The 144,179-nt window shown below is 46.6% G+C and overlaps 1 protein-coding gene and 1 long non-coding RNA gene across 2 annotated transcripts; both read right to left on the bottom strand.

Annotated features, from left to right (window-relative positions):
• Positions 1-36,171: 36,171 nt before the first annotated feature.
• CLIC4 (chloride intracellular channel 4) lies at positions 36,172-102,166 on the bottom strand. Its single transcript, XM_043578619.1, has 6 exons — positions 101,881-102,166; positions 65,506-65,615; positions 54,808-54,933; positions 48,742-48,848; positions 40,410-40,591; positions 36,172-39,680 (listed from the first exon to the last, which is right to left on the bottom strand). The coding sequence occupies exons 1-6, from the start codon at positions 101,950-101,952 to the stop codon at positions 39,516-39,518; spliced, it is 762 nt and encodes a 253-aa protein (XP_043434554.1). The 5' UTR covers positions 101,953-102,166; the 3' UTR covers positions 36,172-39,515.
• On the bottom strand, positions 99,795-101,750 carry LOC122482106. Its single transcript, XR_006296989.1, has 2 exons — positions 100,774-101,750; positions 99,795-100,522 (listed from the first exon to the last, which is right to left on the bottom strand). It is a non-coding gene; the product is annotated as an uncharacterized LOC122482106 (long non-coding RNA).
• Positions 102,167-144,179: the final 42,013 nt, after the last annotated feature.

The raw sequence follows: 144,179 nt of genomic DNA, 5'->3' as shown, positions 1-144,179 counted from the left end.
CAGGAGTGGAAGGGGGACAGAGCAGGGAAAGAGAGCTAATCCGTGATGCCTTTGGGCTGGAGACCGGCCTCGCTCTGGTCTCACAGGGGCCTCTGGAGCACGAACTGCACCACGGAGGTGCCCCATCTGCACCGAGAGCCAGCCTTTCGTCCGCCCCTGTGAGTCAGCCAGACTGTGGCCGACCCCCGGGAGACCCGTAACCGCCCTGGTAAGATCCCTACTACGGGGCGGAGAGCAGTTCTCCGGAGCAAGGGGCAGATGTGCTCTGTTAGCAGCCGACACTCATGTGATGTCAACACGATGGGCCCGGATGACGTCTGTGGAATGTCAAGATGATCGCGGACGTTGCCGTGGAAGCTTCTGGAAAGTTACCCACATCCCCTTCGTGGGCCGGCGCCCCCCACCTGCTGCTGTGAATCTTGGGAGCCGGGAGTGTGGCAAGAATGCACGTGGCAGAGGGTGGAAGATAAACCCCGTGAGGATTCAGAAGTTCACGGTGTTGATGAAGGTATAAACGAGCCAGGGGGCCGAGGCGTGCCAGGGCGTCACCAAAACGTATGTCCCTGACCTAGTCCCTGAAACTTGTGGATGTTACCTTGTTTGGAAAATGGGTCTTTACTGATACAATTACGAATCTCAAGACGAGGACGTAACCTTGGGTTATCTGAGCAGGTCCTAAATCCAACGGCAAATGGTCTTAGAAGAGACACACAGAGAAGAGGAGGAAGCGATGTGACCACAGAGGCAGAGATTGGACTAATGAAACCACAGGCCAACAAACATCTGGAGCCACCAGGGGCCAGAGAAAGCGAAGAATGGATTCTCCCCTGGAGCCTCCAGAGGAAGCACAGTCCTGCCAACGCCTTGATTTCAGGCTTCTGACCTCCGGAATCATTGGAAGGGTACATTTACCATCTGAAATGGCATTAAATATATTCACGTTGTTGTGTAACCATTGCCACCGTTCATCTCCAGACCCCTCCATCTTGCCAACGTGAAACTCTAGGGGCGCCTGGGTGGCTCCGTCAGTTAAGCGTCCGACTTCGGCTCAGGTCACGATCTCACCGTTCGTGAGTCTGAGCCCCGCATCGGGCTCTGTTGCTGACGGCTCGAGCCTGGAGCCTGTTTGGATTCGGCGTGGGTCTCTCTCTGCCCCTCCCCCACGCACGCTCTGTCTCTCTGTCTCTCTCTTTCTCGAGAATGCATAAACATTAAAAAAATGAAACTCCATCCCCATGAAGCGATAACCTCCTCGACTCCTGGCCATCATCACTCTACTTTTTGTCTCTGTGATCTTGACTACTCGACGTATCTCATCCAAGAGGAATCAGACAGTATGTGTTCTTTTGTGACTGGCTGATTTCACGTAGCGTAACGTCCTCAGGGTTCATCCGTGTTGTAGCATATGACAGGATTCCCTTCTTTTTGAGTGGTGAATACTATCCCGCCGTGTGGATACATCACATTTTGTTTATTCATTCTTCTGTTCATGGACGCTTGGGTTGCTTCCGCGTTTTAGCTACTGTCAATAACTCTGCCAAGGGCATGAGTGTACCAATATCTCTTCAAACCCCACGTTTCGTTCTTTGTGGTACCTACCCAGAAGGGAAATTGCTGGATTATATGGTAGCTCTATTTATCAGAAGACGCCACAGAGCTAGAGGGGGGTATTGGGCAGATCCCCCAATCCCAGTTGGTCCCAATTTGTCATTGGCAAATCCCAGTAGCGTTGTGCTGGTTCAGGCTCCTAGGGCGTTCGGCGGCAGAAAACTACTCTCCTTTTGCAAAACATTTGAGAAATGTTTGGGCTGCTAGTAATCAGTTCAGATTCAGTCATCTTGATGAAGTGAGGTGGGCTTTTAATCCAGTGTGACTGGTGTCCTTATAAGAGGAGAGGAGACACAGAGACAGGGACACAGGGAGAAGGGCACGTGAAAAAGAAGGCAGAGACTGGAATGATGTGTCTGCAAGTCAAGGGACACCAAGGATTGCTAGCCGCCACCAGAAGCCAGGAGAGAGGCATAGTACACACTTTCCCTCAGAGCCTCCAGAAGGAACCAACTCCGTGGACACTTTAACCTTGGACTTCCAGACTTCAGACTGTGAGAGAAACACATTTCTGTTATTTTATGCCACCCGGTGCGTGGCACTTTGTTATGATAGTCCTCGGAAATGAATACACCTGGGACCATGTGGGTGATGGGAAGACAGGCTGCACGTGGAGCCACTTGGCTTTGACGGGGAGGCCACAAGGCCCACACCGTCATCTTTTGGCCGGAGAGACTTGGAAAGATGCTTATGTTCCAAAAGCAAAAGGAGAAAAGGAAAAATCACACACTTCCACCAGCTTTCGGGAGGTGAGGACAGCCACCCCACCCAACAGGCACTTGGGTCCGAGCTGTGGACAGAAGTGTCATTAGTCCGGGCTGGAAAATAAATCCAAGTGCTCTTGAGGTTGTTTTTGGAACTGCGTCTGGCCAGAAGGGAGAGGTGTCGGGCCTGGTGACTGGACCAAGGTCCAGTTAGGGGAAGAGGAGGGAGAAGCTGGGCACTAGGTGAGCAAGTGAGAGAGATCACGCCCCTTTGCTCCCAGAGACCCCTTGTTCATTTGGTACAGGTTGTTTTTCATAGGAAAATCAGAGGAGGGAAAACAGAGCTGGGGTCTTGCCAAGTTGGGTGAGAGGCCAGTGGCCCCATCACCTCAGTCCTGACATCTTTCAGCGAACAGAGCATCTCCCCAAGACAGAGGACATCCTTAAGGAGCAAGAATTCACTAGAAACAGCATCTCCCAAACTCACTCACTCAAGTACCACCCTCCCACTTTTTGCCATCTCTGGCACATGTATTTCACTTGACATCTTTCTTTAAAAGGTTGCCTCTTGGGGCGCCTGGGTGGCACAGTCGGTTAAGCGTCCGACTTCAGCCAGGTCACAATCTCACGGTCCGTGAGTTCGAGCCCCGCGTCGGGCTCTGGGCTGATGGCTCGGAGCCTGGAGCCTGTTTCCGAGTCTGTGTCTCCCTCTCTCTCTGCCCCTCCCCCATTCATGCTCTGTCTCTCTCTGTCCCAAAAATAAATAAACGTTGAAAAAAAAAAATTAAAAAAATAAAATAAATAAAAAAAATAAAAATAAATAAAAGGTTGCCTCTTTCCAGTCTCTTCAACATATGGTGCTGGGACAACTGGATAAAATGAGGCTTGACCCCTACCTCACACCATATACAAACATCAACTCAAAATGGATCAGAGACCTAAATGTATATGCTGAAGCAATAAAGCTCTTAGGAGAAAACATAGAGGTTAAATCTTCATGTCCCTGATTTTGGCGATGAATTCTTAGATATGACACGAAAGCACAAGCAACAAAAGAAAAAAATAGATACATTGGACTTCATAAAAAAAAAATCGTCCAAACAAAAGACACTGATGACAGAGTCAAAAGGCGATCCGCAGAATGGGACAAAACATTTGCAAATCATAAATCCAATAACGGATTAATATCCAGAATATAGAGCAAGCTCCTAAAGCTCAACAACAAAAATAAAATTCAAGTAAGCAAAGGGCTTAAACAGACATTTCTCCAAAGATGATACCTGAGTGGCCAGCAAGCACGCAGAGATGCTCAACGTCGCTAATCGTTAGGGAAACGCAAATCCCAAGTGCAATGAGATACCACCTCACACCCACTGGAATGCCTAGAATTAAAGGGGAAAAAAAACACAAGGAAACAGCAAGTGTTGGCAAGGATGTGAAGGAATTACAGGCTTCGCCCATTGCTGGTGGGACCATAAAATCGTGCGGCCGCTTTGGGGAACGGTCTGCCAGGTCCTCAAAACATTATAACCCAGAGCTGCCATACGACCCAGCAATTCTGATCCTGGATACATACGCAAAAGAATTGAAAACAGGTGTTTAAACAAGTGCTTGTACACAAATATTCACAGTAGCCACAAGGTGGAAACAACCCAGATGTCCATCGACGGATGAACGGGTGAACAAAACGTGGTCCATCCGTACAACGGAATATTACTCAGCCACTAAAAGGAACAGAATCCTGAGGTGTGCTGTAACACGGATGAACCTCGAAACCATTATGCGGGTGAAACAAAAGACCGCATATTACACGATTCCGAAATGTCCGGAACAGGCGAAGCCATTGAGACGGAGAGTAGCTGAGAGGTTGCCAGGGGCTGGGGGAGGGGAGGTGCGTAGCGATGCCTAAAAGGTACAAAATTTCTTTGGGGACGATGAATATATCCCGGAGTGGAGTTAGTGGTAATAGTTGCGTGACCTCATGACTATACTAAAAACCACTGAATTGTACATTTTATAAAAGGGTTAATTGTACGGTGTGTGAATCACACCTTAAAAAAAAAATCGCCTTCAAGTCTGGACAGACTGGGGGCCAACTGGCACGACTGAGGCTTTTGCTCCTCACGATGACAGTACGCGATCGGTGCCGCGGGATCGGTGGGCAGACTCGTGAGCTAACGCTATGAGTCGCAGGTGTCAGGGTTCGGCGGAACCTTCTGGAGAACGTGTCCAAAATACGAGCTGCCGGCCACATCCGCAGGGTTTCCGATTCAGCAGGAGCCTGAGAATTTGCATTTCGAGCACGTTCCCCAGTGATGCTGACGCTGACGGCCTGCGGACCACGCTTTGAGAAGCACAGCACTCATTCGTCGTGCTAAGTGCTCTGCGTCCAGCACCAGATCCAGGACTCAAACACCACGTGAGCACATTTTAGTTCCTCCCGCAACTACCACTGGGAGGCTTGCAGGACCGGGGTTATTATCTTGGCTTTCCGGTTGGGGAATCAGAGGCCCAGAGACGTCAGTAACTGCCGGGGGGTCATGAGGACAGGACGGGGCAAGGCTGAGACTTGAGCCCCGGGGATTCTGGTCCGGGCCGAAGGCTCTTCACCGGCCCGCCGGGAGCAGGCACATTTCCTTCAGAATCTGCCGTCCCCCCTGCCCTCCCCCAGCCTCTGAAGCATTCTAGGTCAAGTCCAGACACCCAACGCTCCGGCCTTCTCACTCATTGCAATCTCCCTGCCCATCCGGAGATTTTCCCTAAACCCGCTGCTCTGAATCCACTGCCTGGTGGACACAGCTCCCGCCACCCCCTCCCCCAACCCCCAGAGCCTCTTCCTTTCTGCCACCCCTGCCCTGCCCCGGCCCAGGCCTCGGCTCCAGCAGGCAGGACCGAGGCAGGGCGGCCCGGGCAGTCCCGACGGCCACTTAAGTCATGTTCTCAACCCCTGGGAGCCTGTGCAAGGCCGTTGTGCATCATCCCCTCCCTCAGTTGCTCCTGTGGCTTCTACAGAGAAGTGGCTTCCTCGAGAGCCGTGAGCTGGGCAGGCTTCAGAATGAAGTCTCTCCATGGCTGCTCTGTCATCTGCTCCTTCATCCAAGTATTTCCTGGGCACTTGCTCCAGGGCAGGGGCGTGCTGGGCTTTGAGGAACACAGGGGTTATTAAAAGCCCAGTTGCAAAAGGTCACGGCCAGGTCGAGAAGACGACGCTGACCCTGCAACAGTCATCACAGGGGTGTGTCTGAGGCGCCATCCCATAGAGAACACTTTGAGCAATCCCCAGAGATGTCCAGAAGCAACCTGCTGTCAAAGCCCAGAGTTCCCGCAGCGTCCCAGTCCTCTCTTGCCCACTCGGGGCCAGAGGTGGTCACGGCCAGTGGACCCCAGAGAAGTGGACAGACGCCACCCATCGGGAGGCAGCATGCCCAGCGAGACTGGGGGCCGCGAGGAAACACGGGCACATCTTTATAGGGCTCCGTCCTCAAGACAAGCCGCTTCTCAACGCAAAGTACTTCAGTAAGGGAAGATGTGCAAACGGGTACCATTTTTCCCATTTTAATATTTCTGAAAATTGGGATGTGTCTTACAATAGCTGTTGGCCAGGGGCCCTCTGGATGGAGTTCTCATTGCCTATGCAAGCCAAGCGGTACTCTGGTATGGGTTTCTGTGGCTTGGAAGGAAATCCCGGAGACAACACAGGAGTATTCTTTCAGCCTCCAGGAACCAGATGGTTGTGGGCGCAGGGCAGGGGAGGTGGGAAAGCGGACGTGTTTAGCAGCATTCCTCTCGTGGGAGTCCGAAGGGAGGAGCACTGAGCAATGCAAAGCTGGTGTAGGACCAGCACCAGTGGCTCTCAGTCCACCTATGGATTCTGTCGAGAAACGCCGCTTCTGGATGCTTCCCTAGTTGGAGAGGGGGTTAGGGAGAGCACAAAGTTAGTAGGGGTGCTGGAAATCTCTCCGAAACCCAGAGGTAGCCACACTCAGTACTGTGCTGGTAAACCAGCTCCTGAGGAGGGAGAAAAAGGCCTGAATTGCATCATTTGCCAGTTTCCGTGGTGCAAATATTCTCACGATGGCTGGTTTTGAACAACAAACGGTTTAAAAGCTGCTCTGCCAAATTCCTAAACATTCATCCATCAGCCACCACTGATCACAGACGCAGACTTCCGTGGATGAAAACTCATCAGATACCCTTACGACGTGTGCGCTTCATGACGTGCAAGCTTTTGCTGAATCAAATGTGTTTAAAGTCAGAAAGAGAGAGAGAGAGAGAGAGGGAGGTCACCAACACATGCTGACACAGAGGACAATACTGTTTGAAAAAACACCAGAGTCGGTCACTCTGACCCAGAGCCTGATTTCGAATGTGAACAAGTTTCTTTTCACGTAAACTGAATGTCATTTCGAATGAGTTTATTTTCATTTGAATGCTCCTTCTACATATGTACGAGAGTGATGTGCGTAAGTCACACATCCAAGTCTAAAGGAGCTCTTTTGTTAAGTGGGAAATAAAAAGATTCTGAGTGATAAGAAGGTATTGTCTTAGTCTAACTGTCAGCGCTTTGATTTCCTGCGGCATCGAGAAGAGTGGTATGTCTGTATCCAGGAATGTGGTAGATTTGCTGAAATGTAGAGACGCATTTTTTTTTTTTTCAGTTTTGTACCTGTTCTCAAGAACACCGGGCCAGGAATTAAGAGATGGGGGGGGGTCTAAGTCTGGATTTGCTGCTGCGTGACCACGGGGAAGTCAGTTATCCTCTCTGAGCTCTGTTCCCTGATTCTAAAATAGGGATAATAATGCTACCTACCTCCTACAGCTGCGGAGCGAGGTTTAGCAGGTGCCTTAGGGAGGCAGGCTAAGTAAGAGCTGAGTCTAGGGCTCCCTAAAGTCATTACTTAGACTCTTCTGAACGCCAATCTGTCAAATGAGCTGAGTCCTAGGTTTGCTGGGAAGATCCAATGAGCTAACACGGGTACACAGCCCCTGAAAACTGGACCGTGCTCTGCCCACAAAACAAGATTGTTAAGCAGGGCGCCTGGGTGACTCGGTCGGGCGAGCGTCCGACTTCGGCTCAGGTCACGATCTCGCGGTCCGTGAGTTCGAGCCCCGCGTCAGGCTCTGGGCTGATGGCTCGGAGCCTGGAGCCTGCTTCGGATTGTGTGTCTCCCTCTCTCTCTCTGCCCCTCCCCCGCTTGCGCTCGCTCTCAAAGAGAAATAAAAAAAAATTTAAAAAACCAAGATTGTTAAGAACGGTCTAAAGGTTGCGAGCAGCAGGCATGGAAGCACATCAGGTAGCAAAACCATGATGGGACACGTTGCCCAAGGGAAAGAGCCAAAAAGGGAACCAGGAAAAGACTGCACGAAGGCTCACGGCTCACTTCCACACATGGAAACATCTGTCCATCTGCGGTTAGACCCGCCGTCCCAGCCTGGCCGCTCGGTCACCTCAGAATGGAGAAGTGGCCATGGGAACGGCATCCTCGTCTGTGAGGGGCTGACGTAGGGGTTTGGACACAGGGTGGGGGACCGGGCGCCAGAAAACTGAACCGAAAACGTTCCCAGTGAGGCGGGCCCGCCTCGCTGCGCAGCTGTGCTGTCACCAGACCGTGTGGTCCATGGATAAGGAACATGGCCTTCCCAGACGGAAGAAGCTGGGCTCAAATCCCTGCTCTGTGCGGATTCTCCAGCTGAGAAACGGGGACGGAGCATAGCCACTTTCGGGGTTATTGGGAGGATTAAGTTAGAACACGTATGCAGAGCACCTGGCGGGCCTGGCACGCTGGAGGAGCCTCAGAGAGGGTCTCTGCAGCATGGCGCCACACAAGCCCATCAGTCCCCGTGCCCTCGATGGATCAGGTGGGACAAACACGGAAATCCACGTTCACGGTGGTGTGGTTAGCGCTGGACAGAGAAGAAAGTATGAGGCGCCATAGAAAGGTGCAGAGTGTGCCTGAAGCTTCCCAGGAGAGCTGAACCTCACCAGATGGGTAAAGTTAGCCAAGCAGTAGAGGGCGGGAAGGGCATTCCCGGCAGATATGATAGTGTGAGCAAAGCCAGGAGAAACGAGGCGGCCAAGCATCCCACACAAAGGACTCATGCTCCAAAGACAGATCCCTTGGTTTAGGCGGGGAGCCACAGGGACACCGACATTTCTTCCTCATTCTGAGCCAACGCTCCTACTCAGCTGGCAATGAAATGGGCTGTCGCTGCCACCTCCAGAGTTAGAGAGTGAGCTCCCCAGCACCTGAAGCATGTAAGTACAAGGTGTCACGGGGCCAGTCCCGGGCCTCTAAGTTCAAACGCATTCCTCCCTGTGTTGCGGGGGGAGGGGGGGGGGGCTGATGTCTGTGGGCTGCGTGTCCCCGGTCCCCTGGCCAGTGGGTTTCCAGCTGGGTCCTGGCCCGGTGAGGCACAGTCTGGGGGGATGGGAGAGGGGGCTAAAGAGAGAAGCTGGAATAGTTCTCAAGTGAGGTCACCAGCAGCAGCTCCTCCGTGTTCCAGCTCCCACCCAACTGGGTTCCAGCTGGCACCAGGCAGCCCGGGGCTCTGGGGTCCACTCACCCCACCACCTGCCCTGGCCCCTCCGTCCCAGGGCGGGGGCAGTTTCCCACACTGGCTAATCTCTGGGTTGACTCACCATCCCCTCTTTGGCTCTAAGCTCTTCCATAACTGGGTAACTAACTCCCTATATTAAGTCTCTCCGTCTGAAATACCTAGACTGCTTCTGTTTCTTGGTTGGACCCCGAGTGACAAGACCCTCCTGCAGTCCTGTGACAGGACTACAAGTCACAGATAGGAGGCTGGTCCAGCAGGTCCTCTGAGACTCTCCCCCAGGCATCCACGGGCCACAGGCAGGCCAGCCCCACCCGGACAAGTCCTGGAACAGAAACTATACCCCCAAACCCCAACCCCAACCACCAGGAAAGTCCAATAGCCCTTCCATGGTTACCCAGAGCAGAGACGGCCCGGTTCCAGACCACAGGGAAGAACTGCACAGGGAGCTCGAGAGGTGTCCTCTCTCCACAGCTTTAGAGTGGGGCCCACTTGCAAGCCGGGAAACTGGGCCAGCATCCTGTTGGAGGGTGAGGAAACTGAGGCTCAGAGAGGGAAGGTGACTTTTTTAGAATTCCCAACCAGAAAGCAGCAGAGCGGGGGCTGGAACCCGGAGGTCCCGGCTCCTGGCCAGTGCTCTTTCCCCTCCCTTGTTATCCTGTCCCTGACCTGCCTCCCGGGAGACAGGGACTCTCAGGTCCACCGGCGACACTGTGCATCAGCTTGATTGCAGTCGGGTGCCGCCGTGGCCCAGCCCGCCCGCTTCCGGGGCACCGCCATTTAGGAATGTTTCCGGCACAGGCCTAAGGATGTGCGGTGGGATGACTGTAGCCTTGTCTAAAAGTGAAAGGCTAAGGATGACCTAAGTGTCATCAGCAGGGGGTCGGTCCCAAGTGCGGCGTGTCCACACCTTGCGCTCCTGGGTGACCGTCAGACCACACGCGGTATGGTCTAACCACCTGCTGCATTTTCACGATGGAGCCCACCTTAAGGAGCACAGAGAGAACTCTGAGCAGGGGTCAGTATTGGGGCGGAGCAGGGGTCTGGACCCAGAAATAACTCGCTTTTCACTGTAAACCCCTTATGATACTGATGTGGCCGCCATGGCCGCACCATTGTTCTAAGAACAGTTAATAAAGTTGTTTTTAATATTTCACTTAAGGGGCGCCTGGGTGGCTCAGTCGTTAAGCATCTGACTTCGGTTCAGATCATGATTTCACAGTTCATGCGTTCGAGTCCCATATCAGGTGAGCTTGAGCCCTGCTTCGGGTAAAACATAAGCCCTAGATGAGTCCCACTTCCTTCTCTCTCCCTCTCTTCCCTTTGTGGGATTCTCTCTCTTTGCCCCTCACTCACTTGCACCCTCTCTCTCTCTCTCTGTCTCAAAAAAAAAAAAAAAAAAAAAGACCTAAAACCATAAAACTCCTAGAAAAAAACATAGAAGGTAAGCTCCTGGACATTAGTCTTGGTGATAATATTTTGGATTTGATGCCCTACTCAAAAGAAACAAAGGCAATAATAAACAAGTGAGACCACATCCAACTAAAAAGCTTCTGTAGAGCAAAAGAAACCACCAACGAAATGAAAAGACAACCTACTGAATGGGAGAAAATATTTGCAAATCTTACATCTGATAAGAGATTAATGGCCAAAATATATAAGGAACTCCTACAGCTCAATAGCGAAACAAACAATCCGATTTTATAAATGAGCAGCGGACCCGAAGAGACGTTTTCCCAAAGAAGACATCCAGATGGCCAACAGACACATGAAAGGGTGCTTGACATCGCTTATCGTCAGGGAAATGCAAGTCAAGACCACAGTGAGATGTCACTTTACACCTGTCAGAATGGCTAGTATGAAAAAGACCAGAAATAAGCGTCAGGGAGGATGTGGAGAAAAAGGAACCCTCGTGCACTGTCGCTGGGAATGTAAACTGGTGCAGCCACTGTGGAAAACAAGATGGAGGTTCCTCAAAAAATTAAAAAGACACCTACCACATGATCCAGTCATTCCACTTCCGGCTCTTTATCTGGAGAAAATGAAAACACTGGTTTAAAAAGATCTGTTACTCCCCATGTTCGTGGCCGCACTATTTACAATCGCCAAGATATGGAAACTAAGCTGAGCATCCATCGACGGACGAGTGAATAAAGAAGAAGGGGGGGGGGGGCGCCTGGGTGGCTCAGTCAGTTGAGCGACCGACTTCGGCTCAGGTCATGATCTCGCGGTTTGTGGGTTCGAGCCCCGCGTCGGGCTCTGTGCTGACAGCTCGGAGCCTGGAGCCTGCTTGGGATTCTGTGTCTCCCTCTCTCTCTGCCCCTCCCCTACTCGTGCTCTGTCTCTGTCTCGGAAATAAACATTAAAAAAAAAAGAAGAAGATGGGGTAATATCTACAAGGGAATGTTTTTCAACCATAAAAAGAAGGAACTCTTGTCGTTGGCTACAACCAGGATGCACCTTGAGGGCGTTAGGCTAAGAGAAATAAACCAGACAGGAAAAGACAAACATTGTATGATCTCTCTTATGCCTGGAGTCTGAAACCAACAACAAAAACAAAAACAACCAGGCTCCTACACACAGAGAACAGACTGGCGGTGCCAGAGGTTGGGGGTGGGGAGGTGGGTGAAAGGGGTGAAGGGGGCTCACAAGTCACAAACTTGCAGTTTTATAATAAAATCGGGATGTGACGTACAGTCTGATGGCTGCAGTTCATAGTTCTATATTGCCTACTTGAAAGTCGCTAAGAGGCTAGATTGCGAAAGCTCTCATCACGAGAAAAGCGACGTCACTGTGTGTGGTGACAGGTGCTAAGTAGACCTACTGTGGTGGTCATGGTCGATACAGATAGCAAATCATTACGTTGCACACCTGAAACTCACATACTGTGGTATGTCAATTACGTCCCATTTTTTAAAAAAAAAAGGTTAAAAAAGACCTGCCAACAGACCAACCTAAGATGGAATAAACTGCCTTGGGAGTGAGCATCCTGTCATTGGGGGAGATCAAGCTGGTGCTAGGCACTGGCCCACAGGACACTGTAGAGGTGACTCAATTGCAGGACAGAGGGTTGATTCTTTGATGTTCAGAGTTCCTTCCACCCCGAGAGTCACTGAAGGAGCCAGTCCTGGGACAGCCCCATTCGCCGAGTCCTGACTCTGGGCCCAGTGCTGTGTGACGGGTCCTATCAACTCTAGAGCCTTAAACCTCACGGCAAAGCTGAGGGAGGGGCACTACCGCTCCCCTGTTCTGCAGACAAGGAATGGGCTGGGGGGGCAGGGGAGGGCCAGGCCCACCCAAGAGTCCACGCCTGCAGGGAACGCGTGGCACCCACTGCCCTCCTGAGCCACAGGGGCCCCAGTCAGCAAAGCCCGGCTCTCACTCACTTCCCCTCCCCAAGAGGTCCCCTTCACCAGTCGGTCTGGTTCTGTGTCCTCATAAAGGGTGTTATTGCCTTAAATTGGCACACATGTATTGTGCTGAATTTTTTAGTATTCTCTTTTACTTTAAATTTGAAAAAAAAAAAAGGGGGGGGGGGGGCCAGGGTGACTCAGTCGGTTAAGCGTCCGACTTCAGCTCAGGTCACGATCTCACGGTTCATGAGTTTGGGCCCCGAGTCAGGCTCTGTGCTGACAGCTCGGAGCCTGGAGCCTGCTTCGGATTCTGTGTCTCCCTTTCTCTCTCCCCTTCTCTGCTTATTCTCTCTCTCTCTCTCTCTCTCTCTCTCTCAAAACTAATAAACATTGGGGAGCCTGGGTGGCTCAGTCAGTTAAGTGTCCAACTTGAGCTCAGGTCATGGTCTTGCATTCATGAATTTGAGCCCCACATCGGGCTCTGTGCTCAGAGCCTGGAGCCTGCTTCGGATTCTGTGTCTCCCTCTTTCTCTGCCCCTCTTCTGCTTGTGCGCTCTCGCTCTCTCTCTCTCTCTCTCTCAAAAATGAATAAACATTTAAAAAAATTAATAAATTTGGAAAAAGTTAAGCCTTCAAAAAAATGACAAGAAAAACACACTAAAGGGGTCGCTTTCACCTAGATCCAGCCATTATTAACATCTGGCTACGTGCGTTCTCTCTCCACATATCCATATACTTTCTTTGGGCTGACCCACAGCAAAGTATGCTGTGCGCATCAGAATGCGTCATCCCTAAATGTCCCGGGGGCCTCCGGAGAAGGAGGACGTTGTCTTACACAACCCGGGACAATGATCACATCCAGGAGAGTTCACACTGTTCCCTGACATATAGACCACATTCCTTCACCAGCCGGCCCAGCGCTGTCCTTTCTGGCATTTTTCCACGTGCACGTTTCCAGTATGTGGGTTCTTGTCCCCATTCCCGCTTCTTCCACTCAGCCCATGATGGGGGATCCCTGCGTGTCCCTGCGGGCACACGCTCCCCTCCCCGCTCCCCAGTGCGGACGCCTCCCACAGACAGGGCTGGACACCGTCCTTCCTACCCGTCCCCTAGCCCAGCGCTGCTCACACTTTGCTCCCAAACTACCCGGCGCTCTTGGGACACGACAGAGTCCGATTCAGCAGGATGCCGGGGAATCTGCATTCCTGACCCCCTCCCGGGAGTTGCTGGCGTTACAAGTCCACACGTGGAGCAGTGAGGCCCCTGAGCGAGAAGTGGGGTGCACTTTTGTGGGGGGTGAGAGGTGAGGGCTGGACCCGGGGGCACAACCGCCGTGTCTTGGAATTTGTGGACTTCACCATCACAGGGCACAGCCACTCTGAGCTCCACGATGACTGTCCTTTGGGTCGCCACGAAGGCCCAGGCGTGGCTGCCTCCCTCGCCCATCCCCCCCAGAGTCCCCTTCTTCCCCACACTGTGACCTAGGCGGGCAGCTGAAGCTGCACTGTGGCCAACACGAATCTCTCTGCCCCCCAGCCATGCTCACAACTGAAGGCTGTCCCGCCCTCTGGGCAAGCCCCAGTAACCTCTCTGAGAGAGGCCTCCGGTCTGTGAACGCATATGCCCGGAGCTGAACATGAGTTGTCACCACAGTCACAGACCTCGGCCAGCCCTGCCTTTAGCTCCTCTGCAAAACAGAGGCACAGAGAGGTTGTGCGACTGGCCCAATGCTACACAGCCAGAGAGACGGAAAGGCTGGTTCTCACTCCAGCCAGGAACCATAAGGACAAAGCCGACCGCCAGCGGAGATTAAAAGTGAAAACACCTTCGATCAAACCAATTGCCGTGGGGAGAAAATGACATTCCTGGAAAGACCCATCTTGCTAAGGCTCGTGATCAGTGAGTGCATGGACACTGGGCATTTGGGGGTTTGGAGCGTGTGGGGGACTCTGGGTTGACCAGGCCAAGCCCTGCCTGTAGGGATGCTGGGGCCATTCTGGAAATATGCCCCTGAGCCTCCTGGGGGGCCAGCTCCAGGCACCTGCTTAGCCCGCCCACACCTCCCTGCACCTGTGGACCTCGGGGCTCCTCTCGCCCCTTGCTGCCCCCTGCTTTCTGCCCACGCCCTGCTCCTGCCCCCTCAACTTCCGGCCAGGGCCAGAGGCACCAGGGGGTCTGGAAGGTGTGTCTTCCCCCCCCCCCAGTGGCCCTACCTCAGGACCCCTCCTGCTTTCTTGCCCCCCACCCCATCCAGGCTGGGAAACCTATTTCTGTCTCAATAAAAGGACACATGTCCTCCAGCACATGCCCACCTCCTGAGATCCTGTAAGCGGCCACCACCCCATGGACGCTTCACCAGGGTGGGGACCAGGAGTCACAGCAGCAGCCCTGGGAAAGCCACCCGCCATCTTCCCCATGTCTCCATACCTCGTGCCCTGCGGACTCCAGACCTGCCTCCCACCCCTGCTCCGCTCCAGCCACCCCAGCCGGCCTCCCTTCGTGCCTCACCTCTTCGTGCCAGCTCTTCCCCTCCTCGGGGCTGTCCCTCTACGACACCTCCCCTAAAGAGCTTCAGCAACCAACCTCTCAGCCTCTGTCCGGATGTCACCTTCCCAGAAAGGACTCCTCCGAGGTGGCGCCGTGGCGCTGACCCTCATGGGTCCCCCACTGCCTCGCCCTCCAAACCGTCCCCCTGGTTTCCTGGTTGATCGTCCGGCTGTGACCCCTGGAAGGTCACCTCCAGGGACCAGGACTTTGTCTGCGCGCTGCTATTTCCCCAGACCCCAGAGAAGGGTACGCACGTTATAAAATGCTCATTTCGGGAACGAATAAGGAGCACTTTGCAGTTTACCCGGTGTTTTTGTGTCCACAACATGCTCAATCCACCCAAACCTGTACGGTAGGTAGTTTCTCGACCTTTTCAAAGACGAGCAAATAGGGCTTAGCCCCTCCTGGGCCATTCACTTCTCAGGCTCTGGCTTCCTCATCTGCGAAATGGGCACCATAATAATCCTCACGGCCTGCTACGGGGCCAGAGTTCCATACATGGGGACTATTGCTAACGTTATTTTACTTAGAGACGTGTACTTTCGATACAAAGGCAGAACCTCGGAACACTTCTGTTACCAAAAATTTGAAACACTGCAGATGAAGCTGAAGAAACTCCTGGAACCACTGTTGGTTGGGTAACCTCCCTGTTCTTTCTCCTCCTCTGGAGAAATAAAGGAGTGGGGGAAATAAAGGAGCTAATCAGTGCTAAACTGATTAGCGTCGTCATCCTGTGTCCCTCGGTCCTCACGTGAGGGCCACTTAGCGCCCTGTCCCAGAGAGGTCCCATGCTTTCTCGTCCACGGACCGTGTTCCCTCCCACCTGCCGCTTGACCTTCACAGGTCGGTGACTCGAGCCCGGCAGGCAATATCCCCATTTTGCAGAGGGATAAACTGAAGCCCCAAAAAGTAGGGACAGCCGCCCAAGCTCATGCAGGAGGAAGGAGAGGGACCACCTCCCAAAGCGGGGCCTGCCAACTTTGGGGTGGCTGAAGCCACGTCTTCTGAGATCAACTGCCCCCTTGGGAATAGACAGCTACGCACGGCTTCTTTCATTCATTCATTGCCTCGTGCATTCATTCAAGCTTTGCCAAGGATGAACAGACCTTCCAACAGTGGCCTCCAGCCATTTACCTGCCGGAAACGGGGGGGACGAGAGCCGTGCAGCGGCTTTAGGACGGTGCCAGTCGCCTGGTTCCTGCCCTGAGGGAGATTCGGACGAAGAGGAGAAAGTCTTCGCGTCTATACTGTCGATAGTTCTAGTTAGAGGCGAGCGCACATCTCCTTTGTGACCGTAAAGAAAAATCCCACCGCCAGAGGAAGCCCACAGGCAGAGGAAAGGCAGGACGAAGCCAGATGAGGAATCGGGGGGCTTTGCGAGACTCCCAGCACCGGCTCCCAGGCTCTCACGTCGGGAAAGGGGAAACCAGGGCGAGTGGGGAGCTGTCAGCAGCGCTCAGGCCCCATTAAAACGGCCCCCAAACCCGAAGGTCATTTCCTCCCGCGCAGTGGATGTATTTATTTTCCATATCTGGCCAAACGCGGGGGAGAAACCCAGGCTACGTAGCAAAGGGGCCGGGAGAGAGAGGAGAGGAAAGAAAACAACGCGAAGTGGAGTTTTACGAGAGGCACTAAGTCCCCTCACACGATGAATCACACGGGCCGCTAACGAGGACGACTCCGGAAAGTCTAGGGGACCGAGTCAGGGGAGAGGCAGGCAGTCGGAGAAAGGTGTGTAGAACTGCACGGGTGCCCGTGCACGCTCACACGCGTGCACACACGCCCGGCACGCACACAGAAAGAGAGCTGCGCTGGGGGACGGAGGGCTCAAGGGAAGAAAGCAAACCCGACAAGGCAGAGCTCTGGAACCATCCCAAGAAGAGTCCCTTCACGCAGAACCTTCCACGGCCTTGCCCGGGCAGCGAAGGAGAGCCTGCCATTGCCCAGTGGATGCTCGGCTGGGGTCCCGCAGACCACCCAGAGTCATGGTCCCCTGCAGGGGACCCGGGTCTCTCTTCCTGTCCCCCCCCCGCCCCCCACTCCCTCCTCTGGCATGGGAGCTGGGTCTGGTACAAGACGTGGCCTCTCTCCGTCTCTCTCACACACACCTGCACCCACTCACACCCATTACACACACACACACACGACTTTGATTCCTTTTTCTCTGGGTGGGTGGAGGGAGCTTCTTGACCAACCAGCTACACCATCAGAAGGCCCTCTGTGTTCTCCAAACCTGCCAGCTCCCCCCCCACCCCCCCCCCCTGCCGCCAGGCTGCAGAACGAGACCGTTTTTTCCCCCACGTAGAGCTGTGGGAGGGCCCGGTGATGCTTGTAAGCACTTAGCGCTATGTCTGGTACAGTCCCGGTACATGGGAGGCATTATTTTTCTTTTTATCATCAGCAGTGACCTTGGGAGGGCCCGGGCCAAGGGGTGGGAGGGGGAAGGGAATGAGCGAGCCGGGGCAGCAGTGGTCAGGAGGCAGCCGAGGGTGAGGGTCTGCTAGCCGGTGAGGCCTCACGCAGTTGAGGCAGCCGGTGTGAGGCCTGAGGTCACCGGCCGTCAGAAAAGGAGCCTGGAGGTGCACGGGGACAAGGAGTCTGCTGCCGAGCACGGGGGAGGGACGATACGGGTTCTGGCACCGAGAAGAGGGACGGAGGGTGGCCTGGAAAGACGCCAGGTGCCCTCGGTTGTGCCTCGCCTCCAACTGTGTGACTGTGACCCACCCCTGACTACTCCAAGCCTCAGCGTCCTCCCTGGGAGTCTGGGGCCCCATCTCCCCGCGGACCCACGGCTCGATCTGACGCCACCCACTGTGCCCTCCAGCAGCGGGCGCTCCCTTCGCCCGCGGCCACCCCCTCCTCACCTCGGAGCCCCCACAGCCGGGGGCAACAGTCAAGAATGTCTGCCAAGTGCCTCTCCCTCCAAACAAACAAACCAGAAGGAGTCACAGCCTAAGTGTCTTTTTGGTCCGCTGCCTGATCTCCCTGAAGCCCTGCCTGATTTCTTTCAGGCCCGGTTATGTAAAACATGACCCTCTCTAGCAACTGAGAGACGGCCCTGAGTTCTGACGTGGGCCGCAGCGAGACGTTAGTCCCGGACGAAGGTAGTCTGGCAAGTCCCCCAGCCCTTCTGAGCACCTGTCCAAGCTGCGGAGCCTCTTGGTGACTTCGTCAAAGCTAACCGTCGGCTCTGCCAGAAGGGAGGGCCGGGCTGAGCCCGCGGAACGCAGAACGTGAGCCAACGTCCGCGCAGGGGTGTGGTAAACTGCCCATGGTCTGAAGGACGGTCTCGGGGAGCGGGGGGTGCTCAGAATCTGTTCCCGGACAGGACCTCACTCCCCTTACTTCTTTAGGGAACTGGAGCCACAGGCTTCAGGATCCCGCCCTGCAGCCCCTCCAGGCCCGAGCTGACAGTCACGGCCAGGGTAGGGCCACTCCGCTGGCTGGGAGCCCAGCCGCACCTGCATCTGATGCTGCAGGGCCAGGGATTGACAAGGCCTGTGTGGCCCGAGTCACAGATTCCTGATGCCTTCCTGACCCCCCTCCCCCATTAGCCTCTAGGTGACTCGACTTCTGCTCGGGGACTTAGGCTGGCAAGCAGCCCCCGACAGTGACAGTGGCTGAAAGAGGACTGGGGTCCTGGATTTCCACGTACTCCTGCCATCCAGGGGGTCTCAACGGGGCAGGCTGGGACACAGCAGGGTCACCCCAGGCTAGGGTGGAGGGACCTGTTCGTTGCAAATCTGACTGCCCGTCTCCCACCTCAGACCTGCTACACGGAATCCCCACTGCCCTGGCAGCCCCAGAATTGGGCTCTTGGGCCCCTAACAACTGCAGCGTGGGGCACAATTCTTAAGGGTCCATCCCAAGAGCCGGAAGACCCTCGGCGGACCCCTGACTCTGCCGCTTATGAGCTTTATAAACTTGAGCGAATAACCGAGCCTCTCTGAGCCTGTCTTCTCATCCCTAGAATGAGGATAAAACTGGCACCTTCTCCACAGGGGACATGAAGAAAAGATGAGAGAATTCTGTACAACACTCGGTGCAGGGCTCGGCACAGAGTAAATGCTCCATAAACGCCAGCTATCCTTACCGCTCTGACGTGTGGCCCGCTATTAACCACCGCCCTGCCTGCTCTCAGGCTACAGTATCTCTCTGCCCTGCCTCACTAGCCAAATTATACTCTGCCGGTCAGGGTTGCCACATGCGGTTGCATAGGTGGTGCACTGCACAAAGTACTGTCGCCGGAACCGGGGCTGAAATCCAACCTGACTCTGCTGCTAAGCCAGGCGCAGCGGCACATGAGCTGTGGCCACAAGGGACGCATTTTCCGATGTGCCCAAAAGCCCCACACAGGCAGCAGCAGGTGTTGTAGACCCCTGACTTAGCTTGCCCCAGCCACTGCTGGGCACGGGACCCTGATCAGTGTCCACCAAGTACTGCCACTCCAGCCCCACCTCAGCCACCGGGAGAGGATGGTGGCCAATGTCTGTCTGCCTGTCCCCAGCCCCACCCTGCGGGCTGCAGGAACTTTGATGTCTCTAGCTGACAGGCCCAAACAGGAGGAGAACAGTGACCCACTGTTTTGTAAAAGTGTATGTATAGGGGCGCCTGGGTGGCGCAGTCGGTTAAGCGTCCGACTTCAGCCAGGTCACAATTTCGCGGTCCGTGAGTTCGAGCCCCGCGTCAGGCTCTGGGCTGATGGCTCGGAGCCTGGAGCCTGTTTCCGATTCTGTGTCTCCCTCTCTCTCTGCCCCTCCCCCGTTCATGCTCTGTCTCTCTCTGTCCCCCCAAAAAATAAATAAAGGTTGAAAAAAAAATTTTTTTTTAAAAAAAAATAAATAAAAGTGTATGTATAGATGTATATATATTTGGAGGACAACTTGGGAAATTTGAAAATCAATTTATTCTTATATGAGATTAGAACATGGTAGTTAATTTTAGGCATCGCACCGTGTAAGAGAGAACGTCCATATTCTTAGGAGATGAGGGCTGGATTATTTAGGGGCGATGTGCCATGACGGTGACAACTCAGTCCAGGAGCGCCTGGGTGGCTCAGTCAGTTAAGCGTCCGACTCTTGGTTTCAGCTCAGGTCATGATCTCCCAGTCTGTGAGTTCGAGCCCTCCGTCGGGTTCTGTGCTGATAGCGAGGAGCCTGCTTGGGATTCTCTCTTTCCCTCTCTCTCTCTGCCCCTCCCCTGCTCACTCTTTCTGCCTCTCTCTGAAAAATAAATAAACTTAAAAAAATTAGAAAAAAAAAAAAAAAAGAAGAAAGAAACGCCTGGGCCCCAAAACATGGATCCAGATGTGCCGATAAATATAGAGAAATATAGATACGGAGAAATGATACAGATAAGCAAACCAAGTTTGGCCAAGTGTCAACAGCGATTATATCCAGATGGGGGGTGTAGAGATATCTGTGGGACCTTCCTTGTACCTTTTCTGTACCTTTGACAGTTCTCATAATAAACACATTTCACTAATAACTCCCGTAAAGGAAATGGTGAGAAAGGGGCCCCAGGGTCGGCCGAGTTCTGTCTGGCGTCCCCCGCCCCCACCCGCACGGTTGTCTTCCTTTCCGGGAGAGAACCTCCTGGACAGGCCCTTGCCTCCTTTGGGCGTGTGGGAGGCACCCTCCCAGGGCGACGCGTTAGAGCCACTCAGAAGCCAGCGCCGAGAAGGGCGGACCATCACCGTCTCTGACCCCCAGAGGAGCTCAGATGCGCAGCTCGTGACACCCGCACCCCCGCACCCTCAGGATCCTCCTCTTGGAGTAAGAGATTCTAGAGAAGGATGTTCCCTGCTGCATTTTGCAGAGTCAAAAAAAAAAAAAAAAAAAAGGAAATCGCGTAACCGTCCACGAGTAGCGGATCAGAGGCATATAAACTGAACAGCTGCGTACCTGGGGTCACGGACGTGATCGTACGTCTATGACGTTCGGGTGAAAAAGCAAGTTGACGAGCAACACGTATGATCTGTTGCTCTTAAAAGAAAACTCTAGATATATATGATCACTGTGTACGTCTAGAGAATGATCTGGAGGGTGGCCCGCTGAACTGTTCGCGGTGGTTACTTCTGGAGAGTGAGAGTAGGTAAAGGAAGGGAAACTTTCACTTTCGGGTCAAACGCATCTGCATTTTTGGGATCTGTCCACAATTCTAAAGAGCACGTCTCGGGGCACTTGGAGCATTTCGAGAAGCATAACAACAATGTCCAGCACTCACGGGCACCTACTACGCCTCATGCACTGTTCTCAGGTCTTCATGCCTGTTAACCCACTTACCCCGCACACATTATTCTTATCATCTTTCCAATTTAGAGACCAGGGAGGCACAGAGCAGTTAAGCAGCCTGCCCAAGGTCACACAGCCAGTAAGTGGGGGAGCTGGGACTTGAACCTGAGCAAGTGCCACAAGCCGACTATATCCCCCTCGGAGGCGTATCTTCATGCCTTCTTTGAAACCCTCGCAAAGCTCTCAGGGGGCCTCCTTGCCCGACTCCGGTAGTCCAAGAGCAGCCGAGGAAGCTGACCCACGAGGGCCCCGGCACTAACACCATCTGGGGCTGGTCGGAGGTCCGTCCCTTCTAAGAGGGAGGCAGTGAGGGCACCAGAGGAATAAAGAGGATGCACTCGGTGTAAAACCCTGCGATCTCCGAAGCCGTCTCTCTTTCACACGTACCCTCTGGTGCCACACAATATTCGTCTTGAAAACCAAGGCTCTGCTGCTCCTTTGACAGATGAGGAAACTGAGGCTCAGAGCCAGGAAGAGCCCAAAGTCGGGATGAGTTTTGGCCAGGGCCTTTTAGCGGAAGGGGGGAGAATAAAGACCAATCCCCATCCTCCAGGGGCTCCCGGTCTTGCTCTCCGTGGATGGTGAGGACCGAGTCTTGAGTCCCGTGGGCCTCACCTGGGCGGCAAAAGGTGAGCCGCCTCCAGGAAGGCAGCTGGAACCCGATGGCTCCCGCCCCCCGCACCCCCCCCCATCCTCAGCGTCGTTGGGGCCTGGACAGAGGTGTCACAGTGCCCCCGAGCCACACCTTAGAATTCTGAGAATAAGAAGTGACCCAACACCCCGGAGGAGACACGCCCAGATGTTAGCAGGGGCAGATCTGGGGCGTGAAATTGCGGGTAATGTTTATTTCCTTCTTTGTACTTTCCCACGGTTTCCAAATTTTTATTTGGTGACCGTGTATCACTGTGATCATTCGAAAAAAAAATGCTGTACTCTCTCTCTCTCTCTCTCTCTCTCTCTCTCTCTCCCCAGGAGAAACCGAGGACAAATCACAGCACATACTTCCATGTGTGACCCTTGCTAGAGAACCAGCATTCGTGGATGGCCCACTCTGCAGGGTGCTGGGACTGCTACGTCCCTTTAATATCCACAACCACTCTGGGAGTCGGCTGTCAGGACCCCCATTTGACAGGTGGCTATCCCGAGGCACATGATGGTCCACGACGCATTTCACAACCCAGGTGCCTCTCCGGGCACCGTTGTACCGTAACGCACAACGGTGACCAATGGCTAGCATTTGCCATTCCCTTGATGACGGAAGAACATTTTGTGTTCCGCATGCGCTGTTTTGTCTGGCGTCACGCACGCCTAATGTAGATAAAGCTACAGCGGACTCAGGCTCCCCTTTGGCTGCCAGCAGCCCTGAAAACTGGAGCCACCCTTTCGGAAGCAATAGATGACGATGGGTCAAGAGCTCCAAGCACGTTAAGGTCCTCTGACTCGGGAGTTCCTTTCCCAGGGACGGGTTTCTAAAAGGGCTTCAGCGGGAAGAGGAACCTGGGCGCCTAAAGAGCTTTCTGTCCATATTAACGGCAATAAGCAAACCACTTACAGCACAACGATGTTTCAGAAGACGCCATAGGACCTGACCTTCTGCAGGGGGCAAATAGAGTAGCCATAGGTGGCAGCAAACCCCCCCCCAAAAGGCCCCACAAAGGCCCCTGCCTCCTCGTCGTCACTTGCGAAGTCCCCTCTCCCACCGAGCAGGGCTGACGTGGTAACGGAGAGGATATTGTGGCAGTGACCACAGGTGGCTTTCAGGGAGAGGCCGTGAAACACGTTGCAGTTTCAACCTCAGTCTCGCGATCGATCACTCACTCACTCCGGGGGGAAGCCGGGCATCGCGTCATGAAGAAACCCAAGCCCCGGTCGAGCCCTCAGACGATACAGCTGCCCACCTCAGGACCGCCCAGCTAAGCGGCTCCCAAAATTCTTAGCCCGCAGAAACGACGAGAGAGGAAGGGTTGCTGCTGGGTGTCCGCGAAGCTGGAGAGATCCTGGCCAGGCAAAGGATATCAGATCTCATTGTCCTCTCAGCCCTTTGACCTTTCCCCGAAACCCTTCCATGCAATGGTTTGATCACGAAAAAATAAAAATAAAAATAAGAATAAAAATAAGTAAGTATAGGTTGTCACTTGACGTCACTGGGTTTTGAGATAACTTGTCCCACAACAGTGAAAAAACAATACCCCATGCAGGGAGCCGGAGGGGCTTGGTCGGTTAAGCATCCGACTTCGGCTCAGGTCATGATCTCACGGTTCATGAGTTTGAGTCCGCATTGGGCTCTGCGCTGACAGCGTGGAGGCTGCTTTGGATCCTCTGTCTCCCTCTCTCTCTGCCCCTCCCCAGCTTGTGCTCTCTCTTTCTCTCTCTCTCTCTCTCTCAAAAATAAATAAACATTTAAAAAATTTTTAAAAGCAACAATGCCCCATGCAGTGGAATACCAGGCAGCAATGAACGTGAACCAGTCGGCTACAAACAACAATACGGGTGAATTTCACAATGTTGAGCAAAAGAAGCCAGATAGCAGAGGACATTCTTTGTGATTTCATTGATACGAAGGTCAAAAACATTCAAAAACGGGGCACCTGGCTGGCTCAGTCAGTGGAGTATGCGACTCGATCTTGGGGTCGTGAGTTTGATTCCCCAAGTCGGGTATAGAGATTACTTAAAAATAAATAAATAAAACTTAAAAAAAAAAACAGTCAAAATTAATCTATGCTATCAGAGTAGTGGTTCTCTTTGAGAGAGGGAGGGAGGTTAGTGACTGGGAGTCACTAGGAGGGGGTCCCCAGGTGCTGAAAGCAGTCTACTTGTCCATCTGGGGTGGCTTTTTAGTTCAGATTATAAGTGTGGTTAGTTTGCAAAATTTCATCAGGCTGTCCATTCGTGATTTGTGTACTAGTCTGTATGTACCCTATATTTCAATACAAAAATGTTTTTTTAAATTTTTTTTAATGTTTATTTTTGAGAGAGAGACAGAGTGCGAGTCTGGGAGGGGCAGAGAGAGAGGGAAACACAGAATCCGAAGCAGGCTACAGGCTCTGAGCTGTCAGCACAGAGCCTGACACGGGGCTTGAACCCATGAACCGTGAGGCCATGACCTGAGCTGAAGTCAAACACTTATTGGGGCGCCTGGGTGGCTCAGTTGGTTGAGTGTCCGACTTTGCCTCAGGTCATGATCTCACAGTTCGTGGGTTTGAGCCCTGCGTCGGGCTCTGTGCTGACTGCTTGGAGCCTGGAGCCTGCTTCCAATTCTTGGTCTCCCTGTCTCTCTGCCCCTCCCCTGCTCAGGCTCGCTCGCTCACTCTCTCTCTCTCTCAAAAATAAAGAAACATTAAAAAAAAAAAATACAAAACACTTAACTTATTGAGCCACCCAGGCGCCTCAATACAAAAATGTTTTAAAATGATCATTTTAGGGGCGCTGGGTGGCTCAGTCGGTTGAGCATCCGACTTCGGCTCAGGTCACGATCTCACAGTTCGTGAGTTCGAGCCCCGCGTCGGACGATGTGCTGGCAGCATGGAGCCTGCTTGGGGTTCCCTTTCTTTCTCCCTCTCTCTCTCTGCCCCTCCCCCACTCGCGCAGTTTCTGTCTCTGTCAACATAAATACATAAACCTGAAACGCACTGTATAAAATCTCTGAGCAGGCTCTATTCAGAGAAAAGGGCAGAACCCTAGGGGAGCCTGTACAGTTATCTTCATCCCACAGCACGCACATGCCTCGGAAGGCAGGGTGGAAAGGAAAGGAAACGTTTGTGTTGGGAAGCAGGGACCCTGGGCCATCGTTAAATCTTCAACTATTTCATTTAAGAATGCATTATACTGTGGTGTCAAAGGAATGAACTACAAGGCCAAGTGGTAAAACAATTTTCCGCAGGGTGTCTAAGCAGACACTAAAATACAATCCTGTAAGGAGTAAGCTTTTCAGTCACCAAAAATCCGGCCACCCAGAAGAGCTCCTTCCCAGAGATTATACAAATCGTTCGAGCGCGGTTTCTCTAAGCAGAATCGGTTATTACAACTACCGTGTTGATGAAAGGCAGAAAAGCGGAGGCCTACTCGCAAGGTTCGTGGCCCAGCGGGGATTGGCGGGGAGTCTCGCCAACAGGAGAGAGGAGGAGAGGGAAGGAGTCGACGACATGCTGGGCAAACAGAGCAGGAAGTATCACTTTGCCGTGAAGTAAGGAAATAACTGCCTCCGGCGGGCCCAGGGGATCCTCCCAGGGCTGATAGCAGCAGAATCAGAACCGAAACATCACCCTCAAATCCCAAAATGGCTGCAGACTCACAAGAAAGTAGGCGAGAGTCCTCAAGTTTCACTGAGCTGTGAACTTCGGGCTTGGCGTAATAGCTTTCCAGGACGGGTCATCTCCCAGCTCAGAACTGTCAGTGGCTCCCCTGCCTGTGACCCTACCGCACAGCCCTAACACGGGTCCTTGGTCCGGCCCCAAACCACAAGTCCGGTCCAGGCACCCACGAATGGGTCACCTCTGGCCTCCAGGCCAAGCCCCCTTGTATCCCTCACCTGGGAACTCCCTTCCCCCACTGCCCTGTACATGGGAAGGGCTTTCTAAGCTTCAAAGCTGTGGAAGAAACCACAGAGGAAATGTCTGACAGATCCGTGCTACAAAAAACAACAACAACAACAAAAAATTCTGGTGTGATTAAAAAATATAAGCACAATTAAAAGACAAGCGACTAGAGGGAATATTTGCAGCGAATACCACAGACAGATGGTTAGAACCCTTAATTTATGAAGAACCCACATAAATCAATAAAAACAAACACAAAGACACTCATGGATAAAAAGGCAAAGGGCATAATAAGAAGCAAGTGGCCCATAAACGCTGGGAGGGGGGATAAAAGGACGCTCAATCTATCTAAAGGCCTAAGAAATGCAATTAGCAGTAAGATACCATTAAGTGAGCCAAGACACTGTCCCCTCCTAGCTGGAGCACAGAGATGGCATTAGCCCCGGTGTTGGGGGTCGGGGGTATAAACTGCTGAGATATTCCCTGCAAGCCACTGGGTGATATTTATCAAAAGCCTGAGAGGCGCCTGGGTGGCTCAGTCAGTTGAGCGTCTGACTTCGGCTCAGGTCATGATCTCACAGTTTGTGGGTTCAAGCCCCGCGTCGGGCTCTGCGCTGACAGCTCAGAGCCTGGAGCCTGCTTCAGATTCTGTGTCTCCCCCTCTCTCTGCCCCTGCCCTGCTCACGCTCTGTGTCTCTCTGTCTCTCAATAATAAATAAATGTTAAAAAGAAGCTTTTTTAAAAAGCCTGAAAAAATGGTCCTCCTCTTTGTCCATATGTATGTTTTTAAACCACGTCCTTAGAAACTTCCCAGAAAATAACTTGCTCATGTGCATCGATCCTCTGGAGATGGTCATACTTTTGGTTCACATCTCTGATTATTTCCCCCAAAACGTAGAAGCTGAAATACAGTCAGAGATGTACGTACAGAGATACCCACGGCGATGTAAATGTGTAATAACGGAAAGCTGGAAACAACCTCGACACCCTACCAGTCGGGGAATAAGTGAGTCAATTATGATGCATCCGTGTGACGGAAAGCATTGGGCAAATAGCCTTATAATGATTGAGCGTTCCAGATGATGCGGGAAATGCTTCTGATATGATAGATTTGTGATGGAAAGTAAGCTGTAAGATTCTTAAAGAAAAAAAAAAAAATCCTGACCAATTGGTGGGAAAACACACCATGAATGGGTTGCCTCTGGTGGTGAATTTGGGGGAAATTTGTGTATGTGCTTCTCTACTTTTCTCTGTACTTTCCAAAATTTCTACAGCGAGCAGAATTACTTTGATAATCATTTGAACAGTTAAAAACCTTTTATAAACGTATTTGCTATACTATTGATTTTCCTAGCGAAAATCAATTTTCCCTTTACAAATCAGAACAAGGTAGGCTCAATAAATAGGCAGGAGTGAACGAATGAATAGTGCTTTTAAGTCTCTTGTGAATAGTTTCTCACCTTCTGCTTTTATTGCCTGGTTATTTGTGTTTATGTCTTTTCTCCCCTGTGGTCCTGGAAGCTCCTGGAAGGCAGAAATCACGTGTCTCCATTTATTCACCATCAGCCAGTGCCTTGCGCCCAGGAGGCACTTCAGTTATTTTTTTTTAATGAATGGGGCATCTCATACACTTAAGCGTGTTTTAACAGAAGATAAAGATTCTGGATCCCGATAATTTATTTGTTAAAACCCATTTCTTGTGAAGTCAGGGAACTCCCTGAGAACCAAGCAGAGGGGATCAAGATGTGTTTCTAGGGGCGCCTGGGTGGCTCAGTCGGTTAAGCGTCTGACTTCGGCTCAGGTCATGGTCTCACCGTTTGTGAGTTCGAGCCCCGCATTAGGCCCTGTGCTGACAGCTCAGAGCCTGGAACCTGCTTCCGATTCTGTGTCTCCCTCTGTCTCTGCCCTGCCCCCATCCACGCTCTCTCCGTGTCTCTCAAAAAAAAAAAAAAAAAAAAAGAATAAACGTTAAGAAAAAATGTTTTAGAAAACTTACCCCAAAAAAAGATGTGTTTCTAGAGGCAACTCTGGGTCTGCCTGGTAGTCACCACCTTGTCGAGACCTGAGAACACTGTCCTAGAGGTCCCCACCCTGCAACTAATTAACTAAGGAGCGGGGCACGACCCTCATCCTTGGTTCCTTCATTGATGAGCCAAGGGTGCTGGAGTATGTCCAGGTTGCCCTCACCATCATCTTCGGAAAAGCATCTGATAATGAAAGTTGAGTCAGAATATCAAGTTGAAAGGTATCTTTAGAATACGGCAAGAGTTTGGGTTTTTGTTTTGTTTTTTTTTAATCAGGGTGCTGGGGGTGGGGGGGAGCTCAGGGGCTGAGCATCCAGTCCTCGACTTTGGCTCAAAATCTTTCAGCTCTGTCAGCACAAAGCCTGCTTGGGGTTCTCTCTCTCCCTCTCTCTGCCCCTCCCCGCCCCCAAAACAATAAACTTTTTCTCAAAAGGCTCTTTTGATAACCAGTGAGTGGGGCTTCCCTCCAGTTTATTTACATTTTTATCTTTCGGTCCAATTTGAAAAATAGTTACCATAGGCAACCTTAGGAGTCTGCTAAGGACCGTAGGGGTCTTGGAGCATCTGTAGAGACGAGGACCGACTTCTCTGCAGTGAACTGTTTAAGAGAATGACATGACCTCGTAGACCTAACGGTGTTTCCAGGGAAGGGAAGGCGGAGGTACCCAGGCCTTTCGCCTCCTGCCGCTCCCTTGATGGGGAAACTCCCGTTCTTCCTCAGCAGGACGATTTTGCTGGCTTACAGTGACCTCTGCAGGCAGCGGGCAGTTGCACGCCTATTTCTGAGCCGAGGAGGTGGAGAGGCCAGGCCCCTTTTGCTCTCCGGGGAGGCCCCCAGAGTCCCGCCTCACCCTCTGTCTTTTTCACAGACAACAAAGCGCCAGTGCACTGGGCACTTAAGAGTTGGAACCTCTCAGCTCCGCGTGCACGGCGCCCACCCGACTGTGCTCCGGGGGCTGGAGCCGGGCGTGGTACAGCCGCGAACCTTCTGGATCCCACTGGAGAAGTCCACCTAGGGGAACTCTGGGCGGCTCCATCGCCGGGCCAAGAAATCAGCCTTCCCGAGGCCCCACCTGAGCCCCTCCCAACGCAGGGGAAGTGACAGCATCGAACTGAGCGCTGTAGATAAATCTCGGAACCAGATGGCCTCTATCACATTCCTGGACATGTGACCTTGAGCAAATAATTGAACCTTTCTATGCTGAAGTTATCTTACCAAAAAAAAAAAAAAAAAAAAAAAAAAAAAAGTGGGGGGAGGGTTATTAATCACCCCTACCTCAATAGATTGTTGACAAGATTCAAAGATTCGAAACGTTTATTTATGAATAAATATATATATATTTATACGTACATTCGGGATAAGCTTTAACACAGCAACGGGCACCTAGTGTTGAAGGAAAATTGTTTACTCTCACTTGAGGACGTCCGAGGAAGAAGAATCGCTTGAAAAAACCGAAGCACGCCCATTCTTCCTGTATGAGACACAGAATCAGAAACGTCGCCTGCTGTCCCTCGTTTTCCCGAAGGACGACCCCCGCGGCTCTCCTCACTGGAGGCCACTCCTCCGGCCGGGGACGGAATTTCTCCGGGCGGGCCTGGAACCCTGCACCCCCTCCCGGGGACGACGACGCCCTGGGGCTCTCAGCGCGGCCCCTCCTCCGGGGAGCCTGCCCCGCGCCCCCGCCCCGCGGCCGCACGGTCCCCTGCGCCGTCCCCTGCACCGCCACCTGGCGGCTCGCGGAGCCGCGTCCCCGCGCGGCGGGGAGGGGGGAGGGGGCCCCCCAGGACCGGCCGTGGCAGCATCGCTGGGTCCCCCCGCCGCACCCGCCTGCACCCGCACCTGCTGCGGTCGTGGCCGAGGCGCTCCCTGCAGCCTCCCGCCTGCCGGCCGACCGCCAAGGGCGCGCGAAGGGCTGGGGTGCGCGGAGATCGCGCGCTCGCGGGCTCGCCCCCGCGGGGAGCGGAAGCCCTCGGGCCGCCTGACTTGCAAGCGGGGTGTCCCCCTCCCCGGGGTGCGAGCGGGGCGGGGGGTGGGGGTGGGGGCGGTGCTGCAGGTTAGAGCGGCCGTTCGGCACAGGAAGGAGGGGCGGAGGCCGGAGGTGCCTTCACGGCGCGCAGCAGCCGGGACAGATCTGATAAAGAGGAAGGAAGCCAGCGACGCGGCGGAGCCGAGCTGCCAGCTCCCCAAACTGACGCGGGTCTGCAGCTGCCGGGCGGTTTGCAGCCCGGGGAGCGACGGCAAGGGGGCCTGCGCCCCCTGCTGGTCCTTCTAGATCAGCACCCAACGGGCGCCCCGAAAGCCAGCAAGGGCAAGGCTAATGTTGCCTCCAGCACGAGGCAGTAAGCCTTCCCGGGAGAGGCAGGGCCTGTCGGGCCGGGGCCCTCGACCCTCTGCTCCTCGCCGGAGACCTGCCCCAGAGAACAGACAAGAATAGATTTGCTCCTGCTGGAGCTCTGCTGACCTGGCAACCCAATTACCTTGGCTGGCGGGACTCGGGGAGCCAAGTCGACGCTAATAAAAGCAGGAACACTTGTACAGATTGCAGCTCACAATCCGCCTATTGCTACGTTCCTTGGGCTCTAATTCTGGCTCTGTGACTTAATAGCTGTGTGACCTTGAGCAACTCTCTTAACTTCCCTGTGCATCAATTTCTTCATCCACAAAATGGGAATCATAGTCTCCATGTCACAGGATTGTTAGGGAGACTAAGTGAGTGTATGTAAAGTGGTTAGAATAGTTCCTGGCACATAATAGGCACATATGTTTGTTAATTTTTTTTAAATTTCAGTGCAGGTTTTGGTCTTACTTTGCACTTGCTATCACTGGGATTCTCCTGCTGTCTTTCAGTCATGTCTACTTTAATTCTGCTGTGGTCAGAGCACATACTTTGGAGGATTTCTTTGAAATTCGTTGAGACTTGCTTTATAGGCCAGCATATGGTCTACTTTGCTGAAAGCAAAGTACTCGAAAAGCAAGTACTTGAAAAGAACTCGCGTTCTGCAGTTGTTGGATATAGGGTTCCAATGTCAGTCAAGTCAAGTTGGTTAACTGAGTTATTCAAATTCCTTATTGAGTGGGGTGGGAGGTTCTGTTCTTCTATCAGTTATGAGAGAGCTATGATGAAAATCTTTGATTGTGATGGTGCATTTGTCTATTTCTTCCTTTTAGCTTAGTTAACTTTTGCTGTATGTATTTAAGACTGTGTTGTTAGATGCATACAAGTTTAGGACTTTGTATCTTCCGAGTAAATAAGCCTTTCATTATAAAAGGATACCCTAAATGTCCTGTATTATAAAATGTCCTTCTTCGGCTCTAGTAATACTTTCTGCCTCAAAGCCTGCTTTGTATGATAAATGCTTATGTCTGCTTTCTTTTGATTAATGTGTCGACAGATTGACTGTTCCACCCTTTATTTTCAACCTTTCTGTATCCTTACAGTGGGTTTCTTGTACGTGTCAAATATTGGGTTTTGACTTTGTTTTTAATCATTCAACACTGACTTTTTTTTTTTAATGTTTATTTTTGAGAGAGAGAGAGCATTAGCAGCGGAGAGGCAGAGAGATGGAGACAGAGGAACACTTCCCACTTTCTGATTTTTAATGATTGTTTAGTGCACTTATATTTAATATAATTACTCATGGTATATGGTTTACAGCTAACCTTTTTCTATTTTTTCAATTTGTCCGATCCTTTATTCCTTTAGTCCTCTTGTCCTTTTGTTGGGATTCATTGGCTTTTTAAAAAATTCCTTTCCCCTTGGGGGCGCCTGGGTGGCGCAGTTGGTTAAGCGTCCGACTTCAGCCAGGTCACGATCTCGCGGTCCGTGAGTTCGAGCCCCGCGTCGGGCTCTGGGCTGATGGCTCAGAGCCTGGAGCCTGTTTCCGATTCTGTGTCTCCCTCTCTCTCTGCCCCTCCCCTGTTCATGCTCTGTCTCTCTCTGTCCCAAAAATAAATAAACCGTTGAGAAAAAAAATTAAAAAAAAAAAATTCCTTTCCCCTTGAATCTTAGATGTTTATTCTTGTAATTATCGTAATAGCTACCCTAGGCATTATAAAACTTATCTATGGTTTTGTAGTTTTCTTAAATCAGTATTTAATGTAAGGATCCTACAAGTACTTAGCTCCACTTTCCTACCACACCTCCATCGATGTTATATATTTATAATATATAACCAGCTATATGCTGCACGTTATCTATTTTACTTCATTACATTTTACTTCTGTAAGCCAGTTATATGTCCCATAAAATATACTTCTGCAGAATATAGATATGTAAATGTTTACTTCCACAGAAATAAAATATACGACAGTGCGTATCTGCAAGACGTTGTTGTTAAGTAGTCAATATTCTTTTCCATTTGCCTACAGATTTTACCATTCCCATTGCTTATTCCTCCTTCTGGTTCTGTGCCTCAGTCTGGGGGTCATTTGCCTTTGGGCTGAAGTACTTCTTTCAGTATCTTTGGTAGCATTGGTCTGCTGTTGCCAAATTCTCTCGGCTTTTGTCTCTGTGAAAATGCCTTTTGACTTAGCTTTTGAGAATACTTTCACGAAAGTATGGAATTCTCCGTTGGTAGGGTTTCCTTTCCTTTCCTTTTCTTTTCAGCAGTTTGAAGATTCCCCTTTCTTCTGGCTTCCAACATCTCTGCTGAGAAGTCAGCTATTAGTTTCATTGTGACTCCTTCAAAGGTTATGGGTCATTTCTCTCTGGCTGTCTTCAGGCTTTTCTGCCTTTGGTTTTCAGCAGTTTGACTAGTATTCTATGTTGTGGTCTCTTTGTTTTGATTCCTTATGGGGTTTGCTGAGGCTAATGAATCTGTGGGTTGATGTCAACAAGTCTGGAGAGTTCTCAGCCATTATTTCACCCAATATTGCTTCTACCCCATTCCCTGTGACTTCAATTACACCTATCTTTAGATTGTGTTCTCTCTCGTGTTCTTTCCTTGTAGATTTGTTTTTGCATTCTTTTTACTGCCTTGCTTCAGTTTTGGTTTTTTTTTTTCTGTTGACCTACCTTTGAGCACTGTGTCTTCTGCTGTGTTTATCCTATTGTTTAAACCCATAAAATAAATTCTTAATTTCAGATTTGTGTTTTTTAGCTTAAAAAAAAACCGTGTTATTGAAGCATAATTTATAGGCTGTAGAATTCACCCATTTTAGGTGAACAAAACTAAATGGTTTATACAAAAATTCTTTTTTTCAGGGTGCCCGGGTGGCTCAGTCGGTTAAGCGTCCAACTCTCGATTTCAGCTCAGGTCATGATCTCCTTGTTTCATGGATGGGTTCAAGCCCATCGTCGGGCTCTGTGCTGGCACCACAGGGCCTGCTTGGGATTCTCGCTCTCCCTCTCTCTGCCCCTCCCTGCTCACTCTCTCTTTCCCTCTCATAATAAACAAACAAACAAAACTTATTTTCATTTTTTTTCCTTTTCCCTTTTAAGAATACATTTTGGATGACATTTAAATTGTTCTTTTTAAAAATTTTTTTTAACGTTTTATTTACTTTTGAGACAGGGAGAGACAGAGCATGAACAGGGGAGGGTCAGAGAGAGGGAAACACAGAATCTGAAACAGGCTCCAGGCTCTGAGCTGTCAGCACAGAGCCCGACGCGGGGCTCGAACTCACGGACCGCGAGATCGTGACCTGAGCCAAAGTCTGCGGCTTAACGGACTGAGCCACCCAGGCGCCCCTTAAATTGTTAATTTTAATTCAAACACAAAAGAAAGCCAAGTGACTAACTCTGGCAACAAAGCTGCCAAAACGCTGATTATCCAAAACTTCAACATGGCAGAGCTGCCTCCGTGCACTTTAAAAAAATTGAGATATAACTTACATACCACAAAGTCCACGCTTTTAAAGTACACAATTCGGTGTGGTTTTTTTATATTTTAGTATTCACAAAGTTGAACAACCATCACCATCATTTAGTTTTGGAACACTTTTATCACTCAAGAAAGGAACACCAGACCTGCCAGCAGTCCCTCCCCATTGTCTCCTCCCCCAACTCCCGGCAACCCAGTAACTTGTCGGTCTCCGTTAAGATTTCCCTCTTCTGGGGGCGCCTGGGTGGCTCAGTCGGTTGAGCGTCCGACTTCGCTCAGGCCATGATCTCACGGTCTGTGAGTTCGAGCCCCGCATCAGGCTCTGTGCTGACGGCTCAGAGCCTGGAGCCTGCTTCAGATTCTGTGTCTCCCTCTCTCTCTGGCCCTCCCCCCGTTCATGCTCTGTCTCTCTCTGTCTCAAAAATAAATAAATGTTAAAAAAAAATTAAAAAAAAAAAAAAGATTTCCCTCTTCTGGACATTTTGCATAAATACATGGCCTTTTGTGATTGAGCTCTTTCACTGAGCATAATGTTTTCAAGCTTCATTCATGTTGTGCCTTGTATCTGTATTTTTTAATGGCTGCACAGTATTCCAGCACATGAACACATAGATATATAGAGATCTACAGGTTTGGGTTTGTTGTTTTTTAACCATTCATCTGATGATATCTGGGTTGTTTCCGTTTGGGGGCTATTATAACTGACATGAGCATCCATGTACAAGATGTGCAGTTTTAATTTTCCTGGCTAGGAAACCTAGGAGTGAAATTGCTGGGTCATATGGTCGCTCTATGTTTAACTTTTTGAAGAACCACCAGGCTGTTTTCCAATGCAGCTACACCATTTTATGTTCCCATCAGCAACGTATGAGAGTTGTAATTCCTCCACCTCATCGCCAACACTTAATAATTGTCTGTCTTCTTGATTATAGCCACACTAGAGGCTATTTTTTGTGGTTCTAATTTACACTTCCACAATGACTAATATTAAGCTTCTTCCGTGCGTTTATTGGCCATCTTTGTATCTTCTTTAAAGAGAGGTCTATTCACATCCTTGCTCTTTTATTATTATAAGAATTCTTTATATATTGCGGACATTAGACCCTTATCTATAATCCATATTTGGAATAGTTCCATCATCTTAAAGATCCCTTATGTTTGTTTGCAATTCCCATTCCCACCCCCAGTGCCAGGCAACCATTAGCTTCCTGTGTTTTGAGTAAACCCCTCCAGCTAATGAAATGTTGTCTCCTAAATATGGTGGGATTGTGGGAGATCTCATTCTGCCTTTTGGAAGCCCTGGGCTTAGCTTCTAGCATGCCCTGGACAGCTCTGGAGTTCAGCAAGTGTCCTGTGAGAAATCCAGTCATGTATTTGGGGTACCTCAGGTTTCCAGTGTGCCCTGTAGACAAGAGCCTTGTGATTTTCATTTCCCCAGAAGAACCCCTCTGCATGGGCCAAACCCAGTCCTCAGTCCCAGGCCCAGAATCAGCAAATGCCCCCAGGGAAGAAAATTACCAGACCATCAGTTCACCTCAGAAGGGCTTCCTCCTCTGAAATTCCAATTCATTTAGTTCGTCTTGCTTCCACAGTTTTCTGATGTTTAAAAGTATTATTTTGGTGTTTTTACTAGTTGTAGTATGAATGTTGTGTTGTCGTGACCTACTATAACCTACCCATCAATTACTGTACGCTTTTAAGTCTTTATATCTTATCAGGCAAGTCTACAAGGCTACCTTCCCTTTTCCATATATTGGCTATTTGAGGGGCATTAATTCTTCCATATGAATTTTTAAAAATCCATTTATCCAGTTTACACACACACACACACACACACACACACACACACACACACAGTTGGGATTTTGTGGGAAAATATACTGAATTTATAAATTACTTGAGACTGAATTGAAACTCAAAGACTCTTAAGCTCCCTATCCATGAACATGGTATACCTATCCATTGAGCAGGTTTCTATTAGGTCCTTTGATAATATTTTGCACTTTTCTTCATAAAGAATTGCACATTTTGATCCTAAATAGCTTATGGTTTATCTTTTAAAACAGTTTTATTTTTTGGAATAGGTAATATATTTGCTACAAATTTCTCAAAACTCAAAAAAGTATACACTGACAATTTCCTACCAATTTTCCTGTCACCCAGGTTTTTCCAGAATTGTCACTCAGTGTTACTAGTTTATTAATTTTAATATGGTTAATATTGGTATATAGTAATTATATTTCTTCATTATTGTATCTAGTAAGCTGGGTTAATTTTCTTATTTCTAACAGGTTATTATGGAGTTCCTTTATGTATATGTATCATCTGCAAAGAGCAGCCATTTGGTCACTTCTTTTCCATCCCCTGTTCTTTCTACTGATTTTACTGCACCGGCTAGAATGTTTCTAATAAAATAGCTGTAGAAAGTAGCTGGATAATAGCCATGATAAAAGGCAACCTATGTATGAAATTTGCTATAGGTTCTTAGATGGCTTCACCAGGTTAAACATTTTTTTTTTTTGCCGCTGGTCCTATTTTGCTAAGAATGAGAATTATGAAAGTTCTTATCAAATTATTTTATCCACCTACTGAGAGGACTATATTTTTTCCCCCTTTAATCTATTAAATGTGCCGAATCACCCACTCATGGAAAAAAGTAGTCTCAAGTAAAACACTTTTACCCCAGGTTACTATTTATTTTCATGAGGGGGGGAAAAAAGAACCTTTTATGATAGTGAAAATATACTTTATTTTTTTAATACAATAGCTGCCAGCAATATACTGGTTCTAGAGAGAAAAGAAAATACAAGCATTCTATAATAAGCTTTCATTTGCCTTTTCAAGTAATTCTAAAGAAAATATTCCAATTCTGTTCAACATTATGACTTGGGGAGTTGAAATTTTTTCCATGATAAAAATATAATTTTGACGGCTCCAATCTTGATCATTTGTAAAGGATGGAATAAAAAAAGCCCATACAGTGTATCAATAATGGATACTTCCCTCTCAGAATCAAATACTGACTATAACCAGTATAAGAAAACGGTTAATCAATAAACTTGATGAAATGTGTATCAAAATGTTCATGAAAAAATACATTGCTATTTCTTCCCATTTTTTTACCTGGCAGATATTTTCTAAATGGAGATTTTAAATGTACAGAAATAAAAGCTATCTACATAACTCTGGAGAGATTCAAAACTCAACAGAAGTTAAAATGCCTAAACTCTAGAGTTGATCAACTTAGTGTAAGAATGTCAGAAGTCTCTTAATTGCATACAGATTGCTCAAGAATTTAAACATAAATTGTGTAAGCTGAGTTACCAAGAAATCAAATCTTATATGATTTTCATCACCAAAGCCAACAATCCTAATAAAAGATAGAAGGCTAGAGAATATCTGCATCTACATTAAAAAAAAAAAAAGGAAGTTATATCTGCTGAAATAAAGAGCTTTCCAACTGTTAAACACAAAAATGTCTCAGAATTCCTTGGAAAACAGAGTTTCCATTCAGAATCTAATCTTGTTGAAGGGGAAGGTAAGGGGTTTAAATGAAGGCGGAAATGATTCAGTAGTTGTAGAAATAAATATCAGATGATCCACATTATGTCAAATCATACACTAATTGCCATGAAAACTTTTATGTCCTAATATCTCCCAATATCTTAAGCTATGACCTTTCCACAAGTACAAAATGGGATTAAAAAAAATGTTCTAGGATTATTCTCTTTACTAGCTTTTTGTCCATTTGCCAATCTCAATTTTATCTATCTTCCCTGATAAAGTAGTAAGGTCTTTCTACATCAAAATCAGAAGAGAGAAACCTGCCTTCCTTAGGTATCCAGAGGGATAGCCAAGTATAATCGTGGGATAGATTTTTAAAAGACACTGAAGAGAATAAATATCGAAAGTGGAAATACTTCGCAACTGAGTTTCAGAATGTGTTTTCCATCGCTCTACTTTGAGGAATGTGCCGCTGTCCTCATTACCCTCTCCTCTGCACCGAGGCCACCATTCACTTGGAAGAACAGACCCCCTTCTCTTGAATCTTTTTCACACTTCAGGCTACGAGGCCCGGCTCAGTATCACCTGAATGCCAACTTACCACTTAGAAAGTAGGTGAGAAGTGGCAGTGTGCTTCCCGGTGCAGATGCGACATTTTCACCCACTGAGGCCATAGAACCTCTCAATGATAACCTGAGTGCTCTTCTTGGAACCAGGTAGGTCATCATCCAATATTTAATTATAAAAAGGTGGGTGCCCAAACTTTCGATCACCAATAAGGCGTTCTAAGAAAGGTAAGGCAAAGAAACTTCCCTGAGCCGAACGGAGACAATATGGAGCTCATCCTTCTATACCAAGCAATTACTGATAAAAATGCAGTACATTTATAAAAATCAGGCTGCTTCCATAACACCAGTGCTTACTGAATGTTACCACATCAAAGTGGGGGGAAACACCGCCACTTTAAAGCAATAATATACTTGAATTTCCAAAAACAGCCTCTGAGAAATAGCACTTCTTAAACAAGTTATGTATAAAAAATTACCAAAAGCGTATGCGAGTCACAGCCATGGTCTCTGGAGCAGTATTTATAAAGTACGTTTTTAAAAAATGAATAAATACATAGCAGACTTTTTGTTTTATTTTTGCCAAGTTCATCCTCCCCTGTCAGAGCACAGACCATCCCTCGTTTAGGACTTCAATCTAAAAAACAAGCATGCAGAGTGCTATCCCCCAGGGCGGCTTTAGAAAAATGTAATTGAAAGACGTACAGTGACTGAGATTAGGCAAAACTTGGTAAAATGCGTTCTCACCATCACAACTACAATTTAGTCCCAAAGGAGCGAACCATCCTCCAACCCAAAGTTTAACAGTAAACGGGAGTGGAATGGGAAAGCTCGTAACGTGTGTTTTATCTTGTTTTTAATATAGGGTGGAAAGTGCATTGTTTAGATGATCCACATTAATTAAATATGTTTTAGAAACAAAATTCTACTTGCCATTTTGACAAACCCACCCGACATTCCTTCGGTTAATATCTGTGAGGGTTAATCGTTACAAATCGTTGCACTGCGACAGCAAAATCAACTAGAGATCAGTTTATGTAGTGTTGCTCAAAAGATCTACAGACAGCAAGGTCTATGCTTACCTAAAAAGGAGCTTTTTAAATAAAGGAGGAAAGCAATATGGTTCCAAATGAATGGCACTGGGCAAAATACATACCAAAAAAAAAAAAAAAAAAAAAAAAATCACACACACCAAAAAAACCAAAACAGAAAAAAAAAAAACCACAAAAAAACCCCACCACACATTTAGACAGAAGAGCAGGTGCCCACTGTTTTTTCTCATATGGACTTGAGGAAGACCTTGAGAATTATCATCTCTCTCTCTCTCTAAACTTTTAGCTTCTACATAGTGTCAGATGTTACAACTGGTTTGAGGGATAAATGCTTTCGGGCAAAAGTAAAAACCCACGTACAAAATGAAACGGCAAAGTTTGTAGTGACTTTCTGTGGAAGGCTCTCTTCACTGGTGGGAGCACACCCGGGACAGATTATCCCGAAACTGACGGATACGGCGGTGTTCTGATATGGTGGCGATCCCTTCATATACGAAATACTCTAAAATTCCAAACATACATAAATATTCCTTGTACCACGCATTGTGCACCAGCTGGGGGCTGACTGAGGAGGTCACGGTTACTATGTTCACACATCAACACTCAAAGTTCCGCCGTCTACACAAAGTGAACAGACACAACAGTGAGGGTTCCGGAAGGATGGCAAACGACCTCTAAAGTGAAAAGAGCGTGATGGAGTGTCCCCAAATGGGGGGCAGGGGAAGGGGTAGGGGCAGGAAGGGGAGGCAGGGTGAAGAATTTTAACATAATACTGCTTAGGAGTGTGTACTTAAAGACAGCTACTATACCTGGTCTATCCTTGATCCTAATCCTGAATAACTGCATGTTCATGCAAAATAAGATTTCTACTTTATAGGAACAGGAGCAGTCTGTTAGGAAAAGCATGTTCTTAGGGGAAGACGTGCAGTCATCTCTCTCATAAGTGATAGTTTACTTGGTGAGTCTTTTGGCTACGTCGCTATATGCTATTTCAACCTCCTTGTCACTGGGACAGGTATTGGTAAACTCATCCCTGCTATAAGCGTTAGTTAGGTATCTCCAGATGCCAGCCATCCCTTTTGGAATATCAAAGTTGCGATATTTTTTGGCCACCACCTGAAAACACAAAGAGATCGAAAGTGAACATTTATTTTCCATGACCTGTACACCAGACATATCTCCAGTTTGGGGACAAACTAATTCCAACAATCTCTGAGAACTGCTTCTATTGGAGAAGAAGTCACCTTCATCCTAACTAGAGTTTTAAATAATGACAGGACTGCACATGACATCAGAACTTCAGTAGTGTCACAGTGACCGTAAACGCCTGCTCTGGGGATCCAGGGAGGAGACAGCCAAGTGTCATTGCTCGATAAATACCTTAAAGTGCACATGCTATTTTAGATGTCCGTTTTCCTTGGTCTTGACCTTTACTGCACAACTAGTGCTTACTCCTATTCTAGTTAGCACAATGTCTTACACAAGAAATGCTCACTCAGTAAATATTTTTTGCTTTGTACCAGATGATCACAGAACAGAATTTGACAACGTAAGTTTGTGTAGCAAACTCCAATTCCAAGTTACCTGCTACCTTTTTTAATTTTTATGCAGTCATAGGAAAAAATATTCTTCTTTCTCATATGCCTCAATTTTAAGACACAATTTTCCATTTAATTAACTCTAAGGCATTTCAACCGTTGCCTAAATAGCATTAATTTCTACTGTTCGGGGGTTCCTGGTCATATACAGAAGATCGAGGAAATTTCACACACAAAGAAAGCGCTATCTCAATAAACAGAGAAGAGCCCCCTAACTGCAAAGTGACACCACATCCCATAGACCTACCTTGACAATGTGCAGTTTGGGAAGCAGGTTGCAGTCAGCTAATGTCATTTCATTGCCATCCAGAAATTTGCGTGTAGAAAACTTAATGTCCTCCATACTGTTCTCATCAATTTCATCAGGGAGGGGAGAATTCAGATATTCATCCAGTTTCTGCAGGGTTTTCAAGAGACCCCTCTCCAATGCTGAAAGAAAGATGGGGATACTGTAAGAAGGAAAACCACCCGAGCCCCAAAATAGAAGCGTTACTCTTCCAGCCCGTAACTACTTTATCAAATGCTTACGCTGACACGAAGCACTGTCGAACTAGACAGACAAGGTTCCTGCTCTCCTGGAGCTTATTTACGTGGGGCCAGTATGAGACAAACAAATACATTTGTTCAGATAAACACAGAAACAAGCGGGACAGTTTCAGAAACCAGAATCCGTAAAACTTAATAACTAAGCGCCCCACTTACAAACACACTGTGGCCCAACACAGTTGAGGTTTAAACCAGAAAAGTGAGTGAGAAAAGGCAAAACCTATTAATTCAAATCTAGGGAATAAAATCTTGCTACAATGGAGATTCTTGCCCTGAATTTTAACGCCTGCTTCCCCAGGAATATTTCGATTTATCACCAAGAAACGTGTTAAGAAACTCCAATACAGACAATCCAAGCAGAAAACCCGAAGTTTTTGCACTGTCATGTAACACACAAGAAGCCAAGAATAGCACGTTTTATAATAACATGGAAAACACAGAGGTCAGATTAGTGAGTTCAATTTATACTGAATCAGGGGGCTCTTTAGCCAAGTAGATTAAGATGCTATGATTGTTATAATTCAGAAATTAAGTGAGACAGAGCCACCCCTGTATACCTGATCAAGGTTAAGGACCTTCAGCAGAGGGGGTGGGAATGTCACCGGAGAGGACTGTGGAATAACACAGACAGGTTTCCTATTATCCCTTCTTATCCTCTGCCTTCCCAATCTACCTTCACACCCCCCCCCCCCCCCCCGAATGGACGAGCTCACACTGATGACTACAGTGCTTGGCCATAAAAGAAAGTTAAATACCCTGAGGTGACAATCAATACGGTTGTATAAGTTTGAATAAACTTGGTTCCATTAGAGAAAAAGACCAAGTTTTCATATGCTACATATTAGGTATTTCACCAGCAACATAAATATGTCCTAACCCAAAACGTCTTCTTCCACATTAGTCCCACCCACTCATCCCTTGGTCCCTTCCTAGCAGTCCAGATAAAAGATGGCAGTCTTAGCTGGATAAAAGGGGCTGTAGACATAAAAAGGAATAAATGGATTTTAGAGGTACTTAGGAGATAAAAACCAACAGAGCTTGGAAACAAAACTGTACATCGAGAAAGGACAGACGGGTGCCTGAGAGGCTCAGCCGGTTAAGCATCCAACTTCGGCTCAGGTCATGATTTCGCAGTCAGTGGGTTCGGGCCCCATGTCGGGCTCTGTGCAGAGAGCTCGGAGCCTGGAGCCTGCTTCACGTTCTGTCAGCCAGATGCGGGGCTCAAACTCAGGGACCATGACATCATGCCCTGAGCTGAACTCACGGACCGTGACATCATGAGCTGAGCCGAAATCGGATGCTTAACCAACTGAGCCACCCAGGCACCCAACACTTAAAAAAAACTTTTAATAAATAAATAAACATTTTTTTAAGTTACTTTATTTTGTTTTTTAACGTTTTATTTATTTTTGAGACAGGGAGAGACAGAGCATGAACAGGGGAGGGGCAGAGAGAGGGAGACACAGAATCAGAAGCAGGCTCCAGGCTCCGAGCTGTCAGCACAGAGCCCGACGCAGGGCTCGAACTCACGGACCGCGAGATCATGACCTGAGCCGAAGTCAGACGCTCAACTGACTGAGCCACCCAGGTGCCTCAAAGTTACTTTAAAGTCAGTATCTGACAACTGCATACCTTGTAGTTTTTAATTTGGTTTTTTTTTTACACTCTACCTGAAATGTTTTCTTTTTTAATATATAATTTATCACCAAGTTAGCTAACATACAGGGTATAGATATAGTATGCTCTTGGCTTCGAGAGTAGATTCTCAGGATTCATCACTTACATACACACTCAGTGTTCATCCCAACAAGTGCCTTCTTCAGTGCCCATCACCCATTTTTTTAATATGCTTTTTAAAAATATATATTAGTTATGCTCAGTATTTTAATATGAGCATTGTTAGATTCTTTAGAACTGTTAAATTTTTTAATTCGGGGCTGGTTTATATTAAACTAATAGTCTACTAAATCCTGAACTCCTTCCTTCTAATTCTTGTTATTCAATTAATACGTTATTCTTGTTTCCCCAACCACACTATTTTTTCTTTGAAGGTGAAGTCCGTGTCTTATGCTTCTGTATATCGTCTAAAATTTATGGCACTCTAGTCAAGCACAAATTAAATGCCTGTTCAACATCTGCCCCAGACTGAGAAAGGCTAACAACGAAGTATAAAAGTTTAGAGTTTCTTAAATGTCTGGAGAGGGTTCAAAAGGAAATCATGTGAAAATATAGAATAGATACTTTTACAGTCAGACAAGTGGAGATATTTGTATCTATTACATCTTTGTGGGAAGCTGAAAACAGAGGCAGGAACTGCGTATTGCTAGGAACATTAGAGCCATTTTAAGATGCAAAGAAGAAACGGTAAAAATTTTTTACTTAGGTAAATATCAAATTGGAATGTATGTATGTCAAATGATAGGGGACAAGCTCCAGAACAAAGAAGTACCTATTTTATTAATAAAAGGTCACTCCAGCCATAGCCGGAATGAAGTTAGTTTATTTCTTAGAGCAAACAGTTAAGCAGGAGGGCACTAGAACCCAGTTAAATAAAGTTGAGGAGTTAGCAGAACTCAATTGCAACCATGGAAGTGACAAGGAATTAAGCCATTTAAAAATAGATCAAAAATACAAAGGCAATTAATATAACTTTTTGATTACATCCAAGTTATCACCATGCACACAGTCATCTGAAATGTCAAATTTATAAATTAACAAGAGAATGAAATGTGAGAAATAGGCGGGTTATAACGTGAGGAGTCCAGGGCTTGATGGAAAAGTTTTCACGGTTATACTTAAAAGGGCTGGGGACGGGCCAGCAGAATCTCAGGATGGTAAAAAAAAAAATAAAAATAAAAACCAAAGATTCAATATGCTTCCTATCAAAATCAATGAATACAGAATAAATACACATTAGATACAATGACTTGTTCCTTGATGGGTTTATAGTGAACAGAGTCACCGCCTCTATGGAGGAGAATACTGCCTGAATTCAAACACTGAAACAATGTCTCCAATGGCACTTGAGGGGAATGACAAGTCTGGGCAAGTCTATGATCTCCAAGCTACTCTAAATTCATCCTTTTCCTGAACTGGTTTTCAAATGTATCCAACAGAAAAATAAAATATCCTAAATCTACAATATTTGGAACATAATGCTTATCGTCCCAGAGATAATAAGGCACAGACTACACTTAAGAACCTAGCCAAACATTACAATTACTATTCTTTCCATCCTTTTGGACTTAGTAAAGCATCCACAATGAAGTTGAACTGCTGGACCTCATCAGAATGTGATTACTCATTGAGAATCTCAGAAAAAAGGGTATAGTAATGAAAACAAAGAATGCTGAATTACTTTGATTCCATTTTTTATGAGACAACACAAGGAAGCCCAACAAAACAAAGAAAAACAGAGTTGCTGAGAGGTACTACAGAGCACCATTCAATAAATATAATGAAATTTTGAAGACAAACCACGAAGGAATCTAAAGTTAAGAGAAAGAAAACGTCAACATTAACCACTAGAAGGCAATAGCAAGCCATGAGAAAGAAAGTAGCTCTTGTCTTAGCACTGTTACTCTCTGATACCCCTGCTGCGGTAATGCTGGTATCTCTACGAAGGTATTTCAAAAGCTCTCCAAAAAAAATTAGTACTTAATTACAATAGAGGCCATACAATTAGTTTTAAATTAATTCTGAAAATCGAAACACCCTTTCTTGCCTATGAAAATATAGCAAAAATTTTCACACACACACACACACACACACACACGCACGCACACACATGCCAGGGTCAGAAGTGTGGGGAAATGAATACTCTCACACTAGTGAGAATATAAACTGGTGCGGACTTTTGAGGAACAAAACCTTCTGACCTATTTAGAATGTAGCACAAGGACACTGTGACTGGCATCACTGTTTGTCATAATAAAAAACAAAACAAAAAACTCGAGACAATCTATATGACTGTCAACAGGGAAATAATTAAACAAAAATCCTTATTATGGAACACATTAAGCAACATTTCTAAAAACTGAGGCAGATCTATGATCTCCAAGCTACTCTAGATTCATCCTTTTCTTGAACTGGTTTTCAAATGTATTCAACAGAAAAATAAAATGTCCTAAATTTACAACATTTGAAACATAACGCTTGTTATGTTTTTTGATATGGGAAGACTTCTACAACGTAATATGTGAAAAAGACAATAGCAGAATGTAAAACACACATAAATGCATACTCATATACAATGTTTGCAAAATTACATAGAAACAAGGATGAATACTAACTGTTGGGGAAGAATTTATATAAGGTTATTAAGAAGGACAATGAAATTCCATTAAATTTATTTCTAAACTATTGTAACTTTTTTAGTAAGCATACATTACTCAATCACTGTATAATTTGAATGAGTAAATGCAAGGCAGAAAGCATGAAATGTAACACGATCATGCTAATTTCAATAAAGGGTAACTGACACAAACAATTTTTAAAGGCCAAGTAGAAAATAGGGAGTGGTAATGAGTATTTAAAGATGATTAGATCTACAATTCGGTTACACAGTTACAATGGTAAAACAACCACCCTCTGATTCCAAACACTTCTGGGGGGGGGGGGCACAGCCAAGGAAGAGGGGAGGAAAGATGAATTTTGAATAAAAAGGAACTAATTAGAACTTACAGGGATCCCTTGCCTCCATTTAAAAATAGGAATTTGGACACTATGAAATATGCCTCAGAACATATAATGGCGGGTTTCATCACTGCCAATTCATTGAGCTCTTAAGAATATTATAAATATCAGGGTGCCTGGGTGGTTCAGTCTGTTAAGCGGCTCTTGATTTCGGCTCGGGTCACGATCTCACAGTTAGTGAGATCAAGCCCTGCATCAGGCTCTGCGCTGACAGTTCCAAGCCTGCTCGGGATTCTCTCTCTCCCTCTCTCAAAATAAACATTAAAAAAAAAAAAAAAGACTATTATAAGTACCAACACCCTAATAAATTACCTATTAAACAGTTACATTTGGGAACTTAATAATTTATATAAATTAATGAAATCCTAGAACTGAAGAAAAAAAAAAAGTGGATCTGCCCAAGTCCTACCTAATTCATTCCCATGAGAGGAATGACTATTAACTTCTTTTAATGCTTCAAAAGATTACATAAATCTTCTCCCAATCAACTTGGACATGTTACCAAAAGAATTAACCTTTCTCTCCCTTCCTTCCTTCCTTCCTTCTTCCTTGCTCCCTTCCTCCCTCTCTCCAGACCTACCATATTTCCCTTTATTGTATTCTTTAAACCCTATTTGTTTATTTTCTACCCAATCTAAGTGCTGACCCTTCTCGTTCACTGGCCCAATACTGCAGTGTCTAGACATCTAATCCCTCACTTAGAATTAGGTCTTAAAATGTCTTAAAAATGTTCAAACATACTGAGTTTTGTAAAATATTTAATAGGCTGGTAAAACTAATCAAAACCTTGCCTACCCCGATTTACTGTGTAAAAATGACAAATTCATCTCCACGTAAGCAGTTTATAGTTTGGGGGAAGAAGGAGAAGCACTAATTTCTTAGGCTTATTTAAGGCATTTTATTGCACTAAACAGACAGATAAGACATCTGAAACATGTATACACACACACACACACACACACACACACACACACATACATATACTCAGTAAGCTCCATAGTAATTTGGAATACTGTTTTCTAAAGTCCCAGGGCAGTGACAGGCCCTATGGGGGAAGGTTGCTTGGCAACTGGAATTCTTATTTACCAATAGGTAATTTAATATAAAGCCTTCTAAGTTATGCACTGTCTGATCCATTATGTTGTTTGTTCTTAGTGGTTACAATTCTAAGGACAGTAAGCGTAGGTGGCTACTTAAGACAGTAACAAATTGATAGGAAAAAATAGAATACAAAGTTATACTTAAGTGAGTCACTTTCTCCCCTGTTCTCTCCCCTCCATCCCATCCCCAAAGCAATTGTTTGGCATGTGCGTGCGTGTGCGTGCATGTGTGTGTGTGTGTGTGTGTGTGTGTGTGTGTGTTTAAGCAAATTTATTTTTTCCCCTTTCCTCCCCACCAAGTGTCAAAAGAAATTCAACCACCCTCCAGTTTCCAAAGGCTACGTGGAGAAATAAAAACATGAATTTAACTCTGAGAGTTCAAAGAAATGTGGGCAAGAGCATCTGCATATAAAAGAGCAGTTTCACGGAAAGAAGAGTCACCTGGATAAAGGAAGGGGACAACAGAAGATACTGTGTGTGGACAGGAGGGGCTCCAATGTAACTGTTTACTTAGTATCTAAAAGGCTTAGACTGAAACATCCATCAGAAAAAAAGCCAGTTACTTAGGAAAAGTGCTCCCAAACCCAAGGCAATTACTGGAACACATTTAATAGCTACAAGCCAGGGCTGGACACTAAGACTGTTCCCTCCCTCCCTTTGTAGGAAAACATCGCATGCAGTGAATATTATCCCAGAAACCACTGAAATTCAATACTAAATTGTAAACTGCTGCAATTTTAAAATTTAATAATAATAATTTTTTAAAAAGCCTGAATAGCTTGGAACTCTGCCTACTGAAATAACATCAGAAAATTAGCAAGTGTTTCAACTTTTTAAAAGATGTTTATTCTTGCTTAACCAGCACTGTTATTTCCCCCCCTTTGGTGTTCTTGTTCATTTGTAGCCATAAACTTCTACCCAAAAGAACCACACCCGGGCTACCAAACTGTCTAAAACTGCGATGGATTCAAGTGTCTTTAGGAGCTGGCGTTTTGGGTATTGTGATTACTTTTAATTAATAAACACTAACGTTCTCTCCACAGAGTTTTATCCAGACAGAACGATGCTGGATGCTTTGACGCTTCTCAAAGAGAAGAAAAAGAAAAATTACTGAATGGTGTAGTTAAGACAAGGTTCATTAAATGGGCCCTCTTTCAAAAAGACCTCCCTTCCCCATATATAGTTTCGGTAAATGAAATAAGATAGTGTCCTTCAATAAATAAAAGAAGGAATTTGGGGCCACCTGGGTGACTCAGTCGGTTAAGCGTCTGACTTCGGCTCAGGTCATGATCTCACGGTCCGTTGAGTTCGAGCCCCGCCTCGGGCTCTGTGCTGACAGCTCAGAGCCTGGACCCTGTTTCAGATTCTGTGTCTCCCCCTCTCTCTGACCCTCCCCCGTTCATGCTCTGTCTCTCTCTGTCTCAAAAATAAATAACGCTAAAAAAACAAAAATAAATAATAATAAAAGAAGGAACTTATATCTGCACTACCCTAAACAATACTCACCATGAAAATATGACTTAAAACTAAAATCCTATTTCCGGATGCAAGAAATTAGGAATTACACTCCCCAGTATAAATGCCCTCTTAAGAGTCCCTCCCAAAATTGCTCTTTAAGGATAATTATCATAGAGGCGCCTGGCTGGCTCAGTGGCAAGAGCACGTAACTCTTGATCTCAGGGTCATGAGTTCAAGCCCCATGCTGGGTATGGAGCCTACTTAAAAAAATTTTTTAAAGTAAAAATTAAAAAAAATTTAAAAAGGACAAGTATCACAAAAATCCATCCAGGCTGACTTTAGGCTGCCAGCACCCAAGAATAAACAAAAGATTTAGCAATAATTTAAATGAAGTTAAATCAGTCTATTCCAAACCACCACAACCACAGAATCCATGGTTTCTGATGCACCGTTAAGTCTTTGCATAGTTCCCCTTCATGGTAACTTCTCAGAAGACTGCGAAAACAATTTGTTCAATAAACATTTTATCACACATCCACTATATGGCAGGCACTGTACCACTAGCCCCAGACAGGAAAATGACAACCTCTAATCAACTTGGAAAGCCAGTTTTTAATACTTAATGGGACTATCTGGACTCCAAAGTAACCATTTATAATCACCGTATAACGGGATTTTTCGGATTTATTCGAGGGGGTTTTTTGGTTTGTTTATCTGCAGTGGTAATCCAATCGTCTGTGGGGTTGTTTTGTTTTGTTTTGTTTTGTTTTGTTTTTTTACCTTCATTAGCCTCTGGCCTTGAATTCTTGATATATGCAGAGAATTTGGCAAAGATGTCCATTCCAGCAGTATTTGATTCTGGGTGTTTTGGTGAAAGCTTCAAGTACCTGGCGGGAAAAGGTGATAAAGGATTAGAAAGGTCCTCCAGAGATCTGTTAGCACTGAGTTCTCTCAATCCACAAACCATCGTGCTAGCAGTTACTAGACATCTTCTAACAGTTATGACTCTAAGAAATGCCATCATCTGTTTTCTATGGTATTTTTAAGATGTGTTTTTTCCTTAGGAAACAAAGCTCTGCACGGTGTTTTTGTTCGCATATTAATATTCTTGGCAAGCAAAGGGCATCCGTGCTCACTTCCATTTTATAAATTAGAACGCTGGGGAAACAGTCTGCTTGCTCGGAGGTGGGTGCCAAGCCAATGCGGGTCTTAGAAAGAGAGCTCCAGAGCAGCACTGTCCAAAAGAACTTTCTGTAATGAAGGAAGTATTCTATATCTGAACTTCCCAGTAGGGTGGCCGCTAGTGATGTGTGGCTGGCTATCTGGACAGGAATTTCAAGAAACCAGTGTTACGTCAAGTTAAAAAGTCCCCTCCTCCGCTTGCGCCAGCCACATTTTAACTACGGAGCTTTCTCAAAACAGAGATGCCAACCAGATTCTTGGTGTGTGCCCTGCCCTGAACCACCCCATGCAGCAGTGCCAGAGAATCCCGACAGCGGGAAAGATCAGGCATTTTGGTCAAGACAAAAACAGCAGGAAGCGGACCACTCACTTCAATCCCACGCTCGGGATTTTCCAAAACCTTCCCTGTATTAGACATTGTAAGGGTGGCACTGGGCAACAGGCAGAGAAGTTGCCCGTAATTTTGCTAACAAGTGTTCTGTTGTGTTGTTACAAAGTTGGTCTACTTTGACATGACACATAGCTTTAAACACACACACACACACACACACACACACACACACACAGATGTGTATTTTGCATATTTAAATCCCAAACACACATACTCAGTGTCCATTTCTTGCTCAAATTGGAAAATACATGTGAAAAGGCTCAGCTCCTCCCTCTTCCCTTGGGCGGAGTCGCACGCACACTGGGAGTTGGCGGCCACAGGAATTCAGACCATCAGCACCCCAGTAGGAAGACAGATTCATCTCCTCAAAGGCCCTGCCAAATTTCCCTGGAAAGTGGGCCTGGGGGAGTAAGACTTTGGAAAAAATCTGACATGAAACTACGAACTTCGGTTTCCTCAGATATTGTAGGATGTGGTCTTTCCACTTCTTTAAAATTAAAAATGAAGGTGAGGTATTTTTAGGTAGAAATTTAATTTACTTGCAAGCTATAGTTTCTGGTTAGCTTTTATATTCATATTTTTTTTACATCTGCGATTCTGAAATCAAGGACAGGTACATCTAAAAATCTGGACAGAGGACTACATGGGTAAGGAGATTATAAAGTATCTACTGAATACTCACAGGCTCCATTTGTCTTTCATTTTATTAACTCTCAATTGTGAAGCTTAAAGATTTCTCTTATAAACAGAAATATTTACAGAACAAATTCTTCAATGAACGATGAATTTCATACAGTATAATGTATATTACATTAATAATATATAATAATTTTTTTTTTCCCTCTTAACTATAGAAAACCTTACCCTCTCTTTCTCTCTCTCTTTTTTTGCCCCCGGCTTTGGGCTGAAAGAGTTAATTCCAGGTTCACCTCCCTGAAGTCCCCTCGAGTATAAAAACAACAGCCTCCAGTTTAAATGTTTTTACTGCCTGTAATACAGTAACTTCATTGATTCATTCCAAACAAAAAATAGCGCAAGGAACCTACGTGCCTCTTCAATACATCTATGTTTTCCTCTAGCCAAGTTTCCATAATTATTCTTCTTTACCCCACCCAATATTTAGCTGTACCTACTTTTTCTAATAAAGTTCACTTCCTAATTCTCAAAATAAGAGGCGTGGAGGTAGGCTTAAATTGTAGATCATTTATATATTCATTACTCACATATATTCATTTATTCTAATTATTATGGGCCTGCACTGTCAGGCATTATTCTAGGTGTAGGGGATATCATGATGAGCGCACAGAGGCATATTTACTAAAGACCTATTTTAATTAACAGGGAAGAATGAAGAAGGATTTGCAATCAGCATATCCTTAACCATATGAAAACAGATGCTATTATGATTCTTAAAAAATAAAAACTGTCCTCTAAAGCAGGTTAGGCATACCCTACTCTTCTCCAAGACAAACCATTAAATTTGTACTATTTAATCGATAGAATACTTACAAGAGACCACCTCAAATTCTCATTTTGCCTAAAAGAAAATTCTATTCCAGAAAGCTTACATTCTTGGTCCCCAAATCCCTAGACTAGTTAAAAGTATTGCCAAACTAAAACCCAGGTTTCCTGTCTCCAAGTATTGTTTTTGCTTTTGTTTTAGGACAGATTGGGGTCTCTGAAAGATAAAGCAAATTCTAAACCAGGAGGTCCAAAATCAGTTGCCAGTTCATTTTGCATTTCCTCAAATACTGGATTTTAACAATTCATCATTATTCACTTTCCCAAACAGCTTGATAAAGCAAAACTTCGACTGAGAACCTTCATTTCAACATTTAACAAAAAGGAAGGCAAGTAATTAACAAAAGGCTACCTGTCAGCAACACCACGGGGATGAGCATCCAGGGTACAAAGACTTTCAGATCAGTCCTTTATTGTGTATTACATCACAGACTGTGAATGGTAAGACTAGCTAAAGAATACCCCCATCCTTTTAGGAAAGATCTCAGGCATTTGCTTTCTCATGTGAATATAAGAATAAAGTCTGAGTATACAACACATTAAATTATCCCTGTAAATTCAACTTTCATTGTATTTCTCACTTTAAAAAAAAACAAACAACAAAAACAGGATTAGGGGTGCCCGGACAGCTCAGTTGGTTGATCGGCCAACCTCAGCTCAGGCCATGACCTCGACTGTTGTGAGTTCGAGCCCCAGGTCGGTCTCCGTGCTGAGAGCTCAGAGCCTGGAGCCTGCTTCGGATTCTATGTCTCCCTCTCTCTCTGTCCCTCCCCTGCTCTCTCTTGCTCTCTCTCAAAAATACACAAACATTAAAAAAAAAAAAAAAGGATTAATAACCCTTTACAGAGCTCATCTTCAAAATTATCTAACTTCCCCTATCCTTCTATTTTTTTTTTTTTATCAGTAAGTTAGCCAAGTATACCGGTCTGCTTCAGTGAAAACTCCCAAGTTTCAAAGCTTTTTTGAAAGCTTTTTTGGCAAAGTAGTTCCTTAATTCAAGCAAGGGGAATTAGTTATATATTTATAAATACTTTCCCCAGAGGAAAAGAAAGAGAAAGTTTCTTCTATGTATGCTGGTTACACAGACCAGAAAAAAAAAAAAAAAAAATTCTTGGATTTAAGCTCTTCACTAGTCTCTAAATTCTAAACAACTCTAGAACAAGCAGTTGCCTGTATTTATATTTGTCATGATCGAATCAGAAGTGCTCGCATAAAAAACACTCTGTTCTCAGTACCATCAAATGCCAAAAACATGTTATTAGAAATGCTAGCTTCTGGTCTGCCAGCTTGGGCAACTCCTCTGCCTTTTCTCTTCATCCAGTCTAGAAACACGAAGGCTCTCAATCAGGGAGTGAGGAGGGTCAGCAGTAGTTAAGGACTAAAGACCTTCTTGTCCTTGAGGGGAAAGGCAGTGAGCCAGGGCAGTCCCTGAACGCCCTAGAACACCACAGGAAGGGAAAGGGATGCCCGTGGTGGTCCGGGAAAGAACTTCCTTCCTCCTCCTGCTCATCTTCCAGAAACAATTGTGCCCAACAGAGACTCTGCTGTTCATCAGCACCTCACAGTAGGGGCCGCGGGGCCCAGTAAGGGGAAGCCCCTGCCCATCCAAACGTGCTTTTCCAATGCATATACATAAAAACTCATCATGGGGCGCCTGGGTGGCGCAGTCGGTTAAGCGTCCGACTTCAGCCAGGTCACGATCTCGCGGTCCGGGAGTTCAAGCCCGCGTCGGGCTCTGTGCTGACAGCTCAGAGCCTGGAGCCTGCTTTGGATCCTGTGTCTCCCCCTCTCTCTGCCCCTCCCCTGCTCGCACTCTGCCTCTCTCTGTCTCTCAAAAATTAAATAAACATTGAAAAAAATAAAAAAATTTAAAAAAAGAAACTCTTCAGAATATAAACTACAGCATAAAAACAAGGAATATAATGGGAATAAGGCATGGGGATTAAAGAGTACACTTAGGGGGCCCCTGGGTGGCTCAGGTGGTTAAGTGTCCAACTCTTGATTTCAGCTCAGGTCATGATCTCACACTTGTGAGATCGAGCCCTCTGTTGGGCTCTGTGCCGTGTGAAGCCAACTTGAGATTCTCTCTCTCCCTCTCTCTCTCTCTCCCTTTCTCTCTCCCTCTCTCTCTCCCTTTCTCTCCTCCGCTCACTTGTGCACATGCACGCTCTCACTCTCTTTCTCAAAATAAACATTTCAAAAAAAAAAAAAAAAAAGAGTACATTTAGCATGATGAAAAAAAATAAAATGATTTTTAAAAAATACCCTTAGAGAGAATTCAGCACATTGTGAACCTTTTAGGACAGAAAGATCTCCAGATACTTTTTTTTTTCTTTACTGATTTTTTTTTAGAAAGTTTTCCAAGTTTTAAATTATTTAAAGTGAAAGAAAAGACCATCTCTGGTTAGAGTATCTCTGTGAACATGCCCAAACAAAATGGAGCTGAAATTTCTGTATATAAAAAGCAAAGTGAAAATGTTTATTTTCCAGGTCTGATTCAAGAAGCTGTGATGTCTCACAGAACACTGAATGCGAAGAAACTTGAGTATTTTTGATATTAGTTCTACTATTATCTATTATCTTAATGTCTGTTCCCTCTGAGAAAAACAACAAGAAGGAGTAATGAAAATCGTCGCTACAGTTGTGGAAAGCCTAGACTGCCCATCTCTCTCCTCCGTTCACCTGCAGGATGCCACTTTTTGTTCATTAAAGCTTAAGCCAGGTATTGTCTCTTTTCTAAAGCCTTTCCTGCCTCCACTCACTTCCCTTCACCATGCCCCCACCCCCCCTCCATCCATAAGGGACCGCGCTTCCTGAGGGTAGGAACTGTGTCTTACTCACTACTGTATTCGGAGGGCTTTGGCTGTAGCATAAATGAGCGAGTGAGTTCTGAGGAAACAATTGTTTTAGAACCCTCTGACCCAATAATCCCATTCCTGGGAAATTTATCTGGATATGGCGAGTAAAAGTCAGATCAACTAGCAAGAAAGCCCCAGGCCAGAAGAAAAACAGTTCTGTTTTCAGGATGATGGCACCAGAAAAGTCTAAAAGAAATCCATAATGCATTGAACCTACGCCAGGATTATAGTAGGATGCAACACTGCACATGTGCAATGCGGGTAACTGTCACCACAGTCCATCTGTCCTTTAAGTGTACCTCACATTGTAGGAAATATAGTTGAGTACTTCAAAATCATTAACCACGTGGGCTAATGTGCAGGGCCTAGAAATCTATAACGGCTCAAAGAAATACATAAATAAAAACTGAATCCCAGGGACACAGTCTGAAGAGTCAATTCCCTTGGGTGACAGCTTTAGACAGCTGCCTTTAAAATGCCCTGATGAGGAATCCCCCAGCAATGTATTCCACACTCCTGCTTAGCCATTCTGGCTAGGTTCCATCTGAACCTCTCTCTCCATCTCTTCTCCTTCCCAAACTTCTCAGTTTGGGACCACTACCCCTCAAATAACCAGAGCTAACCTAACGTAGCTCCCACGTCTCAAACCCACCTTCAGTGTGTGCTCTTAGCTAGGCTTATTGGCCGAGCCAGAAGCCAGTTCTGACAGAAGCCAGTTCTGACCTCTGTGGAGCATGAATTATAATGAATGAAGGGAAGCCCAGCCACTGCACCTTAATGCTTGCAGTAAGAGTTTGACCCCAGGACCATCCAGAGAAAGGGCCCCAAGGGACAGAAAAGACCAAACTTTAAAAAGATGGCAATACTTCCGTGCGCATTTTCTTTGATACTCACTTGGGAGGGCATAAGACTTCTTCGAGAAATTCTTCAATCTTATTTACATCCGTTTTGACTTCATTGTTGAAAGTTATAAATGGTGGGTGGGTCCCAGGAGCCAAGTTCTGCAGGTCAGCAGGCTTCCTGTTGGGCAAAACAGTGGTCAAAACTGGATCATTTTCTACTCTGGGAAGGCAACAATACTTTAAATACTCAGAGTGGTTCGAAATGTTAAAGTATGTAAAAATGAATAAGAAATAGTACTTTTTCCACTAAGTACAACAGCTGCACTGCTCTTCTAAGACGACGCGAACCTTCACAAAGCACAAAATTCATGGTAAGAAAATCAGAAATCTTTGATTTTTAACTAAAAGACAAGTCCCCCATTCTCACTCCAAATTTAACGGAAGTGCTTATTAGAAACAGTGGCAGAGGGGCGCCTGGGTGGCTCAGTCGGTGAAGCGTCCGACTTCGGCTCAGGTCATGACCTCACAGTCTGTGAGTTCGAGCCCCAAGTCTGGCTCTGTTCTGACAGCTTAGAGCCTAGGGCCTGCTTTGGATTCTGTGTCTCCCTCTCTCCCTGCTCCTCCCCCACTCGTGCTCTCTCTCTCTCTCTCTCTCTCCTTCAAAAATAAATAACATTTCAAAAAAATTTCAAAAAAAGAAAGGAACGGTGGCAGAACTGAGAGAAAACGGTCTCTAGTCTCAACGCTGGCACCCACTCGTGTAGACATGGCGTAAACCATAACTTTTCTAGGTCTTCCTTTTCTTTTTGTAAAACACGGAACAAGAGCAGCTGATTCATACAGCCTTTTCCAACTACAAGATTCCAATTCAGTGCTACCAATCTTCCACTTTCCTAGAAGTCCACTCTCAGCGAGGAAAGAGATCACCAGTCAAAAGGACTTCAGTACGTAAGAGATAGCATAACCAAAAGTAAGATGCGACACAGAAAGGGCAAAACAGGATAGCGAACAGGAAAGGCCTAAAATACGTATTAGATGAGAATTTTGTCCAAATTCATTAAAAAGCCATCAACAAGTCAAACAGGTCGGAGTCAAAAGAAATTGATACACGATAGATAAAATAAGTGGACACGTGGAAAAATGTAAAAACAAAACAAAAAACCAATTACCAAAGAAATTCAAGAGGAAACTATGACGACATTTCCTTCCTATTAATTAGGGAAAACTGAAAATATACAGAACACTGATAAAGACGGCAAAATTGGATACTTACAGCTACTAATACCACGGAACACTGGTACCACCCTATTAAAAATCACAGTGGCTCGCCTGAACCCATCAGCGAATCCTAGAATCAATAATATGACCCAATACAGTGTGATCCTAATGATAAAATGCGGAGCGTACATCACCATCTATGAGGTACCCTTACAAAAAAGTTGACCCTGAATCTAGAATCAAGTCTCTTAAGGCAGCTGTCTCTTAAAATGTGGTCTAGGGGACCCTTTCACCAGGTGGTCCATAAAGTCAAAACCATTCTCATAATACTAACACGTCACTTACTTTCTTCACCCTCATTCTTTCATGCCTACAGAGTTATCCATAGACTACCTGGTGTGTGATGTCACAAGGTAACGTATACAGAAACAGATAAGAGAATCTGTCTTGTATTAAGGCAGACATTAGAGATGTACGCAAATGGAAAGCAATGCCACTCTTCTTTTGTTTTGGAAAATACATTTTTTGAGACATATTTTTTGTGATAATAATAGGTTCATGATTGTTCTAACTAGTAAATGTTTTTTAAATTTCTCAGCTTTAATTTCTAATACAGTAAAGTTGACAGATACAACCTACACAATTGAAAGCTCTTTGAGGTCCTCAAATAATTTAAGTGTATAAAGGACTTCTGAGACCAAAAAGTTCATTCGCAGGAAACATGAGGAGTTGCTGAACAAAGTTAAATGATACCACAAAGAAGCCACCAGCCAAATACAGAAATTTGGGACGTTCTGCAGTTCAGTGGAATGGATTTCCACCAGGCAATGGCATGAGGGAAAAAAGTCACAAATGGGGGTTGGAAAGGACTGTTGCAGATTAAGAAAAATTTAAAAGACATAACAACCAAATGTAATGAGTAGAATTTGTTTAGATCCTGATTTGAAGAAAGCAGTCAAAGAAAAAAGATACTATGGAGACAACCAGGGAGATCGGATCATATGCCGGGGACTAGATGTGATAATGGCAGTGTGGTTGGGTAAGAAAATGTCCCTATTTGGAGACATACAGCGAAGGGTGCAGGGTTGGAATAACAGTGGGATTTGCTTTGAAACTTATTAGAAAAAATAGGGACACAGCAAATGGGTAAAATCTTGATAACTGAGCTGAAGTTGTGGGGAAGTTTATTCTATTCTTCTGTATGTTTGAAAAGTTTCACAATTAAAAAGATAAACCTTAAGAAACTTAAATGTTAAAAAAGCAATATATTGCTTCAAGCAACTTTTCCCCCACATACTATTATAGCCCTTCCCTATCACAAATGCACAGAATTTAAAAGGATATCTTTTGTTTTTAAAGTTCACCCTTTTTTTTTTTTTAATGTTTATTTGAGAGACAGAGAGACATGGGCCCAAACCCATGAACTGTGAGATCATGACCTGAGCCAAAAGCAAGAGTAGAACACTCAACCAACTGAGCCACCCAGGTGCCCCTTAAAGGATGTCTTTTAATGCATCATGAAGGTGAAATACTTTGTCACTGAAAATAATGTTTAAAACAGAGTGTGCCCCAACATCTCATCCCAGCTTATCAATTTCCCTTGGTCTTATTCATATTCCTTCTCTGTCCCTCTCCTTTTTTTTCTCCCTACACCCCCATTTAGGTTTAGAAAGCACTTCATCTCCTTCATCTCCTTATGACTACATTCCAAAAACAAAGAGACTTATTAATGTCTGCTTAGTCCAAATTTTCTAACTCCAAGCCCCCTGAACCCAAGCTCTAGAGCCCATGTCCCTTTCAAGCCAAAGAAAAAGAAGACGTATTTTCTATGACTTGTGTAAGAACCGAAGCTCTAAAAGAGGACTTTTAGGGGCGCCTGGGTGGCGCAGTCAGTTAAGCGTCCGACTTCAGCCAGGTCACGATCTCGCGATCCGTGAGTTCGAGCCCCGCATCGGGCTCTGGGCTGATGGCTCAGAGCCTGGAGCCTGTTTCCGATTCTGTGTCTCCCTCTCTCTCTGCCCCTCCCCCGTTCATGCTCTGTCTCTCTCTGTCCCAAAAATAAATAAACGTTGAAAAAAAAAATTAAAAAAATAAAAAATAAAAGAGGACTTTTAAAAGTCAAAATCTGATTTGATGTGCAATTCTGATTCCTTTCCTGTGCATACTTTGGTCTGAAAAGGTAAAGCTGAGCACAAAATGACTGGAATCATGAAAGCTGAGCAGTCTTCCGGCTGCACACATATTTAAACAGCGGTGGACCCTGTGAGACTCCCGAACTCATGTAAGTATCCAGGTCGGAGCAGGTCCTTTTCCAGGTGTCATTTCTTTGGTTTGTTCAGTTATCCCTTTTCACGCCTCACCCTGACCATCTGTTCATCTGTGATCACCAACGGGCCCGGCAGGTCCACGGCCGTGTCACCTTTGGTCTTCAAGCCCCCTCACGTTCCAGCTCACAGCTCACGACTGTTCCCAGCTACCCTCCATTTCCTGCTCAACTCGGGAAGACCCTGTACATTACCAACGGTCCAGAAACCCTAACAGTTCAGGGTTTAAACAATTTATTTTCAAATCTCAACATTTTAAAGTTAAAAAAAAGACTTGTTTTGTTCCCACGTTATAAAACCTATCCATCCGCATTTTTATGACTAGCGGTCGATTAATGCCTAAATGTAAGGTAATAACAACATACGTCTGTGTGTTTCACAAATAATTTTTTCATGAACAGGGTAGAGTTAGACAAAGGGGAAGAAAGGGACTGATGCTTTAAAACAACATGGAGGGAGGGCAGCAAAATAAGTAACAGCTATTACTTCTATAATAAATTGTAACAGCTTTTAGCTCTCCAAACAAATTTATTAGAGGAGGGATAAAGTTGGCATGGCAGAGAAGAAAGAGCCAAAGACTGAATCAAAAGGATGTGGTTAAAGTCTCAAATTGAATAGTTATGCCATCCATCCACCAGCTATGTGACTAAGGAAATCACGGCCTCTGGATTTCCTCCTCTGCACTGCGGACATAAGCCCTGCTCTGCCTGTGAAGATCAAATCAAATAAGGCCTATGAAAGTGAACTAAACCAAAGTACGCAAAGGAAATCCATGACGGCTTTCAGTAGCACACTAAGCATTCTGCAGGAGATGAGACAGGCGGTTTTTAAACTCTACTTGAGTCTGATGGTTCAGAACCGGTTATGTAGCATTAGCTGACTGGTAATAAGAAATCTGATTAATAGAGGCTTATAAGTAAAGTGAAACCAGGCACGCGACTACCAATTTTCTGTTCATGTTAGGGACTAGTGGATAGTCCGTTTTGTTTCTGCCAAAAGCCTATCTAGATTTTGAAAAACCAAAGGTGACGAAACTATTTTCCAGGATTAAGTGTTGACATGAAGGAGAACCATGTTAGGTCCTTACCCCAAGTGAAAGTAAATTTGAGAAGAAACTTGAATGCCTCTCAACAGAATAGCGGACTTCAAATAAATGTTCAAGTTGCAAACACTGAGGTGACTTAGAAGCTTTATCAGGTCATCAACCAAGCAGAATCTCCCCTGGCACTCCAAGGCCTCAGGTGTTGTTTGACCCACCAGGTTCACCTTACAGATGCTCCACAGAAACTTAACATTTCAGAAGCGCAACGTGACAGACATGAAACTGAAACACGGGCAACGGCTAAACATTTCAGGCCATCCTTGGCTTATTTCATAAAAGCCCTTTAATAAATACTCAACGATTCATTCAAGCCCATTCAAATGTTTTCCTTAAGTGACATCTAGAAAAAGCAAAGTGCATATAATTCGTGCTTTAAGAGCACAAATACTCTTCAATGTTTGAGGTGTCTTTTCTTTTTTTTTTAATGTTACTTATCTGAGTAGTCTTTTTTTTCTTTGTCATAGTAGATGAACAAACAGATTCTATTCTCTCCCGTTTTGCTTCTAGATGAAGAAAAGGAAAAATAAAGAGAAACAAACGAATACAAGAGACAGAGGAGGAACCTCATAGGACCTAATACTTTAAGCAACTTAAGTGGCTTAACTTCAATTGAAAGTTAATTCAGTACACTTGCAACAATTGGAGAACACCGGGCAGGTGACTCAGGTCCAGCTGCTTCTTAGAAGATGAGCACAGTATAGTCCTAGGACACTGGAGCCGGTTCTTAAAGGTGACCTATCTGTAACTAGCTGACTCCACTAAACGGAGAAAACAAAAATACTAAGTATGTAGACCTTATATTCTTAATTGAGTTCCTTTTGACGGTACTGATTTTCAAGACATAAAATTCATCCATACAAATCAAGAGAATATTGAACACTGTATGTATGGAAATTATGGGGGGAAAAAGTTAACACCAAAAATCCTTGGTTTCAGAACACTGTACTCCTATTAATTATTCTTCTCTATGTTTGCTATAGTCTAATATTAAAGTCACCAACTGAATGAATGAGTCGTGGATTCACCAAAACATACACGCCAAGGTCCCAATTACTAAGCATTTGCCTATGTGTCCCAATTCAACCAGTTAAAGGATTTTCTTTTGATTAAAATGTGGTATGCTGCTAAACCTTCGTCTACTTTAGTGTCAGTCTGTGGAGCAATCATGTTAAAACAAAACAGCACCCACGAAATGGTTTCAAACCCAACTTCAATAATTCTTAAGAGAGTTCATCAACACAGTTTATAGAGTTGACGCTAAGTTTAGAAGAACATCCACCATTAATCCATTTTTCTAATTCAGCTCTTAACCACCTCAACAGGATTTACCATCTTTGAAGTCATTTTGAAAAAGAACATAAAGACGTCGCAGTGAAGCTCTCTCTCTATGACTGTCCGTGGCTGTCTGTCTCTCTCTCCGTATTTCTGACGCTTCCCCCCCGCTCAAAACACTACACATGGGGTGTACATATGATTCATAATGCGTTCATGAGACACACATCTTGATTTGTCATGGTAACAAGGGCTTCGTGTCGCTCAAGTCAACTTTACAAAGGGAAAGAATGGAGTCTGTACCTTCCTGACTGGCCAGTAGCAGACAATGGATGATTTCTCTAAAAGGCTGGCCCGTTCCATTCCATTTAGTCTCTCTGCATGTGTCATTCACACTGTTGTCACCACCTGGAAACCAAACTGATCTCTCAACTTGCTGAAGACAGTTTTCAGAAGGGTAGAATCACAGAGACAGGATAACAAAAGCAAACTACCTGAAGAATCTAGAAATCAGATTTTGTTCTGAGTCTATAAATGCCTCTCAAGAATACGCAGAACTATCAGTTTTATAGCTCCGTGGTAACTTGTTAAATGATTACAAAATCGTTAAAGTTTAAACTGTCATAATAATCTTCCAAAACTTTATGCTATTATTATGGCAACTTACAAGTGAGTCTTACACAGTCCCTTACGAATGGTGTATCAGCATGTGAAGCAGAAGGAAATCATTTATGACAATGCAAATGATAGGCAAGTTTCAGAGTTTACGGTGGAAATGGGAAAATGGGAACATGTATTTCCCAGACTTTTTTTAATAAATTTTTTTAAAATGTTTATTTATTTTTGAGAGACAGAGACAGAGCATGAGCAGGGGAGGGGCAGAGAGAGACGGAGACAGAATCTGAAGCAGGCTCCAGGCCCTGAGCTGTCAGCACAGAGCCCGATGCGGGGCTTGAGCTCACAAACCGTGAGATAACCTGAGCCAAAGTCGGATGCTTAACCGACTGAACCACCCAGGCGCCCCATATCTCCCATGATTTTTAAAAGCAGTCTTCTCCAATTTATTTATTTTCTCAGAGAACATCACAGAGGAGGGATTTTATTCACTGGTAATATACCACCACTTTGACAACAAAAAGCTAATTTCTAGGGCGCCTGGGTGGCTCAGTTGGTTAAGCGTCTAACTCCTGATTTGGGCTCAGGTCGTGATCTCACGGTTCATGAGTTTGAGCCCCACGTCTGACTCCGCTGCTTGGGATTCTCTCCCCCAGCCACTTCCCTGTGTGCTCCTCCCGCACGTGCATCTTCTCTCAAAATAAATAAGTAAACTTAAAAAAAGGTTCATTTCTTAACGTTATCATTTCTCCTCTCATTCCCCAAAACTAGAAAAGCTTACCTAACAAATATGTGACAACATATGGCCACACTTAGATATATCCAAGTCAGGGTCTCAGCATGTGAACAGGGTGTGTGTGTGTGTGTGTGTGTGTGTGTGTGTGTGTGTGTGTGTGTATGAGAGAGAGAGAGACAGAGACAGAGACAGAGATAGAGAGACGGGGGATGGGGAGTCTACTGTTGTCATTCTTCCTTCTTTCTCCTCCCCTTGCCTGCCTCTCAGGCTTATCTGTGCTCCAAAGATGCTAATCGTTGATTTAAAATTTTTATAATTAAGTATAATGAAGGTAGCAGAAGTCTTCAAAGATTTTCATCACTGCCACAAACCTGTCCAGCCAGTATGATATAAGACAATGAATTCTATTCAACAGAAGTGTCTGAAAATGGTTTGATGAGTAGTAAAAAGTACCCTGAACAGTGTTGAGGACACAGTAGACACTGGGGAAATCTGATTTTTTCCTTCCTTTTTCCTGAATTTAGAAACAAGGTAACTGACCTCCAGAGGAGACGAGGCATCTTGCCCGAGGTCCCACGGAAATAAGTGACAGGGCTCTCTCTACACGGAACCAGGTCTCTATCCCTAATCCATTGCTCCCCATTTGATGACATGTGATAACACCTTCAAATATGCTCCCAATTTTAATATTTTCGTTTCTATTCATCTGAAGATCTTGCTTAAATGGTGGCTGATGTAAAGCCCAAATTCCTTCTGAAGCCTGAGCACTTTTTTTTTTTTTAATCTCCAATTCTGCAATACAATTGCAGCATGCACAGAAAATGAGGTTTAGGAATGACTCCCACTAAAGCATTAAGGCAGCACTGGCAGGCAAGCCGAGGGGGATTGTTCTAAGCCTCACAGGGGCTCATGAATACCACCAGCACAGTCATTAACATCAATTGAGATTCAAAGAGAACGTGTCATACACTGCCAGAACGAGAAACTGGCTTGTTCTTATGGATGAAATGTCACGGAACAATAATTTTTTCAGAGCACAGAGTGGGCCCCGAAATAGCTCTCAGTTGAGTCCCACTGCTCTCCACTGGTTTGTGGGGCGGTCGGCAGTCTTCACCGAGGAATTATAGACAATTACCGGGAAAAGCAGGGAAATCAGCACCGTAGGCATTTTCTCCCCCGCAGCTTTTTAGAAACGGTCCTGTCTAAAGTTTTTAAAGTTAAGAACATACTGTGAGAGGTACGTTGTTTTTTGTTTTTTGTTTTTTTACTACAGGATGCTTGATTCCTCCGTGACAACTTCATTTCACAACGATGTTTTGAGCCAGCGTTCACTCTCTTTAAATCTGACTCAAGACTTTAAGTGTCTTAACTCACTGAAAAGGTCTGGAAGGATAAAGACCAAACCTAGATGCGACGGTATCTGTGAAGCGGAAGCTGCTGACCAGGGGCTGGAGGTGGCACGGATTCGTTACCAGGTACTCCTTATATATACAATTGCCCTTGAGAAGGTTTTGGATGTACTGTAGACCCAAGATTTCTGAAGGAAACTACGAAATACAGGCTCCAGTGTCAAGAGCTGTTGGTTTCACACAAAGCCTAGGAAAGAAACAGACATCTTCTCTGGGGGGTAATACTCACTAATGAGGGAGCCTTGAATCCCTCAATCCTACTTGCCACGTGTCACTTTCCACACGCAGCGTATATTACTCTGAGACACATACACATCCGCAAATATCAATCCACGTACAGAAATAATGCCGTCAAGAGTTTGTACAGGAAGAGTGAAAGAGCCATTATGAGCTCACTTCCTTTCCTGAACCAGACTCCCTTCGTTTATGGCACTGTTGCCGGTCTGTGCCACAATCACGCACTGTGTTGAGCTGCTCAAAGAAGGCTTTTTCGAAGCACGGCCGCCAACTCACTTGCTCCAAGCCAAAAATGGAATAGGAGAAATCCGTGTATTTTAAGACACAGTAAGGGTGTGTGCCTGGTAGCATGGGCTATTTTTAGAAGTTACACTGGGAAACTTGCTTTTTGAATGCATGGGGGGGGGGGGGGAACAGTCATAGAAGGGGAACTACTTGAATTATTTCATTCTTCCACCAGCTCTGTCCAATATGAGGTGGCACACCTTTGAAACAGACTATAGTTTTAACTCTTACCGTCCCCAAAGGCTTACCTTACCTCTGCCTTCATACACATAATTAACGGGTTCCTGGACGACTTCCTGGATTATTTTCAGTAAATAAATTTTAAGACTCCAAAATCTCAAATAAGGGCACTGGCAGTAAGTAAGTAAAGAATCAAGTTTAAGCTACCGACCGAAATGCAGGGAATGCTAGCCTGGAACTGGAAATGGGATGATAAAAGTCTCGCTTTGTGACGCCCAGAGGGATAACATGCCTGACTTCTGCCACCCATGTTTTTTTCCTGGACGCTGTTCGTGACTGATAATGCTTAAAAAAATGAGCAACAAGCCATGTTGTTGCATGTGTGCAAGAGGCATACATTTCCACTGCCCAATCCTAGATTTCCTTTTGTTATAACTGTTCTTAACCCTTGATTTAAATCTCATCTTTTTGGGGCGCCTGGGGGGCTCAGTCGGTTAAGCGTCGACTTCAGCTCAGGTCATGATCTTGCAGTCTGTGGGTTCGAGTCCCGCATTGGGCTCTGTGCTGACAGCTCAGAGCTTGGAGCCTGCTTCGGATTCTGCATCTCCCTCTCTCTGTGCCCCTCCCCCACTTGTGCGCTCGCTCTCTCTCTAAGTAAACATTAAAAAAAAAATTCTTTTTAATAAATAAACCAATCTCTTCTTTTCTCCTAAGTATGAATGTTCTTCACGTCGAGCCTATTTGCTGAGGAAGAACAGAGGGGCTCCTGAACACAAGGAGCCTATTACCTATCAGGGCCCTTCCCAGTCCTCTCCACTTGGGCCTGTGGAGGCAGAGTTAGAAACAACTCTTCACCGAGCAAGAATAATCACAGGGCCATGGATAATGGCTCTTATTTCACAATTATATTTAACCAAATGTGGTTAAAATCCTATTACAGACAGTTCCCTGTAAAGGAGAATAAATAAAATAGCCCACAGTCATATTCGTCCTCCTAACATCCCACTCTTGTCTTGAAGGATCCAGATAATATACACCATGAGTTTAGCACCTTGTAAATGAAGAAGCTGTCTGCTTAGAAAGTTCTTCATAGTTCCACGTTTACACTGGAAAGTCAAAGATCCTGGTGCTGGTCTTGAAGTTAAGAGTAAGGATACAGTAATTTCCTAAAAAGACTGAGTGGCCAGTAAATGCAATTTACTGATATTGTGAGTTATCCATAATACTTACACAAGTTAAATTTGTCCACAAATCAGCTGAACTTTAATAAATGTATTTCCTTTAAAGAGCATATACATACACAGGGAGGGGAGAGGCTCAAACTGAAAACACTATACACTCAAGTTAATTTCCAACCACAACAAAATCTTACCTTTTCAGGTCCACGGTTGTGACACTAAATACAACTCCTTTGAGCCACAGAATCATGAAGAGCCTCTGGGAAAAGGGGCAGTTTCCTATGCTCTCACCATCACTCCCAGCCTAGGAAACAGAAATCAACATCGAAAACCAGGGTCAGAGGGGTGACATTCAAAACAAAAGACTTTCTTCTGACTTATAATCAGGGGTCCAAGAAGATAGCAAAAGTTGCATTACAGAAGGAGTGGAAACTCAGGTTTCTGTTATTTTGCTCTTTCATTTGCCTCCTCTCTTCTTAAAGATGGCCGGTCTACTATAGCACCGTCCTAGAAAATTTTCTGCAAGGGTAGAAATGATCTGAATCACCACTGTTCGACACAGCAGTCGTTTGTGACATATGGCTAAAATGACTGCTTAAAATGTAGCTAGTTTGAGGCTTTTCATTTGCTTTTAATTAACTGTATGAAACGTAAGTCATTTCCTGTTCTATGAGACAGTATTCTTTACAAGGCAACATAAAGAGGGAAATTCACAGGTGTGTCTATTTCCAAAAAGTTAAAATCATCACCAACCCCTCCTCCTTTAAAAAACACTCATTATAAAAATCCCATATCCTGTTTTACATATTCAGGAGCAAGAGAATAACAAGATATCTTTATAATAAGCTATTTGTAATCCTACTTAATGTGAATGGAGCAGCTGATGACTATGACTTCCCCAAGCTCAATGATGAGGTAGAATTTTCCTAAAAATCGGTGGGACAAATCTTTAATTCCATCACATGTGCCCCCAAGTTTACAAAGCAGGGACAGGGGACGAGGAAACAGGAGGGGGGAAAGAAAGCATACTGGAAGAGAACATTCTAACACTTGCTAGGGAGAAACACAGTCCTCTTCACCACAAAGGGTGGAAAAAGCCAGAAATAACTTTCGACAACTCATTCAAAGATGAATGATTCAAGTACTATTTATTATCCTAAAGTAACTCTCAAAATATTCAGAAGCCATTTCAGTAAAATGCTACATTAGTAAAGTATTCCTAAACTAATGGGGAAATAGGGTGGAGTAAAAAAAAAAATAATAAAGTCGTTAACCGATTAAACACAACACAACTAACAAAACACACGGGTATAAAAGGAGGATCCCAGAACCCTTCCCTTATCAGCATGGGAGAGTTACAACTAAGCTTGGTTAAAAAATAATAATAATAATAATAATAATAATAAAAATCATTCTTTATCAGAAACAAAACATATACAGAATTGTAACCAGACTGACTCATGTTAATTTCTAGTTACCGCAACTTGCACAGATCTTGACTTCCTGCAGAAGGTCTAGTTCTTAAACTTTAAGGTGATTAAGAATAACCTAAATAAGGGGCACCTCGGTGGCTCAGTTAAGCATCCAACTCTTGATTTCAGGTCAGGTCACGATCCCAGGGTCGTGGGATTGCACCCCCGTGTCAGGCTCCACACTGAACCTACTTAAGATTCTCTCTTGGGGCTCCTGGGTGGCTCAGATGGTTAAGTGTCCGACTTGGGCTCAGGTTATCATCTCATGGTTTGTGAGCTGGAGCCCGGCATCAGGCTCTCTCCTGATGGTGCAGAGCCTGCTTGGCATTCTCTCTCTTCCTCTCTCTCTGCCCCTCCCCCACTTGTACCTTCTCTCACTCTCAAAATAAATTTAAAAAAAATTGTTTTTCTCTCTCTCCTCTGCCTCTCTCCCCTGCTCTCACACTCTCTCTAAAATGAAATTCAAAACAATAATAATAACCTAAATAAGGCAGTTTGGATAGAAGATTTCTGGGCCTGATACCCAGAGATTGTGGACTGTGATTAAGAAGAATGCTTGGGTGGAGCCCAGGAATCCTCATTTTGTTATAGGCACCCAAGGAGATCACACAGCAAAGCACCTGCTAGTCACACTGAGAAACACTGGTGTGGGAAGGGTCAGGTGATATTCCTTGGACAAAGCAGAGTCAGTTCATAAAACTAAGTCATTCAATGATACAATGTAACAAAATGGTACACAAAGCTGCTTTTTTGAGGATGCTGGCTATCCCCACACACAGAGAACACTGATAACATAAAAGTGAGTTTATCACAGATAATAAAAAGTTAAGGTATTCTCTTTCTGTATATGTTGAGGATTAATATTTTTACACAAGGCTGTGGCTTTAGATACTCAAATTTTATTATCATTCTTGTTTTGTTCTGTCTTCCCCTCCTGGTTTTAACATGCTTTTTAGTAACTACAAGAGGGGCGCCTGGCTGGCTCAGTCGGTTAAGCATCCTACTCTTGGTTTCCACTCAGGTCATGAACTTGCAGCTTGCGAGTTTGAGCTCTGCATCGGGCTCTGTGCTGACAGTGCAGAGCCTGCTTGGAATTCTCTCTCTCCTCTCTGCCACTCCCTTGCTCACTCTCTCTCTCAAAATAAATAAACTTAAATATATAACTACAAGAAAAAGTATACCAAACTTCAGACTTCCTAAAAAAGCAGTATAGTTTGGTAGCCAAAGAACAAGTCTGACTCGCTTTGTCCTATTCCATTTGTTTAATCTACGAAATGAACTATAATTTCCCAAAAAGTCTGCCATAGGAGTGTAAAATTATTAAATTGGTAGAGAAGTTGTAATAAGGATGTTACATAGAGCCACTTGGAAAGACATTCAACCGAAGGCAAGCCGGATGTAAGCAGCGATTGGCTACAGATCAGAAACACCGCACCATAACCCCTATGACAGTCCGCAGAGCATATGCGACAGTAGAGACAGAAGCACCCTGGGACGGGGACGCTGCGTGAAGACCCAGTCAGGACACGAATGCCCCTCTGCCTTCGCGCACTTACTCCCCTCTCGGGCATGTCTGACGCTTGTTATGCATCCCACACGCCTTATACGATTCTCTTATACAAACACAAATAAAAGTATGTGCGCTCTTTAAAGCAGATCTGAAAAACTGCTTTTCATTAACTAAGGCCAAAACTCAGGACAATTCAAATGAGAAATATTGCCAACTACAAGTTTTTCTGAGCTTTTAACAGCATAAGATTGGGAGCTACTAAAAGGATGTTTTCATCAAGTATACATACAGTGAAACTGGAAAAACTCGGATTTCTAGAAGTCACAAGTCAAAGACTTCCTCCTTTAATCCGTGTTGTAATAAAATTCCATTTAAACATTTCAATAAAATTCATTCAAGTTAAAGGATCAGAATTACACTCTTCAATATGAACTACGTTGAACATAACCTATTGGTACAATGGACTGAGGAGGACATTGTGGTATAGTGGAACGCATTATATGCTGGAGATCAAGATACCTTTATTCCATACCCAGTTCTTTATTATAATAAAAATTAACACATAGGTATATCTAACAATAGCATCTAAGAAAGTATGTTTAAAAAAAAAAACCTTGCTTTTTACTGCTTCTAACAGTACATTCATGATGTTAAAGATAAATAAAAATTGAAACACTACAGAAAGTCAGGTTCCTCTACCTTTGAAACATTCACTAGTTTGTTCCTTATTCTCCTGAATTTTTATTTTCTATGTACATACTACTTTTCTTTTTCCAATATGTGATCGTTGGGGTGCCTGGGTGACTCAGTCGGTTAAGTGTCTGACTTTGGCTCAGGTCATGATCTCACAGTCTATGAGTTCGAGCCCCGTGTCGGGCTCTGCTGATGGCTCGGAGCCTGGAGCCTGCTTCGGATTCTGTGTCTCCCTCCATCTCTGCCTCCCCCCACCCCACTTGTGCTCTGTGTCTCTCTCTGTCTCTGCCTCCCCCCTCTTGTGCTGTCTCTCTCTCTCTCTCTCTCTCTCTCAAAAATAAATAAATGTTAAAAATTTTTTTTAAAATATGTGATCGCACCCTACATAACTTTTATAATCTGCATTTTTATTCCCAATGTAATGTAATCAACCCTGTGAAGGCTGTCATGCCCTCGCCAGGATGGTGGCCAAGAGGGTCAAGGGGGGCGCCAGGGCTTCCAACCCTGCCAGGAAGAGGAAGCCCTACTCCCCCCCGCTCGGGTGCACGTCAGAGGAGGCCCAGTACAGAGCAGTCAGACATTCACCATCAACCAGAGGTAATGAGGCCACCCCACTGGGGTATCAGGGGAGGCCACTGTAGACATTCAGTCTCTGACAGTAACCAGGCAGTGTTGTTGCCCTTCTTCCTCCCAGCCCCCTCCACAGCAGTGTCACAGAAGTCTTATTTGAGTGTTAGGGAAGTTTAAACAAAGTTTAAACAAGAGCCAGAATCTCCTAACATAATATGAAAAGGTACCGGTTTCAAGCAAGAATCGCTTGTCATACAAAGAACTGTATCAAACTGAATGAAAAAAGGCAACCAACAACGCGGACATCAGGATGATGGAGATGTTAAAATTTGCTGACAAAGATTTTAAAGCAGCCGTAATAAAAGTGCTTCAAGGAGCAAGGAAGACCAGCCTGAAACAAATGAAAACACAGACTCAGCCAAGAAGTAGAAGGTGTAAAGAAGAACGAGATGGAAATTTCGCAACCAAAAAAGAAAAGAGCTCAAAGGATGAGCTTAAACTGCCAAATGGAAGGCACAGAGGACAGAATCACTGGACAGAAAGGCTGGATAGAAATCACTCCCTCTGAACAGAGAAAACGTAGACTGAAAATGTGCTATTTCCTATATGTTTTCATATTTTGATGCCATCCATCAAACAGTTATGTTTGAAGGCTTCGTTTATGCTATTAATCCAATAATTTCATTTCTATAAATTTATTCTGTAGAAACATGTATACAGATGCCCAGAGACAGAGGAGCAGTGAAGCACTGTTTGTAACAGCCACCCACCGGAGACCACCCAATGCAGATCGATAAAGGACTTGTTAAGTTATAGGCCACCACCAGAGGGGATGTCTGGGCTAACCGCTTGGCCTTTGCTGCTATGGGTAGGGGCAAGGTCACAGCTTTTTTTTTTTTTTTTTTTTTTTTTTTGAGAGAGACAGAGAAAGACAGACTGTGAACGGGGAAGGGCAGAGAGAGGGAGACACAGAATCCGAAGCAGGCTCCAGGCTCTGAGTGGTCAGCACAGAGCCCGACGCGGGGCTCGAACTCACGAACTGCCAGATTATGACCTGAGCCGAAGTCAGCTGCTCAACTGACTGAGCCCCCCAAGCTCCCCTCTGCCCCCCGCCCCACCACACAGTTCCTTCTCTTAAGGCCCATATGGGATGGTCTCACTTTATGATTCTTACCTACACACAGACACTTTATTTAAAAAAAAATTTTTTTTTTATAAATGTTATTTATTTTTGAGACAGAGAGAGACAGAGCATGAGCAGGGGAGGGGCAGAGAGAGAGGGAGACACAGAATCCGAAGCAGGCTCCAGGCTCCAAGCTGTCAGCGCAGAGCCCGATGCGGGGCTTGAACAGACCGTGAGATCAGGACCCGAGCCGAAGTCGGATGCTTAACGGACTGAGTCACCCAGGCACCCCTAAAAACTTTCCGTCTCAAGCTTAGGCTGCCCGTTCCTGGTTCTTTGGCCAGGGAGAGCAGACTTCTGTTAGAAAGGTTTTTGTCTGCACCTGTTGGTGTTTCTAGGCTGCCGGCTCCTATAGCTCCGGGTCTGGGATATATTGAGACAGAAAACAAAAACTAAAAAACAAAAAACAGACAAAAAGCAATTTATCTACTCTATCTTTCCAGAAGCAGAAGTCTCTCAGAAGTATTAAAATTAGAAAGCAAAATTTAAAATGTAGAAAATGTGGTATATCCATACAATGGAGTATTATTCAACAGGAAGAAGCAATAAGGTACTGATATACACTCTAAATTGGATGAACTTTGAAAAATTATGCTAACTGAAAGGAGCCGTCACCAAAAACCATATAGCGTATAATTCCATGTATATGAAATGTAAAAAACAGGCAAATGTAGAGAGACAGGAAGTAGATTAGTGGTTCCCTACCTAGGGCTTCTGTGGAGCAGGAAGGAAGGAAAGGTTGGATAAAAAGGGATGTTTTTCTGGAGTGATGAAAATATTCTAAAATCAGACTGGGGTGATGGCTGCACAACTCTGCGAATATACTAAAAATCACTGAATTGTATATTTTAGATGGATGCGCTATATGCTATATGAATCATTATCTCAAAAAAGCGGTTTTGAAATATACAGGCACAAAGGGCACCTGGGCAGCTCAGTTAAGTGTCAGACTTTGGATCAGGTCATGATCTCACAGTTCATGAGTTCAAACCCTACATCAGGCTCTACCTGCTTCCGATCCCGTCCCCCACCCCCCCCACCCCGTCCCTCCCTCGCTCGTGCTCTCTCAAAAATAAACGTTAAAAAAATTTTAAATACACAGGCACAAATTACAAATATAAATACATGCATACCAGATAAATGTTAACTTGGAATATATAGTTCTAATATCATGATCTCTTATTAAAAAACAAACATGTCCATGTTTTCTCAAAAATCAGAAAACCCAAATAAGGCAAAAACTTGAATAATCCCACTGACACAGAAATGACCACCAATTTCCAGGTAAAGGCTGGGTCTGAACATTCATTTTAAATGTTCTTACAAAAGGAGCAGTTCTGGGGAGCCTGGGTGGCTCGGTCGGTTAAGCGTCCGACTTCAGCCAGGTCACGATCTCGCGGTCCGTGAGTTCGAGCCCCGCGTCAGGCTCTGGGCTGATGGCTCGGAGCCTGGAGCCTGTTTCCGATTCTGTGTCTCCCTCTCTCTCTGCCCCTCCCCTGTTCATGCTCTGTCTCTCTCTGTCTCAAAAATAAATAAAACGTTAAAAAAAAAAAAAAAAAAAGGAGCAGTTCTGCTTAACTTGCTATCTGGGGCTCCTCTTACACACTCACTATTGCTCACCCTTCCCCCTCCAGGCCTCTGTTGTAATTCCTGAATTGCCTAATACCAGTATTTAATCAGAAACTTCCATATTAACTCCTACATTGCTAAATAGGGGTCAGTGGTAGATGCCATAAATATTTTAATATTTTACTAATTCAAGGTTAAGGAATGGCTCACTTAGAAAACCTAGTTTAATCAGTTGTTAGCATAGTCATTTTAAAACACCCAAGAAGGCAAGTTTGAACTCCATTCCTCCTTTGTGACTAAGGGACTGGGGGAGAGGGGGGGCCGCAGGGGGTGGACTAGGGTAAGAAAGACAAACTAGAAACTTAAGGTAAACCTGTGCTCCTGACCATTAAATTATTTTCCTTGACATACTTTCTAAGGAATGTATATAACAATATGCTGCTAAAAGAGTAAACTTAAAAACCTTAAGGCTTCATTTACCTTTACTGTGGATTCTACCTAAATTTGCTATCTGAATACACTAAATGGCTTGCTTTGATTTAGATTAACTTAAAAGTCTCAAAACAACATGATAAATGGGCAAAGTCACCTGGTTTCTATTATTCATTTCTTCAGGGATTTTCCTAAACACATGCTAGAACCAAGGTTTAGAGTCCTGAGGTTTAACAAGCCTTCACTCGTCTACAGGGTCTGCAGAGCATGTCAGAAACAGGGTTCAGAATCAGACATCTGGGGCGCCTGGGGGGCTCAGTAGGTTAAGCGTCCGACTGAGGCTCAGGTCACGATCTCGTGGTTCACAGGTTCGAGCCCCACGTCTGGCTTTGTGCTGACAGCTGGGAGGCTTCCCATTCTGTGTCTTCCTCTCTCTCTGTCCCTCTCCCACTCACACTCTGTGTGTGTCTCTCTCTCTTCAAATATAAACATTAAAAAAAAATTTTAATAAAATAAACTAAAAGAAAGAATCAGACATCTGGATTTTGAATCCTGACTTCACTACTTATTAGATGTGTAATCTTTAGTAAGGTACTTAACATCTGCGAAACTGGACTTCCTATGCCATGTTATTAGGGGGTCAAGTCTGTTAGGGTACACACAGTTCTTGGCACATGGTGAGAGTTTAGTAAATGTTACTTGACTTTCAAGACACTTCATGCACAGAACTCAAGCCCTAACAACAGGTTTTTAAGTTGGAGCACTTAGTCATTAGAATCTCCAGTCACTTTATTCTTCCAGAAAATGAGAGAGGGAAAAGAATCACAGAACTAAGTCTACAAATAAAGCCAAAGGATACGGATGGAACAATTCCTGTATCCCAAGCTCTGGCGATGTAAGTAAAGCAGCCAATGGCAGGGCCTGGGAAAGACCTCAGTTGCTACCATTTTCTTGTTCAGTATCACCAACTCCTGAAGTCCACCGTGCAATTTAGAGAAGAACTGATTCGTGTGAAATTACATGAGGATACCCAACTACCAGGGTTAGATGAAACTCCAGGCTAGGCTGTCTGAGTTCACATAAAACATTTAGCTTACTGAAAATGAACTCTCTACTCTCCCAGAACAAGCTCTTTACATGTATTAAACCTAGTTGATCCTTGCATTCTCTAATTCAGCAGAGGACGGTGGTTAATTAAGAGCCAGACTCACACAAAGCCACCACTTCCTGTGTGACTTTGAAAAAGTGACTCAACCTCTCTGGGCCAGTCTTCCTCGGGCATAAAATGGAAACAATAACAGGACCTACCATTGGATTGTTGAGGGGAACTGAAATGAGATAACACACCAAAGGGCTCAGAACAGCACAACTGCTCTAAAGTACAGACACTGGGAGGGAGTAATTCACTGCATACCTTTTACACTCTCACATTTTTTGATATTTGTACTATGCACATGAATCTTTCGTCTTAAAAAAAAAAAAGAAGCAAGGCAGGGTGCCAGGGTGGGGGTGCCAGGGTGGCTCAGTAGGTTAAGTATCCAACTCTTGGTTTCGGCTCAGATCACGATCTCGCAGTTTCCTGAGTTCAATCCCCACACTGGGCTCTGTGCTGGCAGCACGGAGCCTGCTTAGGAGTCTTTCTCTCTCCCTTCCTGTGCATCCCCCACTCACGCTCTCAAAATTAATAAAGAAAGTTTAAAAAAAAAAAAAAAGGCAAGCAAACAAAAGCCTTCCACCCCAAACATATGAAAATGAAGTAAAGCAAAAGCTACAGAATGAACGTGGAAAAGTTCTGAAGATGAATGACAGAGATGTGACAGAACGCACAGGAGCAGCATTCTCACATCTCAGGCTACGGAAAAGCCCACAAGTGCGTTTAAAATGCAGATTTCCAGGCCTCACCTCCAGACATTCAGATTCAGTAGGTCTCTGGTGAGGTCCAGGAATCTGCAATTTTTAACAAGTGTGTCAAGCAATTCAAATTCTGATGCATCTGGTGGGCAGACCACATTTTGGTAAACACTGACCCAGAAGAAAAATGTGCCAAGAAATAAAGACTGGAACGAAGTTTACTCCACAGTTAGACTTTGAATTTGAATTCCTCGTGATGCCTTTTGGACTCTGCTCTTTGTAGGCCAGCAACCTGGTCACTATTTGTTAGAGGCAGTTTGGGTACATAACAGCTGCCTCCCATATTTTAAAGGAATGCTACGCTATCTGGCCTCAAACCAGGGCATATGAAGACTTAAACGAAGCCAACCTAAAGCCCTTTAGAAACCGAAACACTCACATTCAAGAATATTCTTAAAAAAAAAAGTTTATTTATTTGAGAGAGACAGAGACAGAGAGGGACAAAGAGAGAGCGAGACAGAGAATCCCTAGCACAGAGCTGATGCAGGGCTCAAACTCATGAAACCATGAGATCATGACCTGAGGCAAAACCAAGAGTCAGATGCTTAACCTACTGAGCCACCCAGGTGCCCCAAGAACATTCTTATTTACACAAACTAAGAAGCAGAAGCAAAACAAGGTAACAACAATGTTTCTAAGGGTTTGTCCTGCAGCCAAACAATGTCGAGGAAATAATGGTGTCAGGAGTCCTCTATAGATCAAGTCCTTTATGCTGTGGGATGGTTAGATCTGGTTTAAAAGAACTATAATTGTAATTACTATATTACATTACTAGATGATTTGACTTCTCAGGAGGAAAAAAAAAAAAAGATTCTACTATAATGTTAGGGACAAGGACCAATACCGGAATTGAAAAACAGAATTGGGGATGGGGGGCGCCTGAGTGGCTCAATCAGTTAAGCATCCAACTTTGGCTCAGGTCGTGATCTCGCAGTCCATGAGTTCGAGCCCCGCGTCGGGCTCTGTGCTGACAGCTCAGAGCCTGGAGCCGGCTTTGGATTCTGTGTCTCCCTCTCTCTCTGCCCCTCCCCAACTCATGTGCTCGCACGCACGCGTGCGCTCTCTCTCTCTCTCAAAAATAAATAAAAAACACTAAAAGAAAAGAACAGGTTGGGTTTTCCACTTAGAAGCCATGTAACTTTACACTAGGCAAGTCACTTAACGGCTTTGCCTTTAGTTTTCTCTTGTAACAGGCAGTCCTAGCGTAGGGGTTTGGGGTGGAGACTGAGTTACAGAAGCTGGAAACTACAAGGTTGTGATACAAGAATATATTCCTACTCTTAGAGAGCACAATGTATGGAACTTCAAGAAAAGGAGCAAATGATAAAGCAAATGGGGTAACATATTAATAGGTAAACCAGGTAAAGGATGGTCTTTGTACTGTTCTTATTCCTGCAACTTGAAAGTTTGAAATTATTTCCAAATTAGTGGTTTTTAAGCTATTCATTTAGTTTCCACTTCTGTCCTAATAGTTTCTAACTACAACTCATTTTTAATGTACCATTTATATATTATCTCCAAGGGTAGATAAAAATCAATCTTTTTAAATTAAATTTTTTTGCTTTTTAATCATTCATCAACCGTACGAGGACCGACACTAAATCCTGGAGATCCGGTGCTGGATAAGAAAAGACTGTCCCTACATTTGTAATACCTATGGTCTACAAAGCTGAATCTGAATAATTTAAGAATGTTAGAACACACTAAAAAATGAAAATCAAAATAGGATACAGTGAAACTCAAAATACATTCCCCAACCTTATCACAACTGAAATAGCACTTCAACATTTTCTCAAAAGTGTCATAAACATCCCCCAATAAATCACGGTTCTGGGAGTTTCAGTTTTATGGGCTTTTGCCATGGCTGCTCCTCTGCGTTGGTGATTCAGCTTTTAACAGGAGACTTGATGTTCTTTTGCTTTAGTCTAAATCACTGAACTGAGAAAGCATTCAAAACTGCACAAAAACATGTCTTTTCACTTTATTCTCAAATACAAAAAAAGGAGGGAGCAGGTAGAAGAATAGACAAATTTATCATACTTTACCATCGAAAATAACCTTCTAAAATTTACAGTTATTACTAAAGTCATCGAGATTCAAAGTTACTTGAAGGCAGTTGGGGGAAATCACTGAAATACACAATTCAGCCCACTGTTTTAGCTACATGTCAGGGTTTAATGATAAATCTTCCTTTTTTAAGCTGCTTCTTCTACCCACAACGATGGAGAGTGAAACCTGTTGAAAGGCAGACAATTCGTTTTCCAGTAGTTTCTAAGGCTATTTATTTCCTTTAGTAAATCACCACATTACGATTCAATTATCCAATGTAGCTGATAGTTTAACTTAAGATTAAAAAAAGCCTATAAACGTGTACAATTGTCTTTAAAAATGAGGTCTTTGACACAGTTCTCACTTCTTCCTCAAGATGATTTACCAACCCGTGTCCCCGAGGACCCTACACCACGATTCCGTTATCCCCTCCCGTTCAGCCTGTACAATAAGGCCACGTGAATCAGACACTTTTGTGACTCCAATCACATCATCTTCCACAAAAATGCCCACTGCCACACCTGTCCTTCAGGTGAAGCTCAAGCCTCACCTTTAAGAAATCTTTCTAGATCACTCTAGCCCAAACCAGTCACCTGCCCTCTCACCTTCTACTCTGGCTTCTCAGACTCTGATGTCAACACAAATCATCAGAAGATCATGTCAAAATGCAGCTTTGGCTCCAGGAGATCTGGGGTAGGGCTCAAGATTCTCCATCTCTTACAAATTCCAAGGGCATAGCAAGCCTGTGCCACTTACTTAACAATGAATACTGAGTTGCCTTGCGATCTCTTAAAGTGTATTATCAGTTTCCTATTCATATCCCTGCACAGTTATCTCCTGAGCTAGCCTGTAACTTCACTGAGATGCCATACATTTTTTTTCATCTTACCATAGGACCTCATCTGCTACAGATGCTTTACTATTTATTGGCTTTCCATCGATTGCTAACAATGAAAGCCTCTGATTAACAAAAAATGTGCTCCACGTTATTAGCATAGAAAAAAAATATATTTATTAAAGTCGAATCTTCTTGATTAATGCTTCTCAAAGATTTAAATTAGTTCTCCAAGTGAACTTGGAACACAGCTAGCACTACTTCTTACTGCTGATAGAAGTCCCATTTATAAAACGGGAGTGGGGCGCCTGGGTGGCTCAGGCGGGTAAGCGTCTGACTTCAGCTCGGGTCATGATCTCGCGGTGTGTGAGTTCGAGCCCCGCGTCGGGTTCTGTGCTGACAGCTCGGAGCCTGGAGCCTGCTTCGGATTCTGTGTCCCTCTCTCTCTCTCTCTCTCTCTCTGCCCCTCCCCCTGCCCATGCTCTGTCTCTCTGACTCCCAAAAATGAATAAACGTTTTTTAAAAAAGTTTTAATTTAAAAAATAAAATAAAATTCAAATAAAATAAAAGAGGGGCACCTGGGTGGTTCATTTGGTTAAGTGTTGGACTTCAGCTCAGGTCATGATCTCGAAGTTTCTGAGTTCAAGCCCCACGTTGGGCTCTGTGCTCACAATTCAGAGCCTGGAGCCTGCTTCAAATTCTGTGTCTCACTCTCTCTGCCCCTCCCCTGCTCACCCTCTGTCTCTCTATCTCTCTCAAAAAGAAACATTAAACATTAAAAAAGAAAGAAAGAATTCCCATTTTTGATCAGGTATCCATTCTGTCCTTCCCCCAAGGGACACAGGGGAGGATGACCCAATCCCCAATACTAGGGAGTAAATCCTGACTAATCCTAAGCCAGTCATGATAGCTCCATTCCTCTTGCCAGTGATTAGTGGCAGACCTGGTGACTAGCCCCAGGTCTGGTGGACAAGAGTCTCATGAGAAAAGTTTCCTGCTCTTAAAACAAAGACACCAGAAGAGGAAACCTTGAATGTGAAACCTCTGGCTGCTGTGGCCAACTTGACGGTAGCCAGAGGCTGCAACCAACCCCAAAAAAGAGCAGAACTGAGAAATGCAGATTTGTGTGGAATAAACAGCTAATATACCAAGTGAAAAACTGTATACTGCAGTAAGTGCCAAGAGGAAAGCAAAGTAGTAAGAGTAAGGGTAGAGAGCACCGACTTTGGATGGTCCTAAGAGCTCTCTGAGAGCTAAAGAAAGACAAGGAGTCCGCCATGCAAAGCGCCAGCATGAGTACGACAGAAAGCGGTATTGGCAGGGGCCAGATCGTGAGTTTCTAGACCAAATTAAGGAGTCTGAATTTTACGTTTACAAAGGGAACAATTTATTCTCCCATGTAACAAATGCTGGCCCAGTGCCTCTCGCGCAGAAAGAAACCACTGCACACGATGGTTCATCAGCAAGGTCTCTGGAAGCAGCGTGTCTGGTTTGATATATGGGTCCTTCTGCTTAACCCACTGTGTGATATTGGTACCTACTTAACCTCTCTGGGACTCAGCTTCCCTATATGTCAAATGGGGAATAACACTACCTCATAGTTAGGAGATTAAATGAGTTAATATGACAGTCTCTTAAAACACTGCCCAGCATCTGGTTAGTGCTCAGTAACAAAGTATGTGCTAAGTAGAGAACAATTTCCAGACTTCACTGAGCTTGGGGGAAATGCCAGAGAGCAGGGTAACGGGATACCACTGAAGGGTAGGGGCATACGAGGGCAACATCCAACTTCCTTTTTAAGACAATAAGTAACACTTGCTACCATATGGAGAGCAGGTTGGGGGCACGGAGCTGGTGGAGAACGTACACTGGGAGATTCAGAATGTAGCCTGGATTAGGGGGCGCCTGGGTGGCTCAGTCGGTTAAGCGTCCAACTTCAGCTCAGGTAGTGATCTCATGGTCTGTGGGTTCGAGCCCCGCCTCGGGCTCGGTGCCGTCGGTTCAGAGCCTGGAGCCTGCTTCGGATTCTGTGTCTCCCTCTCTCTCTGCCCCTCCCCCACTCACGCTCTATCAAAAAAATGAATAAACGTTAAAAAAAAAAAATTAGAACGTGGCCCGGATTCAAAGCAATGGAGCTGGAGAGAAATGCGTGGATTAAACTGAACCAAGAGGATACAACCCTAAAGACTTGTGGATGGATGACCTGCATGTGGGAAGTGAAGTCAAAAAAGAAATCAAAGAACTAGATTTCTGGTTTGAGGAACTGGGTAGAGGAAAGCCTCAAGACAGGGGTGGGGGTGTGCCTTTACTTTGCTGGAAGACAGAGCAATCCCTCAAGAGATGACCATACAACTACCACCACGGCTTGGAAATATTTCTCAAGTGTGAAAGGCTACAAACCAAAACTGACCCTGTTGACCTCAGGACACACTTGGGGGGCGGGGGGGAGGGTTATGACTTGATACACTTCTGCACTGCTTGGTTTCTCCTTTTTTTTTTTTTTTCTTTTTTGGATTTAAGAACATTCTAAAAGAAAATGTTCAAAACGTTTACCCATTTTCTTCCTGTCCCTTAACCACTGCCAACATACTAAACTGCTTAAAGATGACAGAACTTCTTTAGAATTCCTCATATTGCTTGAAAAAATGCTGAATGCAAAGTAATCGGGAATTAATGACAGTTGAGAAAGATTCTATTGAGGACATCTGTTCTGTTACATGTTGGAAGCATATGCTGAAAATGAAAACAAAAGTTCTAATCTATACTCAAATCAAATCTGAAATGTCTCAGCTAGAATCGTTTGCTAAAACAAAGTGTCAGATATACAGTGACCAGACTTTACATCTAAGCACAACACAACTATAGCAAAAACAAGTTCTGCTGCAATGTTTCATTTACATCCACCCATCAAAAGCCTAAGATAGGAGGAACAAAGTCTTATTATCTCTTCAGAGAAAATTATATGCCACATGTAATTAAAAATACTAAATGCCAAGTCAGGAAAAAAAAAAAAAAAGACGACCAAAAGTAGAACCCCTTTTCCCATCTGGATCAAACTGGATTCTACTCCCCACAGGAATCAAACACAACAAATGAAACGTCACAAAGTGGCCTACGAACAAGCTAACAGCTACTGTTTCATTTAGCAGCTTCTATCTCACTTGAGATGCACTATTATGAAAACGCTTTATATATAGTAATTCTCACAATAACCATATGAAGTTAGGTATTATTTTCCTCATGTTTCAGATCAGGAAACAGACTTTGAGAAGCTTAAGTAACCCGTCTTAGGTCTTACAACTGAGGAGGAGCAGAACCGAGTTTGATGGCTGAGGTCCATGCTATTAACCATTCTCATAATTTCTTACACCAAGGTTAGAAAGAGACGCTGGACTCCTACCTGCTTAATCTCATGATTTTGGGGTACAACCACCACCTCACTCATATGCACATTACTACCAAGATAAATCCCCTGACTTACAATCAATACAATGTAATCGACAAATTTCATTTCAAATTTTCTAGGAGCCGTATTTTTTTTTTTAATTTTTTTTTAATTTTTTTTTTCAACGTTTATTTATTTTTGGGACAGAGAGAGACAGAGCCTGAACGGGGGAGGGGCAGAGAGAGAGGGAGACACAGAATCGGAAACAGGCTCCAGGCTCCGAGCCATCAGCCCAGAGCCCGACGCGGGGCTCGAACTCACGGACCGCGAGATCGTGACCTGGCTGAAGTCGGACGCTTAACCGACTGCGCCACCCCGGCGCCCCTAGGAGCCATATTTTAAAGAGTAAAAAAGAAACACATGAAACTACTTTAAATAATCTTACTTAATTCTATGTATCCAAAACATTATTTCAACACGTAAATGACACAAAAAAATATTACATTCTTTTCTTTGTACTCAATCTTTGAATTCTGGTATATATTTTATAGTACATTTCAATTCAAACGAAACACATTTCAAGCACTCAAAAGCCACATATGGCTAGTGGCTCTCACACTGGTCAGCAGACGTCTAGAGAAAAAGCCTCTGAATAACCAACACCAAGGTCACCAAGACCACATACTAAAGGTCATGTACCTGAACTCATCAAATCAACATTCAAGCTCTCAGAAATGATTTCTTCTTATTCCAAACAAATTTTAACAAGTTTGTCTACCTGACTTACCAAACTACAACAGATGACAACAGAAAAGTAAAGGAAATGGACTGCATGAACACAGCTGAGCGGGCAAAGGAAGAAACAGAAAACACACAACATAAATACACACAGGCGTGCACACATAAAAAGGAGACCTAGGTTCAAAAACCGTAACAGTTGATGACACTTAGCAAAAAGGCAAAAACAGTCTTCCATACCTCAACAGTTCCCCAGGACATGGCAACATTATGGAATTCATCAGAATGCTGGCATTAAGTGGCAGTTAAATTCAGCATTTTAAGGGACACCTGGGTGGCTCAGTCGGTTAAGCATCCAACTTTGGCTCAGGTCACGATCTCACAGTTCATGAGTTTGAGCCCCAAACTGGGCTCTGTGCTGCCTGTGCAGAGCCTGCTTGGGATTCATTCTCTCTCTCTCTCTCTCTCTCTCTCTCTCTCTCTCTCTCTCTCTCTCTCATTCACTCAAAACAAATAAACTTTAAAAAAAACAAATCAATTTGAAAACTCTCTGTACCATCTTTGCAATTTTCCTTTAAATCTAAAACTACCCTAAAATTATAAACTTACCTTGAAAAAAACAATTTGAGGGGCGCCTGGGTGGCTCAGTTGGTTAAGTATCCAACCTCGGCTCAAGTCATGATCTCACAGTTCATGAGTTCGATCCCAACATTGGGCTCTCTGCTCTCAGCACAGAGCCTGCTTCAGATCCTCTGAACTCCCCTATCTCTCCCCTCCCCACTTCTCTTTCTCAAAAATAAATAAACATAAAAAAAATTTCTGAGGGGTGCCTGGCTGGCTCAGTCAGTAGAGCATGTGACTCTTGATCTTGGGGTTATGAGTTCAAGCCCCACATTGGGTACAGAGTTTACTTTAAAATCTTTTAAAAAATAAAAAGAAGGGGTGCCTGGGTGGCTCAGTTGGCTAAGTGTCCAACTCTTGATTTTGGCTCAGGTCTTGATCTCACAGTTTGTGGGTTTGAGCCCCACATTAGGCTCTGCACTGAGAGCATGGAGCCTGCTTGGGATTCTCTCTCTCTCTCCCTCTCTCTCAAAATAAATAAATAAACCTTTTTTTTTTAAAAAAAAAAAAAAAAAGGAAAAGAAAAAGAAAAAAAACAGTTTGAGGCTTCTGGTATGGTCAAATAGTTCCCACAAATCAACCCTCTACCCCGATAACAATGATAACTTCCACACAAAAGCAACCACTTGTTGGGGCGCCTGGGTGGCTCAGTCGGTTAAGCAGCCGACCTCGGTTCAGGTCATGATCTTACGGTTCGTGGGTTCGAGCCCCACATCGGGCTCTGTGCTGACCAGCTTGGAGCCTGGAGCTGCTTCGGATTCTGTGTCTCCTTCTCTCTCTGCCCCTCCCCCACTTGTGCTCTGTCTCTCTCTGTCTCTCAAAAAATAAATAAATGTTAAAAAAAATTTTTTTTAAATAAAAAAAAAAAAAGCAACCACTTGTGGGCACTGGAGAGTAAACAAAAGCAGCAGACATCGGAGGGGAGCTGACACTTGGAAGAAAGGAAATACGCTGCACAATTTTCCCCAATTTTTATCTTTTAATCATGTGCCATGCAGGGCAGCTAAAGCTCCAAAAGGTTCTGCTGGCTTGAAGAACAGCATTCAAAGCACCACTGGAAAATAAGGCAGAACACCATAAAAAAGACAGCGGGAGAACCAGAGCCCTAAAATCTGCATAAAACTCTGCCTAAATCTCTAGCTAATGCCCAGCACACACAGGCACAGTACAGAATCCAAGCAGAGCAGCTAACAGAACTGAACTGAAATTTGAGCTGCCACCCATCATGGGGGAAAGAGTTTTGCACTTTGAGTTCAGTTCATTCCTGCTTTAAAAAGAAGAAGAAGCAAAATCCATACTCTTCAAAGGAACATAACCAAATCCAAAGCTTCTACAACTTGCCATTCACAATATCCAGAATGCAATCCAAAATTATTCCCAGGAAGAAAACAGGAAAACACAACCCATTCTCAAGAGAAAAAAATAGTCACATAATCATGACACACCCTCTGTTGACCCAAATGGTACAATTTGCAGGCAAGGATTTTCAAGCGGTTATTATCACTATGCTCAAGAACTTAACAAAATATAGATGTTCATCATAAAGGAAGATAAAAAATTTCAGTAAAGACTGAAAAGAAAATGGAAATTCAAGAACTACAAAATATACTATCTGAACATTTTTTAAACCACTACATGGGCTTAACAACAGAACAGAGAAAAGAAAGAGAAAGGTTTATGAATGAGAAGACAGATCCAAGAAATTAATCAGAAGAATTTTTTTAAGGTGAAAATATCAACAGTCTCAAAGACCCATGGGAAAATATCAAAAGGCCTACATTTTTAATTAGAGTCTCAGGAGAGAAAGAAAAACAATGGGGCATAAAAATTTTCAAGAAAAAAATGGCCAAACTTTTCCCAAATAAAGACAAATCTACAGATGCAATAAATTTCATGAACATCAAGATTAATATAAAGAAAGTGACAGCGAGGTTAATCACAATTAAAATGCTAAAAAGCAAAAAAATAAATAAAAAAATAAAATAGTTGGGGGAAAAAAAACACACTGCATACAAACAATGATTGGAATGACAGTGGAATTTTCATCAGAAATAACAGAGGCCAGAAAATATGGAACATTTTTTAAATGCTTAAATAAAAATAACAACAAAAATCGCCCCAAAATCTTATATCCACCAAAAATATCTTTAAAGAATGGAAATAAAATCAAGGCATTTTCAGATAAAACTATGTAGAATTTGCACGTCTGACATTTAAATAAGTGAATGGAATATAGAAAACTAACTTGTGCTTATTAATATTGTCATGATTATATTACTATAAAAAGAAACACGTGCCCTTTACAATTAGTCATTCGCACTTTGGTCACATACAAAAAATGAATCTCCACCTTTTTCATTGTAAGACTCATTCTTTTAACATATTGTAAACAAAGACAAATTCACTGGGGCTCCTGGGTGGCTCAGTCAGTTGGGTGTCCGACTCTAATCTCAACTCAGGTCTTGATCTCAGGGTTGTGGGTTCAAGCCCCTCGCTGGGCTCCATGCTGGGCGTGAAGCCTACTTAAAACAAACAAACAAACAAACAAACAAACAAAAAACAACAAAGATACATTCACTAACTTCCAGAGTCTTCCTCTATCAGCTGAAGACAAATATGTTGGGGTTGGGGGGAGCGGGGAAGGGAGGGGTGAAATTCTTACGCTAGTCAAAATCCAGCAGCCCACTTTCACTAAGGGCTTTAAAATACACACCCTGTAGTATCAACTACATTCAGAAAGAGTCCTGAGAGTAAAAGAAAACTTCCTCCCCCATCTGTGTATGGCAGCTACCTGATTTTAGTGGATGAGAGGTATTTCTCTTCATCAACAAGTTCCCAGACCTAGAAATTCCAGTAAGAGTTCGGAAGTAGGGTCAAAAATCCAATTTCTCCCTTTGTAAAAAATATGAATTCTCCATGAAGTTCTTTTTTAAGAGATTACACTTTAGATAAACAAAATAAAAATAAAGAATTCAGAGAATAAATAAGGTATGTTGAGCGACTTTAACAACAGACTTACATGATACGGTTATGCACAGGATATTGGCTATAAAGATATACATCACAGTACTGCTTAATAGATAAATTTTGGACCTGTAAATGACTAAGAACAGTAGAATAATAATGATAACAATGAACAATGAAAAAGTGCATTCATAAAAGTGCTACAGAATTTTAACGTAAAATATTAGCAGTCAATAAACATATGAAAGAATGAATCATTCTCTGGTATTTTATTTGGTATTATCTGTGTTTAAAGTTTTCACTAAAATATCTTACAAAATAAAATTTTTAAAATTATATATACCCAGGGTGCGTGGGTGGCTCAGTCAGTTGAGAATCTGACTCCGGCTCAGGTCAGGATCCTGTGGTGTGTGAGTTTGAGCTCCACATCGGGCTCACTCTGCTGTCAGCATGGAGCCCATGGCGGATCCTATGTGCCCCTCTCTCTCTCTCTGACCCTCCCCTGCTCACGCTCTCTCTCTCAAAATAAATAAAACATTTTTTAAAAAATTACAAATAAAAAAATAAAATTATCATTCAACAATGTACCGTAGCTGCAAAAGTTAACATTTGGGATTCTTGTCTATCTTCCTGGCTAGCCTAAAATCAATATCAAATAACTGAATAGTACAAGATAGCATGTTTATTACTGAAATTTTTACTTGCTATTTCAACACACAGGTGCATTAAATATGATAAAGGCAAATTCTAACTTACAAGAGTTCTGTATCTGTCTTATTTTAGACATACAAACAAAACCTTCCCTTTATCTTTTAAGTAGCTGATTTTCAGGTAGTTCATTTGGAAAATAGAACATACTTCTAGTCAAAGAATTCACTCATGAAATATTCTTCATTTCTCGGACAAATTGCCCTCATTGTCACTGAGAATTTTTTATTTAAAGAGAATTTTTATTAGCTCCATTTGTATTTGTTTTCTGATAAACTGCATCTAATTATGAGAATTCAATTATCTGGATCAGACTTTGAAATATCAGGTCTCAACTTTCTGTCTGGACCTAAATACCCAAGACTAAGGCTACTCTGGCATATAAAATACATCTGGACTGGACTGGACATCAGTTGTAAGAAACACGCCCACTTTACAGATGAGAACAACAATTTGAACCTGGTCTTCCAGTTATGTAATTTGAAGACTCTAGGCCTTTAAACCCATCTGTTATTAAGCTTAGATCAATGGCTATCTAGTGAGCCCTAATCATAAAACCCAAATTACAGGTCTCAAGCTCAATAATTGAATACTATTTTTATCTCTGGCATTTTACCATGAGGTAACACAGAACCCAACACCAAAAACAGATTTAAAATTCTCTTGCATTCATCTATCCCCAGACTACACATACCAATTTGCCCAAAAACTCTTATAGATATTTACTGAACTAGTGAGTTTTCCCCTATATAAAGATTGTGTTGGGTGGAAAATATGAAAGATGAAGTAAACAGTCCCTGATCCTTGACCTCCTAGAATTCACATTCTGGCCCGCAACAAAGATATGATGAGAAATGACTGAGATGAGGGTCAGAAACATACAAACACCAAATGTTCCAGACAGACAGGAGGAAGGATTAGCTCAGCTGAGGGAGGCACAAGGTCAGAGAAGGAGCTAAACCTTGGAGGGCATTTGGTTTCAGGAGCTAAAACCCTTGAAATTATATGTTAAGCTACACTTTTTTACAGAGTTTGGTGTACTCCAAAATATTTATAATGAAATACACCATAAAGGTGCATGCATCGTTCTCTCCAGAAGCACAGCACATTCCTAAGTGCCTGAATGCGTCTGCACGCTTGCCAAGAGCTCTGAGGAGGAGCACAGAAGCTGAAAACAGTTATTGTCAGTAAGAATGTTTTGGGGGGCTTTTAAGAGTCTTTATTTGTGAACAACGTGTGCTCTGGCCAGAAACAGATTTATTCCTTCATTCTGCTCTACAATATCTACCACCAACCAATCAGAAGAGTCTTAATACCACTTGACCACACAGGGATCTGACTTCATGGTTAAAAACCGAATAAACCCAAGAAAATACTAGGTAAGACAGACGCTTCTTACAAAAAGACGAAAGAGTCTAGCCTCACAGTAAAAATACATGTGAAAAAGACTTAAGGTTAAAATCACCAAAGAGAAGAGAAGAGAAGAGAAGAGAAGAGAAGAGAAGAGAAGAGAATTGGGAATAGGAAAATGACAACAGAGTCAAGAAACTAAAGAAACGAACATATTTACAACCTCCCTCAAAAAAGACATAAGCAACTATTCTTTCTACAGAAAGCAGAATGTGTGTGTGTGTGTGTGTGTGTGTGTGTGTGTACGTGTGTGTGTGTGTTTTAAAGAAAGATTCCTTATAAATGGTCTGGTTTTTCTTTAAGGGACAAAAGAAGACAGACCACAGGATTAATCAGTTTCATAGCCTTTTAAGTGAGCCAAAAAAAAAAAAAAAAAAAAAAAAGCGAAACCAAATGAAACAAACAAAAAACCCCAAATCCAAAAGCACTGGCTGATCTCATTAGCTTTGCTTAAGAAACTTTATAGATGTGACTTCACTCCTGGATTACACTTCTATATTTAGTTTATACCTAATATGGATAAAGTCCCGAACTAACAGTCATTTCCTCTCTCCACAAAAAGAAACTTCCTTGCTTTTTTTTCTATTAACAATGCAAAGATTACTGTAGGCTCCTCTAATGGGAGAGGAGGTTAAAAAAAAAAAAAAAGAAGAACACAAAGAAAAATATTAACAACTTGGTATGTTACTTCTGTTAAACTCAGACTGCTTGGACACATCTAAATTGTAAAGCAATCCTAAAATCAAATATGTGATGTTCCAGTCAAGTTCCTTAACAAGTTTATGAATAAACCCTTTACAGAACTTTACAATACTAATTAACCAGGCCCCCAAAATGCACAGAGGTGAGGTAATGGAAATTTTAGTTTCCTTTCAAATTTAACCAAGAGAACTGAAAGAAACCAAACTCATTTAACGAACCATCTAGACTTGCTGGTTGTCAGTATGTTTTAGAAATACCCTTAAACATTCTCAGAATGTTTTCTTTTATTTTTTTATTTTTCAGGGTGACTGAATACAGCAAAGAGTGAAAACAAAACTACGTTAGGTAAACATTCAAGTTTCAAATAAAGAAAAAATATAAACACAAAAGCTCTTAGTGGTTAAGAGTCAGGCTCTGGATAACAAAGACCTCCGAACAAATATTTACTAGCCCTGCAGCCACACACAAGCAATGGCCTCTCTAAGCTTCGTGTGTAAAATAGTATTGATAGTACCTATTTCAGAATTTATAGGAGGATTAAATTCGCTAACATGTAAAGGGCGTGGCACACCGTGCCTGGACCAGAGTAAATATACACTGCTCTCCAATATCTTATGCCTCTTATTCTGACTTTAACAGAAAAACAAAAACTTACTGCTCATTTTCATGTATCAGTGTACTCTTATACAGGAATAAATTAAGTGGTTTCAAGGAGCTTAAAACACTATCATAAAATGAAGGGTTTTAAAATCAGTTTACGATCCTTACATCACCTATTAATTACAGCCATGCTAAAGTTTTATCATCATCCCATTGTGGTCTAAAGTGGAATTAAAAAACAACAACAATAACAATCTTAGGGTCTAGAAATAAACTAGGAATTAGGAGACTTCAACTCTCTCTACTCTTACCCCCTTAAAAATTACTAAGCATAAAACCTGTCAATCTACACTAGCTCAATTTCTTCTGCTACAAATTAAATAGAACCTAATCTCTCCTAAACATGTCTGTATCTCCCATAAAGAAAGCATTAGAGAATGGGGCACCTGGGTGGCTCAGTCAGTTAAGCGTCTGACTTTGGCTCAGGTCATGATCTCGTGGTTCGTGGGATGGAGCCCCATGTCAGGCTCTGTGCTGACAGTGCAGAGCCTGCTTGAGATTCTTCACTCTCCCTCCGCTTCCCTCCCTCACGCTTGCTCTTTCTCTCTTCCTCTCTCTCTCAAAAATAAGTAAACATTAAAAAAAAAAAAGAAAGAAAGCATTAGATAAATGTCAGTTAATGCATGACCAGTTCAACTTTGTAAGTGAAAATGTAGTAGCACAAGGCACTATGATACCAAATCCATAATTCACAGAACCACTAGACAGATTCAATAAGCCACAGATTATTCCTCCACTTCTTTTATGCTCTCACAAAAAATGGAAGGAAGGAAGGAAGGGAGGAAGGGAGGGAGGGAGGAAGGAAGACACTCCTACTAATAATAACCTCTTACAACTTTAGCTACTAGTCCAGAAACAGCTGCTGAGGCAGAGTCTAAGATGGCCGAGTCCAATCTGAATGTCCTTTAGTTATCTAGAAAGTGTCAACAGGATCATGGTTCACTTAATTCAGGAATAAATTTGAGACTAATCTTGAATTTTTTTTCTAATTATATCTGCTCTTCTGATAAAGAATGGAAAGTTCTCCACCTATTTATTTGTAGTAGCAGCCTGGCAGATGCTTCTCTTAGCAACATCCTGGAGATTGAAACCACATGTGTTGAACAAATAAACCACCCATGAGCCAGGAGAGTCTTAACTCAGCATGCCAAAGGCCCATGTAATAATAATAAGCAAATAATGCTTAGTATATGCCAGACCTTAAGTGTTTTCCTTGTATTAATTCTTGTAATCTTTACAAAAGCCCAAGAAGTAGATGCCATTACCCTAGTAGAGACACTAAGGCAGCTAGCGAAAGGCAGAGCCAATATCGACACAGTCCACATGAGTTCCAGAGACGATGCTCTTAACCACTATGCGACGACAACATAAAGATCCAGTCTTCCAAACGACAACTCATTTGCCTACTTGCAATATTTATTCTAACCATCTTCAACTCTGAAATAGACTATTTAGTGCCACATAGAAAATACAAATGATACTTCAAGTCGATAATCATCCCCTGGCTCTGACTCTGGGCTCTCAAATCTCAAATATTACCAAGGATAGAAAGAACATTTACAAGCAACACCAAAGGCAGCACTATAATCTAGCACAGGGGTTCCTGCTCAGTCATCGAGACAGTGATGGCGACTCTTCAGCCCTCTGGCTGTCAAGCCACATATTCAGGGCCAGGACGCAGTCACGGACTCTCCCCTCGCTCTTTTTTATTGCACGAGGGGAAAAAAGTAAATCTGTTCACTTCCACCTAAAATAAGAGTCATTCTGAGGCACTAAATCAAAACAGCCATAATGCACTGAGCCCAGTGATCTGCATCACAGTCTATTTCTCTGGCTTCTTGTTTGAAAATTTCTGTGAATCTCATAAGCATTTGCTTTTCCCCAATCACCTATTTTATATCTTCTTTTCCCACCAGCCTCCTCTGGAATCAACCCTGAGCACGGGGGTTGTGGGGGGGGTGGGGAGCTTCTGTATACTCCTTCAGCAAACATTTTTTATGGAGTCAACACAAGTAATGCAGTTAGCCCAGTGCCTGGCACATAGAAAGCACCCATACATGTTTACGTTATTTCAATTAAATATGAAATAATCTTCTACATATTTATTCTACCTCATGCATTTGGGAAATGCAACCCAAAAATAAGTCAGTGGTAATAAGCACATCTATTCTAAATATACACAAAACAGACCTTCCTCACTGAAAAAGGCCTCCCAGTCGGTGAATCGGGAGACTCTCAAGAGAACTATTTTCCCCTCCAATATGATGATGTAGTGTTCTTTCCAACATTATAGCCCTTTCAGCTCATAAGTTTTAGAAATGCCTCCCCTTAAAATGTCTCCTCTTCTGACTACCAACCTGTTCCTTCCACATAGCCAGGTCTCGCATTAGAGCTGGCATTACACGCGGGCTCTGCTGGTACTTTTCTTTTCTCTCTTCTACCCACTCTGCTATGGCTTTCCCACCAGGACTCCACCAAGGCTGCTGCTGTGTTGCCAACGACTTCCAGGCAATAAATCAAACAGACATTCATCTTACTTGACACGAATGGTCACTCCCTCCTTCTTAAAAGCCTCTCCTGGCTTCTTTGGTACCCCACTCTTGTAGCTTTCCTCTCCCCACGCTGCCTTATTGCAACTCCTCCCTGTTCTCCTTTTTCAGCTTCTCTATTACACAACCCCTAAGTGTTGAGAGTTTCTTAGAACTTGGTCCTGGGCATTTTTCCCTACTGCTCCTCATTCACCCAGTGAATGGTCTCACACTTTAAATACTATATAAGCAGCTATATGTAACAAGTCCCAACTTTCTCTACCCTGCCTAGACCTTTTTTTTTTTTTTTTTTTTTAAGTTTGAGAGAGAGGGCACGCATGAGTAGGGGAGGGGCAGAGAGAGGGAGAAAGAGAATCTCAAGCAGGCTCTGCATTGTCAGCACAGAACCCAACACAGGGCTCGAACCCATGAACTGTGAGATCATGACCTGAGCCAAAATCAAGAGTGGGATGCCTAACCAACTGAACCACCCAGGCACTACAACCCCCAGACCTCTTTCTGGTTGTGGTTGTTTGCTTTAACATTTTATTTATTTTTAAGAGGGAGAGAGAGAGAGAGAGAGAGAGAGCGCGGAGGAGGGGCAGACAGAGGGAGACACAGAGTCCAAAGCAGGCTCCAGGCTCTGAGCTGTCAGCACAGAGCCTGACATGGGGCTCGAACCCACGAACCAAGAGATCATGATCTGAGCCAAAGTCACATGCTCAACCAACTGAGCCGCCCAGGCGCCCCTAGACCTCTTTCAGAACATGAGATCTGTATATCCAACTTTCTACTAGACATATCCACTTGACATCTCTGTCATCCCAGACTCCAGAAGGCAAAACATGAACACTGTCTGCTCCTCCTCCTCCAATAAAAAGCACCGCTCTCAACCAGTGAATCTGATTAGAAACTCACATGCAACTCCTTTGCTAGCTTCCTATTGACTCCACCTCCAAAATGTAACTCAAAGCCACTCTCTTCTCCCCATCACCACCCTAATCCAAGCCATCATCATCTGTCTCGACTACAATGACCTCCAAATAGGTTGCCTTGTTCCTACTCTCGCCTCTCCGCATTTCATTTTCCAGAGTGGGGAGACTACTCGTATCAAAATGCACATCAAACCGTGGCACTCCGTTGCTTAAAATGTTTTGAGAACTGCTCTTTTTACCAAGGATAAAAGTCACATGACCTACAAAGACCTCCATGATGTAGCCCATCTCCATCTCACTCTGCACCTCAATTCTGTTCCCTCTATTCCAGTCACACTCTCAATTTGTTGAGTATTTGCAGCCTTTACATGCATCGATTCTTCCAGCCTGGAATCCTGTTCCCCTCATTCTTCTCTTAATTACTATTCGTCCTACATGTCATTTCTCAGAGAAGGCCCCACTCGGCTTCCATCTAAATTAGATTTCCTGGCATTTCTTCCCAAGAAATGCCCTATTCTTGTCTTTAATGTAATTATATGCTGTCTGTGTTTGTGTATTTCTTTAACATAAGCTTCTCCCACTAGACAAAAGATTACAGGAGGTCTTAAAATTTATCATGTCAAAAAACACACTCCTGATCTTCGCCCGGTCAGAACTAGCTCTCCGCAGCCTTCCCCGTCTCAATCAGTGGCAACTTCGTCATTCTGTAATTTCTTCAGAACAAAAATCTCCTAATCAGACTACTTCTCACCTTAGCCCAAGCCACCAATCTCCTGCCTGAATTACTAAATAGCTAATTGGACTCTCTGCTTCTGACCATGCCTCCTTCTAGGCTATTCTCCTCCACAAGGCTAGCCAAAGTCCTGTTAAATCAAAAACAGCACCCCCTATATTCTGTACTCCGTACCCTACTCGAGTTTTCTTTCCAGCACTTATCACTAGTGGATATAATTTATGGTCCGCCTCCCCCAACTGAATATGAAAGCCATGAAATTCCTTGATGTAGCCAAGGCCCCCCAACAACGACCTCACTATCTGTTACGTTGACTGAATGAAAAAGTGACTGAATGAAAAAGTAACAATTTATTCCTCTGGGCAGGCAGAAATTGGAGGTGGGGTAGGGGCTGGAGAAGTCAAAGATATTTCAAATGAAGGAAACACCAGCAAAAGTCTTGCGTGGAGACACAGAAGTACAGGGCATATTCAGGATGAGTCTAGCTAGAATTTGGGGTAAATTTACAGCTGCTGTGGGAGATAAGACTGGAAACCCAGTGGGGTCATGATGTGAAAGGCTCTGCCTGCCAGACCAAGGAGCTGTATCTAATTCAATAAACAACTAGAGAAAGTGGCTCCATTTAACGTTTGAGGCAAGAAGTATCAGTTTCATTTTAGATAGATTAAAAATTACAGAATATTAACACATACCTAAGTTACTGAGGGAAAAGATTCAAGTTTCTTTAAACAGCTAATAATATACCATACTTAGTAGGTTCCAGAGTTCTAAGTACCTTTCATCTGTCAGCACACAACATAAACATGTCACTCGTGTCTAAGTCAGTTAGTTACCAAATAAATCATTTCTTAAGGTCTTAATTCAACTGCACTTTAAAAAGCACAAGCCAAAAAGTCGCTATACTGTATATGAAAATGCCATCATCAACCAGGGCTCATTTACTCACCGTCTAACTCTGCATCAGGGGATACTGGGAGCTCCTTAAAGACCAGAAACCTGCTCTCACGCCTTTATGTCTCCAGCACTGACTACAGAGAATGTATTCAATTAACGTTTGCTTTTATTAATATCTCTATATTGTGCTGGACCATTTCCAGGCAAAGATTCTATCTTATATCCTCTAGCTGTACAATTGGTACCCACTACAAGATTAAAGAGGAAAATTAATACTAAAATATAATTTGGATTTTCAGAACAGATTTCTCCTAAAGAGCACAAAGGGGCAGGCTACCGTCAAGCCATTTAATCAGTATCTTTTCTATGAGCAATTCTAGGTATTGGCAAATTTCACAACAAAAAGGGCTTGCTTACTTGCAGCAGAAATCAGAGTAAATGCTCTTTTAGGGTCATTAGGAAGATAAATCCAGATACAATCTGAGTCTCTTTGGAAAAAAAAAACTAAATAAAGTATATTTCCTTTAAATCAACTCACAACTCAATACATGTGACATACTATTTTTCACTCATCCAAGTATTCTGCTGGCATGAAGAACATTAAAATGCTCTCATCAATAATTCTTGCAAGTTTATGGAAAAGACTATGGTATATAACAAAATAGAAAGCAGCCATTTCCAGAAGGAAGGGTTTTATTTGGTAACTTTTTTAGTGATTTTATTTATTTAGTAATTTTATTTTATGTGTGCTTTCCTGTGTTTTCTAGGTTGTCTACAGTAAACACATATGGTTTGTATAACTGGGGAAAAAACACATTTTTTTTTTTTTTTTAATTTGAGAGAGTGCGGCAAGCAGGAGAGGGACAGAGGGAGAGAGAGAATCTTAAGCGTGAGATCGACATGGGGCTCGATCTCATGATCCAGGGATCATGACCTGAACCAAAATCAAGAGTTGGGTGCTCAAATGGACTGAGCCACCTAGATGCCCCCCAAAAAAAACATTTTTCAAAGAGCACATTACGTATAAAATGAATATACTAGGAAGCAGAAAGGAAATGGCATTACTTTCCAAATTTCGGGTCAATATTTAAACTGAAGCAGACAAAAGTTAGATACTACTTATGCTAAGTGATTAAAAAAACAGGATTTGCAACCAAGGGTACTGCCGAAAACTACAAAATGTAAATAAAGCTTGTGTTACTGATGGCTAGCCACAGTTTTTACACGACTTAGTGAAGGATCAACAGCCCTAAACACTTTCAAGCCAAAATTCTGGATCCCCGCGTTAACTAAAACATGCTGTGCATTAGAACCGCACACTCTTCCTAAGCGTGTGTCTTTGAACACTTTTCAATTCTGTCTTGGGCACCTGTATGTCTGAGGCTAAAATTTCATTTCTAAAGTCCGAACACCTTCCTTTCCTCTGTCAGTCCACTGTCACGGACACCCCACCACGCTGCCAGCTTCCTTGGGAGCGCGACAGCCTCCTTCAGTTCGTGTTCAGTTTGGTTTTTTTTTTTTTTCAACGTTTATTTATTTTTGGGACAGAGAGAGACAGAGCATGAACGGGGAGGGGCAGAGAGAGAGGGAGACACAGAATCGGAAGCAGGCTCCAGGCTCTGAGCCATCAGCCCAGAGCCCGACGCGGGGCTCGAACTCATGGACCGCGAGATCGTGACCTGGCTGAAGTCGGACGCTTAACCGACTGCGCCACCCAGGCGCCCCTCGTGTTCAGTTTTTAAAGAGCTTTCCCTCTTGTCACCTACCACCAGGTCTCCGCCCCCAAAATAAAGGAACCGGTTCTTAGCAGAGGAAAACAGTGGCAGAACTCACATACCCTTAAAAGTTCTTAATTACTTCAGCTTTCACCTAATTACTTGCTGTTCTATTCTCCAACGTTTGCTCAGATTCTCTTTCTTCTCTCACTCATACAAATAAATAGCTATGTGGCATGGTGCAAATTATTGCAGATGACTGACATGTTTATAACTCTATCATGAGAGCTAAATCCTTTTCGTAAGGATGAGTTATTGCACATGTAAAGCTGGAATGATTTGATCACAAAAAGAGAAGCGGGGGGAGAAATCTGTTATACCCCTTACTTAGGGCCACAATGTATTTCAACTTCAAGAAAAGCAAAAACAAACAAAAAATCCAGGAGACAAAATATATGCATGATGAACTCAGTTCGGTATCTGGCTGTGGTTCTAATATTGCTACTTCTTCAAAACATTAACCATTAAAGTTTAAAATACTCCTAGTCCACCTCTGGCACAACTTTCAAATACTGTCTTGCTTATCTATGTTAAGTTGTTATTTTCATAAATTTAAACGAATACAGTCTCCTGGTTTTAAATAAAGGTGGGGGGGGGGGAACCACAAACCAAACAAGGCTAATTGATATTCCTTATACCAATACTCAGTACTGAGCACTGAGGGATAAAAGCCAAGTCTCAATAGACAAGAGGATTAAAAGTTCCAAGAGAATTCACACACCGATGCCCTGAATTAAATTTAGATTCCTGTTAATTCATACTTGGATGGTTTGTAATCATGACCTTGGTGTTATTTTCCTTGAGAAACTCCCTCTCCATTCTCTACCAGAGCCTCTGAAATGAGCAAACTCATCTTAACTTACCCCTAACTTGATCAAAATCTTAATTAAGGTTTTAATCACACTTCCCATCCTGCCTCGCACATTTCCCTTTTATGGACTCACTAATTCCCTATCCAGGAGACACCTGACATGAGGATCCACAACACTAATGAAACAGGAAGTGGGAAAGTCTTGCTCACCATCCTTTTACTGGCTTCCAGGCATCTCTGTAAGCATCCTTTCAAACCAACCAACTTTCAGTGACAGCCAGGTCCTCCCCACTGCCTCCTTCCCATCATGATTCATACTACGTACAGCTTCTCACGTGTCCAGTCCCCTGCCTCAGCAGTCTCCTGTCTCTTCCCCATTTGGGGCCCCATTCTCTCAGAATTTTACAGTTAACCAGAATCGTGACCTTGGCCTTTGCCGAGAGCAGCACTGTTCAGTCTTCAGGAACAGGTCACACGACATGTAAAAAGAATACAGTTCTCATTCATTTCTCTCTCCTGAATTTTCCCCTCTGGAAACCTCAAAGGAATGGCAAACCAGTTAGATCCAAGGTGACACCGTCTTAATGTTGAATTTGTTTTTGTTCAATTATCAGAACAAAGTTCTCCGCATCACTTCTTACAGAAAACATATTTGATGTGCGTTTAAAAAGGAGGTTGAAGACCGCCTTTGATACAAAATATAAAGAACTCACTCTATACTGGCAAAACAGTTGACAGTTTGCCCGTCTGTATACTCAACTACACCCTCCCAAATGCCACTGAGAAGTTGGTGAAAAGACAGCAATCCAAAAAATAGGGAAGTGTTGGAAAAATAAACAAGGCTGGAGAAATTTTATGAGCAAAAACCTAAATTAGGTTTCAATAGTCTATCCTTGGGGTGGGTGCCTGGGTGGCTCAGCTCAGTCGATTAAGTGTCTCCTAATTTTGGCTCAGGTCATGATCTCATGGCTCATGAGATCAACCGCGCTGACAGTGCGGAGCCTGCTTGGGATTCTCTCTCTCCCTCTGTGTCTGCCCCTCTCCCACTCGTGCTCTCTCAAAATAAATAAGTAAACATTATTAGGAAGGCAGCTCAGACTACCCTAATAAATACACAGAGATTAGCAGTTAATCCCCTCAGCAACCCTATAAAATTGTTGTTATTATTACCCTAATATTAGAGGTCAGGAAACTGAGGCACTGAGAACTTAAGAAACTTGCCTGATACATTACGAGAAGCCAGATTCAAGCCAAGCAGTCTGGCTCCAGGGTCCACACACACTGGAGACCCTGCCAAATAGCTCAAAAGAAACAGTTATTCCTGTGTGTTATGCCACCCTGCACCAGATTAATTTTTTACAACCACCACCCCAATCCCAGCAGTTTAGCGACCATTGCCAACAGTGACTGTCCCAGTTCAAAATCGTACACCAAGTTTAAATTCCAGCCCACAAAACTAAACTCTACAAAGGGACTCCTTCTACGCTGAGATCAGAACTACCATCGCAGCAAACCAAAGCCACCGGTGGGGACTGGGGAGACAGCAGGGCCAACAGGAGTTGGGCTTATACAAGCCAAAGAAAAAAGACAAAAACCCAGTCTCTTCAATTTCTCTCTTTGCGTGATTCAATAATTAAGATTTTTACTTAATACAGAAATCTTGGTTCCCAAATTCTGAACATGGCCAAGAAGAAATACTGGTGGAAAACACGGAAGACACAAGAAAAGACTAGAAGTACTACCAACTGGAGGGGGAAGAAAAGTGAATAAAACCACATAGGGTTTTGGAGGCAAAGGACCAAGGTTTGAGACTCAGACTATGAGGATCTAAGTAAGTAGTTCCCAATTCCAAAGCACATCAACACGTATACAAACAGCAAAGTGCTAAGAAAAAAAGGAAACAATCTCATTTCAAACATTCAAACCGTCTTATGTTCCAGGCATGTAGAATAATAAATATACAGACCTTATCTTAAAAAGAAACTTAAGCTCTATCTAGTACGGGAGATCTGCATATAAATACACACATACAAAATGACACCCAACTAGCATTTATTTTCTGCATATCAGATACTGTTCTAAGCTTATTACGTGCTCCATATATCAACTGATTTATTCCTATGAGCTTGGTCTATTAATATCCTAACTGCACAGATGAGGCACAGAGAGTTTTAAGTAATGTGTCCTGAGACACACAATTAGTAAGTGAACAAATTGGATTAGAAATTTTCATTATATTCAAAGTATAAGGGACCTTATGCCTTTGCTAAAGGGTCTGAACTTCTTCCTGTTGATTAGTGGTTCCCAACTGGTGTTGGTACATCAAAATATACATGCACCAGGCCCCTCTTGGTGGGGGAAGAAGGCCCTCCCACAGTTGGGAGGATGTCCTATCCTCTGCGTGTTGGGGTCAACAAACCCAAATGGAGAACTGCTTTTATACAGGTGATGAGGAGCCTCTAGGCTCAGGGGCAGACAACTCCAAAAACAGAAAGAAAATGTAGCTGTGAGTCCAGTCACACTAGCTGGGAAGGTCCTGGCCTATTTCTCTTAAATTTAAATCTACCTAAACGGGTAAGCTCAATATCCTTTCCACTCATGTGCCTGAAGTGTAGATAACAGTTTTTGGCTACACACTCGGATACCTCCTGGCAGAATAATTAACGCTGTTTCACATACCATGCTGAACAACCCTGGCCTCTGCCCCCTCACTGCTTTCAAAATAACTATACCTACAAGGGTATCTTCCCCCATTTGCATTTCCCATATATAGGTTTCAAGAAGAAATCAAGAGAACCGTTTCCCAAAAAAGAAGAAAAAGAAGACTCTTTACCACCATTTACCCGGCCCTTTTTTTCCCCTTTGATTTTTTTTTTTTTTAACATTTATTTATTTTTGAGACAGAGAGAGACAGAGCGTGAATGGGGGGAGGGCCAGAGAGAGAGGGAGACACTGAATCTGAAGCAGGCTCCAGGCTCTGAGCCATCAGCCCAGAGCCTGACACGGGGCTCGAACCCACGGACCGAACCGTGAGATCGTGACCTGAGCGAAGTCGGACGCTCAACCGACTGAGCCACCCAGGCGCCCCTTTTTTTCCCCTTTGAAACAACTATCCTGGTTGATATCAGTACACCGCTTTACCTACGCGGAATCACAGGGCAGCAGAAAACAGCTCACCTCTTGCTTCACAAATGAAGGAAGTAAACAACTTCCAGTTGGGAAAACAACTGCCCAGTGAGCGCAGAACTATGACTTGAACCCTGGGTCGCTGCCACCAAGTCCTGGGAGACAGGCTGACAATGAGTGGTAAGCGGGACTCTTGTAGGTGGATCACAACCTTTTTTATTTTAATAGTTATGCATAGAAGAAATATAATCACCACACCTCCCCCACCGTTTCAGATGTTACTGCAAGTTTTATTTAGTGAACAAGAATACACGTCCAACACAAACACGGACAACCGGGAAGCAGTAAGGAAGTAACTCCAGCTCCAGAAACAAAGTGACATGCCCCTCTCCTAACTGAAGGGTTAAATTAATAGCAGGCAGAGCACGAAGCCTTGATCTCTTCCACTCTAATTCATACACTTCATTTCTTTTTCTTGTCTTGTTGTATTGGCTAGGACCTACAGTATAACGCTACAAAGAAACCATCACTGATAGTATCCTTATCTGATTCTAAATTTAATGCTACTTCTAAAGTGTCAAGGCTAAGTATCATGGGGGTTTTTAGAACTTAACAGATACACTGTTTTTGGAGTCGATGGGAATTCCTTCCTATTCCTAGCTCAGGAAAACTTTTTGAACACTGATCTGCGACCCACCCTTCACCCTTCTCCCTTCTCCCCACTCCATGCTGCCTTCCACCCTCTTACTTTGTCTTATGTCAGGTTCCTTCCTACATCCTCGGTGCTCCAAAGTTCTAGATCTGCCCCCCAAACGAACAGAATATTTGAGGATATTCTGGGGGTTCTATACCGGTCTGCTGTTTCAGTTCCCCAAACCAAAATGCTTCTAAACCCTGTCACTGAAAGAAAATCCTAAAACAAACACTGTTCGGATCATTTTCCCCTCCCATCTCTCAAACACACCCTTCGAAGTGTCCCCTTCTTTAAAATAAAAAACTCGATGGGGCGCCTGGGTGGCGCAGTCGGTTAAGCGTCCGACTTCAGCCAGGTCACGATCTCGGGGTCCGTGAGTTCGAGCCCCGCGTCGGGCTCTGGGCTGATGGCTCAGAGCCTGGAGCCTGCTTCCGATTCTGTGTCTTCCTCTCTCTCTGCCCCTCCCCCGTTCATGCTCTGTCTCTCTCTGTCCCAAAAATAAATAAATGTTGAAAAAAAAAAATTTTTTTTTTAAATAAAATAAAATAAAAAACTCGAGGGAACAAAAAAAGGAACAAGATTCTTCTAGATTCCTGTTAACTTTCCAATTCACAGCCTGGCTCTGAAGAAGTCTGCTTAAGTAAGTGACTAAGAGAATCTCAAGGATTTTGAAGTTTTGAGGGAGGCAGCTGGAGCCAGATGTTCCTCACTTCTACTCTCCCTCCTTTGCTAAAATGAAAAATAGTAAAAGAAAAGACGAAAGAGACAGGGGTAGTATTTGTAAGCAAGCAAGGTGGTGGTAGGATATAAACACCGAAAAGACCAGAGGGGAACACCAACCCTTTAAAGCCCAAGCAAGTTATAAACTCTCTCCCTCATCAGTTTTTCTTTCAAAACAAAAGGGCACAATCTTTCCCGAGGCAGCAGCACCGAGCGGAGCAGCCAAAATGTTGCATCATACAAACCACTCCGAGTTTGAGCAACAAGAAACCCAGATGGTGGTAAAACACCTAAGACAGGAAAACCCAAGTTGGGAATCTCGGTCTTTCCCGGAAGCCCAGGAATGTCTGCTTTTTTTTTTTTTTTTTTTTTTTAAGACCGCATCGAAAATTAAAGTTACAGTTTCAAGCCAGCGGGAAGCGAAATGCTCTTTGAGAAAGCGTTCCAAGAAGTTGGGTCCATCATCTCCCGACTGGGAGGCTGCGGCCCCGGCCCGGGTTGGGGGGACCTGGAAGCGAGGGTGGGGTGGGGTCGGGCCGGCGCCAGGGCGGGAGCGGGGCTGGGGGCCGACGGGGCCCACCCCCGCCCGGGGCCCGGAGCGCAGCCGCTCTTCCCACCCGGACGCGGGACGACGGTCTGGCGTCGGCCGGAGCCCGCGCAGCTGGAGGCGGTGACCGCCGCCCCGCGTGCGGGCTGCCGGGGGTCCCGGTCCCGCCCCGGCTCCCCCGACCGGCCTGGGCGGCGGGAAGGCGCGGGTGGGCCCGAGACAATGGGCTGGGGGCGCGGGAGCAGCCTCTGTGGGCCCGGGAGGCGGGCGCCGCGCGGGGGCGCAGCGGGGGCTCCGCGGCCGGGGAGCGCCCGGTGCGCAGGGACGCCGCCCCCCGCGGTCGGGCGGACGGGCGCCGGGGGTCGGCGCGGCGGGACGGCGGGCGAGCGCTCACCTTGACGAAGAGCTCGATGACGGGCTCTTTGTCCTCCTCCTTCAGCCCGTTCAGCGGCATCGACAACGCCATGGCCGGCTCGACTGCGCTCAGCGGACGGCGGCGGCGGCTGCTCCTGCTCCCGGGTGACTCCGACTGAGGGTTCCCGCCGCGCTGCGCTGCGCCTCCCTGGACAGTCCCGGCGTCGAGCTCGCCTCAGCCGCTGATGCCCAGCACCGCCCCACGCCCCGCGAGCGACTCGGAGGCGGCCCCAGCCCGAGCCGCTTCAAGCCGCGGGGCGGGGCCGGGGGCGGGGCCAAGGCCCGGCGCCTCCGGACTCGGGAGGAAAAGAGCGGCTGGAGCTGGGGGGCGTGGCCTGCGGCTGGGGCGGTAAGGCCGCTCAGGCTCGGCGGGTAGGTGGGCGGGACTCCGAGCCCCGCCTCCCGAGGGGGCGGGAGGGAAATTCCCCCGGGGGTCGGAGCCTGACACCGCCTCCCGCCGCAGCGCGGGCGCGTCCTCGCAGCTGCCGCTGGCGCTCGGCCAGGTGACCTCATGCCTTGGGCTGGCCTGGGGAGGCGAGGAGGCGCCTCCCGCTCTGTCCCGCGCTGCAGCCCACTCGACTCACAGCCCTTTCCCCCTTCCCCGCAGCGGCCACCTCCCCAAGTCCTTCTGTTAGGCGGAGCTGCCTTCCGGAGGGACAACTTTTCGGAAAGTTTTCATCCCCTTAGAAACACCTTTTTTTTTTTTTTTCCTCCTCCGACTTCTTCCTTTTTCCTTTGACTCTCCTGTCACTTCTGTCTCGGGAGCCAGCATATTGACAAATATTTATGAGGCCCTCGTGTGTTCCAGGCCCCCGGTGGTGAACAGTACGGACAGGATCCCTCTCCTAGAAGCTACAGTCTGGGACTGCAACCCCAGTGCCGGAAGGCTAGTAAGGATTCCCAAGCCATTGTCTGTGTTCCTCCTGCCTGGACTGATTTCTCACCCCCGTTCACCTGGAGTGCATCAGAATCACCTGGATGCTACACTTGGCCCTGCTTTACCCATCCAATTCTCCTTCTCCGGGGAAGGGAGAAATTCACATTTTAACAAGCATCAGGACAATTTTGATGTAGGTGGTCCTCAAACTGGAAACACTGTCCTGGGTTTTAAGCCCCTGGAGACAGAAACTGTGATACTTTTTTTTTTTTTTTTTTTTTTTTTTTTTGGTAGAGAGAGACAGCACGAGCAGGGAGGGGTAGAGAGAGAGGGAGACACAGAATCCGAAACAGACTCCAGGCTCCGAGCTGTCAGCACAGAGCCCAACACAGGGCTCGAAATCACAAACCGTGAGATCATGACCTGAGCTGAAGTCAGACGCTTAACCAACTGAGCCACCCAGGCGCCCCTGTGATACTTTGAGCCAGGCAGAAGGTATGCACCCAGTCCAGGTTTCCTACTGTTGAACTCTTGGGGAAAATGTCACCCCCTCTGGAAAGAGTTACTTGTTCCCTCTTCTGGCTTTAGGTAATGCTTGACTCACAACTACTTCTCACTTACCAGGTTAAGTTGAATGATGAAGGCCAGACGTGGGAGGTTTGTCTCTCTACACCCTTAGCGTATTAACACACATTGGTGTTGGAACATATTGAATGTATGCATGAAAATATAGTGAAACCTGCAGCTTCTTCCTCTCCCAGCCGGTAGCAAGTTGCTCAAGTGTTCTTGTAGGGACTCTGTTAAAGAGACAGTGTACCCCAGAGGTTAGGAGCACTGCTCTAGAGTCAGAGCCTCAGTTTCACTATGGCGCGGTGGGGCCCTGTTACCAGTCTTTGCCTTTCCATGTGTGCTGCTCAGTCAGTGGTGGCTGTTATCAGAGCCTTGGGCCTTATACTGTCCCTGTTCCCCCCTGCGGGCAAGGATGGCGTCATGTTCAACTCCAACTCCCTCCGTGACCAGCTCGTTTGTTGGAAAGGACTAAATGCTAGGAAGCTGCCCCCGAGATAGGGACTTGAACCTAAAACAAACTGGAGTGCCTGTGTGGACTCTGAACTGAACCCAGTGTTAGTTTTTCACAAAATTATGAACTGAACCAAAGTTCCCTTCCCGCCGCCCCCCTCCACCCTGCCGGAACAGCAACCAAAATGGACCTCCAGTTCAAAGCAGTTCCAAGTCTAAAAGGATCAAATGGCACTTCAAAGAAGGCCCCAAACTGTCCCTGGGGCCAAGGAACAGTTCAAGACATCCTATTTTCTAAGGCGTGCCTGAGGGTTTGTCGAATTCAGTTTGAATCAGCGAACATTCCCTGTGGTGTCCGTTGCAAGTCACGTGCTGGCATCCTAGCACCAGGATACAAGGAGATGGGGAAGGCAGGGAAGCGGGAGAAGACCAGGGCTCTTTAGACTTCCTTGACTACACTCAGCTCTTACCTGAAAGGAAACCATTCTCCTCCTTGGGACGCTGAGGCAGCGACAGTCTGTAAGACCCAGACCCTGAGCCTGTGCTTAGAAACCTGGTCATAGTCACTCCTACCCCGGCCCCCCCCCCCCCCGCCCCATTTCCACCCCATAGGCTCACAGGGATGGGTAGAGAGGGGGTGAGTAGGGATGTTTCTGCAGGGAGGCTCCCTGAGCACATTGTATTCAAGTCTCGTTTGCCAACTGTGAAATGTATGCATATTTTGCATTCTGTACTCGTGTTTGTTTTGGTAGCACACACACAAACCTTAAAGACGGGTGGAGATGTGCTCTCTTTCCCACCTCCCCCCACACCCTTGTGACCTCATCTTAACTGCTCTCCCCTTTGCTCTCTACCCCAGCCACACCCACCTCCTTGCGATCCCTTGAACAAGCCAAACGCACTCTTGCCTCAGGTCCTTTGCGCTTGTTAATCTACCTCTGTGGGACATTCTTCCCCCAGAATTCCCGCAACTCCCACTCCCTTGCCTCCTTCAGGCCTTTGATCACCTGTCACCCGCTCAGAGATCTCCCCAAGTACCATCCTGTTTGCCAGTGCAAGCTGTTCCGTTCTATCTCACCCTACCCCCTGCCATTTCTCTCCGTAACACTTACCACCCTCGGTCATACGTTTCACTCACTTATTCGCATATTGTCCGGCTCCCCCAACTAGACCGTAAACTCCATGAGAGCGGGGATTTTTGTTCCATGTTGTTTATGGCTATATTTCCAGCTCGTAGGACTGCTCATGGTACGCAATAAAAACTTATGGGATGAGTGAGTGTGCCCTGTTGATCTACAGTTTCCTGTACCCCTGGCTTGCGCTTTGCAGGGCCCTGCGTGTGCCCAGCCTGAAAAGCCAGGTGGTCTGTGTTTGTTACGATTGCCACTTGACGAGGAGTCAGGTTTTCCAAAGGACCAGATGGCGCCTCCAGAAAACTTCCCCGAATGACTTCTTCTTCCCTCCTCCCACTCTTGATTATGTGGCGTTATTGACTGACGGGCTCAACCCCCTTTCTATAACTTTCTAGATAGTAGACAGGGGTGCTATGCACGCGGACTCTGGGGCCAGACTGTCTGCTTTCCAGTCTTGCCTTGTCGTCGACTAGCTCAGCATAACGTATTTAATCTCTCTGCGCTTCAGTTTCTCATCTGTAAAATGGACCTAAAAATCAACTTGGGTAAGTTACTCAAGTACGTTCCCTCGTCACTACAGCAGACAATATAAGAGAACCTAACTCCTAGAGTCACTGTGAGGATTAGGTGAGACAACATTGGTGCAAAGTATTTAGTTAAGAAGCATCTAAGAAATGTTAGCGATTGGGGTACCTGGGTGGCTCAGTCGGGTAAACATCCGACTCTGGGTTTCGGCTCAGTTCATGATCTCTGGTTCGTGAGATCGAGCCCCAGGTCGCTTGGGATTCTCTCTCTCCTTGTCTGTCTCTCTCTCTCTCAAAAATAAATGAGCAAAATGAGGGTAATTACAATACCTGCCTCATAAGGTTGTTATGGAGATTATACAGGTTAATAAATGTAAAGCATTTGACACAGTGCCTGGCGAATAGTAAGTGCTCAGTAAACACTAGTGGTTATGAATGCTCTGCTCTGCTTCCCTCAGTGCCTGGCATATGATGTAGGATAATAATCATCAGACTAAGTGAAAGAATCAATCACATAAATTTCAAACATTGCTTTTTAACTTCCCACCTCCTAAGTTCATATTGTTCTTTCTCTCACTGCACGTATAATAGGTGTTCAATTATTCTTCGGTGATGTCAATCAACCCAGCTATGGAAAATCCCAAGGCAGCTTTGAATTTCAGCTATGTCCCCATAATGTGAATTAGGTCCTATAAAATCTCGCTAATTGCACTTAGCCATAATTCTGGCTAACGTTTAACCTGAATGCTGTGTCTATAGGAGCAGCAACCTGTCCAGCCTCTCTATAGATCTGGGCTCACCTGGAGGCATCAAAGTCACTCCACAAACACAGGAGCTGGACACAGCCTTTCCAGGCCTTTCCAGGCTCTAGGGATAGAGTTCCAGTGTGTGGGTCCAAGGACGGACATGTTCATCCTGGCCACAAACCCCAGTAGATGGACCTTCATTAGGAAAAGGACCACCCAGGTACCATTTGAAACCAGGGTACCGTGGAGAAAACTGAAGTTCAGAGAAGTTAAGCAGTTTGCCTAGGGTCACGCAGCCAATGAGTGGCAAAGCCAATAATCAGACCCAGATCTCTTTATCCATGTTGCCCATACCCTGGCCAACCATCTGCTTATAATGCTGGTCTTCAGGTTCTTAAGGGTGTTTAAAAAAGATAGTACATAGGGGGCGCCTGGCTGGCTTGGTCGGTGGAGCATGTGACTCTTGATCTTGGGGTTGTGAGTTTGACCCCCTGTGTTGGATGTAGAGATCACTTTAAAAAAGAAAATCAAATCCAAGGGAAGAAAGCATGGTACATAAAGTTTTTAGCATGGTGTAGACATTCAAAAACTATCATCTTCGGGGCGCCTGGGTGGCGCAGTCGGTTAAGCGTCCGACTTCAGCCAGGTCACAATCTCGTGGTCCGTGAGTTCGAGCCCCGCGTTGGGCTCTGGGCTGATGGCTCAGAGCCTGGAGCCTGCTTCCAATTCTGTGTCTCCCTCTCTCTCTGCCCCTCCCACGTCCGTGCTCTGTCTCTCTCTGTCCCAAAAAAAATAAATAAAAACGTTGAAAAAAAAATATAAAAAAATAAAAAAACCAAAAACTATCATCTTCTGCTTCTTCTGCACAAACCCCTCCTCAACTCAATTTCTCCTTTGCCTCATGGTCCTGAGGTCAAAAGGTGTTGCATAACAGGTCTTGGCTCAAATTCCAACTCTGCCACTTACCAGTTTAGGCAAACAGTTCCACCTTATTGAGCCTCAGTTTCTTCTTCTGCCAAGGGTCGGAGGCTTATGTTGAATCAGGGAAGGCAGGGAAAGTTTACACAGATGTGAGAGACCATTATTCATATTGAAAAGAATTCACTAACATGCTCACAGGATCTACTGGGTTGGCTGCCTTCAACATTACTTCCAGAGAAAAACAGCCTAGAGGAGCACAAGAGGGGGGAGGGGCAGAGAGAGAGGGAGACACAGTACCGGAAGCAGGCTCCAGGCTCCGAGCTGTCAGCACAGAGCCTGTTGCGGGGCCGAACCCACAAACCCACAAACCGTGAGATCATGACCTGAGCCGAAGTCGGAAGCTCAACCGACAGAGCCACCCAGGAGCCCCAAAACTTTCTTTTAGAAAGAAATAAATAGTTGAAAGAGCATTCTGAGTGCAATTAAGCCTAAACTTGGGGACAGTTGCCTTTCCATTTCTGCAGTAGGGACCTCGAGCAGGGCGCGCCCTTTCACAGTCTAGGTTTCCAGCCCGGCCACAGTTCAGTGGGAGAACTCACGTATCTCTTTTCCACTGTCTGCATCCAGCTCCCTCCCTGCAAGGACTGATCTTGAGGGTGGTGATCTAGCCTCTGATCCTGGCCCCAGCACACTCTCTCTCCCTCTCTCTCTCTCTCTCTCTCTCTCCCCCCCCACACACACAGTATTAAAACCATTTGGGTGCAATGCACATCTGCTTCCCTGGGAACAGAAACCCTACCCTCAGCCCCTTCCTGCCCTGCTGGCCTGGAGACTGTCTCGTCTTGGGAAAGTTACAGGTTTCATTTTGTCACTTGGAAGCCGCAGCAGCCAGGAAGGGAACCCGAGTTGACTTGGAGCCAGGGCCTTAATTGGATTGGATCCCTGTGGAGGCCATTAGCCTCTTGCTGCAGCTTGGCAGGGAGGAAATAGTGCAGTCCCCACTTGCACACGTCCCAGCCAAGATCTTCAGTGGCCTACCACCCAAATAAGGTCCTGTATTAAGTTTCCAATTATTATGATCCTCCTTTCCATTCGAGCAGCTTTTTACTGTTTCCAGGCACTAGCAACCGCCGTGTTAGGAGGAGGCTCCTTTGATCTCTTCGTTCAGTTATGCCATATATTTTTATTGAGGGCCTACTATGTGTCAGGCACCTGCTCCAGGCCCAGGTCAGACAGCATCTTGGCTTTCCCGAAGATTACATTTTATTTGCGAAGACAGAGAATAAGCCAAGACCCAGGACAATTTGCCTATGTCAGGAGGTAATAAGAGCTACCATGAAGAACAAAGCCGAGTAAGGGGATGGGGAGGGGTGCTGGGGGCAGGGAGGAACAGCCTCTCTGATAAAATGGCGTTTGAGTAAAGACCTGAAGGAGGTAGGACAATATCTGGGCAAACAGTGCTCTAGGCAGACAGAACAGCAAGCACAAAGGCACTGAGGCAGGAATCTCCTCAGAGTATTGGAGAAATGGTAAAGAGGCAGCTAAGAAATCCCATGTCTGGACAGTTTGGTGACTTGTTTGCTGACCAATTCAGTGGCTTTTACCCACTCCTCTGCCTAGTGAACACTAAAGACTAGCAGAGGGTTTAGAAAAATTTCTTTAGCTGGGTAACAGAAATCATCCAGGATGATAAATAACCCCCCCCCACACACACACACATGATACATACATATATATACATATATATATATATATACACACACATTCCACCCAAATGGATGGTTTATGTGTGTGTGTGTGTGTGTGTGTGTGTGTATAAAAGTACTCCTCATTAGAAGACAGAAGTAGCATTTTTTAGCTGAGTACTATGCTTGTAACACTGCACATTGGGCTTTCAATAGGAGGAAACCGTGACTCAGAGAAGACATGTGACTTGCTTAAGCCCACACAGCCAGGGGTTTGAATGCGGGTCAGGTTATATGCCTGTCTCCCCTGTAGCCCGTGAGCATGGTGAGGGCCCATCCATGTCTGTCCTCTTTACCCTGGCACAAAGCACAGGGCCTGGCCCGGGAGTCGATGCTGACAAAAGTGCTGATTATGTGGCTGATGATCTCTATCTTCAAAGCCTGTTCTGATTCTAATATACCACTTGGCTTCCCCATTAAAATGTGATCCACCTAATCATTGAACTATTCTGCAGCTGTTAAAATGATTGTTTGCTTAGGGCAGCTGGGTGGCTCAGTCAGTTAAGCACAGGACGCTTGGTTTCAGCTCAAGGTCACGATCTCGTGGTTCATGAGTTCGAGCCCCACGTCAGGCTCCGCGCTGGCAACGTGGAGCCTGCTTGGGATTCTCTCTCTCCCTCTCCCTCTGTCCCTCTCCTGCTCACACACTCTATCTCTCTCAAAATAAATAAACTTTAAAAAATGATTGTTTGTTTAAATGAGACATAGTTCATCCATAGAATGGAATAATACACAGTCATTAAAATGATGTTGAGGGTTGCTGAGAATAGATCCACGGACAGAGTCTGGCCACCAGGGTGATGGCATTCTATCTATACCTCTGGCCTCCGCTCAGTGCCACTGGCTACTCTCTTAGCCCATACCCCACTCCTACGTCACCCTGGCTCCAATTTCCTAGTCAACCCTAACACAGCAGCCCAGAGGCTCAGAAATGATAATAGTGATCATCACCATCGTCATCATCACCATTATTATTAGATAGGACACTATTTGGGGAGGTTTACGGGACACTCAATATGTGCCTGATTGAGTGGGTTACAAATACAATCTCATTTAATACCTACAACCTCATTTAAGACCTGCCATACCTACGACACGAGTGGAGTATTCTTTTTTATTTAAGATGTTACTTTTAAGTCATCTCTACACCCACCGTGGGGCTCGAACTCACCACCCCGAGACCAAGAGTCACGTGCCCTGCCAACCGAGCCAGCCCGGTGCCCCTGAGTTTGAGTATTATTAGTGCTCCCCATTTTGCTGAGGACAAACTGAGGCTTAGAGAGATTAAATCACTTGCCCAAATCAATCAATCAATCAATCAATTTGAACCCAAGGCTCTTCTGACCGTAGATGGTGCTTTGCTGCACCGTCCAACCTTCTCCCACCGCCCACAGCCATCTGTGTTCAGCAGTCTTCCCCTAAACGCCTGCTCTGCCCTCTGCCCTTTGCCTCAAGAATATGGCTGTGACCTTCAACATAGACAAACAGCTCTGACCACAGAGGGTCTCCACCCAGAGCTTTGTGGCCCTGAGTCAGATGAGCAGCTCATTTCCTACTGTCTGAAGGTGCCGAGGATGCCAAGCGGTTGCCCCGGGAGAATCCCAGGCCTGGGTAGCCTACTCCCCGGCTGTTTCCTTGCTACATAAGAGCAAACGTCGACAGTCCTCTCCAGCCATACATTTGGACTTGAATAAGGACGTCTCTTGTCCATCCTTGGGCATTCACAGTTCATTTATTTGGTACTTTGAGGCCCGAACAATCAGTCCTTTAGATCACAGCTAGGTAGCAGAGGGGGCGTTAAACTATTTGAAATTCAAGCAGTCAGCTGTATTTTTTTCAAAGCTGAGAAGTGTCCTTCACGCTTCCCCAGTGCTGAGCCATGCTCGTGCTCGTCGGAGGAGCCCTGCAAAAGGGGAAAAGGAAAAGCAGCAGGCTGATGTTTTCGCAGCTGCATCCCACACCCTGGGGGGCCACCTTCCTCGCTTGCTGGAGGCTTGGTGATACCTGCTGGCACACAGAGCTAATGTAATGTCCACGTCTGGACACCCAGGGGACGGTCCCCAACAGAAGGGCAACAGCCTTGCCTGAGCTGATCACAGACATGGCCAGGGACCTGAGGGATGAGCCCAATACTATTTTCTTCTCCCATTTGGTTTACCTCTTAGTTTTCAGGTGAGATTCTGGAAGGAATCCTTTCTTCCCCTGCCATTCTCTTCAGCTGCTGGATACACCCCACCAGGGCAAGGACCAGAACCCCTGGATTCACCCAGCGGGGCTCCCACAGGAGTGGGCATGTCCAAATGCCACAGAATGCTGATATAGGCCCCATCCCAGTCCCTCAACAGGGGAGGGCAACAAGAACAAGGAAGGTGAAAGGGGGCCGGGCGCCTCATCCTGCTGATCAGAAATAAACACTACAAGAATCAGCAGGAACAGGATATTTACATGACCTTAAAGTGTCCCTACAGATTGCTTATTGCTTGCAAGGAGGAAAATTGTAACTTCTACGGTGGAGAAAAACCAGACCACCTCTTAACTGTTGCTCAAATTGCGCACCACTCTCTCCAGGCAGACAGACATGGGCGGAAGGGGTGGGAGGGCGGGGAAGTGATGCATACGGTATCAGTTTTGCAAATATTCCAGCTGAGAATGCGCAACCTGTATCTAGTCAAGGAGACATCAGACATACCCAAATCGAGCAACATTCTATAAAATAACTGGTCTGTATTCTTCCGAATACCAGCGTCGTGAAAGGCAAGGCAAGGCGGCTTGCTGTTCCTGACTCAAGGAGATTAGAAAGACACGTCAGGCAACTAAATGCAATGCGTGAACTTGGCCAGATCTCGTACTGGAGGGAAAAGAAGACCGTAAAGAACATTCCTGGGTCAACTGACAGCATCGGAATACGGAGAGTAGATTAAAGTATTATGCCAATGTTACATTTTCTGGATTTCATAGCTGTACTGTGGTTGAGTAAGAGGATATTTTTGTTCTTTAGAAGTACATAGTGGGGCGCCTGGGGGGCTCAGTTGGTTAACTCTCTGGGTCTTGGTTTTGGCTCAGGTCATGATCTCGCGGTTCGCGGGTTCGAGCCCCACGTCAGGCTCCACGCAGACAGTGCCAAGCCTGCTTGCAATTCTTTCTCTCTCTCTGCTCCTTCCCCATTCGTGCTCTCTCTCTCTCTCTCTCTCCCTCTCAAAATAAATAAACCTAAAAAAAGTCGCATACTGATGCGTTAAAGGGGAAAGGGGCATCAATGTCTGCAATCTGCTCTCAAATGGTTCAGAAACCGTAATGTGTATTCCATAATTATATGTATCTATCTATATGTCTATATATCTACCCATCTATCTGTCTCTATTTACCTATCATCAAAAGAGAGAGACAGAGGGAGAGAGAATAAACATGGCAAAATGTAAAAAAAAAAAAAAAAAAAAAAAGTGAATCTAGGTAAAGGGTATTTAAGAGCTCTTTGTATTATTCTTGCAACTTTTCTGTTAGTTTGAAATTATTTTATTTTGTTTTTGTTTTTATTTTTTTAACGTTTATTTATTTTTGAGACAGAGAGAGACAGAGCATGAACGGGGGAGGGGCAGAGAGAAAGAGGGAGACACAGAATCCGAAACAGGATCCAGGCTCTGAGCGGTCAGCACAGAGCCCGACGTGGGGCTCGAACTCACGACCGTGAGATCGTGACCTGAGCCGAAGTCGGACGCTTAACCGACTGAGCCACCCAGGCGCCCCTGAAATTATTTTAAATTAAAATAAACATCATAGGAGTCCAGAGGGGGGGAAAATTGGATCCCCAATTGAAATCCAGGGAGTTCTTCCCCCTCCTCTTTGAGTAACAGAACATTCTATGACTTCTCTCTTTGAAGGACTTTTTGTGGGTTTGTTGGTTCCTCTTTTGCTAAGAGCCAGGAAAACACTCTAGCCCTCTTAAAGACTTTTTTCTTTTTTTTTTTTTAAGTTTATTTACTTATTTTGAGAGAAATAGAAAGAGGCAGAAGGAGAGAGAGAGAGAGAGAGAGAGAGAATTCCAAGCAGGCTCCGCATAGTCAGCTCAGAACCTGACAGCTTGAACCCACGAACCATGAGATCACAGCCTGAGCCGAAACCAAGAACCAGATGCTTAACCAACTGAGTCACCCAGATGCCCCTAGCCCTCTTAGATCATTACCACTGGGACCACCAAGTCTGGCCATAAGGGATGGGCTTCCCAAGTGGGCCAGGTGAGAAGCATGGGGAGCACAGGCACACCCCCCTGTCATTCCAAAGTGAAAAGGCAGAGATTCTGAGCCTCTGGGACCCATGTGGAAAGTAAGGAGAAAGAAAAGGCTGCACATGATTCCTCCACATGATGACAGAAGCCTAGCACCCCACCTCCCTTTGTCTCCAGTGGGGCTGAGAATCAGCCGAACGAGAAACCACCTTTTTTTTAAAAAATTTTTTAATGTTTTTTACTTCTTTTTGAGACAGAGAGAGACAGAGCGTGAGCAGGGGAGGGGCAGAGAGAGAGGGAGACACAGAATCCAAAGCAGGCTCCAGGCTCTGAGCTGCCAGCACAGAGCCTGACACGGGGCTGGAACTCACGGACTATGAGATCATGACCTGAGTTGAAGTTGGATGCTTAACCGACTGAGCCACCCAGGCACCCCCCAGACGCAAGGATGTTTAACATAGATATAAACTGAGCACCTGCTATGTGCCTGACATTGCTCTAGGCCTCATGAATGCCATAAAAATAGAACACAAGCTCTCACAGAACTTCCATTCCAGTGGGGAGTCAGGTTCTATTAGGAAGAGACAAATAGATACATAACATGTCAGGAGGTCACGTTCTGTGATGGAAAAGTAAAAGAAGTTAAGGGGATGGAAAGTTTACCCATCTGTGAAATGGGGTATCTACAGGTATCTCACTCACACCCTCATCACAAGGATTAAGTGAAGTCAAGTATAGAAAATGCTTAGGGGCTCCTGGGTGGCTCAGTCAGTTAAGCATCTGACTTCAGCTCAGGTCATGATCTCACGGTCGGTGAGTTCGAGCCCCACATCAGGCTGTGTGCTGACAGTTCAGGGCCTGGAGTCTGCTTCAGATTCTGTGTCCCCCTTTCTCTCTCTGTTCCTCTCCTGCTCATGACCTCTTTCTCTCAAAAATAAATAAGTATTAAAAAAAAAAAAAGTGCTCGGTGTTTAAGATAGAGCGTTAAATACTTTACATGCTTTGTAAATGCTCAAGAAGTGTGTATTTGTTTGAATGGATCATTTCGTTTATTTAACAAGAATCTCTTGAGAAGTTTTTAACGTGTACTAGGCCCTGAGTGGGTATCAGGGTGATATAGCCCAACTGCGGCGTTCAAGCTCAAAACCGTCTAGAGGGGGAGACAGATAACAGGCAATTCCGAATATCACGTGATGAGAACCAAGCCTTATCGAGTGCTTACCCTGTACCAGGCACTATTTTGAGCATTTTATCCGTGTTGAGTCATATAATCTTTTACAACAACTCTGAGCTTAGCACTCTTTCACACATGAGAAAACTGAGGTTCCGAGAGGTTAGGTAATTAGCCCAAAGCTACAGGCATTGCAAAAGGGGCAGAGCTGGGATTCTGAACTAGGGGACCCCAGTGTGTTACGGGAGCCCCGAGGAGGCCCCTGACAGGACTGATCAGGGAAGGCTTCTTGGAGGAGGGCCCATCGAAGCTCAGGTTTGCATCATGGGTAGATATTAGCTGGGCAGTTGGGGAGAAGGGACTGTTCAGGTTGTGCGTGGGCCCGAGGGGAGAGAGAGAAGGCTGTTGTGCTTCCCAGCTATTAGTCTGAGATGAGGAAGCGGAGAGGATGAGTCTGGACAGTAGGGCAGGGCTGGTCAGGGAGGACTTTCTACCGTCCGAAGAAATGTGGCCTTTCTCTTTGGTGTGGAGGTGCAGTGAGGAGCCGGTGAAGAGGCTGCCTGTCCTGGTGGGGGTCCACCAGGTTGAGTGGAGTGGGCAGGGGGCACCCCCACGGTTCTGCTCCCTGAGCTGGTAGGTGCCCACTTTGATAGAAACAGCCACCTGGCCGGGGGACTCCTCGTCGGACCCGGGGTCTCTCCAAAAGGGGGTCACCTAGGGGCGCCTGGGTGGCACAGTCGGTTAAGCGTCCGACTTCAGCCAGGTCATGATCTTGCGCTCCGTGAGTTCGAGCCCCGCGTCGGGCTCTGGGCTGATGGCTCAGAGCCTGGAGCCTGTTTCCGATCCTGTGTCTCCCTCTCTCTCTGCCCCCTCCCCCGTTCATGCTCTGTCTCTCTCTGTCCCAAAAATAAATAAACGTTGAAAAAAAAAAATTTTTTTTAAAAGGGGGTCACCTAAACAGCCAGAACAGGGGTACTGGGCCAGTTGCTCAGTCAGTTAAGAGCCTGATTCTGGATTTTGGCTCAGGTCATGACCCCACGGTTTGTGGGTTCGAGCCCCGCGTCGGGCTCTGTGCTGACAGTGCAGAGCCTGCTTGGGATTCTCTCTCTGCCCCTCCCCTGCTCTCTCTCTGTAAAAATAAATAAATAAATGTTAAAAAAAAAAAAAAAGAACCAGAACAGAGAATGAGAGGGGGAGCCCATAGCTGGGTCCCTGAGATGGCAACTGTGGGACCTAATGGAAATCTGGGGCTTGGGTCTGGTTGATACTCTTTTTTTTTTTTCAACGTTTTATTTTTATTTTTGGGACAGAGAGAGAGACAGAGCATGAACGGGGGAGGGGCAGAGAGAGAGGGAGACACAGGATCGGAAACAGGCTCCAGGCTCCGAGCCATCAGCCCAGAGCCCGACGCGGGGCTCGAACTCCCGGACCGCGAGATCGTGACCTGGCTGAAGTCGGACGCTTATCCGACTGCGCCACCCAGGCGCCCCTTGAATGTTTATTTTTGAGATAGAGAGAGACAGAGCCCGAGTGGGGGGAGGGGCAGAGAGAGAGGGAGACACAGAATCGGAAACAGGCTCCAGGCTCGGAGCCATCAGCCCAGAGCCCGACGCGGGGCTCGAACTCACGGACCGCGAGATCGTGACCTGGCTGAAGTCGGACGCTCAACCGACTGCGCCACCCAGGCGCCCCAAGGGTCTGGTTGATATTCTTGACTAAAAATGAAACAAAGCAAAACTTTCTGAGGGCCCCTGGCTGGCTCAGCTGGTAAAGCATGTGACTCTTGATCTCGGTTCTAAGTTTGAGCCCCATGTTGGGTGTAGAGATTACCTTAAAAAAAAAAAAGAAAATCTAAAAAAAAAAAAACCCACAAAACACTTTTTTTGGAAAGGTTATGCAAGCATATGGTAAGATAAGTAAATAATAATTCAAGCAGTCCCATGGAGCCTAAGCCCAGAGGCACCCCCCTCCCTCCACCTTGGTCTCTCATTTCCCCTCCCCCCAGCCCTGCGCTTGACCATTTTTCTGGACGGCCTTCCAAAGACATTCTATGCATATATGCATAGGTTTATGTAGATGCGTCCCAGGGAGGAATTTTAATAATGAATCTTAATGTTCTTCTTTGGTGGCGGCGGGGAGTCCATTAAAAAGTAAAATATGTTCATTGTAAAGAACATGGGGGGAGAAAAAACACAAAAAGGAGAAAAGCAGAGCAAAAGCTGAGCCGCAAAGGCAATCACCGCTCACGTTTTCAATCACCCCAGGATTTCTGCTTTCATAAGAAAACCAAGTAACCTTTGAGGCACCGCCTTCCCTCCCAGCTGCCCCCTCCCAATGGCATGATATTTGGAATCATGCAGATTATTATTACTTCAGACGAGAAAACGAGGACTGGGCGAACTAGGCCTGTGACGCTAGATCTCCCGGTTCTAGAGCCCCCTTACACTTCGGGGCCCCCACCCTTTCCCTGTCTCTCAGGCCTCAGGAGGGGGGTCACCTCCCTGCCCACCAGAGACAAAACCTGGCTTCCCGCCTTGGTCTGCCATTCTCTCCTCCCGCCGCTGGGATGGGGACCCGGTGAGGGAGGGACAAGGAGTGTTACGAGCCCCGGCTTTGGGGTCAGAGTGCCCTTGGCCAGCTCTGTGACCTTAGGCAGATCACTTAAGGTTTCTGTATCTCCCCCTCTCTCCTGCCCGAGTAGTGCTTGCCCATGGCATGCACTCAATGCTTTTATCATTCCGGTGCTCTCGGCCAGAAGGTGAGGTGGATAGGAGCCCGTTCCGTGTTCTGAGGGCCATGTCTCCACACGCCCTCCCTCCCTCCCAGGCTACTCTGCCCCTTAAGCCCCAACTTCCCAGAAGCGTATAGCTCTTTGCTCATGCCGTACCCTCTGACCCTCTTCGCAGGCTTTCCAGCCTGAGGGAATCTTCCTCAGACTCCAGGATTCAGAGGCGAAGCCTCCAGGGATCCTCCCACAAATAAACCTCCACCCTCAGTCCAAATAAACCTCTTCCTCCTCTGGATCCGGCACCACCGCACAATGGACGAACGCATTGTATTCAAATGATTTGTGTAACCCAGGGATCCCCCCCCAGACCCTCCAGTTGACAGGGGTCACTAGTTCTTTAAAGTTGCGTCCACAACCGCTTTATGAGTTCCCAGCAGATCCCTCCTTTGGCCAGCCCCCTTATTCTGGGAAAGCTTGCCCCAATATCAGTTCCAAGCATGCAGGCAGAGAAGGCAAAGCTAACCAGCTCCTGGCATTGTTTCAGTGCCGTTACGGTCCAGGGATGACCGCATGACACAGCTTGCCCAGTCAGACTGAAGGGAAGCCCTTGGATGTCCCGTTTAGGGGCACAGCCTCTTCCTCTTGCCGGAAGAGTAAGGAAGCATGTTTGTCTAGGGGCTTCGGGCAGCCATCTTGTCATCAAGAAGGTAGCTAACCTTGGACTGGATCCAACGTGTAGAGTCAGAGACAGAAATCTCCTGGGTCCTTAGGCCACCGCCGAACCACTGAATCAATCCATCCTGAGGCCAGAAATGCTCCGGGACTTCCTGTTGGTGAAATAATAAATTACCTTAATGTTTAAGCTTGAGTCGGGTGTCCACATCACTTCTCACACCACAAGAGCTCAGATTGAACTTCTCGAGCACTTACGACGCATCAGGCACCGTTCTGAGAGCTCTGCATGCAGAAATTCACTTAGCATTCACAGCTACCTTCATAAGTAGATGTGATCTGGGTCACAGCTAATAGCACAGTCTCTGGACCGAGACCTCCTGGGTTTTCATACCTCTGCTACCGATTGTATAAACTTAGCCAGCTGCTTACACTTCCTAGTCCTCAGTTTCCTCATCTGAAAATAGCACCTACCTCATAGGGTTGTAGTAAGGTTTAAAAGAGGACAATCCAGGGGCGCCTGGGTGGCTCAGTCGGTTGAGCGTCCGACTTCGGCTCAGGTCATGATCTCGCGGTCCGTGCCTTCGAGCCCCGCGTCTGGCCCTGTGCTGACAGCTCAGAGCCTGGAGCCTGTTTCGGATTCCGTGTCTCCCTCTCTCTCTGACCCTCCCCCGTTCATGCTCTGTCTCTCTCTGTCTCAAAAATAAATAAACGTTAAAAAAAATTTAAAAAAATAAAATAAAATAGGACAATCCACGTAAAGTACCTGTATCAGGGCCTAGTACCTAGTAAGTGATGAAAAACTTAGTCTTTATGTTATTATTCCCATTTTACAGATGAAACCAAGGCTCAGAGAGTCTATGACAGGACCTAAGTTTACACTTGCAGTAAGTGTGTCAAACCCGCATCATCTATCTCTACGGTCTGCAGTCTTAACTGCAGGGTTCAAAGCCCCAGTGCCCGCCTGGGGAGAAAAACCCAGGAGACGTGCAGGTTACAGGCAGTCCGTCTCATCGGCCTCCCAGGACCGCATCCACTGAACTGGCCATCTCCAGACACGTCTAGCGCCCCAGGGGTGCTGTCCACACCCCCAGTTCCGGTCGTGGAACACCACCGCCCACAAAGTGGTGGGAAGGCTGGGGTGTGGCAGGCGGTCTGGAGGGTTAGCGGTGACAGTGCGGGGTGCCACCACTTAACAGCTGAAGTTTGATTGTTAAATAGCCTTCTTCTTAAAAGCCCAGCAAACATTTCCGCCCCGGGAACCCTGGGACTCTACACAGGCTGCCTTTTTCTTCAGGCTCCGTTTCTCTGCTCCCATTTTCGGTGACAAGTCTCCCCTCCTTTGCTCACAAGAAGCCTTCCTCTCACGGGCAGGGAGAGGCTGTGGGCAGGGAGAGGGCAGTGCCGCTCACACCCGAGGTGGCCATCGGTGTACGTGGCCACCCACGCAAAGAGCCTCATCTTCCCGGAGGAATGCCGTGGCCAGGTCTTAATCTAGCATTTCTCCCCCTGCCAAGTCTGTGAGCGTGTTGGCATTCAGGCCTCTGGCTCCGGGGCCCAGTCTTCTTGCAGGGAGTGTCCGAGGAAGGAAGACCCAGCTAAGGCACTCCTGGCCCTTCCCGACTCGGCGGCTCGCCCCACCTCCCCAAGAGGCAGTCCCGAAGCCGGGCCTCTCGGCCTTTCCTGTTCTCTTCCCAGGCTCCGGAAGAACAACAGGATGTGAACTGCGCCTGAGCCATTTTTGGACTTGACCGAGTGGCAGGTGTTGGCAGGCCGTCCGCAGAGGCGAAGGCTCCTTGCTCAGTTCCCCGCATCCCACCGCCAGCCCCCACCCGTCACCCCAAAGGTGGGAGAACCCCGTCCCAGGAGATGAGTAATGGATGCCCACGGATGAGTGGGGTCCACTGTGCACCCCAACTCCCGAACAGAGGGGACAGGGAGAGAGAAGGTCAGAAGGTGGAGCTGCAGCCAGATGACCTGGGTTTGACTCCCCCGGCACAACTCTCTGCCTCAGTTGCCTCATCTATAAAAAACAAAAACAAAACGGCGGTAACAATAGTCCCTCCCGCCAAGACGGTGAGGAGTAAATGCTTTAATCTGTGTAAAGCACTCAGAAGAGTGCCTGGCACGTAAAAAAGCGCTAGGTCGGTGTTTCATGAGAAAAATAAATTCAGTAAACATTTAAATGTTGATTTATTTTTGCGGGGCGCCTGGGTGGCTCCGTCGGTTGAGCGTCCGACTCCGGCTCAGGTCACGATCTCGCGGTCCGTGGGTTCGAGCCCCGCGTCGGGCTCTGTGCTGACCTCTCGGAGCCTGGAGCCTGTTTCTGATTCTGTGTCTCCCTCTCTCTCTCTCTCTCTCTCTCTGCCCCTCCCCCGCTCATGCTCTGTCTCTCTCTCTCTCTCTCTGTCTCAAAACTCAAATAAAACATTAAAATAAATAAATAAATAAATAAATAAACTTCGCTGAACAAGTGGTAAAATTGAGGCACGGGGAGGGGCAGGCTGCCGCCCAAGATGTTACAGCCGGAGGGTAACAGCAAGCGCGAAAGCTTCGGGAGCGCTTTCAGTGCCCCAGACGGAGGGTTGTTTCATCGGTGTTTTGTTCTTGTCCCCAGTGTAGAAGTGAGGAACTGAGCACAGAGAGGTTGAGTAACATGCTCAAGGTCAAATTGCTAGGAAGGGGTAGAGGCAAGACTGACCCCCAGGCAGCCTGGCTGAGCAAACAGCAGGACAAAGCTAATAATTAACTGTCGTCTACGGAGAGCCCCCAGCGGTATTGCAAAATACGTCATTTTCTCTCATCCTTACACCACCCGGCGAAGTAGGTACCATTACTGTGCCCATTTCACAGATGAAGGAACTGAGGCCGGGGGAGAGTATGCAGTCTGCCCAAGTTCTCACAACAAGGCCGTGGCAGAGCTGGGGTTTCTAAAAACTAGGCTCTCCCGCCTCCCCAGCCCTCTTGATTTCCAGCAGCTTCCCCCCGTCTGGCTGGAGCCTGTCCTGTTGCCCTCCGTCCCTCCCGGGCCCCGGGGCAGCGCGTGCAGAGAATGCAGAAGCCACTGAACCACAGTCTGGACAAATGCGCATTATGAGTACGGTCCGTCTGCCAAGCGGAGAGAGAGAGCCTTAGAATGTAGCCAGAGCCAAGCGGCTGCTGTTCGGGACCAGCCGCAGCCCCGCTCCCTGCAGCCGGACCCCAAGATCAAGGATGCTCTGGGACGACTGGACTCCGCCAGGCTCGGAACACCCACTGGTAACAGCGGTGCTCAGCTCGGCTGGATCTCCCACACACATCGTGCCAAGCCTGGGCTTCACGACGACCTAACGAAGAAGGTTCTGGGAGTAGCGCCATCTTGCACGGGGCAGGACAGTTGAGCGTGAGGAGCATTGACTCTGGAGCCAGACAGCCCGAGTTCCAACCCCAGCCCTGCCACCGCCTGGCCGTGGCCTCAGGCAACTCTTACCCTCTCTGGGCCTCAGTTTTCCCATCACTAGAAGAGGACGATGAGAGCACCCACGCCTCCCAGGGTGGGTAAGAAAACACCGTGAGGACCCGGGAAGCACTTCGAAGAGTGCCCAGCACACCAACAAGCACTATGTGTTTGCTATTTTAAGGAAACCGAGGCTCCAGGAAGTCCCGTGACTCGGCTCACCTCACTCAGGTGCCACATAAAAGAGCCAGGACTTGAACTCAAATCCATTTGACTCCCGAAGCAGCCCTTTGTCACACGTTGGGGGCAGAGTCCCCCGATGGATGAGCAGGGTTTGGGGTTGAAGGGAGACAGACATGTTAGGTTGACGTGGGAATGGGCCGCACAGCTGCCTCGTAGTAGAGCCAGAGAAAGGGCCCCGTCCCCACATCGCCAAACGCTCAGCCGCGCCCACCCCGCCTGAAGGCAAGTCAGATCAGTCCAGAAGAATTCCTTGGGCACCTACCGCGTGCCACGCCAGGCACTGGGCACTGAGAAAAGAAAAAGATATCATACACAGGTCTCGTCCTCCAGAAACCCAATAATCTAGTGAAGGAGATGAGTATACAAACACACAAATCACAATCAAGCAGCCAAATAATGGTTCCTTAGTGGACAGGAACAAAGAGCAAATTCTCTTTTATTTGCGCCTGGGTGGCTCAGTCGGTTAAACGTCTGACTCTTGGTTTCGCCTCAGCTCATGATCCCGCGTGTCGTGAGTTTGAGCCCCGCGTGGGGCTCAGCGCTGGCAGTGTGGGGCCTGCTTGGGATTCTCTCTCTCTCTTTCTTTCTCTCTGCCCCTCCCCCGCTCACTCTCTCTTGAAATGAATACATTAAAAAAAAAAAAAAAAGAGGGGCACCTGGGTGGCTCAGTCGGTTGAGCATCTGACTTCGGCTCAGGTCCAGCTGACCAGGTTAATGAAAGGGGAAAAGCGAATCAGCCCCAAGTAGAGGGCCCAGCAGAAGTCACAGAGTACATGGGGCGTCTGGGGGGAAGGCAAGTCCAGAACAAAAAGGCAGATGGGAGCTCAAAAGTGGTTTGAGGCCACAGTAGGCAGGGCCTCTGTATTGGTCAGAACTCCTGGGTTGCAAGAGACAGAAAGCCCAATTCCAAGAGGCTTAAAGGAAAAGGAAACGTATTGACCTCAAGAAACAAACAAAACAAGGCAGCTTATCTGCTTCAGGTACAGCTGGACTTAGTGAGCTCAAATGATGCCACCGGCACCTGGTCTCCCATCTTCCTGATTCTCCCTGCGTTGGCTTCATTCTGGAGCAGGTTCTTTCCAGATGGAGGCAGCCCCAGGCTGACACCCTCGAGGTTCCAAGCCCAGTGGAAGGAAAGATTCATTTCTCCCAATGTTCAAACACAGATTCTGAAACTGGATCTCCCTGGAGCGGTTTGGGTCACGTGACTACGCCGGAACCCGGCACTGTGTGGGGGTGGGGTAGAATATTCTCATTGGCCAGACGGGGGCCTATGGTTAGGTGTGAGCCCCACCCAAACGGCAGAAACTGGGGGTGGGGGAAAGGTGGCTTCCCAGGAACTAAAGGATTTGGAAATCAGAAGGAAGAGGAACAGGGGCCGAGTGGGCAAAGAAGGCAGGGCAAAGACCCTGAGGCCATGGTCCTTTGGGCAGTGGGCAGCCGGCGAGGGCTTTAATTCACTGAGCGGCTTAAATTAGATTTGTGCCTTGGGAGTGAAGAAGGGGGAGTGAAGGGGGGCAGACATGCTTGAGGGAAGACGTAAGTCCCTTTAAGAGATCCTGGAAGCCTGGGGCAGAAGGCATGGAGAAGAGGCCCAAGTGCAGAAGACACCTGGCTGGGATGCCCCAGTTGTTACTGGAAGGGCTTTTCAAGGACCAAGACCACGTTACCCTCTTGCTATGGGCCTGCAGATGCCAGCAAGAGTGTGGGCTGAGGGCCCAGCCTCCCTTCCCCCCAGAACTCCATGACTAACTCTCTCCCTCCATCTGCTCCCACACTTACTCAACCCCCACCCCCCCCACACACACACCCCTACTCCAGCCCCGGGCCCCAGAGAATCTGAACTCCTGTGGCCCCAGTGCGGGGTGGTCACCTTGACATCAGGTGGCCGTGAGGGGGTGACTCAGCACCTTCACTTCTCCCAGCCTTAGCAACCCCTTCCTTAGTTTCTGACCTCCCACTCCATGCCCCTGGGGCCCGGGACACCACCTCGAGGGCTATGGGCAAGCCAGCTCCTCTTTGTGGTGAAAGGAGCCATTGTGAGATCAGCCTGAGAGCTGGCAGGCGCTGGGCTGGTTCACGTGGCTCTCCCAGAGGCCCTGGGTGCAGCCATTCCTGTTCTGACCGCTTGGGCCTTTCCAGAGAGCAGGGAGGAGGCCTAAGGGGGCTTGGGCTACCACAGGGCGCTTCTGGGCCTGCCTTAGCTAGACCCCAAGTATACGCTAAACATTCTGGTTTCCATCTGCCTTGAGTCTGAGGGAGGAGCCTGGAGGGCAGGCTGGCTGCTGAAACCTTCAGAAACTTGGAACAGGCAGGACTTGCCAGCTGGCCCCCAGCAGATCTGGGGCCTTCGCCAAACTGAAAGCCGTGGTGTGCTAGACCAGGCCAGAAGCCTGGTCCCCAGCAGCCCGGCCAAACTTGGAGAGCTGTGGAGGGAAAGGCAGGGCAGCGAGGCCGTCCAGGAAAGGTTATGAGGTTTGGGGGTGGGCGGTGAGAAAGGAAAGAGTTTCTTACGGTGTCAGCCCAGACTGCCAGAGACCTTCCAGACTGGGCCTGTGGTGATGTGTCATAACAGCTCACTACTATTTCTTGAGTACTTACTAAGTGTTGGGCGCATTATCTCATTTAGTCCTCCTAACAACCACATAAGGCCGATGTTATCCGTCGAGCTTTCTTGCACAATTGTACAGGTTGTTCACTGCACAGGGGACCCAGGCAAGGGACGGGTGAAGGCCCAAACGCACCCAGTGCTGTAACCAGCTGTATCCCTGCAGACCTGTGTCTGTACAAAGGTCCCATTCCCCTTACGTTACAGCTGAGGGAAGGCAGGCTCTGAGAAGACGAAATGACTTGTCCGAGGGTCCCATAACTAATAAAACACAGAGAGGGGCACCTGGGTGGCTCAGTCGGTTGGGCGTCCGACTTCGGCTCAGGTCATGATCTCACGGGTCGTGAGTTCGAGCCCCGCGTCGGGCTCTGTGCTGTCGGCTCGGAGCCTGGAGCCTGCTTCGGATTCTGTGTCTCCCTCTCTCTCTGCCCCTCCCTCACGCTTGTCTCTCTCTATCTCTCAAAAGTAAATAAATGTTAAAAAAAAAAAAAATTAAAGAAAACAACTAATAAAACACAGAGGATTCAGACTCAAGGTCTGTCTGACTCCGAAACCTCTCACTTAACCACAACACTCTCTGTGTCCAGGCCTGTTCACTTATACCCCTACCTTCCTCTTTCCTTAGGACCCAACTGCTCCCAGTCTGCAGTATGGTGGGAGGCAGGACACCTGGGTCACACTCCCAGCTCTACCTCTTATCCACGTTTCCTCTCCACACCTCACTCTCCTCATCTGTAAAGTGGGTATAGTCAGTTAGAGCTCTTTAGGAGTAAGCAACAGAAACCAACTTGGGCGGGGGAGGGGGGTGGCACTTGGGTGGCACAGTGGGTTGGGTGTCCGACTCTTGATCTCGGCTCAGGTTGCGATCTCGTGGTCCGTGAGTTGGAGCCCCGCTTGGGATTCTGTCTCCCCTTCTCTCTGCTCCTCTCCGCCTTGGGCTCGCTCGCTCGCTCTCAAAGTAGATAAATAAAACAAAAAACAAAAAAGAAACCGACCTTGGCTTGCTTCAGCAACGACGGCAGCAAAGGAATGTGCTGGAAGGATCCGAGGCTGCCTATAGAGTGGAGGGAGGAGGTAAACCAGGCCTAGGAAAGGCCAGAAATCTTAGCCACTCAGGGATCCAGCAGTGGGGATAGGGACGAGTACCTTTAGATTAGTTCTGGAAGTAATCAACCAGGCTCCGTTATCGGAAGGGGAGTGGTTGTAGCAGCCCCAGAAATCTCATGCCCACCTCAGGGAGGAGGACGGCCTGTTGGTAGGGACAACCTGAATCAAGTGAACTCTGGCTGGGGAGAAGCCCCTCGAAGGCAGCAGAGCAGCATAAGACATACGGAAGCATCATGGATCCCTGCCCTTCTTATCCAGTCATTTCTGACTTTGCCCCCGACTGGCCAAACGTCCTTGGGCAAGTCACTTTTCCTTCTGGAGCAGAACTTTCCTCATCCATAGAAAGAAAGAGATTATCTTTAAGGCCTTTAGTAGCCCATCCCAGAGGAATTTGGGATGCGAAAAGATATTCCTGGGAGCAATTCCTCAACCCGAAAGAATGAATCAGGAACAGTGGAATTTCAGGCTTCCGTGAAGATGGTATTGGGCGGGGTTCTGTTTGTCACACCAAGTGGAGACGCCCTCGCGTCCCCTGGGAGGCTGAGCGGGGAGAGGGGTAGCACAGGCACCGTGCCCCAACCTCCTGCCTCCAGGACTTTGCCACGAAGGGGCTCCAGAGTTTCTCGCTCAGGGGCAAGGGGCGGGTCACTTTTGAGATTTCAGCCACTGGAAGTTTCCAGGCAGAGGAAATACAAGCCGGCCGACAGGAGACACGGGGGCCTCTGGACCGCTCGTGTCACAGAGCCTTTGTTGAAGGGACACACGGATTTGGGACAGTGGACTGAGGCACTGTGGGAAGAGGGCATCATTTCTCTGGGCCTCAGTTTCTACCTCTGTCAAACGGGGATGAGGTCACTGTTGTACCAACCCCCTGGGGCCTTTCTGAGGGTCAAATAGGAAAATACGTATGAAAGGAAACCTGAGGTGGGGGTGGTGCCTGGGTGGCTCAGTTGGTTACTGTGCCTGACTCTTGATTTTGGCTCCGGTCATGATCCGGTGGTTTGTGAGTTTGAGCCCCGCTTCGGGCTCTGCACTGACAGCACGGAGCCTGCGTGGGATTCTCTGTCTTCTCTCTCTCTGCCCCTTCCCCCACACGTGTACTCGCTCTTTCTCAAAAAATAAATAAGAAAGAGGGGCACCTGGGTGGCGCAGTCGGTTGAGCGTCCGACTTCAGCCAGGTCACGATCTCGCGGTCCGTGAGTTCGAGCCCCGCGTCGGGCTCTGGGCTGATGGCTCGGAGCCTGGAGCCTGTTTCCGATTCTGTGTCTCCCTCTCTCTCTGCCCCTCCCCCGTTCATGCTCTGTCTCTCTCTGTCCCCAAAATGAATAAACGTTGGAAAAAAAAAAAAAAAGAAATAAGAAAGAAAGAAGAAAGAAAGAAAGAAAGAAAGCAAAAGGAAGGAAGGAAGGAAGCCTGAAGAAACATAGGGCGCCCAGCTGCTGAATAAGGACTTGAACGTGAGCTTCATGGGCCAAGGCCTGTATCCGCCTCGTTCCCTGCTGTATCCTCAGTGCAGCTTCGCGTCCAGCATACAGCAGGTGCCCCCAAATCATTTGTCGAATATTACCAGCTAACACGTCATATGGACTTATGTTCTAAGCACTGTTCTAAGAATTTTCCATGGATGTACTCCTTTAATCTTGACGACCACACGGGTTCTGTTGCTGCCATCTCCATTTAGAGGTAAAGACACTGAGGCACAGAGACTGAGTCACCTGCCCACGGCCGTGCCCTCGTAAGAGGGGGAGTGGGCTTTGAACCCCGGGCGGTCTGGCTCTAGGGTCTGTGATCTTACGCCTAACTACACCTGCCTGAATGGCTAACTCACAGAGTAAATACATGAATTAACGGCTGTGGGTATTTACGAATGAGCTCGGGGGTTCAGACTTCTCAGAGCTTTGCTTTGGGAACGTGAGCTGAAGCTCCTCTCTCTCTCTCTCTCTCTCTCTCTTTTTATTACTCTGTCAGCAGGTTCTGGTATTTACGGAAGGCACATTGCAAAGGCAACGCCGTTCGTCCCCAAGTGGTCTTATCACCTTCCTCCGAACCTGTTCACCCACCCTCTCCCTCCCCCCAATTTCAGCTCCAGCTGTCACTGAGGACAGTTGCCCAGGACAGAAACTTCCGAGTCACCGCTGACACCTTCCTTTCTCTCACCTGGACGGTCTCTGGGCCCTCCTCAAGGTCACAGCAGAAACCTTATCTCATACCGAGTCCATCCAGATGTCACCCCGGTCGTCCAGGTATAACGACTTGCTGAGGCCCCCCCTGTGTTTTAAGCTTTCATGAAAAGTTGGCTCCCCTAGGGGAGCCCGGGTGGCTCAGTCGGCTGAGCATCCGACTTCAGCTCTGGTCATGATCTCACAGTCTGTGAGTTCGAGCCCTGCATCAGGCTCTGTGCTGACGGCTCAGGGCCTGGAGCCTGTTTCAGATACTGTGTCTCCCTCTCTCTCTGCTCCTCCCCTGTTCATGCTCTGTCTCTCTCTGTCTCAAAAATAAATAAACATTAAAAAAAAATTTTTTTTTAAAAGATCGAGGTCACTTCTTTTTTTTTTTAATTTTTTTTTTTTTTTTTACATTTATTCATTTTTGAGAGACAGAGAGAGACAGGACACAAGTGGGGGAGGGGCAGAGAGAGAGGGAGACACAGAATCCGAAGCAGGCTCCAGGCTCCGAGCCATCAGCACGGAGCCCGACGCGGGGCTCAAACTCACAAACTGTGAGGTCATGACCTGAGCCGAAGTCCGACGCTTAACCGACTGAGCCACCCAGGCGCCCCAAGATTTAGGTCACTTCTCTGGTATTCTATTGGTCAAGCAGTCACAGAACCAGTATTCAAGGGGAGGGTCGGAGCATTTGGGGGCCACGTTTCAGAGCCACCACACCTGATCTCTCTGGGGACCCTTGTGGAGGGGTCGTTTCCCCTCGTTCACTCTGCAATCCCTCCTTTTCCGTACCACCTTCTTCTGCTGGATTTAACACCCTGCAGCTCTCAACTCCCTTGAAAGCTCTTTCTACTCCACTGGCAGCCCAAAGGTCAACGCCCCTTGCTCTCGATTTTTCCCAAGGTCACGTGTCGAGATGCAGGAGACTCGTACTGACTCACCGATGGGTGATTCACGCATGATGGGCGAGAATCCCTACGCTGCCTGCGGCTGCGTGCGGATGATTTCTAGCCGCCAGTCGGCCCTCTCTGCCCTCCAGCGTCCTTCAGCCACCCTGGGGCCCCCATCCTCCCTCCTGCCTGGGCTGCATCTTCCCACCAGGCTGCTAAACCCTCCTCCACCCTCAACCCACTCACCTCGACTCTTTCAACTGCCTCTCTCACCTCCACACCGTTTAGCACCCTGAACAATGAACTTCTCAGCCCCTTCTTCCCAGTGCATCCCAGCTGCACTCAGGAAGGGCTCTCTTTCCGCAATTACAGTATCTTTGTAGCCAAGAGAGCTGCCGAACACAGGCGGGTCCCTCCCCTAAGGGGAATCCAGCTACCAGAATGTTCCCCCTGCTTCACTTGGATTTGGAAGGGCCCTAAGAGAGCCTCTCACTCAACATCCGACCCCCATTCCTTCTCCCATTGGTCACAGACGTGCCTTAGGGGTAGTGTGGCCAATTGTGTGCGGGGACTTCTGGTTAAGGTGGAACGGCCCCCTCTGACTGCAGTGCCATTAACTAGCACCTTCTACAAGCAAGGAAAGCCTCTAATCACTTCCATGCTACATGGTAACCACCAGCCGCACATGTCTATGGAGCCCTTGAAATGTGGCTGGTGAGATGGAGGTAATGGACTTGAAACTTTAATTGATTTTAATTAATTTTCATTTCAGTAATCACGTGTGGCTAGTGGCTACCATGTTGGACAGCCTAGCGTCAGAGTCTTTAATATTCCAGTAAGTGTTAAGTGGTTTTTCCCAACATGTTTACCAAGGATTCTCTCTCTCTCTCTCTCTCTTTATGGAGTGCATTTAACTCTGTTTGTTTGTTTGTTCATCTGCAGTTTGGGAAATGCTCCTCTGGTCCAATCCTTATTTGGCAACTGATCCCAGGGAGCAGAAGGGACTTTCCCAAGGTGACACAGCAAGTCAGTTGCCCAGCTGACACTTGAACTCAGACCTCTTCTCTCTCCTAGTCGAGCTTTGCCTCTCTGGCCTTTTGACAGCTTTCAGGGCTGAAGCCAAAAGAAAGGACAGACATCGAGTTTGCTTAATGTTCAAGTCTGTGACAGGACCTCACACATCCTTTCAATAACCCTGTCGGGTGGGAATTAGTCGCCCCAATATACGCATGGGGGAACTGAGGCTCAAAGAGAGGAAGCGACTTGCCCAAAGCCATGTGTGTGGCCATGCCTGAAATGAGCAGAGCTGCGTCCAAAACGTGCAAGCAGCAGGAAAAAGGTGGGGAAGCGCCAGGAAGGAGAAGAATAAGCCTCCAAAAACAATGAGCAGAGAATTGGGGTGGGGGCAGGAGCCCAGGGAACTGGCCTAAGCCCAGAGGAAAATCAGGATAAGCAGAGAAAACGTTTGCGTAAACCAGAGACAAAAACGACCCCGACCATCACAGCGCAGGGATGGACAGGCCTCTGGTCTTGGGCGGCCGTTCTATAGGTTGGCTGGCACCCAATGGGGGGGTGGCCGGGGCAGCTGGTGTGAATGCTCTGGCCAACAGGGGCTGCTCTGACAAGTTGGCGAGTGGGAGAGTCAGTCGGATCCTCTCTTCTGTGGGCTTTGGAGGTGAAAAGTTGTTTATAGCAGCCAAAGACACAGAATGAGCCAACGGTTGGGCAGCCTTGACCTAAACCTGTGTAAACGCTGCAGTCACAGACTTGAGCAAATGAGCAATGGCTCGTTGGAAAGAAAGGGTGACATAAGAGCCTTCCACGAGTAATGAGTAATTAGGGACAATGCATAACATTGTGCTATGTGGGTAGTAAGAGCTCCATCATGGAGATTATTCAAGACTTCTTGTCTGGGAAGATGGGGGCTGGGATGGGATCTAGACCAGCTGAATGGACTGGGGAGGCATCACTTCCTCCACCCTTCACATTGATCTTAGAGAAGCCGCGCCTGCTCCCACAGCCCTGGTCGTGGGCGGTGGGCGGTGGCCCCCTGCCCCCGGGGTGGCTGCCAGCCCCAGCTGGTCAATCCGGTTTATTCTTCTAGAATTTTCTATTGAGACCTAGACACCGGCCCCCGCTGAGTGCTTGAACTGAGGAGACCCAAAAAGCTGGGCTGGAGACAGCGGGGAGCCCTTCCAAAGCTAGTGGACAGGGGCAGGGGTAGGGGGTGGCGCGTAATGGCATTTCTTATTTTCTGGTTTTGTTTCTGGCCCCTTGGGAGCTCTGGCTGCAGTGCCTTGCCCTGGCCTCGCTCAAGGATCCTGCCAATATCCCCCACGCCCCCTCCCCCATTTATGCCTAAGTGGGCTGGGCTGAGCGGCCTCTGACCCTGCAGCTCGAGCAAGGCCTATGTGACCTTGTGTGTCTGGTTGTGAAGGGATAGAGTAACTTTTGTGCCCGTGAGAGCCCATGTGCTTGGTGAGGGTATATCTTTGTGGACAAACCACTTTTCTCTGACCCCCAGTCTTCCCACTTGTGTGGGAGGGGTTGGGGGAGGAGTGAAGAGGCTCTTATTTAAAAAAAAAAAAAAATTAATGTTTATTTTTTCAGAGACAGAGTGGGAGTGGGGGAGAGGCAGAGAGAGAGGGAGACACAGAATCCAAAGCAGGTTCCAAGATGTCAGCACAGAGCCCGACGTGGGGCTCGAACTCACAGACCGTGAGATCATGACCTGAGCCAAAGTAGGACGCTCAACCGACTGAGCCACCCGGGCAACCCCCAAAGGGACTCTTCTGATGGCCAGCTTTCTGTTGCCAGGCTACGTGCCCTAGGAAAACCGCATTCACTCATTCATTCTGCAAACGTTCACTGAATACCTACTATATGCCAAGCATCGTTCTAGGCAGCAGGGATGAAGCAGTGAAAAAAACAGACAGAAACAAACAAAACCCTTTGTACAGATTGCCCTTAGTTTCCTTATCTGGAAAATAGTTGAACCAAAAACTCTTTGAGGTAACCCTAGGCTGTATCTGTCTACAAAACGCGCCTGCCCCCGCCTATAAAACCCGAATCTGTACTTCAGGCTCCTGGAGGGGGTTGGGCAGGGGACCTGGAACCCGAGAGGGAGGCGGGTGGGCGGTGATGGCTCCTGGGCTCAGGTTGCAGACTCCGCCGGGCCTGCCAGCTGGCCTTGCCCTAGCCCCATTCCTGGCCACCCTTCCCCTGTTACTGCTCAGCTCTCCCTATTTGGCCCAGGGGCTGCCCCACCCACCCTCTCTGACTCACCTACCCGGGCTTCCCTCACACTCCACCCTTGACCTTTTGGTGGGGTGGGATCCTGGAACACCAGGCGGTTAAAATACCTGCCCCACCACTTTCTGGCCGTGTTACCTCAGGCAAGCTTCTTCTCCTCTCCTCGCCTCTGTGTTTCCCTCTGTGAAATGGCGATAATAATAGTACCTTACGTCATAGGTGATGGAATCATACGTGGCTGGCACATGAAGTGTTCACGTTTTATGACACACAGGCTCCTAATGGAGCGGTGGCGCTGGCCCGGGTTCCACAACAGGAGCCTCAATTTTGTCCTCTATGGAATGAGGATAACAAAGATAACATCTTTGGATAACAGGCAAGGCAAAATGCCTCTGCGTGTTTTAGAATTCAGCTCTGCCTTGAACCAGATGGATCACTTTGAGCGAGTCTCTTCTGAGGCAGACCCTTCCTTCCCCTCTTCCTTCCCCCCTACCTTCTCCCCTCCTTCCCCTCCTCCTTCCCCCCCCCAAGGGGACTCCAGGAGAGCCCCGCCCCGGGAGAGCTCCCCTCTAGGAGAACCTGCCCCAGGAGGACCCATCCAAGGAAAGCCCCGCCCCAGGAGAGCCCCCACCACCCTACGCCCTTACCTCCCACCTCCACCCCTGCTCCAGAAGAGGTCTTGTCCCCTTACCCAATGGTTGGTTCAGGCAACCCTGGCCAATGGGAGGCAAGAGGAAGTCTGCGGGGCCGCCCTGGGAGGGTCTCCCCTCTCTTACAGTGTGTCACAGGGAAGAGAGAGTTCGCTGCTTGCCTCCGGACCGCCACTGTGGGTCCCTGACACCTTTGCGGCCATTTGGGGACTGTGAGAGAGGGATGCGCCAAGGTGCCAAGAAAGGAGCTCACGAAGAGGGTAAGAGCCCTGTCCTGGTGGCCCGTGGAGTCCCTGGATTACCGAGTTGGAATTCGCCAAATCTAGAACTTTGGGGGGTTTGTCAGATAAATGTCTTTATCGTTTAAGCCACTTGGGGTTGGCTTATCTGTTGCTTGAAGCTGACAGAATCCTAACAGATAGACGCTCCTGAGCCTCAGTCTTCTTCTCTGGAAAGTGGAGATGATTCCCACCTCACGGTTGCTGATAGGAGGGCACACGTGTGAAAAGTCCAGTGGCCTCTGCATAAGCAGGGGCTCCCTCTTGTTTTTGTTCCGTGAGGCCAGGACCAGGTGCCCCTGGGTAGCACGGCTGACTCACTTGCTCCCGCTGGGCTGGCCCCAGCTCCCCAGCGGGCGTCCCAGGCTGACTGGGTGTTCCCCGTGGGTCCAGCACGGGGAGCGCCAACGCAAATATCACCCCCAACCACACGGTGAATCGAAGTAAGCCAGGGGGCCGGTGCTGCTTCTCTCCACAGACACGTGGTGGCTAGGGGCCCGGACTCCGGGGCAGCCAGACCTCCGGTCTGAGTCACAGCGGTGTCACGGCCAAGATGTGTCATCGGTTACATTCACCGCCTTATGGCTCAGCTGTTTGGTCTGTAAACTGGGAATAACAGTGGCACCTGCCTCACAGATGCGATTGAATGAACAAATGTGGTCAGATGCTTGGAACCAGTGAGCAGCTTCAAAACGGCAGTTCCCTTCATCCTTGATTCCCTAGCTTGGCCCGCGTCCAGCTTCCAGGTCCTTAAAAGCCTGTGACTTCAGCGGTCATCTGGTCCAACTTTGTCCTTTCTTTCTTTTTCTTTTTCTTTCTTCCTGTCTTCTTTCTTTCTGTCTTTTTTCCAGTCTTTCTCTTTCTTCCTATCTTTGTGCCTTCCTTCCTTCCTTCTTTCCTTCCTTCCTTTTTCTTTCTTTCTTCTTTCTTTTTCTTCTTTCTTTCTTCCCTCCTTCCTTTCAGTAGTGCAACGTCTTCAGATAAAATCTTATGTGAAGGAACATTCATAGCTCTTCATTTATAATAGCTAAAAGCTGAAACAACGCAAACTGCCCTCAACAGGTCAATGGATGAAGAAACTGGCATTTCCACGCGACAGAATACTACTCGGCATTACAAAGGGATGCACCACGGATACATGTGCCAACAGAGATGAATCTCAAAGTAATTACGCTGAGTACAAGAAGTCAGACAGAAGAGAGCACGTACCGCAGGCCTCCGTTTACGTAAAATTCTAGAAAATGCAAACTGGGATGCCTGCGTGGCTCAGTCCGTTAAGCGTCCAACTTTGGCTCAGGTCATGATCTTGTGGTTGGTGAGTTGGATCCCCGTGTCAGGCTCCCTGCTGTCAGCGCAGAGCCCGCTTTGGATCCTCTGTATCCCTGTCTCTCTGCCCCTTCCCCGCTCACGCTCTCTCTCTCTCTCAAAAATAATAATAAACATAAAAAAAAGAAAAGAAAAGGCAAACTGGTATACAATGAGAGAAGGCAGATCAGTGGTTCTTGGGTCACGGGAGGAATTAAAGGGCATGAGGCAACTCCTGAGGGGGATGCATATGTTCACTATCTTGATTGTGTTGACGGACAATGCTTTTCAAATTGTACGCTTTAAATATGTCAGTTTATTGCCTATCAGTTTCCCCCCAGTGAAGCTGTAGAAAAAAAACCAAACAGACATCTCAGGTGAAAGCTGAGCGTGTAAACGTTGAAAGTGAAGAACGGAGCCCCTCTGGGCGGTGGGAGCCGGGCCTGGAATGCCAGCTCGTGCCCTTGGCCTCTCCCCACCACTCAGGAATATCCACGGCACGCCTGGCCTCCACTGAGCGCAATCTGAAAAACCACAAAGGCTTCCGAGAAAGGGCCTTGCCCGAAGTCATGCAGACCGAGCCGGGTGCAGCCAGGGGCAGAAGCCGGGTTTCCTTCCTGTGCAGCCGGACTCTTTCCACTAGACGCTGGGGGTCCGGTGGGTGTTCGTCAAAGACCTCAGGGAGGAGCCGGCGACACCATCAGTTACTGGTCTGCTATCCTCTGTGCTCAGCCCTACCCTGGGCTCTGAGGGGAGCACAGAAGCAAGCGGGCCCTGGTCTCTTGTGCTTAAACGAGCACTCAAGTCTCGCTGGAGGCAAGAAAGACCTGGAATTCAGGAGGAATCAGAGACACAAAATTATAAAGATGGCTTGGTGTCGAATCCCCAGGCTGGAGCACTGGTGACGGCCAACCGGGAGGACAGCGTGTGTAGAGGAAACTTTCTCGGGGCGCCTGGGAGGCTCAGTCGGTTAAGCGTCCGACTTCGGTTCAGGTCATGATCTCCCAGCTTGTGGGTTCGAGCCCCGCATCGGACTCCGGGCTGACAGCCCAGAGCCTGGAGCCCGCTTCGGATTGTCTCTCCCTCCCTCTCTCTCTCTCTCTGCCCCTCCCCTGCTCACGCTCTCTCTCCCTCTCTCAAAAATAAACATTAAAATAAATGTTTTAATAAAAACAAACACTGTTTCTCCAGCAGCCCAGGAAGAGGGACCGAGGGGCAGCACTTTGTGACAGGTGTGGGAGGTGGCTATTGTGTGAACCCAGGACGAGACTCAGGCCCCAGGACCGCAGTAGGTCAGTCCCCTCAAGCTAAAGTTCCTTATTTCAAAGTGCAGACACTGAGGCCCAGAGAGGGGAAGGGGCTGAACCAGAACTAGAACCCCGGCGTCCTCACTCCAAAGCTGCTGCCCCTCAGGAGGGCTGGGAAGTGGGTCTTCCCTCCTGGAGTCTGGTGTTTCTCTCCGTAGGATGGATGGTGGGGGCTGGACCTCAGGCTGGGTCCTGGTCAGTCAGACCAGGGCAGTGCCAAGACAGGGCCTGAGAGGGGAGGAGTATAGCCAACCCATCCAGGCCTTTCTAGGGCTGATGCTGGGTCAGGCGATGACAGACTTCCTCGCCAGTGAGCCCTCTGGAATGCTTGGAACTCAGTGGTGACAGTCCAGAAGTTTCCCTTCCCCTAGAGGGCCCTGGGATGGAGGGAGAGTTCTAGATAAGCACCCAGGGCTTTGGCCTTTCATCCTGCCCTGCCTCCTCTCTCCCGGGGACTTCGAGTGTGCGGGGGCGGAAAGAGCCCCTCTGGGACCCGCGGCCCAGCCTCCCTCGTGAGCCTGCCCACTTCCTGCCCCACCTCCTGCGCTGGGATTAAGGAAAATGATGATCTCTTACATTTAGACAACGCTTTGCAGCCCACAAGGAATGCTCACATCCTTCTTCACTAAAAACGTTCCTCCCCAATCCTCACGATGCAGGGGAGAATCATTATCCCCATTTCACAGACAAGGAAACAGAGGCCCGCAGAGATGCGTGGTTTTCCCCGGCCGCGGAATGAGTAAGGGCTCAGAGTTTGTTCAAGAACCCGAGGCTCCGGCCCAGCTTTGCTCCAGCCAATTCCTGCCCTCACGCCCCGGTAAATACCAAGAGGGGGCGTCGCGTGATGAAAAGCACGGACAGGCTCTGAGACATTCAAGCTGCGTCGAGTCCCAACTCTACTGCTGACTTTTGCTGCGTCTTCTATAGTTCCTTCACCCTCCGGGTTTCAGTTTCCTTATCTGTAAAAGGGGGTAATAATAGGAACCACCCAGTAGGGTTGACGTGAGAATGAACACGACGGTCACACATGAGGTACTCGGCACATGGTGGGCAGAGAGCACTCAGTAAATGACAGTGGCTGTTTTGTCACGGGCCCTGGAGGTGAAACCATGTCGGGCCTGCGGCTCTCTGCCTTGTCCCGGCTCCTCACTGGCTGCCGGGAGGATCCAGCGGGACGGCAGCGTGTGGATTTATCTCCGCCGTCATGTGAAACCACCACCCAAGACCCGACTGTCTGAAGTGAGGCTTCCTCCTTAAATTTCCGGTCTCCTTTGGACAGAAGGGAACTAGGAAGATCCCGAAGCATCTCAGACACGTGAAGTCCAATCTGCTACTTTCATACGGAGAGAACCCCGAGGCCCGGAGAGGAGCGGGGACTTGCTCAAGGGCACACAGCAAGGCAGGGTGGGAGACTGACCTAGAATTCTTGTGATTCTTCCGTCCCCGTCCCCTAAAGGAGGACTGCCCAGGAGAAGCCTGCAAATTGTTGCCCAATGTTTAAGGGCAAATCCAGGATGTAAAGGTCGTGTCTTAACAGAAGCAGCAAGTGGAGAGAAGAACGTGCTGGGTCAGGAGTCAGGAGCAGTGGGGGTTTCCCACGGCCGTCTTCACCGGTGGCCACGGAGCCGGGGCACATACTTTGGTGTAGGATAAAGGACCAAAGGCACGGAGGGCCTGTCCTGCGTCTCCTGGAGCCTGGGCCCGGCGCTCAGCACCGCACTTCAGAGGGACACAGTCAAACCAGGCAGATCTAGAGGAGATAATAAAGATAAAACCACTCCCCGTGAGGCACTGGGGGCATTAATTAGGGTTCGTTCATTTGCGTGGATCAGAAAACCCAGCTCAAACTAGCTTAAACGATAAGGGGACTTAACCAACACTAACAAACCCCCTACCTAACTCATAAGTATCAGAGAGTTCAGAGAAGGGTCCTGAGGTATGAGCTGCTCCAGAAGCTCGAGTGATGGCTCCACAACGATGACTTAAAACTAGTCTACAGGTTCTTTGACACTCCCTTCACAGGAAGCCTCATTATCCTCCCCCTTGAATTGTGGGTCCGACTTGGTCACCAGAGCCTAGAAAAAAAGTGGAAGTGACAGCACACCGCTTCGGAGACTAGACCGTGGGTTCCTTGCCTCGCTCTTTCTCCTCACTCACTCCGGTGGAAACCGTCCGCCACGGAAAGGACCGCCTAGCGAGGGACTGAGGCCTCCCGCCCGTGGCCACATGAGTGCGCCATCTTGGAAGCGGATCCTCTGGGCCCAGTCAAGACCGCGGATGAGTGCGGCCCTCGCCGACCTCTCCCTACGAGCTCGTGAGAGACCCCGAGCCGGAACCACCCGTCTAGGCCTCTTCGACCGTGTGGAGTGATTCGTTGCACAACAATAGTTAATAAAACCACGGACTGGCTTCTATGTCTCTACAGAGTCTCTGGGTGCTGCCTTCCTCTGTACGTGGGCCTCATCCTCGAAAGGAATTCTCTTTTGGCAATGGCTGCCGTGCTTCTGTCCTCCTATCCCCGGCCCAGGTTGTCCAGGGAAGCAAGCCCTGCTGCTTCTCCGGACAAATCGCTGGCTCCGACTTAAGTGTCCACTGTTGTCCCTGGGAGTGTGGTGATGCGATGCTTGGCCTAAGCCCTCTGAGCCCACTCTGGAGCCAGAGCTACCACCATCACCCAATCACACGGGCTCCCAAGAGGGCCGAACACGGCTCTGATGGCGGGGGAGATGGGGAACCGGTGCTGGGAAGCCGCGAAATCGCCATGACATCAAGGTAGTGGTGGTGGAATGATCAGGAACAGGAGGGTCCTCGCCGGCCCCACAGCATCCTCCAGGGTATGGGGATAGCGGGGCTTAGAAGTTAAGGTGTGAGCTCTGGAGTCAGGCAGGATCCAAATCCTGGTTCTACCGCTCGCCAGCTTATGTGACGTCGCTGTGCCTCGGTTCCTTCATCCGTAAAATGGGGCTGGCGCGCCCAGGAACACAGGTGGAAGGAGGAAATGAGGTGCAGTGAAGGTTCGATAGAGAAGTCCTATTATTCAAAATATTCACCGAGGGCTCACTACCGCTCAATTGTCTCTTGTCCCGGCCAGACCGAGAGGCATCCCCAAAGGAAGAAACTATGGGGTTGTGTCTTTGTCTCGGTAACCCCAGGGCTTGGCACACAGGCAGTACATGTGTGCGTGGCCGAGATGAATCATTTGGAAAAGGGAGTAAATGTTCTTTGTGCCTCCGAGGGACAGAGGGACAGAGCTCAGCCCAAGGCCAGTGCATGCAAGTTTTGGGAATCAGGATGCAATTTGCTCTAGAAAACTTTTTTTTTTTTTTTAATGTCTCTTGATCTTTGAGAGAGAGAGAGGGAGAGAGAAAGAGAGAGAGAGAGAGAGTGCGAGCGGGGGAGGGGCAGAGAGAGAGGGAGACACAGACTCCGAAGCAGGCTCCAGGCTCCGAGCTGTCGGCACAGAGCCCGATGCGGGGGTCGAACCCATAAACCGTGAGATCCTGACCTGAGCCAAAGACGGGACACTTAACGGACTGAACCACCCAGGCGCCCCTAAAGGAGAACTCTCAAATAAGAGCAGAGCTATCCATAGGTATACAAGAACCCAAAATGAAAGACGTATTTGCTGAGACTAAGCCTGTTTGCACGTCGTCTCCTTCGCTCCTCACAACCTTATGAGGTAACTACTCTGATTAGCCCCATTTCCCAGGTGAGGAAACGGATGCTCAGAACAATGGAGCTTGTTCACTAACTCGTTCACCAAATGAGTGCCCCGCCTGTGCCAGGCCCCGGGGATTCACTCATAAACAAAACAGACGGGGTTTAAGTGACACCTGCTAAACCAGGGGCAAAGCTGGGACGTTGGAGCCCAAGTGCATGACCATTACATGGCTTCCTTCCAGAAGAGGATCCTCCTAGAGTAGTGCGTTTCCAGCCACCAAAGGTGTGCGGGGTCAGGACTGGAGAGAGCTGGGGGGTAGCCGGGAAGAAATTTCAGTTTGGGATGTACTGGAGCCAGGGGGCTGCGAGGGCCCCTGTGGCTGTCAAGCTCTGGAACCCTGCGGGCAGCCTCTGAGCACTGGGGCCTCCCGCGGCCAGGAAGCAAGATAGGGATGGAGGGAAAGGGAAAAGAGAAGCGGGGGAAGCCCACCGAGGACTCCCTTGCAGGGCGGCAGCTCCCGCTGCAGGCAGCCGGGGTCGGGGCGCCACCTGGTGGAAGAATGTTAGAAAGCCGCTGAAACAGGCGTTAGAGACCCCGAGATGGAGGGATGAGAGGTGGAGCGCCACACGAGTGTGTCGCAGGGCTGGGTCAGGAGCCCTTCCTCGGCGTGGCAGACCCTTCTGTGCACAATACTGTATTGAACGTGACACAGCGTAAGGCCTTTTTTCCCCTCTACGTTGTAAATTCTGTGAAATCGCGACGCGTCTTTACAAATGAGTGGGATGCAGAGCGCAATGGATGGCATTGCAGCCTACGACGGCTGGCCCCCGGGATTTGACGAAACATGGTCGCAACTCCCGTTGCTGGGGTCCTCCTGATGTGCCGGGCACAAGCCAAGCCCTTCATCGTCTTAACTGAATCCGTGCCCAACTGACGGGAGAGGAAAGGGAGGCTGAGGGAGGTGAAGTTACCTGCCCGGTCCCAGCGTCCGTGGTCGAAAAGCTGGCCGCAGAACATTGTCCTTGTTCATTTCTGCACGGCCTTGCTGTCTCGATCCTATGCCTCCAGTCATATGGTTTTATCATTGCCTGACTGGCCCTCTGTTCCCACCCCTTTCCTGTCAAATGCCGTGAGCGCCAATGGGGCAGGGACTACGTTTTGTTCATGTTAGTCCTCCCCCAAGCCCTATGAGGGGCATACCATCGTTACTAATTTTCCTACAGAGATAAGGGTTTCAATAGAGAACCATCTAAAAATCTTTTTATTCATGTATTTATTTTTTCAACGTTTATTTATTTTTGGGACAGAGAGAGACAGAGCATGAACGGGGGAGGGGCAGAGAGAGAGGGAGACACAGAATCGGAAACAGGCTCCAGGCTCTGAGCCATCAGCCCAGAGCCCGACGCGGGGCTCGAACTCCCGGACCGCGAGATCGTGACCTGGCTGAAGTCGGACGCTCAACCGACTGCGCCACCCAGGCGCCCCTAAAAATCTTTTTAAATCACTAGGTAAGACGTATACAAAAGGGAGAACTGTAGCTGTGGTTTGCTAACGGCATGGGGTGATTTATCGAATTTCCAAATGTCCTGGTTATAGAAAACACTTACAATGTACTCTGCGATTTTAGTTTAGGATATGCCCAATGAAAAAAAGAATTATTAAACATTATTGTATATATACGGTATGAGCCTGATATGTACTTCTAAATAGGTAAGAAAAAGACCTGGTTTGTTCCATATATTAGACGTGGGGGAGCTCAGTGGGCACTGGGCGTAGTCAGGTAGAGAACTTGACCTGACACAGGTGCCCTTGGTTATATTAGGACGGTATGATTGCCAACAATTTTTTTCTCTATATTTTTGTTTCCCAAATTCTCTGAAAGTCAGCATATATTTTCCTTATAATTAGAAAATATCGTCTTATATACATTCCTAAGTCCAAAAAGGATTTGGACATTAGGAGAGAACATTCCAGAGAATGGCAAGAGAAAAACAAGAGAATTGAAGCGGGGGAATCACAGGATAGGAGCCCCGAACCGGCCTTGAGCACCTGCCAGGTGCTCAGCAAACCCTGGCTGCTTGGGTAGATCCTGCCGGTCTGGGTGGGCTTCTCCCTCCTGGTGGGGCTGAGCCCAGTTAGACTTGTTACCCCCCACTGGTCATGTCGGCTGTGTAGGCCAAAGCCTCTGTGCTTAAAATGCCAGAAGGGTCCCTGCCTGGTTGTGCACTAGGGAGGATCTTGAAAGAACAGATGTCGGACTCTTGGATCCACCAACTTGCATGTGTCTAGATGGGGTTTCTCCTTCCATATTACCGATACCCACGGAAAGCTGCTTCACCCCTGCTCCCGAGGCACTTGGCAGATCTCAGTGGGTCTGCTTCCTCCCACCACTGCGTAAGGTTGGGTGCCATTCACAGCCCCCAGCCGAGGCAGGGCGATGAAGTGGGAAAGTACCTGGGGGAGTATTATTTACTATGACGTGTAGGGCCTTGGGGCAGTCTGTTCCTCTTTGTACTTTTTCTGTAGAAGACACGGGCTAGGCTAGATGGGTGGTTTTCACACGGTGTTTGGTTGCAGATCCCTTTATTCAGACAGAACACTACAGGAAAAGCCCAAAGTTGAAAGAAAAAAATACGTGTTTGTATGTACCTAGATACCTACGTATCAGAGTCAAGCACCTGCAAGGCTTACCTTTATCATCTCTCTGTCCTTCCACAAAGGTAGGTACGACCGGCAGCCCTGGTTTACAGAGAAAATCTGAACCGTAACCACCACCCCCCCCCCCCCCACTTAGGGTGCTGCAGGGCAGTTTAAACACTGGTGGACCAGATGATCGGCGCGTGCGGCAGTGGCTTTCCACTTTGACTATGAATTAGACTACATTTTACATAGTAGCCCACTTAACACATGTGCGCGTGGGAATAGACACGTCACGAAACGATACTTAGCCTGCTACAATTCACAGCCAAATTTACTATTTCACTTTTTTTCCTTTAATGCTGGTTGTGATCCAGTAATCGTAAAATTATAATCCCCTACTGGCTCTCAACGTGCAGACTCTAAAACACTTCCTTAAAGTAGCTCCTACCCGAAGAGATTATGACTGCTTCCTCTGGTTAGCAGAGTCCACAGCCCTCTGCACGGATGCTGCCACTCTCCGGGATCTTGGGAGCATGCTGGCTGCCCCTCCCCTCTGATACACCTGAAATAAAAGGGGATCTTGGCAAAAACCTTTTATGATATACTAGACAGACCTACTGAGAAAAAGATTGGGTTCTTTATCAGATGGTAGGAGGGACAGTATTTTTTTTTTTAGTGTCTTTATTTGAGACAGAGAGAAACAGAGCATGAGCAGGGGAGGGGCAGGGAGAGAGGGAGACACAGAATGTGAAGCAGGCTCCAGGCTCTGAGCTGTCAGCACACAGCCCTACGCGGGGCTCAAACCCAGACTGTGAGGTCATGACCCAAGCTGAAGTCGGACGCCCAACCGACTGAGCCACCCAGGTGCCCCGGGACAGTACTTTGTTTTTAATTTATCTTGAGAGAGAGAGAGAGAGAGAGAGAGAGCGAGCGAGCAGGGGAGGGGCAGAGACAGAGGGGGAGAGAAAGAGTCCCAAGCAGGCTCTGCACTGCCAGTGCGGAGCCCGACATGGAACTTGAACCCACAAACCGTGAGATCATGACCTGAGCTGAAATCAAGAGTTGGATGCCTAACCAGCTGAACCACCCAGGCGCCAGAGGAAGGACAGTATTAACTAGACCTGCATCTACCCCTTACCTTAAGCAAGTCACACTGTCTGAGTCTTCTGATCTTCTTTGTAAGAAGGGAACTAATTTTTGTTTAGCCCCAACCTGTGCAGGGAGTATGAGCACATGTCAAAGCACTTTACAAATGAATTATTAGCTCTCCTCTACAGACCCTGAGAGACCTGGATCCAACCTACAGAAATTTCAGAAAAATCTTCATGTAGATACAAACCAGCTTAAAACAGTGCTATGGTGTACCGACAAATGAAGAGATGCTCAACATCACCAGCCATCAGGGAAATGCAAATCAAACCACAGTGACACCAACTAGGCTGGTGATAATAAATTGATACATAATAAGTGCTGGTAAGAATGCGGAAAAATTAGAACCCTTATACACTCCCAGTAGGAATGTAAGATGGTGAGCTGCTTTGGGAAGGTCTAGCAGTTTCTAAGAAAGTTAAGTTACGGTATGACCCAGCAATTCCACTCCTAGGTGTATATACCCAAGAGAAAACATGTCCACATAAAAACTTACACGCAAATGTTCTTAGCACCTTTATTCTTAATAGCCTGAAAGTGGAAACAGCCCAAATGTCCAGCTGATGGAGGGACAAACAAAATGTGATATAACCACATAAGGGAATACTATTTGGGAATTAAAGAAATGAAGTCCTGAGGTGCCTGGGTGGCTCAGTCGATTGAACGTCCGACTCTTGATTTTGGTCATGATCTCACGGTTGTGGAATCGAGCCCCGCGTCTGGCTCTGCGTACTGACAATGCAAAGCCTGCTTGGAGTTCTCGCTCTCTCGAAATAAATAAACAAACTTAAAAAAAAAAAAAAGTACCACCATGGTTGAACCTTAAAACATTATGCTAAATGAAAGAAGCCAGATACAAAAGGCCACATCTTGTGTGATTCCAATGAAATGTCCAGAATAGATGGATCTATAGACGGGAAGTAGTTGTCAGGGGCTGGGGCTGAGGGGACTGTCAAGAGAATGAGAAGTGAATGCTACTGGGCAGCAGGTTTCTTTTTAGGACAATGAAAATGTTCTGGAATAGACAGTGGTGATAGTTGCACAACCTCGTGAATATACTAAATACCAATGAGTTGTATACTTTAAAATAGGAAATTTTAGGCTGAGTTACAACAAAAAGGAAGAAAATTGCATTGAATAGGGCGATGATTGGTTAAAATCTTTTGTAGACGTGTAAACTAAAATTTGCATTACTAAAATGGATCCATGTCCTTAGCTACAAAGTTGGGAACCTTTCTTTGTGCTATCAGTGGATTATACGTATCAACTAACACATTAAAAAAACCCTGAAACCACTCTGAGGTAGATTCCACCATTATTTCCCTTATAGAAGAGGAAATGGCAGGACTTAGGTCAAGTACAACTTGATGGAGGTTACACAGAAGGCTACGGTAGAAACCTTGGTCTACCAGAGTCTGTACGACGTTCTGTCCACTACGAAGTGTCTGCATGGTTACAGCCCCAGTGGGCAAATACTCCTTGGTGGCAGCAACCTCGGTCTTTTCATTTTCTTTACCTCAAACCCTAGCTGCACCTGGCAAGTGCAGAGACAAGTCAGTTAAATGCATTCATCCATTTGTCAAGTATTTGTGCTTCTACTGTGTAGCAGGCACTGGGAACACGGTCACGAACAAGACCAGAGTTCCTAGGGACCAAAAACACGATCGTTTCAGGTACTAATAATTGCTATATATGAAGACAAAGAAGGGGAGCTCAGGAAGACTGAGGAAAGCCAAGGAAGGAAATAAGCCACAAGGTCAGGAGCAGTGTCTCCCAGGAGGAAGGAACAGTGGGTGTGAAGGTCCTGAAAGAGCAACCAACTTTGACGG

The sequence above is a fragment of the Prionailurus bengalensis genome, chromosome C1 (genome assembly GCF_016509475.1).
Source record: "Prionailurus bengalensis isolate Pbe53 chromosome C1, Fcat_Pben_1.1_paternal_pri, whole genome shotgun sequence".
In the NCBI taxonomy this organism is placed as follows: domain Eukaryota; kingdom Metazoa; phylum Chordata; class Mammalia; order Carnivora; family Felidae; genus Prionailurus; species Prionailurus bengalensis.
The sequence above is the reverse complement of the archived record's forward strand: the minus strand, read 5'-3'. Positions and strand labels throughout refer to the sequence as shown.

Coding starts and splice junctions, on each gene's coding strand:
- CLIC4 (XM_043578619.1), bottom strand. CDS start 101,952: ATGGCGTTGTCGATGCCGCTGAACGGGCTGAAGGAGGAGGACAAAGAG. Junction 54,934..65,505: donor ACAACCGTGGACCTGAAAAG/GTAAGATTTTGT, acceptor TTTGCCCAACAG/GAAGCCTGCTGACCTGCAGA. Junction 48,849..54,807: donor GAAGTCTTATGCCCTCCCAA/GTGAGTATCAAA, acceptor TTTTCCCGCCAG/GTACTTGAAGCTTTCACCAA.